Here is a 144,179-nt window from a genome sequence, read left to right as displayed (position 1 = left end):
AATATTCTGGCTATAATGGGGAAAAGTCCATTATTTGGTTACTTAACATTAGAAAAGGGAACTGTGGCCAAATATGAGAAAAAATTGAAATAAGAAGTGTAAAAGAAGCTTTTAAAATCTTAAGCAACTGGGAGCTGTTTAAAAACACCTTATTGGAAATCCAAGAGAAATAAATGGCTGGCATATATTAAGTAGCCTGAGCTGTTAATAAAATCCCTGTATGGCTAGGTTATAAAGTAAAATATGATCTCTCTTTAGGGAGAAAACGTGTATGATAGACCAGCTAATTGAGGACAGAGGAAACTGTAAAATGTGGCAGAGCGTATAAATTAGAAACCAGATCAATCTATATTTCAAGTGCTTATTTTTGAGGAGGATGTAAAGCATGTGGAAGGTATGTCTTCTGAGCTAAGGGATCTCATTATCTACTTGGGGAAATAAGACGTACAATGGAAACGCTGAAGAATAGCATGAAGCAATAGGGGTTTAAGCACATAAGAGCATCATTTAAACTACAGCTGCTAAAGGAAAGATCACCCACCCAGGGCATCAGTGAGACTTCCTGGAAGATACAGGATTTAAGGGTAGATTTTTATGACTTGTAGCATTTGATTTGATCCAAAAAAAGAGAAAAATCATTTGCATGTCAGGGTCAGAAAATAAGTCAAAAGGAAATAAAGAATGACCAACAAAATAATGAAAGATGGAAACATGCCAAAAGCAGATCATTACATAGAAAAGCAGAGGACTGACATTCACAACTTGAGCATGTATTGGATGTCATATGTGCCCAGCTCATTGGTAGGTAGCTATAGTGGCAAAATATGGGAACAATTTCTGCATTCAAGAGGCTGTGTCGTGTTGGTTGTGTACGAGATGAGAATATTGAAATATATTTGTATCACCTTGCAATAGAATATAAACGTCGGCTGTATGCAAATTTGTGTGGCACAACCCTACGTTTCGTAGAGTTTTGGAAAAAGAGAGAAAGGACCAGAGTGAGAGTCAATGGTTTCAGGAAGGAAATGCATTGATCTGAGCTTGGAAAGATGACTAGAGTTCAATACATCACAGAGCAAGGAGGACATTTCCTGAAAGTAGGCGAATACATTATTTTGCAGCTATTCTTTTTGGGAGATTGCTTACATAGGGGGTCTGAAATTACTTGGGTTTGAATAGATGACTTTTTCTGATAAATTTATGCCAGGTTCATATTTCCCATGTTAATTTTGTTTCTCTTTCATTTTTCCCTTTGATCATAGTAGATGATGCTAACTGCCTACCTGACACTTATAACAAAGGAATTTCTAAAATCTAAGGCTTCCTTTCATTCTTCAGCTCAGCCAGATAGAAATTATACTCTACAATAAGTACTGGGTTTCTTTTCTAAAAATTCTTTAGGTATTAAAAAAATTTAAAGCTAAAGTATTTTTTGCTGTTATTGTTTTTTTATTATTACCTTAAAAATGTGTTTTCAGTAAAATTTACATGATTTAAGCAATGGGAACAGAATCTGATGAGTATTTTTGACAGAATCTGAAATATGAACACACATTTATTCCATTTCAAAAGCATGAAGTACCTACTGTGTTCATACCCCACCCACCTCCTGCCCCAGGAGATGTCCTGTGGGAGAAGGTTAGATTGGCATCACCAAAACCAGAGATGACAGAGGCGTAAGTTCATGTCAACAAATAGTCTGCTGCTAAGAAAGTCCCAGATCCTGGTGAGTGCTTGGTCTTCAAGCACAAGACAGTGAACAAAGAAAAGAAAAGAAGAGAAAAGCAACGCATTACATATCCGGAGGCACCTCTGATTTTATTCTAGCCTAAAGTGACATATTTCCTGATGAGGGTTAAAATTATTTGTGCTAAGCAAAAAATTATGGAAAGAAATTGTAACAGTGCCCTTCCACATCCAGATAGAGCTGCGTTTCCTTCCCTTCCCTGGACAATGACTGGACTCCCTTCTGATTCAGGACTTGGAAGGTGTTATTATTCTTTGTTCTCCCAACTGCTGACAAACAGCTAAATATCATGGTGCATTAATAAAATGTTTTATAAATAACCAGAACATCACTTTTGATAAGGTCATTTTTGAAGTATCAAGACAGACTTCATATTCTACTTACAGATATAGTTCAGACCCAGACAGGCTTAGGGACTGGAAAGACCAGGAACGAAATTCCCGGTTCACTACTTTTGCTCTTGGTAAGTGGCTGACCTCTGTTAGCCCGAAACTCTAGCTTATTCATTGACATTAGTAAGCCTGAACTCACAGACTTTTTTTTAGAGAATTACATGAGGTAACTGACACCACAGTCCATCTACCTTCGTGAATGCTCAGTAATTATGAGTTCCCTTCCGCTGCTCAAACAAAGTATAGGCCATCAAGAATTGGGATTGTCAGCAAAAACTGGAGGTTACTGCCGACGAATTCTAGCCTAAGAATCTGAGATAATAAGAATGACATATGAAAGAGGCTATACTTACCTATTTTTGCCACTCATTTTTATAAATCACACACTTCCACCAAAACCTTTTGATACTTAAAAAAAAAAAAAGGTGAAAAGTTGTAATTAAGTGGGAGGAGCTGTTCTTTTAGAACTAAGCATGGGTGAACTTGTGAGGGCCCACAGAGGGGTGAGTGTTAAGAACCCTATTAAATGGTTCACTACAGATGGTTTGGGGGAAAAGCTCTCAAAATTTTAAACAATTTGTGATTTCCCCTTCAAAGCTGGATTTTCAAGGGGACCTGAATATAACCTCTGTCTAATTCCACTCAGTATTTCATTTCTATTTTGTTTGCAAGGTATTAATTATTAAGTGTGGTTCATATTGATAATTATCCTGCATCTTATTTATTAATGACTCACTATTAAGCTTAAACCTAATATCTCCCGAGGTTCTCAGATCTCTGTTTTTGCAGGCTGTTGCTCTTTTAGTCTTTGCAGGACTGAGTGCTGAGAAGGTTTCGAGGCGTTGGGGTTTCGGTAGGTGGGTCTTGACGGTGTGATTACCCACGATATATAGTTCATTACCACTGATAGAGTCACCCAGGCAACCGAAGAGAGAAATGTGGGACTGGGAAGTAGTGAAATAATAGGCAATAAATTATTACGCCGGGAAGGCAATCCTGCAGAAAGGTAGTAAGTCACCAGAACCCAATAGGATATACATAGTTTTTATCTTACCTGGTGTGTGCAGCTCCTTTTGGTTCTTTTTCAAAAGGACAGATCTCATATTCAAACCAAAATTTATTTATTTTTTCATTTCTTCTTTGTGCGATATCAGCGTAGATATGTCAAGAGATACAACATAATCCAGGCAAACATTGAATTTATTCCTCTTCATGCTGTTTCCTATAGTCCACATTTCCCTATTTGGGTTTCTCTCAAATTAAGAATTAGACCTGTTTTTTTTCCATTCAATATCTCAGTGACACAGATCGCAAATTTACATGTAATAAAAGCTCCCTGGCAATCCCACCTGGGAACAAATATATCCTAACTTGCAGACCTTTTTGATATGGATTTTTGGGTGAGAGATTGGATTAACAATAATAAAACCCTGTAAAGCTGGGGTCTGCAAGGCCCATAGGCCCCCCGTGGGACTACAGTGCCTTTGGGGCTTGGTCTCCCGCAGTCAGGAACCAGCACTCAGAGTCACGTGCCACTGACCAGACAAGCTTTCTGCCCCAGGACTCCCAGAGGCCCCCGCAGAAATTGTTTTCCTGTGGTTTACTGCTCCCAGGGCTCCCCCTTCTTGATTTTCACCTCAAGTGACAAAAATTCACATGGAGCCTTTCCTCGTGCATAAGAAAGCAAGCTTCCCCGCGGCTCCAGGGCTCAGCTGAAAGGTTGAAGCTCCTATCCATCCTTGAAATTAGAAAAACCAATATCTCTCATCCAGGTAATTATACTTTGCAGCCTCTCTTTTTTTGCAGAGCCAATGGAATCAACCCCCCTCCTCCAAGGAAAACCCCGGCCCATAGTGGTTCCACTTTGAAAATCTTGGGGTTGTGTTTTACATCATTTTGGTTGCTGGGGCTGGTATGTGGGCTTGGTCAGGAATGGGGGTATATGTTTTTGCACTTTGGTCTAAGAGGCCAAACATACTTTAAAACTTTTTATTCTTGAGTGGTTTTAGGTTTACATAAGGGCTGCAAAGTTCGTGCAGAGGTAGTACAGAGACTTCCTGCCTATTCCTTTTCCATTTTCACCTATGGTTAACGTTTTACCTCACTGTGGTGCATTCGTCACTGCTGGACGGCCAACATTAGTACATTATCTTTGTTTATTTTTCCCCCATTGGGGTTTTTAAATGATCATATGCAAGTGTACAACAGGATAATCTGACATCTGTGTACATTGCGAAGTATCACCTCCCCAAATCTAGTTACTATCCATCGCCAGACAAGTGGCCCTCTTCCCCCTTAGTGTATGAGTGTTAACCAAACTCCACACTTCATTTGAACTTCACTGATTTTTCTGTGATGTTCTTATTTTTCCTTGATATTCTGCATTAGAACGCGCATCACACGAGTCAACATGCTCCTTTACTTCTCTGTATGGCAGCTTCTCTGACCTCCCATATTTCTGAGGACCTGGCTGGGTTTGAGGAGGACTTGTCAGCTATTTCGCACATTGTTTCTGTGCTTGCATTTGTCTGAGGGTTTTGTCATGATTAAACAAGGGTTATGTTTTTGGAGGAAGACCACAGAGATGAAGTGCCATTCCCATCACATCCTGTCAAGTACACCTGCCATCAACACCCCTTGTCACCGGTGATGTTAACCTTGATCACCTGGCTGAGAAGTACAGTAGTCCCTCTCTATATCATGGTTCACTTATTGCAACCTCACTGTATTGTGGGATTTAAAAAAATAATATATTTAATTATTTATCACAGATTTTTCGCTATATTGTGGGATTTTGTGGTACTGTGTACATATGTTGTTAAAGTTACGTAGGTTTAAGAGTGTAGAATAGGTTCAAGAACATAAGTAGTGTTTATAAAAGTATGGAAAAGGTTAATAAGAGACTGGGAACAGTTTATAAGTGTGTGGGAAGGGGTTAAGGTAAAGCCTTAAAATACATATAAATACTAAAATAAATGTAAGGTTCCTACTTCGCGGATTTTCACCTATCGTGGGGGGTCTAGAACTTAATACCCACTATAAGTCAGGGAATACTGAATTGCCAGGTTTCTTTACTGTGAAGTTACGCTTTCTCCCCTCTCACTTTTCCACACTCTACTCTTCGGAGGAAAGTCCATAAGTATAGCCCACACTCAAGAACAGGGACTTCAGCTCCCCCTCCTTGAGAAGGAAATATCTGCTCAAATTATTCTGAATTCTTCTCTATGAGAGATTTGTCATTTCTCCAGGTCAACTTTTAACATGAGAAACAATAATATGAATACTATTATGCTCCTAAGAAATATATTCCCCAATGTCTATGAAAATTATGAAAATAGACTGTGATATTCATGACCCATTTAGTTTCATATTTGGACTTAAGTCAATGTTTGAAAATGTCATGATTTTTAAAAAATCTTTAAAATTTGTTCTCAAAGCATTCACATACAAAAAATATAGAGACCCATGTTTTCCTTGGAGCAGGCTGTCAGATTTCCACAGAGAGGAAGTATTATTCTGTACCTTGTGGCATCTACAGGGAGACATGTTTAGATGGGTTATGCCTGCTGGGACCACTGTGGTCTTCCCTGCAGATGTAAGACACCCAAAGGGGTGTCTTCTCTGTGGATCATAATCACTGTATTTGGATTGGAACAGTGTAACCTGTGTCAGAGTGTGTGTGTATGTGTGTGTGTGTGCGTGCACGTGTGCACAATTTAATTTTAATTTAGGTCAGCAGTTTTTATCTGGTTGAGCATAAGAAGACTTCATGTGTCTTTGGGAATAGTGATAAGTACATATTTTTAAATAACGTCGGTTCATGAGGCTAGATCACAATTAGGTCAACTTGTTTTTTAATTGAAAACATTACTTTTAAAGATATTTCTGTCTTATCAATAGAGTTTTGTGTGTGTTATAGATCATTTCTAAAACCAGAAACATAAAAAGTTAATAAATTTTGGAAAAGAGAAACGGCTGTCCTAAAGCAAGCATTTTTCCATAAAAAGGGCATTTAAAATTCTTTTCTAAAATGAAAGCATTCTATAACATGTTTTTGCATGTGCTGTTCAGGTAAATTGGCTCTCTGGGGCAACCAAAGGCCCTGACTTGCATCAGCGTTTGCTGATTTCTGTGTTGTAGATACTTTCATTATGACCAATTTTATGCTACCAAAAAGTTAACAGTTGCCTCATAAAATTCCTGAAAATTTAGCAATTAGCTTTAGGGAGTCCCTAAGAGTAGGTTCTAGCATGCTTACAAAATACTTATTTTCTTTCTCTGGAAAAAATGTGAATATGGGCCCTACCTTGGTTAAAGTAAGAACTTTTTGGATTTTCTTCTTTTAATTTACTTTTATTACTTTTCTGGTCTTGGCCAACTTTTGTTAATCTAGCAAGGGCAGGGCAGTACCCTTCTGACTGTGTGGGAACCAAATGAGGTAACGGGACAGTTGTGACCATTGGATTGCCCAATACCTTGTTAAATTAATTGCATCTGGTCTAAGTGTTCAGACTATATCATCCTGATTTTCCCTCAAGTTCTTCTCTTGACTTCCAAGAGATTTCCTCTGTCTCCAGAACTAGGCTCCCAGTGTCAGTGTGACAAAGTCTCAAGTACATGGAAAAACCAAGCATTAACTAAAGTTGGGTCCTGAATGCAGTATTTTCTCAATGCTAACATGCCATCAGTTGCAAAGTATACCGTGGATTTATTAACAGTTCTCATGGAAAAGAAAATAAACTACATTAAATATACTCATCAATCCTAAAAGGCATTCTCTTTTAGCAAGGTGTGTGTGTGAATGAAAACTAAGACTATACATCTTGGAATTAGGGAAATAAGGCAGGTAATATTTGGATAATTTTGAAAGCTTTGGTGTAGTGTGAGTAGACCTATCCCAGGATTGTGCTTTTTTTCAATTAGGGGAAGCAGACTTTTCTTCTTTCGTTAGTTTTAAATAATTGAAACTCTATGTCATATCATTTATGGGTACTGTATGGACTCCAAACGTTTTCACTATCTCCTATCAGAGAGTGGCCTTTGCCAACAATTTTCCCATTCTTAGTTTTCTTTAAAAATGTCGTGTACCATCTCAGTTTAAATTGCTAAACAAAGATGATGCCCCAACTTAGGCTCTCATGTCCAGATGCTGAACGAAAGCACTGAAGCCCTTCATTACGTCAGCATGTGTACCAGAACCACATACTTACATGCCCCCAACTGGCATTACTACCTTTCAGGTAAAACAAACAAACAAACAAACAAATAACTAAAGAATTTATTCTATGTATTGCTGTTACTTTTATCATCTTGTCCATTAATGACATAATAAAAGGTTACTTAATACTCTTTTTTTGCTGTTATTTCTCTTAGTTGAGAGCCTTGTTTTAGCCATTCCCTAAGTTTTCTGCTTATTGAGTGGGATGAAGAGTGTTTGAATTATATATAATACTGACTTTGTGAGGATTAATTTAAAGGAAACAAGGTGAAAATAGATTAAACTATTTTTATTTATAAATGTTGAATTTATGAAAGCAAAGAACAGATATAACATGGTGAACACATTATTAATTAAATCAGTATGCATGCCCACCTTGGGGTTAACAAGACCAGTAAGGGTAGGTTCTTAATGTGTTGTGGGAAATGTAAAAAACTATATAGATTTCAGAGTTCTACTCAGACTAAGAACACCAGAATATCCAGAGTTTGACCCTGAGCATATATATTTGCAGTAAACCTACGAATCCGTTTTTTGTGATTTTATTATACAGCCATGTTCAGAAATCTCTGAACATATATAATCCATAGAGTAAGTCAAATTAGCATTCGGATACCTAGTTTCTCTATTTAAAAGGCAAATATATTTCCTCCTTTAATATATATATTTTCTCCCAGCTTGAGGCTTGTCTACAGAAGAAACGCTTTCCATTTCCAACTCCGTTCACAGCTACTCTGCACATCTACTCTGACACACTTCTCAGGCTTCCTGAATCCTTGCCATAGGGAAACTCTTTCCAGTTGGGAAAACTCAACTAGACAAAAGCAATTTATTTAGCCCTCAGCCAATTCTACACTGCTTTTTACGTTGAAACAAAGATTATTTTCATGGAGTCTTCCTGCTGCTCCTGAAATCCTTAATTTAATGAGCCCCTTGCTCTATGGCACACTAAGTTTGCTACGGGAGGAATATAATGATAAATACCACATGCGCTTGTGTTCCACTGGGGGAGGTCACTGTGATTTAAATAAGTATACCATGAGGCAAAAATCAGATTCATTATAATAAGTGGAAAGTTTTCACGTCCCCAGGACTTCCTGGATGCTTTCTTTTTTATTTCCACCTAAAACAACCCAAGACCCCATCCTACACACTATGAGTTCAGGTAATTTCTAGAGTTTCCACGAATTCCTGCTTGCTGGCCCATAGAATTTCCTAGGAGATGGCTGCCTGCATCTTCAGCTACAACCGTATTCTGATACAGTAATCACTTCTCATCAACTTGTGCCTGTTCCTTCCTTGGTCTCAGGGCTTTACTGTAAGTGTTGACATTTAACTTTCATTTGCCCAAAGAATCACTAAGGTCAGGCGATTGTGTTGAGTAACTGAAAATCTAGAAACAGTGGAAGTTCACCAGAGTACAGATCAAGAGACCAACTCACCTTCAGTATCACATGTTCTTCTGATAACATGTCAGACATTTCTGGGGTATGGAAATCACTCATTACCTATTTCTTTTGGGTCCCAGACTTTCCGTGTATTGCTAGATTCTCCCTCAGACTAACCAAAATCCACCTTTCATCTCTAACTCACAAATGTTGGATAAATTTTCCAGTGGCCTGGTGAAATCATAAGTTGATGACAGTAATGCAGAACAAATTTGCTCCTGTTAATTCTAACCTCTGTCCTCCAAGCCATCTTGAGAACCAGTCTGGGTACAATCAATAAGTCCAGACAAATGTATTACAAACCAGGCTGCCCTCCTTCAATATCAATTGTAACAGCAGCAACTTCTCTTCCTCTGTCCATTCCGTCGTAGAGATAAAAACCAAATGCCGTAGGGATGTGTAGCTTTTAGAATGAGACGTAAAACATGAGAGGGGAGGGTGGGTCGCAAGTTAGCTCTTTGAGGGTAGGGACCCTCTTCCTTCACTATGTTTCTAAATGCTAAGGTATTTCCTGGCACGAAATTGTTATCCGTTATATGCTTGTATATTGAATAGATAATTGAACACCTAAAAAATGTTTCTGGCTATACTGGCCATTAAATATGAACGCCAAGTGATTTTCAAAGTCTAGGAGACATGGGTCACCTGTGTGGGCTGAAAAAGGCTACGTGGTGGGGTGGGGCCTTGTACTGAAGCAGGCAATTAATTTTTCAAGATAATTAGTTATTTAATTGACCATTCGTGTAATGTTAATGCATTTGAATTTCCAATTAATCTCCATTTTATTTAAAGCATTTTATACTTATAACTCCAATTTCTAATTTACCAGTAAGTGGTCTTGACTTTTGAAGTGCATGTACTGCTAAGTGCACACACATGTATTTATTTACACAATGGACTAAGGAAATTAGAGAAGTCAAGTCAGCCACAGGGGCTTTTTAAAAGACATTGAAAAAAATTAGATAGATCTCATTTCACAGGATTTTTATTAAAAAACAAGGATTTCCAAACTTGTTTTTCTGGACGAAGTGTGACCAAACATTTTCTCTGAAGGGCCCAATAGTCCATTTTCTAAACTCTGTAGGCCATACGGTTTCTGTCTGAACTGCTTGACACATAAATTAATGGGCATTGCCATGTTCCATTAAAGTTGTAGGGTGCACTTGCCATGGATCTTGTTTGCCAGCCCCAGCTCTAGACCCCCACACGTGACTTAGATTCGTCTGTCACCAAATCACAAGGACTCTCACTGTGAACTTTGTTCCCCTCCGTGCACAATTCTTGTCTCTTCTGTTTTCACATATATATGGTCTTTCAATCTTGAAAAAAGTTTCCCTGGTTAAGAAAATGCTGTTCTAACTAAGATATCTGCTTGCCTATTTCCTTCATATCTGCAGCCTTCCTCCTGTTCCACCATCTGTTATTCCCTGTTTCATGTACTAATTAACTAGAACCCTATGGGAGCCTGCAACCCTGGTTTTATATTCCTCTCATATCTAGCACAATAAAAATTCTCATCGCTCTTTTTTTTCCTAGTAGATTTTTAAATAAACAATTTAAATTGAAATATACTTTAACACAGAAATCTGCACAAATGATGAATATACAATTTGAAGAATTTTCACACAATGTTTTTTGTTTTTAAATTTCTATTACCTCTTTCTTCAGGAATGGCCATAGTGTTTAAGAGCATGGACTTGGGAGTCAGATTACTGGATTCAAAACACAAATCTACCACCCACTAAATCAGTGACCTTGGGCAAATTATTTAATCTCTCTCACTTGTAATATGCAAATGGAAATACTACCTACATCATAGGGTTCTTTATCCCAGCCCTATTGAGACAGAATTGACATATAAATTGTGTAAGCTTAAAGTGTACAATGTGTTGATCTGATACACTTATATACTGCCAAATGGTCACCAGTGTAGTGTTAGTTAACACATCTATCATCTCATATAATTATCATTTTTGTGTGTGTAGTAAAAATATTTAAGATCTACTCTCTTAAAAACTTCCAAATATATAATACAGTATTGCTAATTATAATTGCTGTGCTGGACATTAGATCCCCAGAACTTATTTATCTTATAGCTGGAAGTTTGTAAACTTTGATCAATATCTTCCCGTTTCCCCCACCCATCAGCCCCTGGCAGCCACCATTCTGTGTTTCTGTGAATACAACTTTGTTAGATTCCACATGTAGGTGAGATCATACAGTTTTCGTCTTTTTCTGCCTGGCTTATTTCACTTAGCATAATGCCCTCCAGGCTGAATTTCTTTCTTTCATATGGCTGAAAAATATTCTGTGTGTATGTAAACAGTATCTCCTTTATCCATTAATTCATAGGTGGATACTTAGATTGTTTCCATATCTTGGTTATTGTGGATGATGTTGCAATAAACATAGAAGTTCAGATATCTCTTCAATATCCTAATTTCTTTTTCTTTGGGATTGCTGGAATACATAGTAGTTCTGTTTTTAGTAGTATGTTGAGGAACCACCATACTAATTTCCACAGGGGCTGCACCAAATATATATTCCCACCAACATTACACAAGGGTTTCCTTTTCTTCATTTGCTCACCAACAGTTATCTCTCATCTATTTGATGATAACCATCTTAACAGATGTGGTTTTGATTTTCATTTCCATGATGCTTAGTAAAGTTAGGTGACTTTTCATGTACCTGTCAGCCATTTGTAGGTCTTCTTTAGAAGAATGTTTTATCATCTTCTCTGCCCATATTTCAATCAGATTGTTTTCTTTTTGCTATTGAGTTATGTGAATTCTGTATATATTTTGGCATACAAAACTGCTTCTCTCATGTGCTTTTAGAAACTAAATTTGTTTTGTTGATTTTCTTTTGGAAAGTGTGGCATGAAATTGTTGAGAAGTTAATTTCCAAATTCAATTATTTTCCTTAACTCCAACTCATTTAATATTGTTTGCAAACCTGGGTGATTTTATATTCCCTTGTCATGTATATTAGTTTTGTATGACTGATGTAACAAATTACCTTACTTGGTAGCTTGAAACAATATAAGTTTATCATCTTATAGTCCAATTGTTGGACGTCTGGAGGTTAGAAGTCCAAAGTGAATCTTATTGAGCTAAAATCTAGCTGAGACCTGGGCTGCATTTCTTTCTGGAGGTTCTAGGAGATAATGATTTTTCTTGTCTCTTCCAGCTTCTAAATGTTGCCCACATTACTTGGCTCTGGCCCCCTTCTATCTTCAAAGCCAGCAATGGCCATTCAAGTCATTCTCACATTAGCTAATTCTGGCACAAACTCTAAAGTTAAGAACCTTGTGATGAATTGGGCCCATCTGGATAACCCAGGGTAATCTCCCTATTTTAAAGCCAGCTGATTAACAACTTTAATTTTATCTGCATACTTAATTCTCCTTTACCATGTAATCTAACATGTTCACAGGTCCTGGGGATTAGAATGTAGGCATCTGTGGCAGGTATTTTGCCTACCACATCATTTTGTTGCCTAAGGGACTGTAGATTAGAGTGGATTAGGAAGAATCAGGGAAATAATCATTTTTTAAAGATCACATATTCTAAATCAGTGGTTTGTACATTATCTTTAAGGAAAATTTTTTTCCCTGATTGTGGAATAAAAACAATTGAAACACAAGAGCGGATTATTTCCAAAGTTATTAAACATAGAGTGAGATATAGGATTTTAAAAATTTGCTTGGAAATCTTGATATCTAAAATTTTTGTAGTCCCAAACTCTGTGATTATTCATTTCCATAATTATTCCTGAATTATTGCTTCCTTTTCAATAATTTATATTATAAAAATATATCTCTTTTTGCTATTTATACTATAAAAGTGGATATGTTTGTCCTTTAGATAAAAAGGTCATTCAAAATTAATAATTATTTTCTCTGAAGTACCTTTTCTTGGCAAAGAATTTTATAGATCTACATCTCTGAGTCCTGAGTCTTAAGGACCCCCAATTTTTCTCTTGCAAGAAATAATTAGAGGGAAAATTTCATTCCATTCATTTAATTTATCAATGGAAAGGCTGTGCTTGGACGCTATTTACATGCTTCGGAGGTCTTAGGAGTTTTGTTTACACTAAAGTTGGGGGTAAAAGGAAGAACAAAAGGAAATGCGTGTTGCCCTGTAGTCACTGGGCATGTTACAGCTTTCCTTAAGTCACCTACTGTATCTTTGTTTCCTGTTCCGAAGTTGCAAAGTGGAGAGATGGATGACTTGTACTTCAAGTTCTCTTTCAGTTCCAAAACTGTATGATTTAAAAATCTCTTTTCCTAAAGGCTAAATTCTACTTAGTCTCAAAAAATTGCCAGTTGTGGTTCTAGGTGCCTATATAATTCTTCTCGCTATTGACTGTATCGTACACGCTAATTGTGGGAATGACTCTTATCTCAAAAACCAGTCATCCTGGAGCTGTTCTTGGCTGGGTAAGGAAATCCTGAAGCACACAGGATATCCCTTAACACCTGTTTTGAGTGACGTTCTTGAAGTTTCATGGAAAGAAATACAGGTTTTTTTCTTTGCCTTGGTGCTTTCCAGATGTGGGGTTGTTAGGGGAACGCCTGCCTCTTCAACTTCCTTGGAGGATGGGGAAAAGTGGGCCTCTCTGACCACGGAGCCCTGTCTCTGCTTCTCATGGTCATGTTGACTTTCCCCCAAGACTTGAAATTCCTATCCTGTTTGGGTTCTAGAAATTCATTTTGCTTTTCTTTCCCATGTAAAACAGCCATACCACTCGCTGGTACCTGGAAGACCCTTTTTTTACAAACCTGGCTAATAAGTGCAAACATCCCTCATAGCGATCACACATTTATTCACTTGTTTATTCATTTTCCTTTTCAGTTTATGACTTAGTTCCTTGCCCTCTTTGAGCCATTTGCTCTCTCGCTACACTCCAGCTAGATGGATTTCCATTCAGCACCACAAACATGCTGGGCAGCTTCCACCCTGAAGCTGTGACACGTGCTGTTGCCCCGGCCTGGGTGCCCTTCCTTTGAGCTCTTTGCAAGACTGACTGCTCTTCCTAAGTGTCGCCTTCTCAGAAAGGGAATCTCTGACAGCCCCATGCAGGCCAGTCTGTCTCTAGCCTTACAAGTTAGGCATTCTCTCTTATTTTCCGCTTTTGGGTAGAATCCTATCAGTTTATGAGAAGGTCTACCAAGATGGCATCTGATACCCGATGAGCAACCACTCAAGGAAGCATGGTCGGCCCGTCTGCTTTACTAAATCTCAGACCGACCTTGGAAGTCATCCCCGAACCATTCCAGAGAGTACTCATCTTTTCCACTTAAAACCTGCCTGTAAATAATTTCTTGTCTTTTCCATCTTTCTGTCTTTATAGACTTTGACTCCCCTCTCTGCTTTTCCTCAAATTAGCTTCATTAACTTCAGGAGAATAGGAGACTCAAATCTCACCAATCTGTTATAACTATGGCTCCAAGAGTTCTTCGTCTGGGACAGGTTCAAAATTCCCTGCACTGTTGTGCCTTCCTGGTTTCCTCAGCAGGCTGCATAGCACACTCTTCTGTCTATGCTGTTAGATGAGCCTGTCTCTGATGGCAAGCCCAAACACGTTAGGGAGGGACGTCATGTTATAGGACTTGGGCCATTCTTACATAGTTTTTTCCTTCTTGCTTTATGAAGGAATTCAGTCTTTTGGGAAAAAATTGAGTAGCTATGATGGCATTTAGGTATCACTTTCTAGACATCCCTCTTTCACAGAAGGTCCCTGGAGACTGCAGAGGAGCAGGCATCTTCAGCTCTATCAGGGCTCTATTCATGTTCTTTCCACTTGAACCTCTAGCCGAGCACTTGATGTCTGCACAGGGGCTTTAAAGAGGAGGCTGGAGCATCCTTGTTTCCATCCCCATCTCAGCTCTCTGGTATTTCTCAAGCCTGCACTGATCTCTCGGAATCCCCATCAGCACTCCTCTTGCTTGTCCTCAGAGAATGTCATAGCCTTTAGTTCAAAAACTCATTGCATCTATTTCTAGGAGTGGTAGTTATTAGTCTGTGTGCAGATAGATATGCTCCCCATGAGAATTCATGACAATCCAGGGTTGTATTTGGACATTTTATCAAGCTCTGGACATTTAATTGTCTTATTGAACGGACCTGAAATTGGTGGGGCACAGAAATATGAACCTGTTTTATTTTTTTCTCATTGTCACCCTTGAAAGAGGCTTGTGATAGATTAGAATTCTCCTGTCCCCTTTCATGGAAAAAAGTCCAATCTGGTCTAGAATAGCTTAGAATTTCAGTCTCTGTTTCTGATCTAAAACTCTCTCTTCTCCTCCCCTCACCCATCAGCCTTAAATTGTCTTTGTGGGTAGGGCTGAGGAAAAACTCCAGTCCTGAGACAGTATCTCCTTCCTCTTGGATTAGGTTGTCAGATTTAAAAAATAAAATGCAAGATACCTGCTGAAATTTGACTTTCAGATAAACAGATTATTTTTAATATAAGTATATTTCAAATAATGCATGGTGCATACTTACACTAGTTTTGTTGCTGTTACTACTGCTGCTGATCAGAAACTCAGATTTAACTGGGCTTCCTGTATTTTACCTGCTAACTCTACTCTTACAGCCTTTGGATTCTTTAAGGTGTTGGAACTTGGAAAAGGTAAAGGAAGACAAAAAATGTCTTTTGTGTAACTGAGGACATGACAATAAGCAGTTCCCTCTGGATTGATTCTCAGGATCCTGCTTTGCTGCTGAGTGGCAGGAGCTCAAATGGGGCCCCCTCATGGGGGTGCATGTGTACTCAGGAGGCTCTGCAGGTGACCCTCCTGGTGCTCAGTCCTCTGACCCAGCGAACGTGTTTCTGGGTGACCTTTCCTGAGCCCCCATGTCTCTTCATGCTTTTTGCTATTTAAAAAATCAGATTGTCTTTGCTTTTTGTTGGTGCATTGTAGTAGTGCTCCATATATTCTAGATACTAATCACTTAACAGGTATTTGATTTATAAATACTTCCTTGCAGTCTGTGGGTTGTCTTTTTAGAGACAGAAAGTAGAAGGGTGATGGGCAGGGACCTGGGTGAGGGGAAGGGAAGTTACTGTATAACAGGTGTCGAGTTTCAGTTCTGCATGACCTGAAGTGCTCTGGAGATGGGTGGTGGTGATGGCTGTATGACACTGTGAGTGTACTTAGTACCACTGACGTGTACCTTTAAAGTGGTTAAGATGGTTGATGTTGTACATTTTACCACAAAAAAAGAAAAATGAAAACAAATGTAAAACCTCACCTGGGAAAGCTTATGGGCGAGAAAGTGAAAATCAAACATGTTATAAAGTGATCAAAGTAAAGCAATACATTTCATTTATCAATTTAAAAGAACTATTTTAAAAGGTGTGAGCAGGATGGAGGAGAATTTAATGGCTTTGAACTCTTCCAGCCACTGTTCCGAAGACTGCAATGCTAGGGGGACAGAGGTGACTGCCCTGGAGACAGGGCTGTGTGGTGAAGGTCACATACAGGACCTGTGTCCTTCACGTGATAGGTATGGCCAGGCCATACCTTGGTGACGCCAAGGCTCTCCCTGTCTCCCATCTCCTGCCCATTCTCCATCACAGGAGAGGCAGGAGAACCCAGCGAGGTAGCCCAGGAACACCAGCCCCTCAAGCCCAGAAGGTGCAGAAGGGTTGGCAGGCGGACCTGCCGGGGAAAGAGGACCGACATTCTGTGCTTAAGACTACCTGCTCTTGATTCTTGTGCCTTCTCTGTGAATGTTTTAGTCTGCTTTTACAGGAGCCTGGAAGGCTCGGGGGAGGGTGTGCGATGCCAGGGCAGCATAAGGCACCCTCCGTGGGTCAGCTGCAGGTGGGTCTGCTGGCACCAGCAGTCCTCAACCGGAGCCGTTAGCAGTAGTCTCCAATGCCTGGGAGAGTGCGCTGCAGCATCCCGACCCGGGTTTAGAGGAGGGAAGACCATTCTTGATATACCACTGCAGTGAAGACACAGGTGTTGTAGGGCTAAACTTATGCACGTTCGTAGAAACTCTAAGAAAAGGATACAAAAGTATAAATACAAATTTAGATATGAAAGAGACTCTTCATTTAGAATTAGGAAACTGTAGCATATTTTTAAAAGTTGACTAATGCTGAGGATATCATAACACCCCCACATCACTGTGATACTTCTTCCCTTTACTTTTGTGCTGAATGTTCTTTGAGCACCTTTTTATACAAGAAAGATTTTCCATATTTTCTACAATGTATAGAAAGATAATTCAGTCCTTCTTTTGGGATGGTTGATCAAAATCTGCTTTTTCCAGCACTTGGCTATTGTAAATAGTGCTGCTATGAACATAGGGGTGCATAGGTTCTTTTGAATTGGTGTTTCAGGATTCTTTGGGTATATTCCTAGCAATGGAATTGGAAGGTGTTATGCTTAGTGAAATAAACCAGGCAGCAAAAGACAAATACCATACGATCTCACCTAATACAGGAAACTAATGAACAAAACAAACAAACGAGCGAAATAGAACCAGAGGCAGGTAAGCAAGGAGCAGACTGACAGTGACAAGGGGGAGGGGGAGAGGGGAGAAGGATGGAAAGGAGGGGACAGATCTAGTCAAGGAACTAGTATGAATGACCCATGGACAGGGACAACGGGGTGAGGATTGACCATGGTGGGGGGCAGGGGGGAGCATTGGGGGGGATGGGCAACTGTAATAGAAAACAATGAAAAAATTTTGTTTTTATTTTTACCACTTACTCTTGATACCATTGTGCCAGTTTTAGGACTGTAAAATTTAAGAAAACTGCTGTAGTGCATTTATAATTGTGTACACCCCTTTATCAAGTGCATTCTTGACAGGAGTCAGTTCTTTTGACTAGATGCCAGCGTGCATCAAGTCCTCTGCCTACGATTATAGCTTATATAACACATGGAAAATTTCCCCACAGTTTAGTGTCTGACTCTGTCCTTTCATATCTCACTGCTTCTCCACCCACATGCTCTGGTTCCATGTACTATAGAATTTGCTCACACCGTGGTCTGACGTCTGGACCTGTCTGTCTGTGTCACGAAGCTGGGTGTGTCTACATAGTATAGCATGTTCCTGGGAGCCTCTCCCAGCTGGCAGTGACCTGACCATGCACACAGATGCCTGAGAACCACAGAAATATATCTGATTCAACTCAATGTAAAGGTATCCTTGATTCAATTTCTGCTCTTCTGGATCCCAAACATGCCTGCAACCACTCCAACTCCAGAGCAGAGACTGGGATGAAAAGAGTTGGTAGTCTTCAGAATATATTTTATGTTTGCTAAATTTCCAAATTTTCATAGCCATACAGACACTTTATTACACTCTCGTAGCACGTTGAGGGTCCTTGGAGCTGAAACTTCATGTGCATCATGGTAAAACCATCTCTGCTTCCCGACCCCTCCCCCCTTGGGCCCATCCCGCTGCCTGTGTGGTTGGATGAGGATGGGTCACCTCTGATGCTCAGGTCCCCTTATGGAATCCAGCGTCCTGTGCTGCCCCCTTCAGCCTTTATAAAATGTACTCTCTCGGGGTTTTAGCCTCTGTGAGAATCGGGACCTTTTGGTCTCCCTCTCCCAGTCCCAGAAGCTTTAGCAGATATTTAGAAAGACAAAGTTGTAAGTTTCATTTTTCTCTAGGAGGCCTCTTATCTCTTAGGTAAACAAACAGGTACAACTTGATACTTGGGGTGAGGTCACGTATGTACTGCAAATATTTGAGTCCCAGCCTTCTGTCGGCCAGAAAACCTCAGGGTGACTGGAATGGGATGCCTGGGACAGTCTCTTCCCTCACTTGACAATCTTCAGTCGTGCCCTTAGAATAATAGCAATCAATATTGTTTATATATTGATCACCTTTATATTCATTTCATTTTTAGTCATCCTGATAAAGAATTAAATTCTGAAATCACTTTTGGACCACTGACAACTTTATTGCCAAGGTACTTCAATGAGTTGATAATGTTTGTCATTTTAAATGCGGCCATATTTGAGAAACCTCGGATTAAAATTCTTGGATCTTCTGTCTGCTAAATTATGACTAAAATACCAAAGTCTAAAGGATATCTCTCCAAATCTGGAAATAAATGCTTCTCCTCACATTGAATTCTGCTGCTACTTATTTTGCACTTTTGAATTTATAATTTAAAAGCAAATACATATATACAGATGTGTATAGCGTATATGCATCCAGAGAGCATACTCCTATTTTCTTTAGGTATTTTAACAAAAATGATACCAGCAGGGAATGGTCTTCCCCTATAACTGGATGTATTAGTGTTCAAATATTTAAATAGGGGTCAAGGTTAGGTTGCTTATGATTTAACTATGATTTAAGACATAGATGCATATAACATGACGTCTTTATGACTTCACTACCAGGTTAAGCTCAGATCCTTTTCTTTTGTTGTCATGGAAAAGAACAAAAGACAATGCTGGTTGAAAGCAAGGGGAGAGATTGGTGTATAGGGGATGCTTAAGGTGCATCATAATAACTAATTTACCCATGATGTGGGGTTGTTGTGATAACCAATAACTTGGTGTACATTAAAACGTTTTGGAGGAGACTTCCAGTCAAGATGGCTGTGTAGGCAGACATGGCTCACCTCTTCGCACAACCACATCAAAATTACAACTAAAATAAAGAACAACCATCATTCAGAACCCTCAGAAATTGAGGTGAATGGAAGTCTGACAACTATGGAATTAAAGAAACCACGTCCATCCAGACCGGTAGGAGGGGTGCAGACGTGGAACGAGCAGGTCCCTCACCCACATGTGGTGGGTAAAAATTCAGGAGGGATATCTCAAGAGCAAGGAGTCCCAGTCCCACACCATGCCCCCAGCCCAGGGTTCCAGAACCAGGAAGATTAGTCCCCACAAATTCTGTCTGCAAAAACCAATGGGGATTGAGTCTTTGGAAAAAACTGCTGGAGCCTCAGGCAGTTCCTCTTAAAGAACCCACACACAGACTCAGACTCACTCCCTCTGAGCTCCAGCACCGGGGTAGTAGCTTGAAATATACCTGTGACATAAAGGGAGGAAATGAAGTGCCTGGTGTCAGTGTGAACAGAGTCCATTGTCTCTTTCCTAAACTCTCCCCCGACAGAGCCACCAAGCTGGTGCCATATCTGAGACTCCATCAACCTGGCTAACACTGTTTGACCCACCTTGGAGATCCCTAGAGACTCTGCCCCACCCAACTCATGGGCCCACCCAAGCTGCTTTTCCATATGAGTGGCTGGTCTTGGCTCATGCTTCACAACTTCCTAAATCCTCCCAAACAAGCAACACCTGGCCTCAGCGAGCCCCAGGCCCAGCACTAGCAGCAGCCAGCCTAGATTCACAGCTTGGCTTTGCCTGGGAATCTCCAAGCCCAGCACAAATAGCAACCATCTCAGGCATGGCATGCACCACCCAGGAAATCCCAGGGCCAGCACACCCTGTGGACAGCTACAGACCACATCAGAGCACCACTACCCTGCCCCTGTGCAGCTGATCCTCCTCAGGGGGCAGAGGTTGGTGGTCAGTGGTCACAGCCAGTCCTTGCAGCTGACTGGCCTGGGTAAATCCCTCCCATTGACCTGCCAACAGCAAACAAGGTTGAACTACAAGAGGAGGGTGTACTCAGCCCACACAAAGGGCACACCTTGAGTATATTGCTTGGGTGATAAGGGAGGCTGTGCTGCTGGGCCCTACAGGACACCTACTACATTAGGCCATGCTACCAAGACAGGGAATCGTAGCAGCTCTACTTAATACACAGAAACCAACACAGGGAGGCTGCTAAAATGAGGAGATAAACATGGTCCAAATGAAAGAACAGATCAAAACTCCAGCAAAAGAACTAAATAAAATGGAGATAAGCAATCTATCAGATGCAGAGTTCAAAACACTGTTTATGAGGGTGCTCAAGGAACTTCGTGAGGACCTCAACAGCACAAAAAAGATCCAGTCAGAAATGAAGGATACATTAATTGAAATAAAGACCAATTTACAGGGAAACAACAGTAGAGTGGATGAAGCCAAGAATCAAATCAATGATTTGGGACATAGGAAGCAAAAAACAAATAAAACAAAAGAAAACAACAACAAAAAAAGCAGAACAAGAAGAAGAAAAAAGAATTAAAAAAATGAGGATAGCAGCCTCTGGGACAACTTCAAGGGGCCCAACATTTGCATCATAGGGGTGCCAGAAGGAGAAGAGGAAGAGCAATAAATTGGAAATCTATTTGAAAAAATAATGAAAGAAAACTTCTCTAATGTGGTGAAGGAAATAGAAATGCAAGCCCAGGAAGCACAGAGAGTCCCAAGCAAGATGGATGCAAAGAGGCCTGCTCCAAGACAAATCATAATTAAAATGTTAAAGGTTCAAGATAAAGAGGTAATCTTAAAAGCAGCATGAGGAAAGAAGTTAGTTACCTACAGGGGAGTTCCCATAAGGCCATCAGCTGATTTCTCAAAAGAAACTTTGCAGCAGAAAGAAAGAAGGAGCTCCTGCCATTTGTGACAACATGGGTGGAACTAGAGAGAATTATGCTTAGCGAAATAAGCCAGGCAACAAAAGAAAAATACCTTATGCTATCACCTAATACAGGAGACCAAGGAACAACACAAACAAATGAACTAAATAGAACAAGGAATAGAAACTTTTCAGGTTATAAGGGACTGGCAAAAAATATTCAAAGTCATGAAAAACAGAGACCTACAGCCAAGATTGCTTCCCAGACAAGAAAAAGCTAAACGAGTTCATCATCACCAAACCATTATTATATGAAATGTTGAAGGGACTTATTTAAGAAAAAGGAGATCAAAACTATGAACAATAAAATGGCAAAAATACATATCTATCAACAATTGAATATAAAAGACAAACTACACAAGAAAGAAGAACAGAAACAGAATCATGGATACAGAGAGTTTTTTGGTGGTTCCCAAATGGGAGGGGGTGTGGCGGATGGGCGGAGAGGTGAGGGGATTAAGAAGTACAAATAGGTAGTTACAGAATAGCCAATGGGATGTAAAGTACAGTATAGGAGATGGAGTAGCCAAAGAATTTATAGGCATGATCCACAGACATGAACAATGGTAGTGGTGGTGGTGGGGTGCCTGAGGGAGTGGGGGGTGCTGGGTGGAGGAGGGGAACAGTGGGAAAAATCAGGACAACTGTAATAGCATAATCAATAAAATATAATTTAAAAACATTTTGGACAATGTACAATGCTATAGCCTATTATAATTATGTTTGTATTTTGTAATTATATTTCTCTGTATTTAAACATAGATATTGACCCAAAATCGTTGCATAGCAGCAGCTCTTATTTAAAAAATTCACAAAGATTTAAATGGATTTTCTAAAATTTTCTTGGAAGCCTCATGGTTCTAATTATTCCCATTAAATTAAATGTAGTTTTTTTAAAAAAAATTTTCTCTGGAGCAATGCAGAATTTAGCAAACAGTATGTCTGAAGACAGTTATCACTGGGAAAATAATGAAGAAGGCCAATAAATACATATTTATGAATAGCCTTGTATAAATTCAGTAGAAAGAAATGCAAAGTAAAGTTCCGCTCAATCAGTGCTAACTTCTGTTTTAACTTTCTTCTCCCCGTTCTTACTCGCCTGTTATATTAACAATGACATTTTCCCATAAATTTGTATTAAAGTTTTTTCCTGTACAATGGAAGTAATGATCACAGAAGTTGGAAGCTTCTGGTTCCCTTTTCTCTTCAAAAATTCGTTTTGTTATCCTAAATGAATCCCACAGAATTAGTATCAGAAAAAATAGAGAAAATAACCTTCCCCGTTTCTGATTAGGATGCACGCCTGTTTGTGGTTTGCAAACCTACATGTTGGCAAACTTTGTTTAGTTTACAGGCTTTGAATAAAAAATTTAAGTTACAATGTATTAATTTTCAGTTGTGTGACTTATAATTAACATACCTTCAAATGTGGGTGGATATATAAGTAAATTACACACACACATACACACGCACACACATTAAAAAAAAAATTGTACCATAAAAGACTAGACTTCTATTTTGCTGTTTTATCATGTGATATCCCAGGGGTAACGATAAGATGTAGCCAATAAAGCCAAATATTTTATTTATTAGATTATTAGAAGAAATAATCCCTTTGCTTAAAGAATTGGGTCTTACACCTATAAATACCTTTTAAGCCATAAAAAAACGTAACACTCAAAGTTGCTGAAGATCAAGGGCACATAACACAGTAAAAAACAGGACATCTGAGTTTTCATTCTCACAAGGCACAGAGCATATTTCACTTTATGTCTTTTCTAATTGATTCGGCAGGCCTGACACTGAGCAGCGCATAACACCGTCAGTTTGATGAGGTGCGGCCTTTGCCAAGGTCACGCACCGGGTAACTACAAAAACATGCACATATGTTCCTAAGTCTAGAGTTCAAAGTTGGACAGTGTTACTCTCAAATATATTCAAAAGTAAAGTTTCCAAGTGCTATCCATTTTTAAGGTCTACTTTGCTGAAAAGAATGTTCTTTGGAATAAATAGGAATATTAGAGATAGAATAAAAAATATTCATAGTAGGATATATTGAATTACTACAGTGTAGCCATGAATTTTGCATTGCATTCATAAAACAAACAAACAAATATTCTTGACCTTAACACGGGGAGAGAGGCAAGTTAAGTCATTGTGTCATTTTCTTTGTAGGTCTGAGAGTCTGTATGGGAACAGGAGATATCAGTACCCAAGATGAAAAGCGAAGGAGCCACACGAAGGGTCCCTCCTGCCTGATATGCCGTGAGTTGAATCCCTGGTCTGGCTTTCCCTTTCAAATCATGTTTTCCTTCCAAACAGTAAGCATCCTATACAGGAATCCTCTAACTTATATCAAGCAGAAGCTGGGCAATGAGAAAAAAAGCAGGACAAACCCAGAAAGGTGGCCAGTGTGTGTCCAGTTATACCATCCTCGTTCGTTTTACTTTGAAAATGAAGCTATTTGCGTGTCAACAGCAAATTCCTTTGCAAAACCATCTCTGAATTCGTTTTAAAGTAGTTAGAAGGGAAGAGCAACAAATGATTTGATTTCCACCCTCCCTGATATTTTTCCTTTCACTGCAAAACAATCTATCTGGAGAAAAAACAGTCTTTGAAAGCTCTGGTTTCTGCAGCCACAGCGGAGGCGATAGAAACCACGTCTGCAGCCTAGATCGGCTGGCAGGCATCAGAACCCAGGAGCATCTGGTTGAATAAATCTCTGCTATTATCCACAATGAGTTATTAGTAATAAGTCATTATTGCCCCCTGGCATCCTGGTCTTCAGTGTTGAATGTCTCTCCTGTTCGAGCATGTTTTCTAAATCCATTGATAAGCAGAGTTGATGTGAGCAGAGATCATTACAAAGAAACATTCCCTTCATAAAGACTGGGCCAAATTCCATGCTCGGAAAGCGAGTGTGATTTATTGTGATATATTTGTTATTTGTGTTTGCTTTCTGATATGTCTCCTGGTTCACATGGTATTTCTAAATGGAGAGTAGAAACTAGAGGCACAGAAGAAAAGGGGAGAGAGTGAATCTGGCAGGGAATTTTGTCTCCTAATGATGGAACAAAACGCTCCCACCTCTCTGAAATATATTTAATTTTTGTAATTAATTAAAAAAAGTTAATTTTTGAAAAGTACCCACTTGAAAAGTTATGTGCAAGATTTATTTTTATATTATCTTTTTTCCCTAAAGATTTTTCATATAAAGATTATTTTTTCTATAAAGATCAAGGAAAAATTTGTTTTAGAAACATCCTAAGTAGGATAAGTTGCAAAACTGCTTTGAGTAGCATAAGGTATAATTTAATTTCATCAGGAGTGTAGCTCTGTACCATTAATTTTCAATGTTGAAATATGAACTCCATAGATATTGAATATACAATATAGTGAATAAATTAAACTATTCTTATAAATAATATTTTACCAATCTTCTGAAAGTCCTATGGACCATATTGGGATTTTTGACCGAATTTAGAAACAAGTTAGGATTGCATCAACCCACCCACTTTGTAGATAAGAAAGTAGAGATGGAGACCATTTGCCTAATGTCTCATCAGTACTTGGTGTAGAGTAGGAATGAGGGCTATTCTTAATCTGTCACACACACTCTGTGTAGTAGAAATCTTTCTAGGATGTATGACTCTCATAGTATCATGCATCAAATAGAAATCTAGTATAAGGGTATTTTTACATAACTTCATACTGAAAATGTGTGTAATATTTCACAGTCACTCTGATGTAACATAAGTAAAATATCTTATGATACTCATAAGGATTTGATTCATGGCACAATGCTTTCTAAATACCATGGTGATTTATTATTTGAACACTGTGTACTCCCTGTGCTATTGGACACTCTCTTTAGTTATTAGACACACAGCACACAACTTAGTAATGACTAGAAGGTATGCTTTTGCTTTTGAACTTCAGACCTGTTAAATGGAGAGAAAAGAAGCAGTTTGAATCTTGGGAGTGCAATTCACAGTTGTGCAATATTTATAATATTTAGGAATTTGAATATTGCAATGAAGTTTTAAAATTAATTTTGTCATTCTTTGGAGTATGTTGGCCAATGATGCAGCTTCTTGATGCAGGCATCCTCAGAAGCTGACAATTTATAATAAGCTGGGGCTTTGCAGTGAACAACTGAGACTTCAGGTAAAGTTGCTGCTTCCTAAGAATCCAATAGAAAGAGTAAGAGATGTGTTTCCAAGCCTGCTTCTCAATACAGAGAAAAAAAAAGTGAAGAATATTAAGAGGTCAAGGATTATACAGGGAGTTTAGAGACTGAGAAGAGATGGTGTGAACCATTGAAAGCTTCAGAAAACAGGCAGACCTTGAGAGAAAAAATTAGACATAAGATGCAAAATGCTTTCCTGGAAGTTCCAAAAGTAAGAAAGAGTCTGGGCAGTGGCCCAAAGGTCACTGTGAAGCAAGGAAACACACTGCCAGTGAGGTTTAGTGCGAAATGAGATCAAGACAATGGAATTGCGTGGGAAGAGAATTGAACGTTGAAGAGATGCATGTCGTCTCTTATGCATATGATTTATGATTTCATACCGTTCATACTACACACAAAGTTGTGGACAAGAGCATGGGTTTGGGAAGGGCTACAGTTTAAAGGTTCTCTCTAACTATAAAGTGTGAATAATAATTCTATTTACCCAATGGTTAGCTCTTTTCAACTTCTTACTATGAGCCAGGAATTACACATTTTGCATATGTCAATTCATCAGACCTCAGGATAACCCCTTGAGGTAAGTTCTGATGCTCTTGTTTTGAAGATTAAATGGACAAATAAATGTCAAGCACTTAAGTGAATGTAGCAAACTCTTCAAAAAGTTAGCAATTAGGGTCATCTTAGTGAGATGGCCTTCAAGTTAAAATGAACAGTAGTTCAATCATGATCTAAGTTAAGTCATTGTTGGAAGTGATATCACCAATGTCAAGAGTAAATGATCAGTTACAGATGGAGTTATTGTGAATTCCAGCCTCATTGTAGTAGCTGAAGATCAGAGCAAATGGTGTAATATTGTGTAGCTTCGCATTTATAGGTCAACTATTGTTTTTATTTGTGTAGTGTCTTTTGGGAGTTGTGTATTTTTAGTGCACACAGCTATGCCTTGAGAATGGGCTTTTAATGAACATATTTTTGTTTGTGGTCACCTGGTTTTGTTCAAAATAAATGTAATGTAATAAAATCCACTGAGTGTAATGAAATATCAGATACTGGTGAATTTAGTTCATGCTTTAAGAATTTCCACCCTTCTTCCACAGAAGTTTTGATTGGTGTACTGATTCTGCTATCTCCTAGACAGTGCCCCTATCAATTGCAGATGAAGAAAAGGCTTGTAAAAGGCCAACACCTTCTGAATATTCACCCTAGATAGTGAGAAAATAGGACCATCTTTCATATTAGATTTTGTAGTTTTTGACTAAAGTATAAATGTTACCTTAAAACCTTTGTTTTTTCTACTTTTCAAATGTTGTTAATCAACAAATGCAATATGAAGAACGTGATAAAGTGATTTGCCAATTAGGCACATGTTTATTGTCCTCAAGAAACCTGTATTTGGGCAAACCTTAGAGATATATACGTATATATTTGAATGACATGACTCCTCAGCTACTAAGTATTCTTGGAGCTTGTTGGAAGTTATTTATACCATACATTCAACTCAGCCTGATGGTATTTTTCTGTTACGATTAGGTTGCAACTTTTTAGATATTGTTGTTAAGGAGAATATGCTAAACTGAAGAGCTTATTGTAAAAGTGGAGAAGTTGAGCTCTGATACTTTTCAGGAAGGGAAGAGGTGGAAATAGATTTTGAAAAATATTTGGGAGGCTAAAATAACGATCTCTATAAATATGCAAGAGTAATATATAGGCTGTGTGCGTATAAACTGTTAACCTCCCTGGCTCCGCTCCAAGTAATCATCTTTCAGATTAAGCATTTTTTCTTTAGGAAGAGGCAATATGCACATTGATTTTTCAGGAAAATAAGCCCCTCAAGAGTCCACCAATTCAGCTCTAAGTCTGAGAGCATCATTATATGTGATATGATATTACTCATCCAGAAGACCTTTCTCTTCTCCCCAACACATAGGATGTTTTCTTCACTTTTATTTTAATTTCTTTATTAGAACAGAGAATCTGTGTTGACTCAAGTGGTTTTTTTTTTTTTTCTTTTTTCACTTCTTCTGTTTTCAGTTTTGTCTGGATTCTTTTGAAAGTGGCTCCCTGCCAGTTGTTGACTCTATAACTCAGTCAGTTTTTAAAATCAGTTTCTACTTGGACTCAAGAAAAAAAGGTGGTTTTAAACTTCAAGACTTGTTGCAAATGGTCAGGTCTTCACAGTTGAAGAGGCAACGCAGCAGAGTTCAGAGAATGTAGACCTGGGAGAGAGGCATCTCTAAGTTCAAATCACTCCTCATGGGACTTACTGGCCATTTGTCAGGTTCCCGACACTCTCTGAGACTGTTCCCCTTTCTGTAAGATAGGGGTTGTAGCATATACCCCACAGAGTTCTTGTGAGCATTAAGTGGGACAATGTACGATTAGCAGAGTAAAACATCCGGAGCAGGAATGAATATTACAAGGGAGAGAACATGTTTATCAAATCATAATAAGAAGCTTGGAGCTTTTTCAGTGATAAAAGATATTCCAGTCATATTTGGTCTTGCTCTGTGAGAGTAACATATATAATGTACGTATGTGTGAAATTTTTGGGGAGGGAGACCCCATACACTACCTGTTTCTGACCTGGAGTATAGTAGAGGAGCATGGTGTTTAAGCGATGGTAGGAGCAGTTGGCAGCGCATGCCTGGGCCCTGGACTGGCTCTCCCTCAGTAAGAAGAAAGTGAAAGCATCAATTTCAAGAAGGGCACCTGAGTGTCATGGACTCCTGCAGCTTTGTTCTAAGCCAAGGGGCTGGAAGAAAGAACACAAGAGACCAAATTTTCTGATTTCTTCAAGTTTATATATGGGTAGAGAAGACACAATAGATGAGATAAATAGAAAGTAGGTGCTTTGGAGAAAAATCAAGCCGACACTGATTGGGAATGCTGTTTGGGCAGAGATCTTATTTTTCCCAGCACGGTCAGTGAAGGCCTCCTTGCTCAAGATTTGAAAGAGGGAAGGAACTAGCAGATTCCTGGGGCTAAAATGTGCCTGACAGAGAAAAGGGCATGATAGGTGCCGAGGCAGGAAGGACCTGGCATTCCCGGAGAAGAGCAGAAAGGCAATGTGGGAGAGGGCTGAGGTGAGGCGAGAACGCTGTCAGAGACGTCGTAAGGACTTCTGTTTTCGCTTAGCAAGACACGAGACCTGATGGGACTTCACGTTTCAGAGCAGCCGTCACTCTGGCTTCTGGGTCGCGAGTTTCAGTGATCTGTGAAGGTCATAGGGAAGATGATTCATTTAATATCCTAAAATACGAAAATGAAGAATGAATGATAAGAGTAGCATCATCTGTTTACTGCAAGCTTTATCCTATGGCTCAACCCTGAAGAGATATAACATCACGTAATCTCATTTTCTCCTCATGACTGTAACAACCTAGGCAGGAATATGTGTACATATATTACCTCCAGTGTAAGACAGAGAACACTGAGTTGACAGAGCTTAAATGACTAAGATCACAGGGCCGGTGAGTCACTTTGAGAACATCTATTTCTTGACTCTAGAGTCCAGACTCTAAGAGATCTTTCTTCCCAGATGAGACATTAGATGAGATTTTAAATGTTTATGTGCTGTTTGCATGTGTGTGTGTGTTTTAAACTTGTTCTTTAAAATCTATCTTTCTCCTACAAGAAAGCCTAATTATTAGCTTTTAATAAACAGTGTCTTTCATATTAATGACCATTAATGAATGACAATATTTTCCTATTTCCACTTCCCGAAGGTCAGCAGTTTTCTGTGAATCCTGTCCGTACTTAAGTTAACATGACGATTCAGCCACGGGCAGCTAGTTTGATTCACGCATGTGCGCACATTATGTCTTGACAGTCATAAGGCAGTGCGGTTTGTTGTTGTTCGATGTCCTCAGAGCAGATTTTGGAATGGATGGAGATGAGTAGGTATTTGCCTTAAATCAAAGCCCTCTTCTCATCTTTGAAGCTTTTTCTGCTCAGGTTCCAGTGACCTAGTTTATGTCCAAAGCGCATTGGCTGTTTCCAAATTTCCAAACACTTTTCGAGAGCCCCGAGAAACGAGTGGAGTGTAAGTCCCAGTGGAAATACAATCATCATGACCAATCACAGAGTTAAGCAAGGAGAAAGCACTTACTTTGCATTTTATACAGAAAGGCCGACTGTGAGTGACACCCCTCCCAAAGATGTCCATATTCTAATCTCTGAAACTTGCGAATGTGTTACCTTATATTGCGAAAAGAACTTGAAACTTGTGGTTAAAGGTTTTAAGATGGGAAGATTGTCCTTGACTATCTAGATTACAGTATTCCCTCCCTTATCACGGGTATTACGTTCTAGACCCCCTCCCCTCCGCGAAGTAGGAACCTTACAATTATTCTACACTCTTAAAACTATGTAACTTTAACAACATACGTATACAGTACCGCAAAATCCCGTGATACAATGAAAAATCCGCGATCAATAATTAATAATATTTTAAAAAATCCTGTGATACAGTGAGGCCGCGATAAGTGAACCACGATATAGAGAGGGACTGCTGTATCTACATGGCCGAATGTAACCACATGGGACCTCATAAGAGGGAGAAGGGATCAGGGAGGAGTGAGAGACAGGCGTGCAAAGGAAGAGGTTGGAGAGATAAGAAGAGAAGCCATGAGCCAAAGGAGGCGGGCAGCCTCCAGAAGCCAAGGCAAGGATGCAGTGTCCGCTAGAGCTTCCAGAAGGAACCAGCCCGGCTGACACCCTGACTTCAGCCAGATGAGGCTGATCTTGAACTTCTGACCTCCAGAAGTGTAGGATAATAAATTGGTGTTGCTTTAAGCCACCAGGTCTGGGATTATTTGCTGCGGCAGCAATTACACAGAAGGCCGCCCACTCCCTTACTCCCCTCCAATGTCGTCCTACCGCCAAGGCTTCCCCGAAACCTCCCTGGAGAGCGGCAGTGCTCTGCTACCCACCTGCCCCCCGGTTGCCCCTTGCTTTTTAGTTTACAGTCTGCTCTGGAGTCTTTCCTTAGTGCAGGGCTCATCTTGGAAGGCAGCTTCAGGTGACTATCACCCCAGCATAGTCACACGTCACCACGGTCCCTTGGCATGCAGCCCCGACTTGGAGCCTGCAAAGCCCACATGCAGTTGTGACGGTTGCTTATAGCTGGCCCTCCTGAGCTTTTCACCACGTGCCTCTGGGCAAGACGGGGCTCCTCCAGCTCTTAGCAGTCGCCTTTGCCTTTCCTCCACTTGCTCCTTAACCGTTGCTCATGCTCCGTGGATTTGAAAATTGTTCTAATTTCAGCAAGATTTTACATTTTTTACTGTATAATTTATTTACCGTTCTTTGTGATACCTGCTACAGTGAGTCAGCCACTTAATAGGAATTGTTTTGGTGAATTCTGGCCCTTAATCTTACCCTGAGTTTTTCACCTGATTTGTGGCTGAATTAACTAGTTTTGAATTCACAGTTTATTTTTTCTTAAATAGATAAAATGCATGAATTTGCTTATGTTAGAGACAAAGATGCCACCTGCCCCTACTTCCAGTAGTGCTTTTGTTATATTTACAACTACCCTTTGACAAGTTCCTTTAATAAGCACTTTCCCAGTACAAAGTGTGAAGTAAAGTGCCTCTAACAGCTTAGTCTGGTGAATGCTGACATAAATCATATTGTAGATACACTGTCAGTAGTGATGAAGGGTGTCCTTTTCAGAGATTATAAGATTTCCTGCTTCCTAAAAGCATGAGGAGTGGAGATCCAAGTTGAGACCTGCCTGTAGTTTTATTGTAATGACTCAATACATGATTGAAATCAAGGTGCATGATTCTTTTACAGCTTGAATTTTTGAAATGGTAATACCACAAGAATTATGGTACTTCAGTTGTACATAGGAGCCATATTTATAGTTATAATTTTCCTTCATTGCTTCTCAATATTTATTCTGAGGTTTACACCTTTTCAAAAAAATTGCAGTATAAAATATTAATGATTTTAATTACTGTACTCTAGGTGTTTTGAAATTGCTCATTTGTGAATGATTTTAGTTTGTTTAGGTTTAATATAACCTCAACCATCTGTTACACAAGAGTACTTTCAGGCATTCTCTGATGATGAATGAAAATTTATATTGCAGAAGGTTAAGTACTCTCCACATCTCTTTCATGTCACAATTTAGGCTTAGCTGAGTGAAATAATTACAGACAAGACTGGACACATTTTAGATTACAAGGATTCCACTGATGTCCTTACTGGTGCATGTGATGAATCCTTGCTGGAAGTGGAGGCGCTCACTGGGACTTTGGGTAGAGTTTGAAATGTCAGATGATTTTGTCCTGCAATTCAATTAAATTTTATTGATAAGATTATTCAGACCTACGGAAAATAAAATAAAATAATATAACAAGCACAGGGCACACCATTTAAACTGAGCAGATGCTATTTTGCCATGTTTTCTTGATCTCACACATGATTTTTCCTTGAGAGAAATAAAACATGAAAGTACCCAGCAAAGGCTCATCACCATAACTCCTTCTGCCCCTGCTTCTTCAAAGGTAACTACTCTTCTGGAGTCGGTTATATCATCTTGTGTTATTTTCATTCTTTTGCTACATAGGGAAAGGGATTCATAAACAATATACAAAATTGCCTTGTATACTTTTAAACTTTACATAAATGGTGTCCTACTGTTTGCATCCTACTGCAACTTGCTCTTTTCCATTTAAGCTTATGTATTTTATGATGCTAATGTATGTGAATTAAGTTCAAACATTTTACCAGCTGTATTGCAATTTATCGGAATTAAACTAAAGTTTATTTATTTCCCTATGATGAGTAGTCAGGACACACATTTTGGCTGTTATGAACATTAGTGCAGTGAAAGATCCTTGTAAGTACTTGTCTCCTTTGAGCCCTCGTATGGGAATTTCTTTAAGGTAGATTTGTGGAGGTGGAATGTATACCTGATAGGGCAAGTTCAACTTTACCTTTTCTAGTTATTTCTAAATTCTCTCTAAAGTTGTTGTATAAATTACACTCTGAGGGCTATAGTTAGGTCTCTTTTTTCCCATATCTTTACCAACCTGTGCATGTTATTCATCTTAAATATTTGTCAACTTGCGAGGGGTGAAAACTGAACTTTTCTTTTATTACCCTGTGGAAGAGAGCTGGGTACGTTTTGTTCCTATGAGACCAGAAGATACTGTTCTTTTTATTTTCTTTACGATTTCAGGCATAAGGAATTACATTTATTGTATTGCTAGGTTCATGATACAAAATCATTTATTGGTCCACGAGTGGCCATTTTTAAAATTACCCATCTGTTTATAAATAATGTCCTGGATGCCACAAATCCTCAAACCCTCTCCCTTTATTCCTATAACCCTGACTTTTAGAGTGTTTATCATTTCCTTGCCTTTTAGAAATTTAGTGTGTGTGTGTGTGTTATTGTCTTTGTTTTTGAGCTTCATGAAGACACTATCATAGTGAAAGGCTTTTGAAACTATTTTCCTTAACATATCATGTAAGATTCCTTCTATTGTAGGGTTGGATGCAGCTCTTGTTTCTTCATTTTCACACTCAGTTGTGAGAATAAAACACAATTTATTTAACATTCTCCGGTAGAAGGGAATGCTTTTTGTTGTTGTTTTTTTCTGTTTGTTTGTTTTTTGTAATTCTTGCTTTCTGGTTGTTCTTGTGGACATCCACAGTGCGCATGTGCAAGCCCTTCTCTCAGTAAATTGCTAGGCCTTGAGTCAGTGGGTGGTAGGGGATGCAAATTTCCAACTGTACTAATCTTTGAAGGTGTTTGTAAGATTCACCTGTATAAACATCTGGACCTGTGTCTTAAAATTTTATAACCGTTCAATTTCTCTCATAGTTCTAGTGCCATCCAGGTGTTCTATGTCTTCACAGGTTACTTTAATTAGGTTAACTTTCTATAAGACTTTGTCCATTTCACTTAGGTTTTCCATTAAATTTGAATAAAGTTGACAGTATTCACTTATTATCTCTTTAATTTCAGTTGCATCATTAATATTATGTCTCCTCTTTACATATAATATTATCTGTACATTTTCTGTCTCTTGTTATCCAACAGTATGACCAGACATTTGCTTTTATTTTGTCACCCTTCAAAGAAAGATCTGACTTGGAGTTTACTGAACATCTTTATTTCATCTTTGTCTTCTACGTAATTCTTTTAATTATCTCTTTTTCTTTACTTTCTTTGGGTGTATTGTCTGTTTCTAATTTCTTCCATTGGACATTTACTCTTTTTTATTTTAGTTTTCAAGTACAGTTTACATGCAGCATTCTTTTGTATTAGTCTCAGGTGGAGAGCACAGTGGTTAGACAGTCGTGTACATTACAGAGAGTTCCCGTTTGTACTTCCAGTGCCCACCTGGCACCACACACAGCTATCACGGTATTACTGACTCCATTCCTGGGGCTGTACTTTACATCCCCATGGTTGCTTTATAATGACTCCTCTGTACTTCTCTGTGTCTTCACCTTTTTTTACCCAGTCCCCCAGTCCCTCTCCCCTCTGGCAACCATCATTTGCTCTCTGTGTCTATGAGTCTGCTTCTGTTTTGTTTGTTCATTGATATTGTTCTTTAGATTCCACATGTAAGGGAAACCGTATGGTATTTGTCCTTCTCTCACTGACTTATTTCACTTAGCTCAATACCTTCTAGGCCTATCCATGTTGTTGCAAATGTTAATATTTTATTCTTTTTTATGGCCAAATAATATTCCATTGCATATATGTACTAGAGCTTTTTTTTTTTTTTTTTTTTTTAATCTACTTTGGACATTTATTCTTTAATTTTTATTCTTTCATCTTTTCTAATGTGACCATTTAAGGCTGGACATTCATTCCCCTCTCAGGAAGGCCTTAACTGCTCTCCATAAATTTAGATACAGTATTTTCATTTTTATTTATCTATAAGAATTTTTTAAATTTCTTTTTCTTATTTTTATTGACCAATGAGTTTTTAATGGGGATTCCAGTTTTTCTGTTTCCAAATTTTAAGTTAATTGTGCTGTGGTAAGGGAACATGATTTGTATCTCGTTTCTCTGAAAAGCTGGAGATTAGTTTTAGGGTCTAATGTGTGACCAGCTGTGGTAATGGTTTCATATGTATGTAAGAAGAGTATGTTTTTTTTTCTTCTGATTCTCTTTTGGATGAGACTATGTTAGCCTGGGGTCACTGAATGAGAAGGTTTGTTCCTGTCTAGGTGTAATGCAGGGTAACTTTTAATCAGACTGTAGACTGTATACTTCTGAGGCTGGTAGAGAAACTTGGCCCAGATGAGGTGATCTTGGCACTTACCCAGAGTAGCTGACATGCAAAATTGCTCCAGAATTATTTATGTCAGGCTAGATCTAGAGAGCATATGTCATGCTAACAGAAAGCTAGGGGGATCTTAATTATCTCATTCATGTGTCATGGTCTGCAACTGGTGAACTTGAACCTCCATCTGTGCTGAAGAATGTAACTGAGGCCTCTGAGGTATATTTTGAAGGCACTTGCTTCCTTCTCTGTACTTTAAGTAGGTAACCTCATTTGATTTTCCCAAGTGGTGCTGGTCTTCCAGTCAAATTTATTATTGCCATTTCTCAAGAAAGTTTTGATATACTGGATGAGGTATACATTTTCATGTTTTCTGCCAATGAAGTTTTCTTTTTCCGTGAATGGCCTGGTTAAATTCCTTCTGTCTTAAACTACTTTTCTTTTCTTATAGATCTGCACATATATCTTTATATATTCAGGACTTTAAATATTTCTGTTAGGATAAATATAAATATCTTGCAGATATAGCCTAGTTCTATAGCTGTGGTGATTTTTAATGAACAGGAAAATTTTCGTTCTGGTAAATTTGTAAATAGTTCTCTTAGTTGGTTTTTTTTTTATTATTCTGCAAATATTACTGAGAAAATACTATATGCTAGGTCCTGAGTCTTGGGGATAGAAGAGTGAACACAATAGACCAAGTCCCTACTCCATCTCAGCAGTGGTAATAATTGCTGTGATGAAAAATAAGAGAGAGTAATAGTGTAGAGAATGTCAAGCATTTACTATGGCGGTTAGTATTTTATATCTGGTAGTCGAAGAAGGCCATTATTATTAGGTGACATTACAGCAGAGAACTTACTAGCTGAGGAAGCAAGCCATGTAGATATCTGTTTTGTTTAAGAGATCTTGCATTATCTGAGGATATAAAGTTTACTTTTATACATTCTTGAATGTTTTTAAAAATTTTCTCTTTATTATTTAGGCCAACAATACATGTATTCATTCTACTATTTATGGACATTTGCATTATTTTCATATTGACGATTATAAATAATGCCCAATATTAATATTCTCATGCATGTCTTTTGGTACATGGATGTCCTGCATTTTTACTGAGCATATTCCTAGGCATGGGATTTATTCGTCAAAAGGTAGGTGTATGTTTAACTTAGTAGATACTACTAAATAACTTGGCATAAAGATGCAACTACTAACACTCCCAACGGCAGAGTCTGAGTTCCAGTTGCTCTACATTTTTATCACCCCCGGTCCTGTCAGTCTTTCTCAGGTGAGCCACTATGTTGGTGGGAATTAATGGCCTTTGGTGGTTTTAGTTTTAATTGCCCTTGTGACTAATCCTGTTGAGCAGTTTTTCACAAACGTTCTGGCCATTTTAGCAACATGCATGTTAACATGTATTGCCTGTTTTTCATTCTGCTGTCTTTTTTTTCCTCTTGATTTGTAGGAATTTATTTATTCTGGATGTGAGATCTTTGCCGGCTGCACATACCTTCTCCCATCTCATGGTTCACTTTCACAATCTCTTAATCATGTCTCTTGATGAGTGGAAAATCTTAATTTTAATATATTCTAATGTATCCTTGTTTATGGTTAGTGATTTGTATGTCCCTTTTAAGAAATCCCTGCTTTCACTGAGTTGAGGAATATATCCTGTTTTCTTCTAAATCAGCACTGTCCATAGAAACATAAAGTGAGCTATGAATTTGAACCTGATATATAATTTAATATTTAAATAGCCACATTAAAAAACAGAATGAAATGGGTTGAATTAATGCAAATAATAAAAATATTAGAGAAATAACTTCTTTGTTCTTTAAAAGTAAGATTTCAAATTCCAGTGGACATTGGCCACTTACGGTACACCCAAAGTTGAACAAGCTATGTTTCAGGCGCTGGTACCCACACGTGTCTGTGGTTGCCATGTGTACTATCGACCCAGTTCAGGAGCTTTAAATGACATTCCGCTTACAGTTGAACTCTACCATCCATGCATGGTTGTTTTGTGTGGGCATGAAGTAGCAGACCTAGCAAGGAAACGAGGTAGCTTATAGAAATAAAGCAAGATCCTCAGGATCCCTTAGGGACTAAAACAGGGCTCGATGGGGTTGGCACATTCTAAGTCTCTCATCTCTACGTGTTCTCAATTTATTTCATGAGCATTTTTCAACATGACAGGGGACAAGACCCCCAGTTGTTCTGGAGTCGCTCTCTACGACTTCCAACAGATGAGAAAAGATAAATCTAATTCTGCTTAGAAATATCGCAGCTCAGGTCACATTCCTATGCCTTGCAGCCAGGAAGACGATTATTTTTGGTCAGGTTATTATAGGCCCATATTTATAATCATGGGACAGAAATAATTTACCACAGAGGGAAGCTACCATAGTATATCACATCTGTTTCTTCTATGAGATGCATTTAAGGAGCTGGGATTAGTCCTTGTGCACAGTAAGCACTGAATAAATATTTGTAAATAGCAATAGAATAGTCTCCTAATTTGACAGGAGTGTTTAAAATAAGGCTTAACGCAGGAGGAGGAATAGAAATGCTTTTGCTTGGAACTTATTTTTATAATACACACATATTTGAACCATCCAAATTCTTAGTTTATATGTTTAGAACTATTGATTGTAAAGGTCTGTTAAGATTAAAAATAATTCAACATTTTCTTTGTAACCTGCATTTTCTGCCAATTCTTCAGTGATTAGAAGAGGAGTGCTAGTGTCTCCAGAAACTACATGCAGCTTTGCAGAATTTTTGAGTGTGACTCTGACTTATTCTATGGTGCAATCCTTTTGGCCATTAGGCTAACTAGAGTGACTTTTCTTCATTAATTAAAAAAAAAAATAGTGTAAAGGAGGAAAATGTTATTTGATATTGAAAGAACATTCTTTCCCTTTTTCAGAATTGATCTAATTTGTGTCTGAGTGAGGTCTTGGTCTTAATTTATAAGTTCAGTCATTTAGGACAAAATGTAAAATTGCAGTGTGGCTCTGTGCTAGCGAGAGACGGAATGCTGTTCCCTGGGATGCTGAATGTTCTACTTTCAACTCATATTCCTTCCACGCTAATATTTTCACCCTTTGGGGAAACAAAGGCCTCTCCTCTCTTCGTTATGTTCACTCATCAGGAGAATTTTGTGAGTGGAAGGACTCAGAGCAGGAGTACGAAAAATAGAAGAAGAATCTTTCTTTAGTATTCATTTTTTTTAGAAACTTCCAACAAGATCAAATGAGCAAAACAACCCATTTTTGTTTTTTAAAAGACATACAGCTGGGGAAAAGTATTATTTTTTTTTTTTGGCTGGAGAAGAACCCTGACTTGGCTCCCCAAAGCAAATTATGTAGGTTATGGAGACAATGTAAAAAGGAAATAATGTAGCCTCAGTGATTTGGATGGCAGAGTATCGCTGGGGGGATACTTCTGTCAGGTGCCAATAACACAAAATCGTTCTGACCTTCTCCAGGCTGCTTTCCTAGTGGCCGTTTCTTTCCTGTGGCATCCTGAACCCCTCCTCACCCCCACTTCTCACACATGTTTTTTTTGTTTGTTGTTTTTGTACAGATATTCAGAAGCCTATTTAATAGTGTGTGTAAAGGTACCTTCAGGGAGATGATAACATCCAGTTCTCACTGAATCCAAAACCTCTAAACCACAGCCAAATGTAAATCTAGGATTTCTTTTCTTTTTCTTTTTGGTATTTGTTTTATGGACACTTGATTAAGAAAGTTAGTAGGGTTTAAAAATGCTTTGCCTTTCTCACTGTTTCATAGTAAAGAGTTTAGTCTTCGCTTCTGTTTCTAATTCATTTTAAATTCCTAGTCATGATATAACAATAATTCATACACTTTAGAAAAAAAATGCACATCATTACCTTCCAAATTATTATTCTGTGTATTTCTTTTCAAGCTTTTGCTATATGCGTGTTTTTATGTCATTGCAATTATTGTTTAATTTTTAAATTAGTTTTTAAGTAATTCCATGGGCCAACATGCAAATGAAGAATATGTATCTTTTACTAAGTTCAAGAGATCACCGAGTGCTAATGAGAACCAGGCAGTGAGTATTTTCTAGAATCATTGTGATTTTAAAACTTTTCACACTCAGATGGTGATTTTTAAATTCTGGTTTATTGTTGGCAATAATAAACCATTTTTATCTTTTAATGTTGAGTAGGGCTTACAGTTGTTCTGGGCACGACAACAGCCACACAGAATCATTCTAGCTTTGTAAATATTAGATTGGGCTGTGTTGCTAGGAAACCCCAAAACATAAAAAAAAAAAAAAAAAAAGCAGGAAACAAATGATTAAATCTAAATTTTGTGGTTATAAACAGCGCAGTTCTGGTTTATATTCTATTATCAAAACAGTTGCGTGTAAAAGCAAAAAGGAACTTGACAGTGCTGGGATCATTTCCTGTTTCATTTTTCATTCCCTTTCTTGGGTCAAGAGCTTTTGTCCCTCGCTAGAGTCGCTTTAAATCTCTGGGAAGGTCTGTTCTGAATTTACTACTTCTGGATTGGTTCAGATCCCCTTTTAAGTGCATGCTTTGTTCTCTGAGGAGCTTAGGTCAGTTGAGCAACACGCTGCTACTGTTAAAAAAAAAAAAAAAGAAAAGAAAAGAAAAAAAGGAAGAGCTGAGTCATGCTGGAGCCCTCTCCTGTGGCTGATGCAAACCTGGAGAATTTGCATCATCACTTAGCCGAAGTAAGTTGGTGTGACAGGCAGGAGCTTAAATACCAGCCCACGAGGAAGCTGATCCGGTTTGTAATGATAGGGCGGCCGCTGCGGCCACGGCTGGGAGGTGCTCGGGGCAGCGGGAGCCCCAGGAGCTCACAGGTGTTTCTGAGGAGGAATCAGATAGTGGGGAAGGAGAAAATACACCTCTGGGGGTTCCCCTGTGAACTCCATAGCCCTGAGAGACAACCAGAGAGCAAAGAGGGAGAGCTTGGCCAGTCACACCCAGAGTCACCAAAGTTGAAAGTTTTAGGTTTTTCTTTCTTTTTCCCCCCCTTTCATTTTCCCCACCGTGTGTCACGACAATGGTCAGAAAGCCTGCGCTATCCACCATCTCCAGTGGGGGTTACCTGCAGGGGAGTGGTAACGGGGGGCTGCCGTCCCTGGGGGGCCAGGAGCCCCCTGGGCAGGAGACCGTGGTGCTGAAGAAGAAGATCACCTTGCTGAGGGGCATCTCCATCATCATTGGCACCATCATTGGATCGGGCATCTTCATCTCACCGAAGGGCGTGCTCCAGAACACGGGCAGCGTGGGCATGTCTCTCGTTGTCTGGACGGTGTGTGGGGTCCTGTCACTGTTCGGTGAGTGCAGCTTCTTCTCGGGGATGGGGGGTGTGTCTGTGGGGCTGGGCAGTTGGCTCTCTGGGAGAGCCAAGGGTCCTTTTTAAGGAGCGAATGAAATGGCAGAGGCGCCCCCAACTTCTCTGATGGTCGTCTGGGTCTGCGCACTACCCCAGCTCAGGACCCTGAGTCCCTCCCAGTTGCTGCCTGCAGGCTGTGCTCGCTTTCTCTGACTAAGACAGACTCTTTTCTGACTTTCCCCTGCGGTGATGAGAGGCAAGGCTAACTTTGATGACCTGGTGAAAGGCTCCCGAGCTTTCTGGACCCGGAGGCTGTGCTTCGCTATGTGTGTTGGGGCCGTCCTGCCAGGTGGCCCGCTGCATGAAACACCTGTGAAGTGAAACCCGGCGTGGCCTATTTAGGGGCGGAACTGAGTGTTCAGCAGAAATTTTGCTGGCTTTTTTTTCATTGGCAAAACAAATGGGTGGCAGCCTTGCCCTCTGTAATTTTTTCACTCTCTGTGTTTGTCAGTTCCTAGTGTGCTTGTTTCAAAAGTCCTGGACGTGGCCAGGCGTGTGAGAGCACCAAGCTTGGTTGCTATCCTGAGTGGGTATAGTGGAAAGGTCTGAGCATACTTCAGGTTTTTTTTTTTTAACCTTGCATCGCTCCCCCATGCCTATAAACTGCAATCTGAATTGTAAAACCGGAATTGGGCGTTAGTTTTGCTGGGTTTGCCCAGGTCTGCTTCCTTCACTTACAGTCTGCTTGGTCTCTAGAGACAGAGCTCATTTGTCCACCTGTTCACTGAGCGGACCTGCCAGAGGAAGTATGATTATGAATTTTCCTTCAAGGTCCAGATGTCTTTTATTGGTCTGATCATTAATAGTAAAGGGGTAATAAATGTCCCCTCATGAAGTGAACAAATTACTAGAAAGCTACATGAGCTAGCTGCAAAGGTGACAAGAACTGGTAATTGGTTCAAAAAAAAAAATAAATTTCATGTCTGCTGTAGGGGTAGATGTTGGAGATGTATTTTCCTTTCTCTGGCAAATCGTGTGTTCGATTGCAAAAGATATTACTCATTAAAGGTACTAACTCTTTGTTATAACTCTAGGACCAAGTACTAACTCTTGGTTCTAAACCTATCAGTTCTATACCTATTCACTCTGAAGGCCTTGTGAAATTTTAATGCATGGATTTCAGCATTCATTTACAGAACTCAAATTTCTATTATTAGTAACAAGGCATTTAATGAATTAATTTAATTTTTTTAAGGAAGAAGATATTTTAAATAAAACTTGTTAAACCAAAGCTTTAGTATAAAAAGACCCCCCAGAGGAATAATTTTTGGATTTTTAAAGAGTTTGCGATATTCATAATGGTCCGGCATATACTTTTATAGACAAATAAACGTAGTTGTTGATCGACTTAAATGACTTTGTGCATCTTCGGCCTGTGATCTTCTGCAACACTGGGTATGTTCCGAATAAATCAGTGTCTAATAGGAAAAACCATAACCGCTTTCCTGTACTTCCCATCCTATGTGCCTGCTGCTCCTACTAGGGGATTCCATTTTTGTACACAATTAACAGGTTATTCAGATACAATGAAACAGAGTACTGTGAGCATTGAACCAGTTAAAGGGGTGTTGACTTGGGTTATGAAAATGTGCTTCTGCAAATGTATGTCATCTCAAGCTCAGTGGGGAAAAATGCTAAAGGGACTAAGTAAAGTTACCCCTGACTTGGTATTCTTCAATTATTAATTGCAGGGAGCGTATCCCTGCATGGATCTGTGTATCAGTATTTGCATTGCATTTGTCTCTTAGGTAACTGGAAGCTTTTTTGACAGGCAGGCCTTCTAAACAGGAAGCAAAGCAAAATGTAAGGGAATGATTCTTTCTTTTAAAACTCTAAAACTCTGAAACTAAAAGTATAGAGTCTATATATTTAGTTTATAATCTTTTTTTTTTTTTTTTTTTTTTTTTGTAAAGCCAGGATCAATACACATGGATTTCTATATCCTGTTTTGAACTTTTTTCATCTGGGTAAAATGGTTATGGACCTTGAGAATTTTAAATGAAAATCTCAATCCTCCAGAACTCAATTTAAATCCAGGACAACCATCCTGGAGTTTCTGCAAAGCATGCACAGGTCTAAGTATTGATTCTCTGGCAATAAATTCTGTACTACTTAAGACTCTTTCCAATAACATTTTATAGTGGATGCTTTTCTGTACAGCCTACCAACGTGGCAACTGGTTTCCAACAGTGAACTGCAAATAGTTATAATTATTTATAAATAGGCCAACTCTATCAGTGATCCCCAAATATCAATCTGCAGGCTAGTTACTTTAGAATTATCTGTGCAAATTTTAACATAATAGCTTATCTTGGATCCTCTTTTGGGGCATCTAGACTCTCTTGGTTAGAGAGTGGGTCTGGGATCTGTTTGTTTTTAAATAAAAAATTCTTCCCTGGTGACTCTGATAAAATGCTAGGTTCAGGAAGAGGGTAAGTAATGCTAAGATTTCACTGAACATCCAAATTCTATTCACATAGGACGGTTCTACCTGAAGAATTACTGACTAGCGATAATTTCCCACACTTGTAATCTCTGAAGGAGCTCACACGAAAATTGTGTGTTACATTTGAGTACTTAGCAGTATGGTAGAACTTTTCACATAATATCAAGGTATCTTTTTCCTTGTCTTGATAAGTAATTGTTCCAATTAATAGGTGTAGCAGAATTTCATGAGGTGCTCATTCCATGTGTCATGGCCCAGTGTGTCCGTGGCACCTCTTATCATGCTGATAACACTGAGGCTGAAACTGAAGTTTGGGGAGGTTACATAACTTAGTCAAGTCCATGCAAATGCATTGCTAAATGTTAAAATGTGGTTTCTAATTAATTCTACCTAATGTAATAAATACAACTGACTGCATCTCTTGTTTCAAAGTATGTTATTTCAGTGACCCAGAAGTTTGTACTTTAAAAGCATCCAAAAAATATTGTCTAGCAATAAAATATCTGACTTAAAATTTATTTGGTTGACAAACAAAAAATGTTCTACAAAATAAGTGAGGCCTTTCAAGGCCTAGAGTTTATACTTTTCTGAAAAACAGATAAATCTTCTTTATTTTGATGCACTACAGAAATATTTATGAAAAGGATTCTCATTATAATGGGGTCATTTTGGATTTCCTACCTTGGTGTGAAGTTAAGTTCTAAGTGGTGATGGAAGGAGACTTGACCTGAGGTGGTGAACACACAATACAAAATACAGATGATGTAGTGTAGAATTGTACACCTGAAACCAATATAATTTTATTAACCAATATCACCCCAATTAGTTCAATAAAAAAGAAAAGAAGAATAATAGGTTAGTATTATTGGCACCTATCTCCTCTTTTTCTCTTGTTCCTAGGTTAGACATTCAAAATTCTTTTTTTTTTTTAAACTAAGTAAACTTACTTAGTTTAAATAGGATGGACTAGATCTCAAATTTAAGGAAATTACAAAAAGAATTTGGTGGCTCTTTAGCAATTAGGTGATCGTTATTTGTCTAGAAATAAGGATGTCATTTAGACCAAAGGCTGTAGTAATATCCTGTGCAATAGAAACATTGTTTTATCAATCTACTGCTGGATGACTTGGTGGTATTTATCTTCATACCTTTTTATTATAAATATTTCACAGGAGCCATGTCCTATGCTGAATTGGGAACAAGTATAAAGAAATCTGGTGGTCATTACACATATATTCTGGAAGTCTTCGGCCCGTTACCAGCTTTTGTAAGAGTCTGGGTGGAACTGCTCGTAATCCGGTAAGTGTGTACATGGGAAAAAAATTAAGAAAAATAAACCTATTCCTTACAACCTTATTTGAATTACCATGATTATTTTAAACTAATTAAAATATGCATGTCATGTGACTGTGCTATAAATATGTCCACTTCAGGACACAAAGTCTGTGATGAAATATCTTTCTCAATTAATGTTTTCAATGCAGTTTTGCCACAGGCAGTAGTTTGCCAACCATGCCCAATGTTTTAGTAGCTGCTTTTAAAAAATCTTCCATTATTCCTGATGACATTTCTAGGAAAGATGCTAACCTGAAAGGACATGAAGCATCAACGTTCACCTTGATAAATCATATCCCTTGGCTGGCCAGACAAAGTGAAGTGCTATGCTACGAACTGGATTTTTTTCAAGTCTATTTTATTGATTATGCTGTTATAGTTGTCCCGATTTTTCCCCTTCTCTCCCTTCTGCCTGATCCCCCCTTCCCTCCAGCAATCCTCCCCGCTTAGTTCATGTAAGTTCTTTGGCTTGTCCATTCCCTGTACTATGCTTAAACCCCCCTGTCTATTTAGTACCTACCAATTATGCTTCTTGATCTCTGCACCATTTCTCCCTTTCTCCTCTTCGCCCTCTAGATTGATAACCCTCCAAGTGATTGCCATGCCTATGATTCTATTTCTGTCCTAGTTGTTTGCTTAGTGGTTTTAGTTTTGTAGATCACATCACTAAGACACTTAACTTTACTCAGTTTTTGTGACTGGGAGCCCTCTGTATTTCACAACTTAGTGTGTTGACGAGTTTAGTACTTTCCAAAAAAATAAGACTTTACTTGACATAAATGACTCACTTCCTCACATTAAGCAAATCAGTGCACTCCAGTTGCGAAAACCTCTTTTGATTTTATTGTTGCAGCAATGTATTCCTCTTCCTGATACTCTCGGTTTAGAATCAAACCCCGTTGTGCTAAGTCACTGTGAATAGTAAGTTCCCTTCAGCTTCGTGGGAAACTTATGATGTCGTATATGAGACATTTAGAGTATTTCAGTTCCTTAGGTTTAATTGCTTTGGAAAACATGATTTGCCCCATGTGATCACAGAGTTTAACAGAAGTAACTAGGAAAACTTGTTCTTCATGTAAATGTACCAGAAACACACAACTGAGCGCTCATGTGAGCTTTTATCCTCTCGTTTGTGGCTAAGTGGCAAAGACAGAGCTAAAAGTGTCAAATTAATGCTAATCTTGATTTTTATAGTCCTGGGAGTGTATTTTGTAATGAAGATCTGCAGAGTAGTGTTTACTTCTTTGCTAAGTCTGTTCTCATTTTAAACAATACTACATTATTTAAAATTTGTTATAATGAAATAACGATAAGGAAGTATTTTCTTCCTTTTCTAAAATCTGAGATTTTCCAGGACGTGCCTTCTGCTCTTTTCTCATGATCTGAACCTTGCTCTTCAAAGGTCAACTGAAATTCTCTCTTTTCCACAGTTAATTTCCTTCCCACCCTAGTTTAAGATATTTCTTTCCTCGCTATTTCTTCCGAAACATGCTGTCTCTGCTTTTCATTTGACATTGAACAGGCTATCTTTTATTCTTACCTAATATTTTAGGTGTCTGTGTTCTGGTTCCCTGTTAAAACTGCAGTCATTTGAGGCACCTAAGACCAGGTCTCAGACTTTTTGTAACCCTTGTATTACTTGCTTCAGTGCCCTGAGTACCATAGATATTATTTCAAATGTGACTGAAAGTTCAATGTTATACTATTTGGACTCAACATCCTCAGCATTCAAATAAGCACATGACCTCGAGTGCAGGGCTGGTGGGATGGCGGGCTTTGGAACCTGAGAGAGCAGGACTTGCATCCCAGTAGTGGTTGGATGGCTTTTGCTAATGGTTTGGCATTATGATGAGCATGGCCTTCCATTCTCAGTAGCACAGATAAGCGCTCATTCCGCAAACTGCTTCTGGGTTGTGAAAGGCAAGTTAAAGAGATCTGAAGTGGAATGAGTCATAATCAAATGTTACTTTAATTATAGGAGAGCTAATTCATGACGTGCCTTGTGTGCATGTGTGTGCACATGCACACGTGTGTGTCTTGGCAGAAACTGACTAGATATATTCTAGAAGCTTTTTAAATCGGTTTATGTATTTCCTTAAAATAATGGACTCACATTGTTCAGTTGGTCTTTTACACGGACAGAGTAATGAATGACGTGGGCAGTGACAAAATAGCTCTGTACTTCATTAGATATTTCTCTTCTGTTGACAATACACATGGTACCTAAATATTTAATAGTAACATAGTGCTTCAGATAAAGTCAGTCTTCCCAGAAGTCACCTGTAAAGCATAGATTTCAAGGAAAGAAATATCACACATCAGTACAAAGTAGGGGCCGTTAGATTGAATTCACACATTCACCATATAGTCAATATTTATTGGGTGTCTACTATATGATAGACATGATACTGAACACTGGAGATAAATAGTGATTAAGATGGACACAGTCTTGTGCTCGCGGAGCTCAGGGCCAAGTGCGAGAGATGGTTATCAATGAAGAAATCGCACCCCGCGTATAAAGGCACTACTATGATAAGCACTGTGGGAAGGAAGCCACGGGTTCGCTGCGCAAAAGCGTATTCAGATCTTTTGAGGGAGAAGAAGCAAAATGAAAAGGAAGGGAAAGTTTAGATCAGATGGAACCTGGAACTGAAGGGTTTTTGCAAATCATGAGCTTGTTTTGAAAGCATGAAAATGACACGACCAGATTTTAATTTACACATCAGAAGATTTGTAAATGATGGAGAGCAAGAAAAATAGTCCTGTTTTGGTAGAGGAGGGGTTCTCCAGGAAAAGAAGAAAGTCTGGAAGTGCATAGTGCTGTCTGATACCAGCAGGCCGAGGCTGGAGCCCAGAAAGGCGGTTGGTTTTCTGACAGCCTAGGGATTGGCATGGGTGTCGGGCAAGTGTGAGAAGAACGAGAAGGTGCGGAGAAAGATTGTCCAAGAAATTAGATAATCCCAGGGGTTTGTCTGTAGGCCTGAAGAATATGCAGTCATATATATGTATGTTTAAACTGAAAAGACGTGTGTCATCTTCTCAGAACTATTTGAAGAATTAAAGTGGAATGGTTTGTTGCCTGTGTTGCTAGATACCTGAACTTATTTCATTTTCTGACTTCACACGTATTTTCTCACCTGTATTAAATGAGCAGAGTACTTCTATTTTTCAGTTTATACTTTGCATCTAAATATTTCTGTGGAATTAAGAGTAATCCCTTGGCTCTTCAAGTGTTCATCTGCACTGGAAAAATAATAAGAACACAGTGTCAAGGATGTAAGCATATATTTGTAAGAAACACTGATATTTTTTTTTTTTGGCTGAGTTTTGCGCTCGTTTTCCTGACAGTACCCCAGCCCATTCCATCCGCACTGTTAACACATGCTTCTTGGGGCAGAGGTTTAATTGTTGACTTAGAACGAAGACTGCTTCTCCTGAAGCTCATCTCTGTCAGGTTCTCAAGTAATAAACTAGACTGTTCAGGGGAGAAAAGGCAAATATGGGAGGGCAGAGGGAAAGTTAGTGGTACCCAACCTCGCTCTCAGGAAAATGGGAGATTTAAAAACTGTCCACCAATGTTCCAGGTGATATTTCCTTTGAAATTTTGGTGACAACCTAACCACATATGAAGTTCTGAAAATTATAGACTCATATTTAACATGTTCCATATACTGGATAAAAATCCCTCCCAGTAGAAGGAGTTTTGTGATGATATTATTATTATTATTTTTGTAACCTAAATGTGGATGTTTTCCAGGCCTGCAGCCACTGCTGTGATATCGCTGGCCTTCGGACGCTACATTCTGGAACCATTTTTTATTCAGTGTGAAATTCCTGAACTTGCAATCAAGCTCATTACAGCTGTGGGCATAAGTGAGTATGATAGCTAGAAATATTTTTTAAAAACCCACAAAAGCGATTGGAGACAAAGTTTCTTTAGACTTAGTCCATGGAGGGACCTGCTTCCCACATTGTGTTCTTTTTGCTTATAGTTTCTTGCCTAATTTGTGTTGGAAAATAATGAAAAGAGTGAGTATTTGGAGTGACCCCTGATATTACACATTACATGCCTGATTCCATTGGGTCCATAGCCATGATGGCTAATCTTGTAAAATAGGCAAACAAAAACCAACCTGTCAGTAAAATAGAAATTGGATTGTATACAAAAGAGACAATTACAGATGAAAACCCAATTATTTTATGCATTTTTAATAGTAGAAGTTCTTATTTCTCAGCAATTACATACTGAATTATAACTCATTTACCTGCATGGAGTGAAGTTTACATGTTGGGTGTATACGTTGTGTTCATACATTTTACAATGGTAGCAGCTGTCACTCTTTGTTATGGGTTTAGCTGCCCATTGATGGTCATGATGAGTCTCTTGTCTATATTTGATTATTAGTAGCATTTCTCAACTAGAAGTTCTCTTTATGGTCTCCAAATTAGTAAGTTGCTCATTTTTATCAATGGGCACAGATAGTAGAAAAAAAAAATTTTTTTAACACACTGACTACCACACTAGAAAAATATAGTTTTCCCTGGAGCCATGATATTTTATTATGGAAATAGAATAAAAACATTGAAAACAGAATATTTCTTTGTGATTTGATGAAAAAGTAATGGAAAAACTTGGGCACAGTTCATAAATAAAGTGTTTCTGTTTACATGTCAGATTTATTGAAATTTAAAGGTTAAAATAAATAGAAAATAAATTAATTAACTTCTGTTTATTTGATCCATAGTTTTAAATGGCCAGTATTCATCTAACAATAGCACCATCAATAAGTAAGATTTTCACGCATCATCTGCAGGGTGTTATTGATGAGGCCACTCCTCATGGAATAGGTATGTTGTAGCATGGTAGAGTAGTGTGAGTTGCCTGGGCACCACGAGGTACCCAAGGTCAAGTGACATATGAGTTGTGTACGTTTCACAAGTCTCCAGGCTTAAAACTAGGGTGAGTTAACTATAACTCACATGGCAGTTAATGTGTTAAAGTATATTTTTATTGATTATGTTGTTACAGGTTGTTCCAATTTCTTTTCTCTTTCCTCCCAGTAGAAAAAAATTTTAAAAGAAATTAGCTCTGGCTGGTATGGCTCAGTGGATTGAGTGCCGGCCTACAAACCAAGGGGTCACTGGTTAGATTCCCAGTCAGGGCACATGCCTGCGTTGCGGGCCAGGTCCCCAGTTGGGGGAGTGCAAGAGGCAGCCACACATTGATGTTTCTCTCCCCCTTTCTCCCTCTCTTCCCCTCTCTCTAAAAATAAATAAGCAAAATCTTAAAAAAAGAAAAGATAAGTCTTGCTCCTTAATGACAGACATGTTTTTAAAAAATTAAAAAAGAGGATTATACACAGCAATAGGTGATAATAAAGCCAAATATGGCTAAGTTCTTAGAAGAGTGCAGCTTTCAAACCCTATTACTAGAAGTGATAGCATAATTCTAGATGATAATTGAATCATTGTTTTAAGAATCAACATTTGATTAAGTTCAAATTACTTAGAAAGCTACCCAGAAATAACTGAATTACATACTCATAAAGTTTTTAGTTATGCACAGGTAAAGTATTTATTTAAACAGTGAGGAGAGTGATGCACACCTGCCAGCAGAGAGGTGTGTGGTTAGTGGGAATTACACATAAAAATATGGTAGTGGTTCCAGCTCAGGCCCTGGAGTTGAGCAACCTGGAGTTGAAATTTAGTGTCACAGTTTCTTAGATATGTGATTTGGGCATAAATATTAAACCACTTTAAGTGTCAGTTTTATTTATTGGTAAAATACCTGTGCAAAGATAATCTATCTTGAGTGGCTATAGAAAGATGGAATTATGTCATATTTTTTAAGAGCTTTAGCAGAATTGCCCATAGAAGATTCTTGATAAATTTGGTCTTCCACTAAGGGATGGACTAATAGCAAATGTTGTGACCATTATATTCTTGTCCCTAGATTGACTGAGGCAGAAGCATATCACAAGTATAATATTTGAATAGAGGAAAGTAGGGATGGTGTTGAGAGCTCTGTAAATTGCTAGTAAAAGTTACTAATGAAAAGCCATAACTAGCAAACTTTAAGTAGATTCTCTGTGAACATGTACACACCCACAAATATTTCCCACTTCGGCCTTGATATGAGTTGTGTAGATAACACATTACTATTTTAGTAAGTCTGGATGATCATTTTCTTCAATATCTAAATTTTATTAAACTTTTTTCAGGGAAAATTTGAAGTTTAGGGGAGTGAGTGGTAACCATTCAAACCAAAAATTTAAAGCAATGATATGTAAGGATAACTAAGTACATTGTGATAGAACAGTCATTTAACAAAAAGGCTGAGTAAACCTTGGCTGAAGCTAGGCATTTCTTCCTATTTCTGCCATTATTATAATATTTGTTTATAAATTCTCATGTTCCTTTTGCAAGCTTGAAATTCTGAGGAAATGTGTTCCTGTAATCAGAAGCACTAAAAGAGAAAGCCGGATATTCTTATAACTCAGTGGGAGGTGCTGTAAATCAATGGTCTAATTGGGAAGGTGAAATTATCTTAGCTCTAATAAGCAACAGGAAGTGGAGATGGGACAGAGAAGGAGACAGTTTCCTGGGGCCAGATCTCTCACCATCTGCATTATTCAAAGCAAGGACAGGTGATTTTCTGCCTCTTAGGGGTGGAAGGTCAGCAAAATGCAGAAAACAGAGTTTAATTGTAGGAACTACTTCCTTGTGTTTCCCAGAGAAGGAAATAGTTTGTGGTAGTTTGAAATTTCTAGTTCAAGTATAGAAGAGCTGTCTTATAATTAAATCATAGAACAAAGGAATGTGAAGTGTTTTGAAATGTTAGCCAACCATTCGAGAATGGAGAGTTCGGTTGGGGTGGGGAGTTCCTAAATGCTAACCTGCTCCTCACCCCCAGCCCTTTAAAAAGTACAGAGGTACCGACTTACAGTGGTTTGACTTTTCATTTTTGGCCTTTATGATGATGTGATAGCAATATGCATTCAGTAGAAGCCATACTTCGCATTTGGATTTTACTGTTTCTCGGCCCAGTGATAATTGGTAGGATTCTCTCATGATGCCGGACAGGGGTGGCGAGTGCAGCAGCGAGACACCCAGTCACCAGGGGCAACACGCCACACTCTTCTGTGGACTGAGTTGCCAGGGATTTTTGTTTATTTGCTTTTTTATTGTAATCTGAGCACATTTAAGGTAGACTTGGCTAAGCAATGGTGTGCGGTAGGTCAGATGTATTAAATGCATTTTTGACTTAGAATATTTTCATCTTAAAAACAGGTTTACCCAAATGTAACCCCATCATAAGTACAGGAGCATCTGGACTCTTATTTCATTTCTGTCGAATTAATAAAGGTGGGAAGCTGTGCTTGTCCAAGCATCTCTCCATAGACATGTCAAGCACATGGACATGTAATTGGAAATCTTACCTTCACACGTGGCACTCTGCTCTAGCCCAACACTGACTTTACTCCTTTACCTTCTACAGAACCCCATTAATTTTCACTATTTTTATAGTTTCAAGAGGCATTGAGGTACATATGCTGAGTGTTTAAAATGACATTTTGTCTGTTGTTCTGGTTTTCTGAAACTAAACCCTAATGAAAATATTTTCTCAGAATGGGAGATCTAGTCCCAGACCCATCCCTAACAGCCTTTCTGAGTCTGGAAGAGTTTAGTTTATGTGGGTGAGTAAACAGCCCTGCCCAGCTTCTCATACCTATGGGAATAATTAGGGGAAGCAAAAAAAAAAAAAAAAAAAAAAAAAGATTTCATGGTGAGAAAAAAAATTAGCCAGTTCTACAAATGTGTTAGTGTATTTTCTTTTCTGAAACTGTATCCCCTGGCACCAGCGACTTACATGAACGAAAATCTAGGCCCATTCTGTGCTAGCATTTCAAATATAGCACGTGGAGTAGCTTTGTTTCATCTTCGGAAGTCTAGCTATACTTATTCCTTCTCTACCGTCACCAAAGTACCAAGAGATCCGGGTCTTGGGTAGGTATGCATAGAACTGAAATACGCAAGTACTGCAGACAACAGTCATTTTCTTCAGGAGGGCAACAAGTCAAACATGGCATCAAAGTGTCCTGAAGGCCCAGCCAAGGCAAACATGAACCTTAGCAGAGAGGAGGAGGCACCAGGAGTCTGGAGGAACTAGCTGTACGAGTGAGATCATATATGTCTTTTGAGCTACTTCCTCCTTGTTACCTGGAACAAGTGGCAGAAGTATGGACTTCAGACTCCAGTCCTATCTTCACACTTACCTATGTGAACGTAAGCACGTTATGTAATGTCCTGAGTCTCATCTGAAAAATAAGGCCCGTGATGGTAACCACGGCATAGAGATACGACAATTAAATAACATTATCTGTGGAAAATCATTGCACAATGTCTGCCACATAATAGTAGTTGACATTTCTTACCAGACTGATGGGGTCCTTCATGTATCAAAGCCCAATAAGACACAAATAGGAGTTTGCCGCAGAGAAAGTAAGGTTTATTTTTTAGGAAGTGGCTCATGCTCAGAGACAAGACCTGGCTCCCCAATGGCTTCCAGGGGGTGGGTTTTACAGGGGAAAGATCATTACCACAGTGACTAAGGGAGTTAGGGTTGTGGTCAGTGTCGTGGTTTGTACTGATGGGTCAGTGCTAGGGCAGGGGTAGTCGGTCAGCGCATCTGGCCCTGACGTCAGCCATGGCACGGCTTTGTCTGGTTTTGCTGCTTTTCTGGGCCTGGAGCTGAAACACAGCTGGGGCCTGGATGGTATCTCTAGTTTGACCAGATCTCTGTCTCTGGGGTCGACAGACCTGAAGCTTTGTTCCTGAGGTTATTTGATGCAGATCGGAACCTCATTGTCCTGAGGACTTAGTGCTTAAGGGACTGAATGTGTAAGGGAGGGGGAGGCAGGGGAGTCAGGGTGCTGGATGAGGCCGGTTTGAATCAAAAAGGAAAAAGAGAATAAAAGGTCATATTAAAGACATGAAGTTTCTGTGCAATTACACATTTATGTAATGCTTTTAATTTTTATTTCCAATGGTGAGATCCTAAATACAGACTCTCTTTTTATTGTTATACATCTTCTCTGAGATAGTGCATTGAGAAAATAAATACTAAGGAAGAGATCAAGGCAGTCCAGGCAACTGTTACCAAAAACAATGAGACAACGCAAGTTAGCTTGACCGTGTAGCATCAATACAGCATTCAGCGTAGCGTGGGACAGTCAGACGTCAGAAGCCAGGGAGAGCCGGAACCTGGGAGAAAGGCCAGTATATCCAGGCTCAGTGATCTCACTCTGCAAAAGCAAAAACAGACCTGAGTTGCAGAATTGCAGCAAGATATACTTGCCAGTCCTTAAATGACAGAGTCAGTCCTTAACACACCCCTTAAACATCCTCTTCAGATATGTATTTCTTACCTCCAGGACTCATACAGATGGCTTTCCTGGATGCGTTTCAGTTCTTAGGGAACTTCATAAATAAGTGACAAAAACTCTTATGTTCCTGCATTTTCATTGTGGTAACACTTAAGATAAACAAAATAAAAATTGTCATCATCATCATCATCATCATCATCATCATCCCCAATTTATAGAAAGAGTTCTTAATGTGTGAAATTAGCAATTATTATTTGAAGAAAGTAATGCTAGGACTAGAGAGCTTGCACAGATTTCTTTGATGATTACATTATGGGTCAATAGTGTATAAAAAACAAAGTAGGTATTATTTGTTTCAGAGACTCAGGACACTCTTGCGTTTAGTGACTCTCAAATCCCCTTTCAATATTGTTGGATAAGCAACGTGTTTTTTCTCTATAAGGACGTGGGACACAACAGCAGTTTCAGCCACGGGAGGATCTTCGCGGTGCCTCTGCGCGGTGCCCTGTGGCTTATCCGGCTGTGTCCTTCAGGTCTCAGAGGTGCCTTGCAGCTGGAGTTCCGTGCAGCCTCTGCATGCTTGGATAGAGCAGAGGCTTGAGCCGCCTTTAGTGTTCTATCATCTATAGGTACCTTCTGTGAATGTTTTGGTAAATAATTTTTAGAGTTTTAAAATGTTCTTCCCATCTTTGTGTGCGTCTATCGGTTTATCCATCCATCTCTGTCGCTTGCTGTACTGGCCAGTGTTATTTCATGAACGCCCTTCCATGTAGTAAATATTTATCGTATCATGATTGTGAATGTCTGCATAGTAAACAATTAAAAAGTTCTACCTCAGTCAGCCTTCCTTTAGAGGTCTAGGTTATTAAGTCGATAACATTTGTACTGGACCTGAAATTCTGAAATGAGTTCAGGATTATGTCAAACAATGGAAAGTATGAGGGCAGCATATTGCCGTGCCTAAGAAAAACTTCCTTCTGCAACTTTAACAATGCTGTGTTTCGTTTTTATCCCCGGGGAAGTACCTTCATGCATTCTTGTTATTTGTTTAGGGGGACTATACCTTTGACAAATAAAGCTTATAGATGATAACTGCAAATATCAGGTATGGGGTAGCTTTGTGGGGGGGTGGCGGAGGGGCGTGGATACCACTAAGTGAAAGGTTTTGTCAAGAGCGTAAGGCTGACATCCGCTGTCTAGAATAGCCTCAGCTATTCCAGGGAGCAGAGGAGGCAGCATTGTCAAGTATCACCGTTCATTTCATGTCTCTTTGGCCGAAGGCAGTGTTTGTGTTTTTAAAACCGAGCATCCAGCTCATTCATTCATTCATTCAGCAAAACTGCACTGGTTGTCTGCCTGGGCCAGATGTGAAGCTGGATATGAGCAACACGGAGCCGAAGACCGCTTGTTCTGTCCTTGAGTTTGTCATGGTCCCCAGCGCGGCTCCAGAGAGAGGACAGGAGAGTGCCGCTCAGGAACCAGCAGACAGCGTGCTTAAGAAAGGGTAGTCCCGCTGGCTTCAGACCCAGCGTGCGTCCCAGCCTGCACACAGTTCTGGACACATCACTTAACGTTTTTTCCCCAAGTCCCAGACCCTGCCTTGGAAGCCTCTTCATTTCGGGTAGGCCGCAAGTCACTCTTTGACGTGCTAATTGGAAAGTGGAGAGGAAAACCAAAGGCGCTGGCTGAGGCTGGTCCCGTGAGGAAAGAATGAGGTCCCAGCCAAGTTCCTGACGTCTTACTGCTTGCTGAGTGTGACTGGCCCTGGGAGGTGACGAAGAGTCCGGTCTCTGAGGGAGGAAACAGTGGCTGCCGTATCAGGCTGAAGTCACCTCCCGCGTTCTGCCTGCATGTGGTGGTGACTCAGGATTTGCTTAGAAGATATTTTTATACAATCACTAAGGCACGACAATATATGTTCACTCATATGTCATAAAAGAATGAGAGATGACTTCTTTTTGTCCGGAGGTTTTAATCTAAAAGCTTCTCGAACTTTAATGTGCATAAAAGTCACCTAGAGATCTGGTTGCCATGCAGAGTTGTGTTCCTTGGGTCTGGGGCAGTGCCTGAGTTCCTGCATTTCCAAAATGCTTCCCGGTCACACCAGCACCTCTGGTTCGTGGGCGGCCCTCAGAGTAGTCAGGGCCCACGATGTCTTCACGCCAACGAGGAGTCTCCTTTTGTAACTTCTTTTTCCATCTTTTCTTTTCTTTTTTGCAGCTGTAGTGATGGTCCTCAATAGCATGAGTGTCAGCTGGAGCGCCCGGATTCAGATTTTCCTAACCTTCTGCAAGCTCATAGCAATTCTGATAATTATAGTCCCTGGAGTTATGCAGCTAATTAAAGGTACAGACCGAAAAATAAATGCCTTTTCAAGTACGCGCCCGCTTTTGGTCTCTTCTACCATTAACTTCCGCTTGCACTGGCGGCATCCCTTAATTAGTCTCTGCTGGTAGAACCTAGACTCTGTACTGTTGTCTAATTGATATGAAAGGCTGCTTCACTGAGGATGGGTTGGTATTTAGAGCTAAATGGCAACAAGAGCATTGAGACGAGGCCAAGCAAAAAAAAAAAAAAAAAAAAATAAGGCATCTGTGAATCTGCTCTCGGTATAAACTGTTTGAAGTGAAAACTCAAAGTGGAAAAAAAAGTCTGCTATTAAGCTGTGGATACATATGTCCTCTTATTTGTACTTTAAAGTAGTTCAAGGATAGTAGTGAAGATTAAAGGTGTCTGGAAAGTGATGAAAGATGATCAATACTTCTTTTCCTTTATGTTTACTCTTCCTGTTACCTTGAGAATGGAATCTGGACTGAAGGGGAGTCAGATACGGGAGTAGCACCCCTAAAACCCAAGTGTTATCTGACAAAACTCATTGTGAAAACTTAATTTGTATTGTTACATTATTTTTAATGTGAACTCTGCTTTTCTATGGAAACGTAACACTGTTTTCTGGAGTACTTGCAGGATAGAGTTGATTGTTCCCCAAGAAAAATGAGTTGGGTGAAGGGGCGGTGTTGTCTATAGAGTTTCAGAGATTTTCGGGAGGGAGGTACATGCGGTAGCTTGGATTCGGTGGAGACTGTTGGAAAGCAGGTCCAGGTAAGTTCTTTATTTAGCAAAGGGCATGCTTTCAGGAAATAAATAGGAACGTGAGATGCAATTGTAAGGGAGTGATGTATGACTTGGGCATGTTAAGTATTTAATGTTTACACGGACGCTGTCAGTTCCAAGAAAAGGAATTTATTGAGAAGTTTAATAAGGGCGCAGCAGAATTACACGTGGCAAAAGGAAATGCCCAGATTCAGCAAAATGGCAGAGGCATTAAACAATAACCAACGGGGAAAGATCGTGCCCCGGTAGCCGGGAAAGGAGTTGCTGTTGTCCATTACAGAAGCCCAACGGGAGCTCCTAGAGCTCTCCCAGGGTGATGTTTTCCTCGGATCCAGCAACCTCAGCCAACTCAGAGGGGGCACAGTAGAGAGAAGGCAAGCGCTGGCTCTCATTCCCGTGGTCTCCTCGGAGCCGGCCTCTTCATCTTTTATCTGATCCAGGAGAAATGGAGGGAGAAGAATCTGTTTTGGGAGTGCTTTCTTCTCCTGGGCTGACTCTTGTCACGAGTCTTCTCTAGAAAGTTTCTTCTGTTTTTGGAAAGTGCAGAAACTCTGGGTCACGGACCCTCCTTTAGTTCTCGTTTAGGTTCCAAACAATAACCTACCACCCTCGAAAACGAAGAGACTCTTCTTTCTGTATCTGTTTGGTGTAATGTAAGATTGTGGCCAGTTTTTACCACTTACTTATGGATGTGTGTGAGACGAGAGGAAGTTGCCCCAATGTTACTGCCCTGCAAATTCCTGGAGAGCAGAAGTCATGAGGTATCTTTTGGATCTTTTTCAGCACTTTACACCAGAATGATCCTTTAGTTAAATCTTATGATATCAATGCTTGGTGTGGCCAGGCTTCCTCATCTATCTAATCTGAGAAATGCCTTGAGAGTATCACCACATTTAAAGTTAGTTTTAACATTTTGGAGAGCATTCTTAGCAGGTATATTTACTCTGTTGCTATAAAATGGTGATTTTCTTGATCTCTAGCTTAATCACATATGTCTCACATTAATTTGAAACTCAAGGAAGAAAAACATTTTTACTGATACAGATTGTGCGTTTACTTCTACTCATCAGATCTCAGATCCTAAATATAGTCTGTGGTCTGTGTTTACTTAGGAGGATGTGTTAAACTTTCCTTTGAGTACCATGACCTTCATCTTCCCGAAACCTCTGTTATGCAGCCAAGATACTCCTGAACTTCAGCAATGCTTCTCTTCTGTAATACTCTCAAAGTGGCATTTCTCCGGATATTTGCTTGGGACCTGATCTTTATAAAGCTTGGTTTCTCTTATTGATTATTCAGTGCTACACTATTATGAATATTGTCTCTTTAGGTCAAGTAGACCACAGATCATGATAAAAATAAATGCACCAGGTGTTTTTACCTGAGTGCCAGCATTTATAGTTCCCTTTTATGAGGACGCAGAGATGTTCTAGTGATGCAGCCATTTCCAAATTTCACTGTATCATTTAAAAAATTGAGCTACATTTGGGAATTGGATGCATCGAGGGAGAAATCATTTAGTGTGTAACTCAACATTCTCTGCTACTTTTGGTCTCAAAACTCACACATATTATATTGATATATATGTTGTTGCCGGGCAACCCAAGCAGCAACTGAGGTTTGAGTGAACAGAGGTCTCGTATCTCAGCCACCTCCTTTAATTGACTTATGTGGAGACCAATTTTGAAATAATGTCACAGTTTCTGTTCAGGTAATCTCCCTTGCTATTTTCTTTGGGAAGGACTCTCTTATGCTTAACTTAGAATATTGGCTAACTAAATGTGAATTTTTGTCTTTTGGTAATTATCCAAAAGATGCACAAGAAAGGGGCCCATTATGATTCACAAAGTAGAGAAAAATGTGGTCAATGAAAGTGTTCGATCCACATGTTGGTGAAAAATGTGTTACCACGTATCTAGTTTAGCGTTCAGTATAATTTGTTCTCAGTGTTTCTAGAAGGAATCGAGCCATTTTCTAGAACAGATTCTGCAGACTTTCTCTGCACAGGGCTTGATAGTAAATCTTTTTTAACTTCGCATGCCCTATAGCCTCTGTCCCAATTCCTCTACTCTGGTGTTTTAGGGTGACAGCAGCCATAGACTGATAGTGTCAATCATAATACTTAAACTAGTGGGCCTGGCCGCGCTCCCGAGAGGCTGAGGGAGGGCCGTGGAGCAGGTTTAGCTGCACAGTTTTCTACGCCCTTCCTGTTGGTGTCTGATGAGCTCCAGGGGAAAAGCAACAAGTTAAATGATGGGACAAAGTGATTCTGGGCTTTCCTGCCACCTCCTCCTTGAGAAGAGACCCATGGATATTTCATCCTTAGCGTTCAACTGCATTGTCATCACTTTAAAGAGTTCTATCATACGCCTTTGAACGATGGGTTACCAAAGATCCTTCGTTCATGGCCAGAGTCTGTCAAGAGTAGAGGCACACACCGACAAGGGATTTTTAAAATCCCGTTTTCCTCTTTTCTGTAATTTTATTAAAAGAGAAGTGAAGTAGTGTTAGTGATTATCAATATGCTTTAGGGATTCCGTCTCTAGAATATGTAAAGTATTAAAAGATAATGTTGGCGATGAGCGGAGGGTAAGAAATCTAGGACAGAAACAGTTTATATCTCACCCCCTCTTGCCCCTTCCTCGTGTTTATAGTTAAATAGTGAACAATAACCGGTTCTGGGAAAACTCTTCAAATCTTTCTCTTCTCATTGCAGGACAGACCCAGCACTTCAAAGATGCCTTTTCAGGAAGAGATGCGAGTATTATGGGCCTGCCACTGGCTTTTTATTATGGAATGTATGCATATGCTGGCTGGTAAGTTCATCTCTCTAGATGGTGGTTCGTCTAGTTCATTAATCGAATATTTTCATTTATTGCCAGGCGAAGTGCTAGGCAAATATGAATAGTCATATCCACTGTGATTTCCTTTACTTGAAGGGAAAAAGATGGTGTGGCTCCCTCCACCAGGCCAGTCCCTGTGCGTGTAACTTAACGGAAATGTGATAGGTTTCCAGTCAAAGTGACCACTTGACTTAGCCTAATGTTATAAAAAACAAAGGCCAGGTCTTAAGAACCAGTACAAATCATTTGTAAGTGTGGATCAGTAAGGACATAATAGTGCCACAAGATAGTAAGGATTGCTGCTTGTCAGAAAGCCTGACAGCTGCACCTTCAAGGGTATTTATGAATAGGGATTGATTTTTCCCCACCTTTCCATGAGAAAGACATAATTCAGATATAGAAATAAATAAGCTGTTCCCGGGAGGTAAAATGGTACTCTAAAAGCAGGGAAGGAGAAGCCAAGATAATGCAATAATCTGTTCCATTTTAAAGAACCTTACAAATTCCTTAAAATGTACTCAAATTGGAAAACAAAATATATAGCAAAGTTCATTAAAATCACGACACCGTGGGGGTACTTTTCCTTTGAGGGCATGTCCAACTATAATACCATTCTGGTTGAAGCATTAGAGCTTCGTATTTATGCCTTGCTTTGTTCGGAAATTTGACTAACAATAATGTGGGTAAGAGTGGCATTATTCCTAATTAAATTTTATTCATCTAGTACAGTGATTTTCAATCTCATGGCTCACATAAACTAAGTACTAAAATTCTGTGGCACACCAAAATATTTATTTTTTACCAACCTGACAAAAAAACAGATATAATTTTGATTTACTCATACTGGATGATTATTGTTTTGGCTGTTGTCATATTTTTATTTGACAATGGAAGGGAAATAGAGGTCAGTGCCCATGACTGAATAGGCAGGTATTGTGTGTTTTAAAAATTCTTGTGGTGCATTGGTTGAAAATCACGGATCTAGTAAAGATTTAGTTGAAGTGACTTCAGCTAGAAAGTCCGCTCAGTATAAAAGTATTATTTAAACATCAAAATTGTTGAAGGTTGTTAGAAAATTGTAGCTCTAAGGAGTCTGTCATAAAATATTTGTATATTTCCAGATTATTTTTATCGCCACTGTGTGTAAGCAGTAGTCTTGAATCCCTTGGTATTTTGAAGTCTTTTTAAATTTTTGCCCAAAGCACAATGTGGTGCTGGTCAGAGAAAAGAGCCGAGCTGTGATCAGAGTTAGCAGCAGAATCCACTATTCTGTGACTCTTCAGCCTGGATCAGAACTCTGCAGCCCCGGGCGTCAGCCAAGCTGCCGGGACGGTCACCCCGAGACTCTAGCGCCAAGTTGGGGAGGTGGCAGGAGCTTTCAGCTGGAGCCAAGTGTTGGGAGCCTGGCAGTATTCAATCAGGAATGTGGAATGTGGAGATTGTCACCAGGGAGACTTGATTAATTCTATTGAATGAAGTTTCTTTTGCTTCTGAGGACCATGCCTCTGTTCCCACGGGATATTAAAATATTCTTCTGCCTCACTCACTCCCCCACTGCCCGCTACTGAATATTCAGACCTCCTGAATCATGTGGAGCAAATCTCCACTTCTGTGGGCTTTTGAGGGCTGATAGATTTCTTTATGAATAAAGACTCTTTTCATTTTGAATTATCTTATTACCTTGTTTTTTAGTGTTATTGATATTGAACCCAAAATGTTACTCTTTTAAAAGCGATTTAAAAAGATAATGTAGACAGTACAAACAACCTCAATTTAACCCTTCATGAAGTGGGCAGTCTCTGCTCTCAAGAGCCCACAGAACTGCACAATGGAGTACAGACAGGAAGCTTTTATCGAATAAAGAATAAGGAACAAGGAAGAGAGAAAAATAGAACATGAATAAGGAAGAAGGAAATAATATAGAGCCCAGAGTTTTCTTGGTTTTGAGGGGGATTGAGTAGTTAGCTCCACACTGGGCCTAAAAATTTATCTCAACGCTGTTTATAGGGTAAATGGGTTCACATGAACCTTTACTTATGCATTTACCCATATAATTCTCATGTCTAACTCCATTTAAAAGAACAGGAAACTGTTAATTTTCTTATATACCTGAAGATTCAGTCATAATACTGGAAATTAAGGCCAGGACTTTGAATGAAATGTTACCTGATGCAAGTGACTTATGCAGGAGACAGATGAGTAACTATATTATGATAACAGGTCGTTATGCTACCTGAATGAGGCTTTGTGTATAGGTACAAAATAGCCTGGCTGTTCATCCATGGCCATCGGTCTTAGAAAAATGAAGCTGAGTTTGGGAGACATAGTCTGTTGTTGGCTTGGAGTTCCAGGGGAGAAGTTAATATCTGGATATAAACGGAGCAAGAAGGAGACTAAAAGACTTCCCAGGGAGAGGGAGGTTTAGTCACTTTCTAAATGTGATCCTGCCTCTCTGACCTCTCTCTGACTTTCATGATCAATTCGTGAGACTGGGGCTGTGGAATTAGAAATGGGGCACCATGCGTGAGCCTGCACTCCCTCTGCGGCCGCTGTGACCGCATCTGACGAAGGAAGCAGCGATTGTCATGGGAACTTAACCACCTCGGGTGGAAGCCAAAGCAGCCAGACCCTGGCTGTCCTGTAGGCCTTGCTCTGCTGCCATTTCACCTCCCACATATTGAATAGGAGCAAAGCACTGCCAAACCTTGGATGTGAATATGGGAAGATTTTGGCTGCGAGGAGTGCAGAACCTTTTTAGAATGATAAAAACCCCTTCACAGAAACACAATTAAGGGGAAAGAAATCATTAACCCAGCCAGGTCACAGAGTTAGGTCAGAACAACTTTTATATTCTTGCCAATGTCTATATTCAGAGAAATATGTCTGCTCATTTCCCTTGCGGCCCAAGGAACACTCCACCAATTTCAGCCCCGTACTTGACCCAAAGCTAAATATTGGTGGGGGTAGGCTTTTTGTTTTTTTAACTGTGCGATAGAAAATAGGCTTTCAGTGTCTTTTTTTCTTCATTTTAAATCCTATCCTCAGTTGGATTTGGTCTTTCTAAAGCACCTGCTGGGATTATTTTGTACCATTGTTTCAAATCTAATCTAAAGAATAAGCTTCTTTTAAAAATAATTCACATTGTTGGGTCCTGGAATGCATTGTCAGTGCCTTTTATACACAATCCTGGCAAAGATGGAACAACAGGCCTTGTGAACATTCCCGGGAGACCTGGACGAGATGTGAAGCAACCAGGATGCTCTGGATTCATTTGCTAGAGGCGAGGAGACATAAAGGTGTATTTCCCGCGGGAGGCGAATGTTTGGACCAAAATAAGAAGCTTTCTCCTTCCCGCCACCCTGCCCCAAGCCCTTTCCTTTTCTCTGTTCTCTGAAGCTATGTCAAATATTTGCAATTATGTTCCTTTTTTCATAAGTAGGTCCTTTCTTGCTTAATATTGTTGAAAAATATGTTCCTGAATCAAGTGTTAAGAAGGAACTGGTTATTTTTGACACGAGAAGCCTGGAAATATTTTTTAGTTTGGGTGCATTTTTTTTTTTCTTTTTGCATTTTCTTCAGTACTTCCCATTGCCTCAGGCTTACAACAAACACATCAAGTCCTTCAGAGTGTATATCCCAGATATAAGTATTGCTTGCTGCTTGCCTTCCTGGTATAACTACAACCTCTATTTTTAGAAACGTACACTCTAGTCATTAGAAAATATCTTTGAAACCCACCCCCCAACCCCCAAAAAGAAAATATCTTAAGCTGCTAATATTTTAAATCAATTTTTATTGCTACTATTTTCTCAGGTATTCATGTTTCTACTTAAAACGCATCTTTAAAATATTTGACACCTTAACCTTGTTAAAAGGTAAATTGATAAAATTAACAATTTTAAGAGTTTATTTGAGCAAAACATCAATTCTGATTGGGCAGCATCCCATCTAGTAGAGAGCAGGGCACTCTGAGGAGAGGTATAAAATAAAAGACTTTCATAGGCTGAAGGGAGTGGGAACCAGGCAGTTATTCTACTAGACGTGAAAGCCAGTTGGTAGTTGCAAGGCTACTTTCCTGGCCATCAGGCAGGTGATCTAACTGCTTCTGGTCATCTGGTTCCCGATTGCATGGGTTCAGATTCCATTTCTGGGAGAGCTGAAACTATGATTAAGTCTTGGTTTGGGGACATCGGGCTTAGCATAAGGGACTCCATTTTGGGTCTGTTGCCTTGTTTTGAACAACCGTGAAGAGCCACTGCCTACTTGTTAATTTAGGTAAGTTTTGAATAGAGATGAATTGTGACAGATATTCTCATCTTTGTTTTAAGTCACAAGAAATTTAATTATATCAAAGGCTGATGGGCTAATATTCCAGCCATTTGGTTTTAGATTATGGAGAATTTATACTTATAGAACCGTGCTTCTGTGTACCTATATAATTGGGATTTTACCTTCTGCGGAATACTAAGAGAACCAAAGCATATATTGAAAATATCACTTTTATTTTGTGGAAATGTCCTAAGCCTATGAAATGAAGGAGTAGAAAGGTCTTGGTTCAGCTTTCCTCATTATGAGTCCTTAGTTTTCCCATCTTCACAATCCAGCGCTCTAAGTGTGTGTAGTTGAGTCCGGCATCTGCGTCAGTCCTATTTCTTGGAACCCTGGGAGAGAACTACAGGTCTTTCAAGAGGCTCCAAGCAGTCCCTTTAGGTTGGGCAAAGAAGCCAAGCATACAAGGCGGTAGATGTTCCTGAACAGGAAAGTGGGGTCACAGAGTGAAGAAAAGGAATCTGAATTTCTTTAGGGCTCTTACTTTAGGGTACTATTTTCAGTCCTTACAACTTGAGAGTGTAAAATCATGCGCCAAGAATGCTTCTTGTCATGTAATAGACCCAGAAAAAGTGTTTAGAACTTGGGAAATAGTCAAAAAGTTCTCTTCAGTTATCACGTTATAGTGTAATGACTAACAGTGTGCCTAATATACAAAAAAGAGAAACAGCAGCCTCAGAGCCTTGTGACTTGAGGTTATGTGATAGGATGCACATTGGGAGAATTGAAAGGGAGAAGTACAAATTGAGAATTTATGTTTCATCCCATTTTCAGTTCCTACTTGCCCTCTCTGTTTATATCTAGAAAGCTGGTTCCCTAAAACTGAGTGAGGCTATTGTCATACTTCTGTTGCACTACAAGTTCTGATGGACTTGTTACCATGATTGAAATCTGGATTCTCAGAAGGGAAAGGCCATGTGTACGTGAATTCTGTTCTCACTGTCTGCGCCGCAGTGCAGAGCACTCAGCTGTTACTCATTGCCCTGTGCCCAGCGCCTCCCCACACCCCGTGCTCATGTGCTCTGCTCAGTCTGGGCTGCCCTCGCCCCACTTACCCAGGGTAAATGTGAAGCAGCTTCGAAGGCTCGGCTGGGCCAATGCCTCACTGCAGCACTGTCTCCTACGTGTATCACACTATCTTATGGTCCATTCTATAAACCATGAACTCCTTGAGGACAGAGATTATGTGTTTCCCACTCGTATTTCCTACGTGACTGACACATGATAATCTCATCTTTTGCTGGGGGTGGGGTGGGGGGGTGCAAATCATGCTAGAAAAGAGTTGGCAGTTGACATATATCTATTCTATGACCCAGCAATCATGTTCTGAACATATAACCAAGAGAAATGAATGCGTGGTCCCTGAAAGGACATGTAGAAGCATATTTATAGTACCTACATCCATAATAGCTATGAATTAAAAGTAATCCAAAGGTACCTCCCAGCTGATTGTATAGTAATGGAAAAGAATGAATCACATGTAGAAACTCACAAACACAAAGGCCAGCAGAAAAGCCAGACACAAAAGAAAAAATATTGTATTATAGTTATACAAACAAATATCAGTCCATTGTGATGAAACAAGTGAAACATTTCATCTACGGTGATAAAACTCAGGATGGTGGTTGCCTTTGCAGGAGAGTGGAGGAGATACAGGAAAGGCCTATGGGGGAGCCATCTAGAGCAGTGGTTCTCAACCTTCCTAATGCCGTGACCCTTTAATACAGTTCCTCATGTTGTGGTGACCCCCAACCATGAAATTATTTTTGCTGCTACTTCATAACTGTAACTTTGCTACTGTTATGAATCATAATGTAAATATCTGATATGGAGGATGTATTTTCATTGTTACAATTTGAACATAATTAAAGCATAGTGATTAATCACAAAAATAATATGTAATTATATATGTGTTTTCCTATGGTCTTAGGCGACCCCTGTGAAAGGGTTGTTTGACCCCCAAAGAGGTCATGACCCACAGGTTGAGAACCACTGGTTTAGAGTGTCTGGAATGTTTTATCTCTTGATCTTGTTGTTGGTTCCATGGGTGTGTAAATGAGTAAAAATTCATCGTCATACATTCAGATGTGAATACTTTACTGTTAGTTATGTTATAGTTCTATAGAAATGTTGAATAAAAAGTAACTCCATCAATATGTTTTAATGATTTGTGGGAGCTTTTGGTTGTGGAACATTTTTATATTACTATAAATGTTTGTTTATAAAGTTTTCATAATTCTCAGGTTGATTTTAAATATTTGAAATTTGAAACTTTGAAATATCATATAATATATTAATTGCTTGTAATTTATTTATATCTTTTTAGGTTTTACCTCAACTTTGTTACTGAAGAGGTAGAAAATCCTGAAAAGTAAGTACCCATATTTACCCTGAAATATTTATGAGGAATAAATCTAAGGTTTTATAGTTGAAAAAATAGACTTAAAGAAGTGATCTAGTGTGGACTAACCAACTTTATATTTATCATCATTGCCATTCTCATAGGTGGATGAAATTGATTCAATTTTATCATGAATTAGATATCAGTGACTATTGTATATTCTACACTCAATACTAACTTATATAACCTGGAGGCATAAAAGAATAAAGGTGTATTTTAGGTAATCTGTTTTATAAAATTATGTATGCAACTTAACAGGGCCTTACTTCTACACATTGAGAGTATCAATGTTTCAATATATACAAATAATAAAGAACAACGAATGATGTATTAATTCAGGTTTTTTATTGTAAATAATTTTCTCTCATCTCAAAAAAGTGAGAATAATAACAGCACCTACCTCACTGAGTTGTGGAAATGAGTTAATATGTATAAAGTACTTAGATTAGTGACTGTCAGTTTTTATTCTCTGCCTATTGTTACTATTATTATATCCTTACTTTAGGAAGAAGGTAAATGTTACTCATATATAAGTGTTTTCTATATTTTAATGTCCTAAGCTATTCTCTTTCTTCAGTCTTCTTGAAAGAAATATGGAAAATTATTTCATTCCACATTGAAGCCTCTAAACTTTCAGTACTAAAATTGAATATGCATTTTATGATCTCTCCTATTTTTGTGTACAGATTTCATTGAATCTTTATATGTCAAGAAAATAAGCTTGTATTTAAAAGGAGAAACATAAAATGTAGGAGTTTTATAATAATTTAAAAGTAACTATAAAAACTGATGTAGACTAAGATTAGTACCACTGGGTATATTGAGTGAAATATTTTCATTTTCTTGAAGTCATGATTCTGCAAACTTCATTAAATATTTCTGGAATACTTTAAATTTGATATTATATTTTAAGGTCTTAAACAAAGGCACATCTCAGGAGAGATTAAGTAACCCTGGATTTTAGGCCAAGATAATGAGTAACTGCTAAAACTTAAGTTGAAGAAAGACATGTCTGATATCTTTCTTTTCTCATACTAGATATTTAGATACTTAGTTATTGCATGGAAGATTTTGTGTAAAACTTACCCCACACATATAGTTTCTCAAAAGAAGAATACGAGAAATCCACAAAATCCCTTTAATGGAAACTAATGATTAAATTTGTACTATGTATTTATCTACTGAAGAAGTTCAGGGATTTGAGCAATTTATTCAATACATTAATTAAACCAATAACATACCTCTGCAATGTTGACAATCAGTCCAGGTCTTTTAAAAATAAATCTTATTTTTTAAAATGCATATAATGTTTTAGGGAATATTTATGGTGACTATAGAGAACAGATGGTAAAATTATGTGGACCTAGTCCAGATGTGTAATTTGTATTATTCTGTAGGTAGACGCAGCTCCAAATACCTTTCGTTACAAGGGAGAATAATTATAATTGCATCTCTTTTGTCACGTGCCAAGATAATAAATGTGTTTCCCAATCGGCCGTGGGTGCGTGTGTCCAGGTGTGCGGCAACATGCAACTTTCTGGCAGCTGGTGAAATGAATCATCCCCTGCCGGTACAGCCCCTTTTAGTATCCTCCCCCACCTAAGCAATACCTTTTTCCTAAAATTGTGATTGAAGAGGAGATGTGGTCATTAATTTTGATCAGTGAAAATGTGGTTTAAAATATATAGAATGTAGAGTAAGATTTCATGATTACAATTGGCAACTCTTTATATATACTTTAATTTGAGTGGAAATCTTTCAAATTACTCAACATTACTCTACAAAATCATTTCTGAACTTCTGTTACAGGCAAGACTTATGTACCAGTTTTGTAAATGTTATAGCAAGTGAGAGATAAGCTGGGAGATTAATGGAATCAAAATTTACTAGTTTGTGACTCCTCTCTTCTATTAAGTCTCACCTGCTCTGAAAAGCTTGTAAAGCACTAATCCTAATATTTGAGGCAAAATTTCTGCTATGTGATTACATTTATAATGTTAAAGAAATGTTCCCATGGTCTTTCTTATAATGTTTTCTTCTCTAAGAGCAGCTTTGGATCCATGGAAGTAGCAATACATTGAGAGGCATTAAACTTTTTTTATGTGAAAATACAGTCATTATCATTGAAACGTTGTGATAATATAAAACATTGCATTTATTAATTGTAGCATGACGACCGGCTCCACAAATGCATATATTAAGTAAGAACAGTATTTTGTGGAGCATAAAAGTCCAAAGCTTGGAGCATGTGGTGATAGAATCCCAAGGAATATCTGAATTTTAAAATGCCATTCCCCCTTCCCCCAATGAAATGTGTAGTAGTAATGATTGCTAATGAGTGTATTTGTTTTTAAAAATCAAGATGTTTTTATTTGCAAATCTAATAGGTTTTGCCTATGACATTACTTTTATGGTGACTGCAATCTATCATTGTTCAGAAAGTTACACAGTGCAAAGAACATATCATTGAGATGTATAATATTTGTAAGCCTGCCCTCAGATTGATAAATCATGTCTTGTGTTGATGAAAGCCAAGAAGTGAATTGCTTTACTTTGACCTTGGGAGTCTGCGATTAGTCTGTTTGCCTATCAAATTTGTTTGAGTGTTCTTCTCACTTCATTTGTTCCTTCTGTTCTGAAGAGTTGGAAATAGTAGGCTTGGAGGAAGTCAGTAAAGCTTGATATCATCAGTCATTTTTGAAGAGCAGGCTATCAGCATGCTCTGAATAATCAACTTTAATAAAAGGTTTAAATAATCAGAGTGTCATGTTTAATTAATACGGTGCTTGCTGCCAATTTATATTAATTGATGCCTGAAAGTCATCACACCTTGTACCAATGATAATTTAAAAGTAGAGAGACTGGGACTGGGGAAAGTGCCCTGAGACCTTGCAGGCAGTGTGCTGGATTAGACCAGTTTGTAAATGGTCTGCAATCACATTATTTTCATTCAGTTCAGATGTTGTATAAGTTCTTATTATATGTCTTTTTATCCTTATTGACTTATATTAAGCTGGAGTAAAGGTATTTATTAATAATATTATATTTTCATAAATCCTATTGCTTATAGGACATATACAACTGTAAACCTGATTAAAAATGCAGCAAACAAAACAATTTAAAAATCCTGCCCAGTGTGCTGTGGTGAAGGTTCATGACAGAACATTAAAGGTTGTGCTGAAGTCTTTGATCTTGCGTTTTGGCATTTTAAGGAGCAGCTGTCTTTATGAGAGACAAGTCTTTCTCTTTATGTTTTATAGCTTCCTAACAGTTGCTAGAGAATAACATATAATTTCTCCACTATATCTGCAGATTATACCAACATGATATTTTGTGATTTTTTTAATCACAAGGTAATATTATCTACATTTTAAGAAAACTTCCCAAGTTTCTTTTACAAATAAATAATATATGTTCTTAAGGCGTGCAAGCTAATTGTCACAGAAAGCTGCCTCACTGTACATAAATGTATATAGAAAACTCTAGATTGTTAAGTAAGGTGAATGTGTAAATGAATTACTGAATCAATCTCTTAAATATGATGTCTCCTAAGGAAGTTGATTTTTAAAATTGCATTTATACCCAAGTTTACAAAGATATCTTTGGCAAAATGGGGCATCTCTTTATCAATGACAATAAAATATTGTTAGAATTATCTTAATATGTGGCAGTACTTCTCTTCAATTGTTGAAATGATTAATACCTAAATGTGGTGCATTTTTTGTGGAAACATATAAAAAGTTTTACAAAATGATTTTTAAATAAGCTTCACAATAGGACTATAATTATACTGGTTGAGCCACTGAGTCAGGCAAAAGGCCAGCCTTTGGTCACATGTCCCAGAGAACAGATGCCTCCCCGTTCAGAAACCAAGGTCATCACGCGGCTCACCCTTGCCTTTGCTCAGTCTAAAAATTTCTCGCTAATGGGAACATGTGGTTGGTGTACCCTGGGATCAAAATTCTTGCATTTTTCAACTTCACATATGCATAAAAAATACATTTGGCTCGAACAGTTTGTTCATGTAAGGCTAATGTGTCAAATGAGTGGTGCAGAAATTATAGGGTTATATTATAATATTTTATCAGGCTGTAATAAAAGAAGACACATATTAATCCTTCAAGTGCTTTGTGAAAGCCATTTAGATTTTTTTTTTTTTTTAATTTTAAGGATTCGAATCTCATTTTGAGACAAAAATTTGAAGGTCAGTGCTTCTAACTGTTCTACGTTCTTTCATATTAGTTGTTTCTAAATTTTAATTTTAATATTATTGACATTTATATTCTGAGTGTAGACTCATGAACTCATGGTTTAGGAGAAATGATAGTGCCTGATTTAATGTTAACCTATGTTTCTGTTCCCTTTAATTACCTATAAAATATTTTTAAAAATTCAGGATTAGAGAGGACCTTTGATACTATCTAAGGTAGCTTTTTACCACATGCATGGATCTACTCGATAATATCTCTGACCAGATAGAATTCATACAAAATAAAATGAGAAGCTGATTGTAACTTCCTGGAACTAGGTTACCAATACTTTCACTTGCATGTGTTGCTTAGCAGCCTGCTCATTTCTATGACCATTTCAAGCTTTGAGAAATCGTGAGTTGGGTGGCATAAGAAGGGTGGGCCAACTGTCAGGACTGTAATAGGCACAACACAAATGATAAATCAAGCGATACACATTAGTGATAACAGAGTTAGCATCCTCTTATTTGCAAGGAAAGGCCTTCTACAATCAGAAGTACTGTCAGCCATTAGTAGGTCTCCTGCTTTTGACTTTTTACTTTAGTAACTCATATTCTCATACATGCAAATCAGCTATCCTTCCCTATGCCTGGATTTGAAAGTTAATGACTGTACCCGATAGATGACTTATAAATAAATTTTATACATGATGAAAAACTTCCTAGACCACTCATCTCTGGTCTATGGCCTGCTGTGTGGCAATCAGTAAATCCAGCGTTGTTTTAAGAGTCTCACAAAAATAGAATAATATCCCACGTTGTTTGCTATAGGCAGAGACCAGATGCATCCAGCCCATTATATTTTCACTTGCCTTGCACTGAAATAATGTTAATAGTTTTGGTCTAGTCATATTCAAACATTGACTAGGCTTATTGATCTACTCAGGAAAATGAGCAGCTTTTGAAGGTGTATAGATGCATGCTAAAACTATATTACCAGTGTATGAACTGAGTGAAGTTGAGACTGTCCAGTAAAAAAGGATTTCCTTCGCTTTTATTAACTGTAAAAATATTTACTTTCTGAGTCTTTGGAAATAGCACTGGTTTAGGAAATCAAAATTTGGATCCTGCCTCCTTTTAACGAGCTGTTTGACCTTGGCTAGACCTCTAAATTGCTTCTGAATCTTTGTTTACTACTTTTAAATAGAGGGTAATAATCCCTATATGATAGTTCTCATGAGATTTTGGGGATAAAATATGTGAAATTCAAGATGTTAATGACTCAACATGAAATATGCAAACACTATCTGCAACCAAAACCTCTATTCTCAGAGATTAGAATATTTCATAATCTTTGAAAAAAATTAGAGGATTTGCATAATTGTTTTATGAACGTGAGTGCCTTTTCTACACATATGAACTATTAATCAGCTTGAAAAGTTGTTCTGCGTCATCAGCAAATTTCTGATTATTGGTAGTTAAATGTTCAGAAGGTGATGAAAACTGCTTTTTATTTATCTCTAACCTCCCTCAGGTGGCAATACGCTCATGCATCATAATCAGAATGAATTTCTTGGCAGATTTTTTTCCTTCTGAACCAAATATTTATGTGCCCATAACCCAAACTGTCATCATCACACCGTTGGCTGATGGCGCAGATATAACAGACGAACTATTTGTACTCTTGCTGCAGTTATCCATTTCTAGGTTCACTATCTTACCAAGAAACTTCTTTATGAAATCTGACAATCAAGGTCTTGATCTGAGTGACTGGTATCATGTATTTAGATCGTTATTTTTATTTCTAAAAAAGAACCTATTGAGTTGGAACAAAACAGAACACAAGTTATTAATTTACCCCCAAGTGTTTTTTATGAACTTTTACTTAATTTAAAAATGCATAGCCTTTATTAAAACTATAAACACTATTTTTCAATCTGAGTACTAGATGGATTACAGGGTAGCATGCCAGATATTTTTTAACAAAGTGATATATTATTTCTATTCTTTGGTTGAGAAAGTTGAAGTTCCTAGAAGTGGATAATTAGTCCACGAAAACACTAGGATTCAAGTCTATATAATGCATGAACTATTTGTCTGGCTCCAAAGGTCATACTCTTTCCAACATGCCTGTTGGTCTCTTTGGAAGACAAAGCAGAAGTGACCCATGGTGTGCAAGGTGCCCTAACAGCTGATTAAGTCACAGCTTCGCTGTGGAAGAGGAAGTTGGAAGAAGAATAGAAATTGGAAAGGTAGAATAGAGAAGTAAAGGCGTCTCAGACAGGAGAAGGGTGTACATCAAGCTGTGGACCTGTTTCATGGATCCGGGGAATGATGTGTAGACTTCTTTAGCTAAAGCAAAGGATTGTGAAGAGTAGAAGACAGAAAGTTGTGGATGTTGGAATGCAGTGAACCTTCATCTCCATTATGAATTTTGGACCTACTCTGTTGGCCAGTGGGACAGGGTATCGAGGGGGGGGGGTGCATTGTACATTTTTAGTGTCTATGAAGCAGTGATTGAGGAAGGGGAGCCTGATGTCAGGGTCAGTGGATTTGTTGTTGTTGTTGTTACATATATATAGTTTAAAGAGAGTTGTAGTCAAAAAAAAAAAAAAAAAAAAACACCTCACATTTCACTCTTCTTTTATATGCTTATTTTTAATAAAAGCAAATGTCATTGAAAAGTTAATTGCCTCCTAGAGTTGCACCATTGCTAGAATCAAACAAGGTGACCAATCATGTGGCAGAGGGTTCTGGCAAGTGGCACCACACTGTCCCAGCCTATGGATGTGGATGACAATGCTTAGACAGAAGAAATGAGTCACTGTGGTGTTCATACACTCTCTTAAAAAATATTGAGTTGTCTTGTTTTTAATGAAAAGGATGCTATCATTATTCGCCATGCCAATGGAAGAGCAACCGTTATTAAATTAAATGAGAAGAGACTTCATTTTAGGAGTAAGTTTTGAAAAAAAAGGGGGGGGGATTTGGTTAGGCACTGGAATTCGCAAAATATAAATAAAAGGGATTATGATTTAGCCACAGTTCTTTAGATATGCTGGTTCAAAAAATATAACAGTCTGATGACTGAGTTTGCCTTCAGTTCTGTAATATTATAGCTCTATTTTTAGGCTTGTGAATGCACGGGAGCCAATGTGGGGAAGCATGTCCTACACCATGGGTCTATATTGTTGGGGAGGGAAGGCACGTCCCAGTAAGATAAAGGAAATGCCCAATTATGTCAGAGTTTGGAAATATATCCAATAAGATGTGTTAAGGAGCTGGCTTGTAAAGATTTTGTATTTTAGGGGAAGGAGAAACTGAAGAGAGGGAAATAGCAATACCAGTACAGGACAAGAGCCAGCCTGGGAGGCAACTGGCCCTACCAGGCACAGGGAGATTCTCAATGGCGTGGAAAGAACTCTGAACTTGGAGTCAAGTGACTAAGTTCTAATTCTGGTTCTGGAAATATTGAATTTTGTGACCTTCGCTACATCCTTTATCCTCTCACTGCCTCTGATTTCTCAGCTGCAGAAAAGACATGGTGGAGTACCAAATTCTGAGTTTCCTTTCAGCTCTAGTGTGAGCTGTAATTCTTATAGATGCCACACAAGTACCTGGTCTGACAAGCAGAGGATGTTCTTTTGGGAGCGTGGCCAAGGGATAGAAACTTAGGCAGCAGATCTGTCTCAGGAAGCAAACATGTCACAAACACAGACACACAAGGGATTCTGTGGCCAATTTATAGATCTCAGGATGACTGGGAGATTAGATAGGACTAAAGTTATTTTGAGTTGTTTCAGAAATGGTAAGAAGTTTGAATGGACAGTTGGGAGAAATGAAGCCAGACTGGCACTCCAGTGCACGGGAACTTAATTACTAGATCTAAAGATCTGGGGTCAGGTCCAAGCTATATGTTCTAATTTAATGCAGTTGCCTTAAATACAGGGTCTTTGATAGGTGGAGTACTTGATGACGAATGTAGATGTTAGAACACCTCTTAGGTTTAGTCAGTAATGCGTGTGATGATAAATCCTGGATTCTACTCACTATTTTTTTTTATCCTATATACCTACAGAAGGTATAAAACAATGCACAAACCTCTGTGGTACAAGATGTCCATACTAGCCTTTACTACATGTTTATTTTTCTCAAGAGTCTAGACATCTATATTGAGGGAATTGCCTATGCAAAGAAGTATTTTCTCTGATAGATCTTCTTTAAGCATTATACATTTCCAATAATCCAGTTAGGACTGCTTTATGTATTTATGTATTTATTTATTAATGCTGCCTACCTTGGGTGGGGGGTGGGGAGGGAGGGAAGAGAGAGAGAGAGAGTTTTGTAGTAACTTGCAAAAATGTGTGTTTATTCCTTTACCCAACTGTTAAGTGAGTATTCTAATACTTACCTTGCAGAGTTTTTGTGAGAATTAGAAATAATATATAGATTGATGTGTCTGACAATACCTTGCTTATAGTAGACACTTATTTAATGGTATACCACTTAGTTTTCATTACTGTTATCAAATACCATGTGATTTGTAATCTAATAGGGATTATGAAACCAGGATGCATGAATGTGGGCAAGCTATTTCTTTCCTTCTGCACTGCCTGTATGTTGAGTTCAAAATCCTTTGCGACAAGGTAAAACACCCTTCTTTGAAACACCTTGTGTGGGAAGCAGAAATTATCTCAGTCTTAGATTTAGGCATTTCTAATCTCTGACACCAGAAGTTGTTTTTCAAAAACATATAGAATTTCACTGGTTTTCTAAGGAGACAAGTTTGTAGCTTTTAACAATCAGATGGTTTCCCCAGCTTACTATTTACTACTGTGCCATATTGTTTTTCCCTTTTCTCATATCCTCTCCTAAAATTTAGGTGTGGAACAGATAGAGACATGTATCTGTGACAAAAACTTAACAATATTCAATACTATGAATTTCTGTTGAGCATTCAGTGGTCAAATACCAAGGCCACTGTTTTATAGTAGGATGTACAATATTATATGGAAAAATACTTTATGAAATGCAGTCTATGGCATGGCACTAATATTCTATAAGTGAAAAACTAAAGCTTATAATATATAACACAAAATGAGAAAGGGACTAGAAATTATGTGTGATTTTATCAGCAGTCATTTCTTGATCCTGGTAGACTGCCCACCATACAATGCTTTCTCACTTTTTCCAAAATGTCTGTCCTCTTGGTCTTTTATGACCCTGTTTGTCCTTCCTCCATGACAGTAATGTCATGGTCATTCTCTCAGGAACAGACAACAAAGGATATGATAACATCTCTAAATTTTGAATTGTTATAGTTTTATGTGACCTGTGTATAAATAGTTTTCCACACATTTCCCTTCATTCATTCACACATTGGCATGGTTGGCCTAGTTTATTAGTCTAATTCACTGTCATGATTAAAAACACAATGAACTTGACCTTGAGAGAATGAATCACATGTTAGAATTGGATGTAGCCCTCAAATTATCCAACCCTTTCATTGTAAAGATAAAGAAATTGAAGACATAGGGGTGGGTTGGTATGTCTATATTTACAAGTTAAAATCCCAATGGCTTTTAGTTTAGTTGTCTTTCCAGTTAGTGTTGTTGAATTCAAATCTAAAAGAGAGGGATATGGCAAGATTGTAACCTTGAAATTAGCTGAAGGAAGAATGTAATCATTAGGAGTGACCTGTATGTCATTTGAGAATAGAACAAAACTGCTTTTAAAAAATGTGTAAAAGCATTAACATTTGCCTGCATTCAACTTTCTAAAGCTGTTATTCAAACACATAATGGAAGAGGTCCTAGGCTAGCAGAATTAAGTAATTTATTCCAGGCCGTTTATTGAAGGTCATTGGTTTCAAGATTAAAACAGAAACTGTATGGTTAGGAAATGCTGAAATGACAGAATCTTATCAGGAAATAGGTGCTTTTCGTTTTCTCTAACATCTTTATAGATAAACTCGTACTTAAAATAGTTCTGATTCTTCTTTGGGGGGCAATATTTATTCTTTCTGTATTGGTCTTGTCAGACAAACAAAATCTCACTTCCTGTATTGTGGCCGGAGGTAGACAAAAGAGAAATTGATAGAGAAGACACCATTAACTTTGTTTTGAGCCAGAAAATGACAAAAGAAATGAGTGAGAAAGCTAATAAGAAGGGGTCATGGTTTTAAAACACTATTTTGTAGCTGCCCTGAGTCCGGTGGACCAAAGGTTAAATGTGTTGAAAATGTATGTAGTGTTTGGCTCTTGGATCCTCCTAATGCCTTAAAACCTGCCAAGGAGAGGTGATTGAGTCCCAGATGCCGGGAGAGAGTAACTGCAAACTGAACTCAGTGCTGTCCTTCTCTGGGCCTTGAAGCTCGCTGTCTGTCTTTGTGCCAAAGCCACAACTTGAACTCTGAACTGCAGTGGGGAGGAAGCTTCCATTTGGGTATGCAGGTGCTTTTCAAGCATGTGACTAGGCAGAGCAGGAGCTTCCTGTTCCCCCAAAGACAGTGTACATGCTGTTCCTGTTGCTGACATTTCTATAGCAACTCCTGAGCCAAATTCCCTCACCTCTGAACCCAGCCTCCCCTACTCTGCAGCTCTGATAGAGGGGCGCCAAGAGGCACAAGTGATCCTGGTCTTGGTTCTCATAGTCTTCCTAACAGATACAGCTCGTTTATTCCGCTCTTAAGTGGCTAGAAGACAAATATCCACCTAATAGTTTTGGTTCAGATGATCCACTCAGTCAAGTGACAGAAAGGAAAAAAAATTTTTCTAAGGTCTTCTGTGCCCTAATAGAAAAAGTCAAAGGAGAATTTTGAGCTTAAGTATAGTAATTTGATAAGCTAAATATTTAAATTTAGCTACATTTAAATAAGATCATGTGTTTTAAAATCCTGTATATTGCTTTTATATTATAAATCTTTCTGCATCCCTAGATCATTTAACTCCTAGTCAGATTTTCTGTTTTATTTATTTTTTTCTGATTTCTTTTTATGTCCAACTTTTTAACTTCTATGGAATGGATTTCTTCTAGTGTGATTCAACATAGGCTCTTGATTTCCCCCCAAATTTCCCAATATCCCAGCATTTATTGAAAACTCACATAACCCTTAGTTTTTGATATTTTTTACTTATTTAGTTTATAGTACATTATAAATTATGACACGTCATATTTTATATTAACTTTTATTTTTTGTTTTTAACTAGTATTTCAAGGCAATCTATTCTGCTTCATTTATCTTTTCTATTGCTAGATTGGCCAATTATTATACATTTTTATTATTAGAAGTTTTAATACTGTTTTCTTACTTTGGGAGAAAGATGACATTAATTATCACTCTTTTTCTCCAAATAAATCCACATCGAATATAACTTATACTTGTGTGAAGGCAGTTTCTACTTTTAGCTTTTCATGAATGGGAAGAGAATCTGTATAGTGCTTTGAAATATAAAGCTCAGAGTTTTTAAGTTATTTTGGTTGTAGTATCTCATAATATTATCTGTGTTATATAAATACATATTTTACATGTATGTCTAAATCCTTTGTGGCCCAGAAGTTTCTTATGGTTAGTTATTAATTTGGTTTCCTTTTTTTTCTTCTTTCAGATTTTTAAAATAGTGGCTAATTAAAGTAACCTACAAGGTAGCTGCCAATAATATTAAGCTTACTCTTTTCCTCTTTTGTCTTTTTAAAAAAAATCTCTGAACTCTACTAATAGAGCACATTCTATAATGATTTTCTATTTTCCAGAATATTCTTTAACAAAATGCTAAAATGTTAATGGGAATATCAATGGAAACAAACAAAAATTATTTATGATCCTTATTAGTCTTGAAACTGCCCTATAAGAGGTTAAACATGAATTAATTTACTTATTATGTATGTATCCAACTAGTCAGTAATTTATATTCCTAAGAAATAATCCTTTACCACATAGCTTATAAACAGAGTAATACAACAATATATTAGAAAGAATAAGAACTTTTTTTTCTTGCCATTCTTCTTATCTTTGAACTAAATATTTGTCAGAAACTATTTTAATTACATCTTTATGCATCTCTTAGATGTTTCCTACCCTTCTTACAACATGACAGAGGCAGTGTTAGATGATCTCATTACTAGCCTTTGTTTTCTCACGGTGGTTCCAATCCACTTGGTGTATTCTAAGTTTACGTATAAAAATCAACACAAAACACAATTGTGTCGTTCTCTCAAATCCAGCAGTCATCCGGGAAGCCCGATATTTTGGCCGAGAGTGGGAGCCGGCTGCTGTAGTGTATTTAGAAGTGAGTCTTTCTTGAACCTCTCCGCGTCCTTGGTGCCCCCATTTCAGCCTGGGGCGCATTTCCGCGGGCTGTTTCCTCCAGACTGTGAGGCCGGATCCCTCCCGGGTTCTGGCGCCCCGTGTGCGTGTGTGCTGCCGACTCCCCGCGGACGGCTGCCCACCGATCGCGCTGCGCTGTGTTCCTGTTTCATGGCGAAGTGTTCATGTGTGGCTGCTGGGTTTGAAATTAAATCTGAGATGAACTTCAGGAGGTTTCCTGCTTTTTATTAAAAATGATTTTGGCTAGGGGCTGTGTTATCCTCTTCATAAATCAGGCGTTCTTAGGGATTTAATAATTTACAATTCACATGAGCATTGGGTGGAATAAACATTTCTTTTCTCTGCTAAAGCTGCCTCTTAACTTTGCTTTTTTATTTATTTTTTATTTTTCCCCTTCATTGCTTCCATTTATTTCTTTTAAGTCTTCTTAGGGGAGGTCTGTACAGATTTATTTCACGGCTGTGAAAATAATGTAAGAGGAAGAGTCAAAATGATAGCTTAGTTGGTTGAAATCACTTAAATCTGGCTAAGTTTTGCAAGTCTTCCTATCACTCTTGGAAGCAAGCTTTTATTTTAATTTTTTTAAGTCCCAAGTTCTAGCTTCTAAAGTAGTTTTATCTCTCTGTTTTACTGAACCGTTCTTTTAAGACCTGTCCTGGGAATAAGAGGTTGGTAAAACAAACAAAAATAGAGGAGGTCAAGGGGGCCAGGAACCCTTTCCATACACATGGTTGCAAGCTGCATAAGGAGCAATGTTATCCTAGAGGGTGACCAACGGTCCGGGTGACCCCTTTCACAGATGCTTACACTAGAGATCTAGAGCAAATACTTCATAGCGCTCAGTGAATGGCCTTACTTTCTTTGTGGACTTGGGTGAGTACAAATACGTAAATGAAGATATTTGAAAAGACAGGATTTAGAAGACGTTTTAGTCCTCATTAAAAATTAGAGGATGGGGAATACTGGGCTGGGCAGTGTGCTTAGAAAAAGGAGGGAGGATTTCTCTGAGGGGGAGACTGATCTGAGACTAAATGGCAAGATTGAGGCTACCGTGTAAGGACCTGGAGTGGGAAGAGACCTGTGCCCCAGGTCTTATCATGTTTGAATTTTAGATTGCATGAGAGAATACAATTCTTTCGTGGTGGCCGATATCTTTATCCCTTTGCTGACAACAATGCCTAGCATAAAGAAGATATTTGATAAACACTGGTTAACTGGGTGAACGCTACATAAACGACTTTGATGGAATGCATATGACAGTATCCTTAATAATAGCACCACAAATGCCCTCCTGAAATTCGGGTGAATTTAAAAAATTTGTTTGCAGTTAGATTCTGATAAACCCAAGGGTATAAAATACAGCAACTTGCAAAGACAGTCCATGAGTGTCTATGATAAAATACTCTATATATGTGGCCTTTGGGAAGTCTGACCTGATCTACAGACCCCATTTTAGAATCTGAAAGAGTGGACAGGCCACTTATCCTTTAAACGATCTTCTGTAATGACCCATTTTTTTTCCGCCAGGCTGGCACTTGGATGTTGTAGTGATGGAAGGTGATTTAATGTGCTGGTTTCCTGGTTGAGGATAGAATCATAATCTTCAGAACACAGGAGGAGATTGTAAAGTCGCCATCCTATTTTCTCCTCTGATTGACAGAACAAGGCAATGGCAGACATTTCTTTAGGACGCTCTGATATATGAGCAAGTGTTCCACTGACCTTTCAAAGAATTCTGTTCAACAATCTTTATGGATTCGCTTTATTTGCTGAAGGGATTGAATAATGAACCTTTAAGTGAAATGGACTTTAGATTTCATTAATTCAGTGCTCTCTTCCACCGAGGAGGAAGGATAAGCCCAGACAGATGCAGGGATTCCTGTGTCCTTGCTAGGGACTGGGACATGACTTGACCCAGCCTTCAGATTGCAGGCCAGAGAGTTTTTCATAAGTCTTTGAAGTCAAGTTAAAGCAAATATCAAAGGCAAAACTCCAGAGGAAAGAGGCTGCAAAAAGACAAGTTACACTTGGGGTAGCATATATAATTTGTTTCTTGGTTACAAGGCTGTAATTGGGTAATGGGGCTGAGGGGGGACCTGGAACAGAAGGGAAATTAAGCAGTGGGTGAGTGTAAGGACTGCCTCTGCTTTTCCAGGACAGATGGTCCCTCGGCCATTGCACACTGTGTGTGGACTTGAGGAAATTATCCCCGGAGAGAGATTTGCCTATGAATCTTTGTAGACTAAGAAAAGGCATAGTAAATATAAAGTGAAGGCATAAAAGCTATTTTTTTTTTTCCAAAAGATTGAATGTTTGAGCTGAAAGATAAAGGATCATACCATTTCCATTTCTGCTGGGAATATGCATCTTTGTAAGTGGACAGCCCGAGGAGGGGAGAGGGAGGACCTGCCTTTGTGACCTTTTCCGGGAGCTGTCAACGGTTTCAATCACAAGTCTTCATCATCGCGTGCTTGACAATGACACATAGTCTCTCTAAACCTGCAGGGTGCTTAGCCCATCACCTCTATTTCTTCTCATCTTCGCTTTTCTCTACTGCTCCGTGAAGCCACCGTGTCATGTTCTCCGTGGCCCCGCTCCATGCATTCATCTCTTTGATTTAAGCCAGGCCATTGCTCTTGGCTCCCCTATTCCTTCATAGCTTTCCTACTAAGACTTTTCCCCTCAATTACCCTAAGAGTGTAAGAGGAACTTGTGGCACTGAAAAATTATTTTCAACTTCATGGAGTCAAATATATACATATATACTTAATCATTCATAGGTAGACACCTGTGAAACCAATTTACATACTTTTAGTACTTTAGGAAGCCATCATTGGGTCCAAAAAAATTATCTAAAAACATAATTTGACTTGTAGAATCTAGAACAGTCCTTTTAAGACTATTGGAAAGCACTGGAATGCTTCAGTTGTTTGGCAGAATGTTTTTGCATAAAACAAATAAAGGGGACTGATCTGGTTGAAGTGAGTGAAAACAGAGTAACCTGTAATTCTATCATTTGTCCATTTTTGATTTCGATTTACAGAGCACCCAATTGGAATGCCAATTATCTACTTGACCACCAGCTATCAAAGTGAAATGACCACTAATAATTAGACTAATCATTTTTGGTCAGAAGTATTGAATCAATTCCTGGTGGTAGAAGCAGTAGTTCATTTGTCATGGTTGAATGTCCCCAGATTTACCTGTTTCGTTTCCTATAATGTGACTGGACCTGATTTAAGTTTGTTTAGACATGTGGTCGGTTCCTCCTAAGATGTTTTTATAGCCTGAGGGAATCTTGCCTCAAATTTTCATTTACTGTGTCAAAGTGAGTGTATTTATTTCATGTTGTCTTGTTTTTAGTATATTAATTTACCATTCCACTGTCTTATTATGTGTCCTTGGGCGAAACAAGGGCCAATGTGCTCTGACCGTTGTTGGGTTGATGTCAGTTGTCAGACACGCAGGGGATTTTTTAATTTCAAAATAATGTGTAGTGGGCTCTATCTTTGCTTGGTTTCTGGGAAGTTTGAATAAAAAGTTTTTCACCGTCCTACCTTTTTCAGATGTAAATGCTTTTATTTGGTTCTGTCATTTGGGACATTAGTTTAAGAATTTTGTATTACATACTGGTTTCCTATAACACTAATAGTAGAGAACCCATTTTAACGTAAACCAGTTAACTGAGATTTACAAGTTTTAATAAAACGGAACCCTTCACTCTTTTATTAGTTTGGGTAATGGCAGCTGCTCTAACAAACACACTACAAATTTTCAGTGGCTTCCAGCAATTGAAAATTCAACACTTAAATTCACTAACAGTCATTTACCATTGTCATCCCTGGCTGGCTGAGGGGCTTTCTTCCACAGGTTGATTCTGTGACCCAGATTTCTCCCAGGATGTGGCTTTGCTACTCTGTAACTCTCAATTAGCAAAATGGGGTGGCAAGACAACCCACTTCTAAGACACCTTGGCCTTCAATTGCCACAATAATTGACACACTAGAATGAGGCATTTTGCTTCCTAGAAACAAGAGAGTCTGGGAGATGTGATCTCTCTCTGCTGCTTCTCAGGAATACCTTCTTCTTTGGAGAGAGGAACACACATTTGTGGTAGGTGATTAATGGTCTCAGCCATACCTCTGGATCTCAGGAATTGCATTATAAAATGTGGTTCACTGAGATGCTGCCTTACCTTAGTGTACTGTAGACCAAGTCCAGAGGAAAATTGTGAAAATTTAAAAGGCATATTTTTAAAACAATATAACAAAAATAAGCATTGTCCATTAGTGTTATTAAAATATTTTACCTGTTATTTAATTGCAAACATTTTATTGGAAACCAATGTTGTTTTTCTACACTCAGACTTGCCTGCTAATATCTTTATGTTTACCCATGATAAAAACAGATAACTCTAATACACCTGGAAGACACACTAAATCTTTAGAATATGAGAAAATATGAGGTGCAGACAATGCAAATTTTTTTTACTTGTATGGAATGCAAGCAAATGAAAATTTACTCTCAAGCTACATTTTGCTGAATAATTTTATTTGGCTGTGAATTTATTCTAATCGTAGGAGAAAAAAAAAATAAAGCATTTAAGGAATGAAAATGCTCATACGCTTCTGCCTGCCTTTTGCCCTGTTTCTGAATTGGAGGTTTTAGTTCATTTTCCCCTGCGGCTTTGCTGCACTGGCCTCCCTCTGTGCGTCTGTGTTCATTTTTGCAGGAGCCTCCTTCAGCCCTGCAGTCTTTTAATCTCTGTCTGTTCATTTCTTACGTCTCCCTACAGGTCTCTCTGTCTTCTCTCTCTGTTTCTGGAGTTCTTCATCTGTGGACCAAGGAGAATGGTGAGATTTAGATTAGACGCCAGTGGTACTGAAATGGAAAATGTCTCAGGGAAAACACCCGCGCTTGGCCATGACGCTGTAGGAAGCAGAGGGCGGGGGTTTAATGCCGGGAGTCAGTGGGCTCCCAGGGTCCCTTTCTACGACAACTGGCTGGCCACCTCACTGTGTTCAGCCTTGGCCCAGATATTGTCATTCAGTCAGAACAAGAACCTGTAAGGATGTTCATAAATAGGTTTATTAAATGAATTCCTTCTCTGTCACTACATTTTTTTCTTTCAGTACAAGCCATGCCATCCCCCCAACTATTTGCTGTGTCTCCCCAAGTGCGTTCGTTTTAAAATGTCTTTCACAGCCCAGTTCCCACTCAGGGTAGGTGACTACAGATGTGGCAATAGCACTAAATGACAATGAGGTGAAATCGCTGAAAATACACAGGGGATTCGTATACCTCCTGTCACCTGCAATCTAGTAGATTCCAGTCTGGGAAGCTATCAAGAACACTTATTTGTAATTCAATCCCTGCTGGAAATATCAAAAATCACATAGCTGAGTAGGACAGCTCCATGTCTAGGGGTCTCCGGAGGGCATGGAATGAGCAAGAGTCAGGGGAGGTGTGTAAAAATGTATCTTTTTGTTGGTAGCACATGACTAAAGTTTGAGGAGGTAAAATTAACAGCAGTGGTAATTAACAGTAATTTTGCAAAAAAAAAATATAAATCAAAAAGAGAGATGCTTGAGTAATTTCTGAGCTAGAGCTGAAGAAAAGCTTTCAAGGTCTCTTGTGGGTCATTATAAAGGAAATGTGAAATAAGTATGATTCTAAAGTGAATACTTGGAATCAAAAGATACTTCATGTAATTTTAAATACTTTTTGTTGAGGTGAATCCCAGTTACATTTCAGTCGTAAACAAAAATTCCCTAGTTTACTAACAGAATTAAAGATGCTTTCAAAAATCCTGTTTTTCTTTTTCTTTTGTATCTCACATAGAAAGAAGTTTGCAATATTCTCGCCCTTCTGAATTCCTCCTTTTATTCCTCCCTCCCTCTATCTGAATGCCAAATTCATGTATTAAAACATTAATGATTTTAAATAGAAAATGCGAAGCATCAACCACTTGTCTTAAAAGATTCCAGAATATCCAAATACCCAAGAGTGGGTTTTGCCAGAACTCATGATGCCCTGACCCGTGGCTCACAGACGATTTCAGATACCCCAGGATCAATGAGTTCTGTGGTCCCCGTGGTGTGAAGCCAACACAGGGGACTATATGGAACTTAATTTGGTTCATACAAATCTCAGAAGATTTTGTTCCAAGTTTTTAAACAATTTTAGTAATATCCTGAATTCAAGTGATTACAGAATTACTGCTATGGTCTGCATATCAGAAATGCCTGTAACCTCCAGGTGTGCTCAGCTCTCTGGAGAATCAAGCCAGGTTTACTCATTCTGTTTTCATAGCAAGAGTCTTTTTAGCCTGTACAGAGCATGGGAAACAATGGTTATTTCTGATGCTCTATTATAGTTGCAAAGCCTATTAGAAAATGCAGCTGATGCTGCATGTGTATTTCTGAGGACTGTTAGCTATGAAGAAAAATATACTTGGCTTGAAATGTGTCACATTGTGGCCATCTGATATTTGTGTCACATATAAAATATAATACATGTTTATCAGCATGTAAGAGTGTTAGGGACCTTGTAGATAAGAGTTATGATATGAGAGGCTATATCACAGGTGTGGAACTTCGAGCTGGAAGAGCTAGGTTCAAGCTCTAGCCCTTCCATTGACAGCTTTTGGGATTTTGGCTATGTCATTTAACCCCTCTGAGCCTCAGGTCCCTTGTTTGAAAATAGGGGTGTTGCCTTCTATTTCAATGGGTTGTTGTGAACTTTGTTTTTTAATTGTTCATACTCTAGCTCATTCCACACAGGATTTGAAATGGCATGTGTATATCTGAAGATAAAATATATTTGCTAGTGCTTTGGAGACTATACAAAAGTAAACTATGAGCCATTACTGGTGGGACATTTTGGATTCTGGGGGAGGTCTGTCCCTTAGAATGAAAGTGCTTCTAAGTGGATGTTCCAGACTTCCATGTGACAATGTCAAATGAAACAACTATTGATCCACAGATATCTATTGACATAGACTGGTTATGGGGGCTGATTTAAAGTAAACCTGTAAGAAGACTCCCCCAAGGCCTTGTGATTGAAAACCATTTGCAACTAATGAAAATATCAGATTCTCACATATGTAGTGCCTGTTCTTTGAAAGGACAAATAATGACCAATAGCTCGTAGGGATTACATGACTCTTTATCAATACATTTGTATTTTGTGAGTCATAACAAACACATACAAATACTAGAGCAAGAGAAGACCTCACAGGTATAGGTGTGAGTCCTTTTTATCCAGTTTAAAGACACTGGTTTTGTCACACTTAGAATTAGCGGCCGTGTCACAGTTACACAGAGGCCAGAGGCCACACACATCAGTGGCCTAGCAAGTCCTTTAATTCCTTGTGTTATTGGGTGCCGCTTGCTTTAATCTTGGGTTGCTAACCATGCTTATCTGCCCTCTGCATCTAAAGCCTTCCCAAAGATTGCTGTGGCATGGCCTCATAGCTTTTATCGGCTCACCCCGCTGCTCTTACGCTGTGACGCCTGGAGCTAACCGCTGGTACCACGCTCTCCTGCACAAGGCAACCCCTGTCCTTGGCAGCTGATTGTGGCTCCTCACACGGCCTCCGGGATCCCTCTCCTCCTCCCCACGTCCACGTGAAACAGAACCTCGGGGGAGAAGAGAGCAGCTATGTTGCCACGGCCCCCCCAATTCCCGAGCCTTCATTTGACCTAGGGAGAAATTACTGGGCGTGGTAGGAATCACAGCAAAGTCAGACCGGCTCTCTCGTCCTCAGTTTTAAGCTCCTTTGATTTTTCCCTCTAATATCTGTATTGTATGTTTTCTGATAGTACAATTGTTAATCTAGTGCAGTTCAGTGTATCTGACGCGCATACTTACTTTTCCTTCTTTTCTACTAAAGGTGTCCAGGGACATTAATTAAGTTAGGCTCTGTTGTCTTCTAAGTTGAAAAAATAAAATAAAAAGAAAATCTACCTCCTGAACAGTGAAACTATCCATTACAGTTCATGTTACACAGAAGAACTACACAAATCATGGAATAAGGATTTTCCCCCCTCCTTTACAGCAGAGGAAGCTGCATTTTCAAGGACTGCATGAGAAACACGGGCTTGCTCAGAGCTCCCCGATAAACACCATATTCAGCAATTACGATTTCTCTGAAAATGAGCAGTTAGCGTCTGAGGACCCACATGTCAGGGGGAGAGCGTACGCATTGGCCGTTAAAATGCTTTGACTTCAAGGTAGGCTAGACGGGCAGCCGACTTCTGCATCTCCACGTCCCAGCTGTGTGTCCTTGAACAGTGATTGAAATTCTCCAAGACGTCATTTCCTCATATAGAAAATGGTGATGTTTCCAACCTACAGGATTTTCCAAGGATAAAGGGAGACACACACGTGAGGTGCCTAATAAAGTGTTGGGTCCCTAGCGGACACCACATTGATGGCAGCAGCTGCTGATGTTGCTTGTAGTTATTGACCAGCTGAGAGAGAAAAATAAAAACGGAAAGCTCTGGAAAGTTAGATTTTGGGGGGGGGGGGCCGGGAATCCCTTTGGCTAAGGTCAATTTAGAAAATGTGCCTCAGAAGGACCATAATCTCCAGGCAGGAAACGGGTGTGCAGGGCGGGTTTGGAAGAGGCAGGTGGGTGGTATTCTAGGTGCCAAGCAGCGAGCCCAAGCCCAGATTTGAGACGGACTTCTCTGTACTGTTTTACATCTTCATCTGAGGAGACAGGACTGCCTGTCCGGGTTGGGTTTGGGTTACTTCACTGCACTTCACCATCAGTCACCTCCCTTTTTATTATCAGAACCTCTTCATGTCTTAATTTCATTCCTTAATACTATGCTTGCAAGGAATAGAGAGGCTGGGTTTCTCTCCTCCATGGAAAGAACTTAATATCCCATCTGGGGAAATCATAAAGCTGAAAGGGTCCACGTTTAAAATAATACAGCGAGTGATTGAAAAGCTGCCTGTAGACATTCACGTTCATCTTCACCCCCCTACGCCGTTCCATTAAATCTCTCGGTAAAGGAAACAGAATTTATCTCTCGTTTGCCGCGTGCCTTTCGCTCTTGTATCTAATTGGCCCAGTGATTTCCTTGGCTTAAATTTGCATGTATCAGTCACAACTAGCAATGCATGTTAGGGCTCAGGCCCCTCTTTGCACTGCGGAAGGGGGACAACTGCCCCTTTCAGATCAGGATGCCAGGATTTAGAGGTCGGTGCTTCCCCATCAATGCTTAAGGCTTCAGGGACCAGGGGAGTGCTGGGCTCCGAGCGGCAATGATGAATGGCAGCCACTGACTGGCTAGGTTCGCCCGTTCGGCATAACGAGCAGGGACTTGGGGTCCTCAATCACGCCCAGCTTGGAGAGTGGTGCAGGCAGGGCCCCTTCTTCCTGGTTCTGAACTGTATTTTCCTCTTGGAAAAAAATTAGATTGAGGTCTTCATTAGTGACCCCCAGCAGGGTTAAGGCTCCATGGGGGCTGATAAGCTCTGTTGGCTAAAAAAAACCCATTAGCCTTTATGCAGGGAGCTGAAAGAAGGTTTGAGTTGCTTGGACTGGAAAGAAGAGGTGATTATGTTAAGAAAGGAATGTGTATCGGTAACATGGAGCCAGAGTATGAGGGTTAGTAACTTCTTGGCTTTCCTAGTGCGTTAAATGAAGACGTAACAGCGCCTTTGCGCTGGGTACTTCTTGATGCCACATGTCACACTCTCCAGTCGTGTGGACTTCACAGCACGTCACCTCTAATTTCATGGGATTATCTGTGATGTTGCTTTAATAGACATTCATGATCTTAAGCGTCCTTTGAACTTGCAGCAGGGCAGTGCAATGTCATTATTGTGAGCATTTCTGTGCTTTGTTGTGTTACATACAAAATTATTATTCCCATCATTGAGAAAGGTATTGATAGCTATATCCTGCTCTCACGCTTCTGAAGGGACTTTGGAAGCATTATTTGCTGGTAAGGGAAGCTACTGAAGGGGAAAATCTCCTGAGTGGGAAAGACCTTTTGGGGAGCCTGTATCAGGAAGGTGTCAAAGCAGCGAGTTAGTATTAGAGCGTCACAGAGGACAATGGTCCCATCAGCATCACCCAGGAACTAGTTAGAAATGCAAAGCCTACTGAATCAGAATCTCCGAGATGGGCTCAGCGATCTGCCTTTTCAACAAGCCTCCTGGGGGATGCATGCCCATTTATGGAGGACAAGGATGGGATAGCCCACCCCCCCTGTTCTGGGGGTAGAGCAGGAGATGCCACGGCGGAAGGATCTGCCCCCGTGGACCTTATTCCATTACCGAGGAATGTGTGGTACTTCACCCTGGTGCAATGTTTATGCATACCCAACAGAGCATGTAATTATCACATGTTCCATTTAATTTTTAATTTTTGTTTGTTTGTTTGAATTAGCCTGTTATCTTCTTTGGTTTCGGAAAATGACTCAGGGAAGACGGCTAATGAGCGACTCCTTTGTGTGTTTCAGAACCATTCCCCTTGCCATCTGCATCTCCATGGCCATTGTCACCGTCGGCTATGTGCTGACGAATGTGGCCTACTTCACGACCATCAGCGCTGAGGAGCTCTTGCTGTCCAACGCGGTGGCCGTGGTAAGTCCAAGCGCGGGGAGGGCCAGCCTGAATTTAGGCTCATGAGCCGAGGTGACTTTAGAGCAGTTCCTTCCAGCGGAAAAGCGTTTTGAGATTCAGTCATCTTTTCCTGACCTGAATGATAATGAGTTTTTAAAATTTCAGAACACACCTTAGCACATCCTGTTTAACTGATACAGCTGAAGTCCCATATGGTTTCTCTGTAGTGCTAATTTCATGTAAAATATTTCCACATGTACGTGCTTGACAACACATTTCCACAGATATACATTGAATAGAGGCGTTATTCTTCCAAGATGTCTTTAAGGGCAGGTGGGAAGTTCCTGAATTAAAAAAAAAAAAAAAGGATTATTTTTGGTATGCAAATTACAATTTATTCTGTACATTTTCTTGTTTGTAAACTTTCAAATGCTATCTTTTCAAAGATTGTTCCCAAAGTACCCCTTAAGAATCTCCTAGTTGAACATATGTTTGTTTCTTCTAGTATATATCCTTTTGAATACTAGTCATGGCATATTATTAATTTGGGGGAATTCTGAGTTATTCAGAGTTAAACAAATATCATTGCTGTAGTACTTCTCAGAATACTAGAGATGCTAATGTGCATTTTAACTCCCAAGGATGGATCCTCATACTTTTACATTTTTCACAGTTTATTAAAGTTCTGACCATCTATATTCCCAAAAGTCGTGTTATGGGACTGTTATTCTGTGACCCAAACTTTTATTTTGTATAAAAGTTTAGGTAGTAAGAGAGCCTTTGTTCATGATCTCATAATAATAAAGGGGGAACAATAACTTCCCATGATTAGATGTCAATTCCCCTAAAAATAGTCACGATCACCTCATGTCAGCAACATCCACAGGGAACAAGTGATGTCATTTCATGTGAACCTATGTATGAGTGATGGTATTAACAGAGTCTCAGCTGCTGCTGTAAGTTCTAGCAGACGCCCAGACGTGCAGAGCTTGCTGACGTGGGTCGGTCACCTCGCGGCACCAGACAGAGGGCAGCACTCCCACTGTGAGCCTGATGTGGTCCGTTAGCTACACAGCCCCCACTGCATCAAGGACAAGTCAAGAATCCCACCTTATTTTTTAATTTTTATTTTTATTTGGAAAACACATCCATTAGGCCATGGCCCCAAAGGGAATTTCAGACGTTCTGTTTGTGGTATCTTCTGTGGCTTGATTTCCTTGGGCTTGGACTTGTATTCGAACCTTTTTATGGGAAACCACAGAAGAAATGCCCAGATAATGGAGATGGAGGGGCTGATTTGATACACCTCAGGGATTCAGCTGATGTGCTTCCTCTGGGCAAAAGGTTTTCAGAGCATTGCATAGATAGGATGTAAATGATTAAGTCATCGTTTTTTTTTTTTTTCCTACCACATTTTTATGTCAAAATGGTGGGATTGGTATAGGAACTACGTCTTTCATGCTTCTCAGTGTACATTTGTGCGTTACTCTCAAAATGTGGCTTTCTTGGCTAAAGGGAAGGTACGGTGCAAAAGGATTTCTGTCTCCAAGAGCAGAACTTCTGAAGGAGCTTTTTCCCTTGACCAGAATGATAAAAGATTTCGGCCGGTGCTGGTAAAAATTCGGTAAATGGATCATTGCTTTTTGAAAGCAGAGAACAGGTGCTTGTTGAGGCCTTTGCCCACGTTTTTGCAACAAACAATGCCGTGGTACCTCATTTTGATTATTGTTTACAGAGTTAGTCTGACCCTAACCAAAGAGAAGGATTAGAAAACATAGACGTGTCACCAGGCTAATAGAAAGTCAGGGAGCGAGTCTGGCATAAATGGTTTAATTTGATTCCACTTCCTGGCAAAGCAGTCATTGGCGCCTTTCTGTCTCTCACCAGACCTTTTCTGAGCGGCTACTGGGAAATTTCTCATTAGCGGTTCCCATCTTTGTGGCCCTCACCTGCTTTGGCTCCATGAACGGTGGTGTATTTGCTGTTTCCAGGTGAGTTCAAGCATTTCCAGAAATGCATTTCTGTTTTTGAGATTGGATGTGATGAGGATAACTTTGCAGAGAAACAGTGCCTCCAAGTCTGTGGTTTTTAAAGGGACAGGCAGGATGGAAGTCTCCGTCCAAGTACCAACTGCATTTCTCAGTCCGCCCATTGGAGGGCAGTGCACCTCTACGCACAGCACATCTGAGGCTGGGCATGCGGCATTTTTTTCTTAATAGAATGTCTACAGTGGAGCAACAGCTCCTTTATTTCTGGTGATAAAATCTGTTGTTTCTCTGAAAGTGACAAGAAAAAAAGTAAAGTAAGAGACACCAGAAATTACCACCCCACCCCATCTGTATCCCTATTGCTTTCTTTGATGCAAAAGTCCCTTTTGTTTTAATAACATAAGATTAAAACCCAGTCAGATAAATATGAATGTTAGATGTGTTGTCATCCTTAAAAATAAAGAGGCCAGTTGTTTACCAGGAAAATGAGCTTATTTGGAAGTAGCAAAGGAGCTGCAATTGAGGCAAAACTGTAGGAGAGTCCAGAAAATACAGGATGGGGGCTTGCTTTTAGAGAGGATAGGAGGTTGCTGGGAGGGGCCGTTTTGATGGAAAGGCCATTGGAAGAGAGGGAGACTTCAGGGTTGTGGCTTCTCACCAGCTGGGTTATTGCTGGGCAAGGAGAACAGTGTCTTTCCTCCTGCCGAGGTCGAGAAGGAAGGATCTTCCTGTTGAGCTCCCCTTTCAGGACTTCCCAACTCCATTTTAAATGAGGCTTCCTTTATTCATGTTCACAGTGTGTGTGTACATGTGCCTCTGTGTGTGTGTGCATGTGCCTCTGTGTGTGTGTACGTGTGCCTCTGTGTGTGTGTATGTGTGCCTCTGTGTGTGTACATGTGCCTCTGTGTGTGTGTGCATTCCTGTGTGTGTATGTACATGTGCCTCTGTGTGTGCCTGTACCTCTGTGTGTGTGCACGTGTGCCTCTGTGTGTGTGTGCCTGTGTGTGTGTGTGTGTTGGGTTGAATTGGGTAGACAGTACACATACAATACTGGGAACCTAGAACTAAATTCATCATCAGCTATTTATATGTAGGGAGAGCTGTGCTGAGTCAGATGCTGCTTTGTTTCTCCTCAAAGAAGAATAAATAATACGTTGGCAGATTTTATTAAATTCTAAGTCAGATTTCTCATGATGTTCTCTACCTTATCTAAAAAGTGAAAGTTAAGTAATCACCTAAGAAATGTTTGAACCATTTGGTATGAAAAAGATGCAAGCCTTCTAGCTTTCTGGGGTTTTTCCCTCTGCAACGATCAATTATACAGTCAACTCCACCCCCATTTCTCTCTCATCAGGTTATTCTATGTTGCGTCCCGAGAGGGTCACCTTCCAGAAATCCTCTCCATGATTCATGTCCGCAAGCACACTCCTCTGCCAGCTGTTATTGTTTTGGTAATGCATATTAACAAGTTCCTCTCAATATAACCTCGAATAACAGGTTAGCAAGGAGGGTGTCACACCAGCCTGTAGAGAGTGCTTTTCTTTCTCGTCCATTGCAACATTGGCTCTAGGTATATCCTGAAGGAGTCTGGGAGGCAGGTTGTTTCCCCTGCTTCCCTTGACTCAATATTTCTGAGGCAGATTTGATGCGATCGGACAATAACCGCATCACCTTTTTTTTTTTTTTCACATTTTGTAGACATTTCTGAGATGTAGGGGAAATGATTTAGCTTGGCTTCTGTCATGGACGTAGGACCTGGCAGGAAAGCGTGGACAGTGATAAGTCCCAATTCTAAGTACTAGGGTGGAGCTAAAAACTACAGTCCCAAATGAGGCAGATGTCTCATCGTGGGCTCCTTATTATGAAATGCACACAAAATCAGAGGAAAAAAAATAAAAAGCCATGAAATCCTAGACAGCGCAGTGATTCTGTGATTAAAAGTGAGACATCAGAGAGCAGCCCCACATGGGAAGAAATGAAAGCACCAACCCTTAAATCTGAGTTGCAGAATCGTTTATGCCGAGAAGGGTATTTGTGAATCGGGGGACACAGAAGACTGTGTAAGGTTAACGGTCCTCACATACCCACAGGCAATGTTGTAGTTATAGTTTCTTTTACCTACGATTTTGTAACATTTTTCTGAAATGGAATCTGCTATCAGGAGCACCATAGAATTCATTGAGCATTTTTTTTTAATGCTTTTAATTTGTTTCAAAATATTTCCCTGAAATTTCTTTGCAAAGTATGCAGCCCTCTCCATGAGGAATCTGGAAGGTAATGGTCACTTGTGGGGACAGAATGTACTATTCCGTGAAGAGGGCTTTTGTTTTGAGCCACAGCTATCAGTCACGCCGTCCTTGGCATGGGCAGCTGCAGAGACCCGCTGTGCTGATCTCTGGCTGCGTTCTTCCCTGCGGTCCTGAGGGTCACCCGGGTCAGGCACACGGGGAGAGGGAGCGGTGGGGAAGGAAAGGTCAATGTTTTGCGTTCAGGGCCTGACAGTGGCGCCTAGAAGGGCTGTGTTTCTTCTGTGCATAGCCAAGAGCTCCACAGACCTCACGGGTGGGGCTTTCTGCAGACTTTCCAATAGGTTGCCCTTTGGTTATTGTTTTCAGTTATTGATCAATCATCATCACCTTCTCTGAGTCTTTACATTTTGAGTCACTGAGAATGACTTGCAAAAACACAGCCTCTTCCATCAAATGTAAGAGCAACTAAAACCCAAACATCTGTATAAAATTCCTTCTGAGTAATTGGTGGTAACAATGGCCCTCTCATTCTGTCACGGGTGCGTAAAGAGATTTTAAGAGCAGAACAAAGGCAGGAGGTTAGGTTTTAATCGTAATGGTAGTTTGTCCGTATAAATAATCATTTGAAAAGGATAATAGTGATGTCTGTTACTGTCGGCTCTCACCTGTGTTCTCTTGAACTCACCCAGCATGATTTTTGTCCCCCTCCCCCCAGTATCCTCTGACGGTGGTGATGCTCTTCTCGGGGGACCTCTACAGTCTTCTGAATTTCCTCAGTTTTGCCAGGTGGCTTTTTATTGGGCTGGCGGTTGCTGGTCTGATTTATCTTCGCTACAAACGCCCAGATATGCATCGCCCTTTCAAGGTAACCTTGACCATCTTGATGGGCTTCCGTTCATCTTTCTCCCGATACCTAGCCCTCCCTTCAGCGTACCTCGATGATGGGGAGCCTGGGTGGGGAGCACCGTCCTCTTCCCTAAGGGGCTTAACTCTTGCAGGTAGTGCCTTCATAGTGGATTGATTTCAGCTTGGAAAGAGAGTTCATCACTTTTTTTTTTTTTTAAATGTGATGTGCTGAACTTCGTATGCCATACTTTTGAAAAGAGGTGGCATTAATAGAGGATGTTTGTTATGCTGATTAGTCATGATGTGTCCAATGATCTGATCAATTCAAAGTAGGGGACACTTTGATCTATCTTTATGTTGAATATCTGTAGACAGCCAGACTGAGAGTGAGTCAGATGCATATGGAATTGTGTCACTTATTAAAACTCTAAAAAGGATGCTTCCTGACAAAAAACAGGCACTGTATATTTTTTAAAGGTTATGACTTATTACATAGCTCTTTTTCTTCATTATAAACTCTAGAAGGAATAAAATGTAAAATATAAAGGGAAAGTGAAAACGTATGAACCTACCACTTAATAGAAAGCACATTAACCGTAACTAAGCATCCTCTAGAGAGGGCTGAAGGACCTGCTCCTCATCTCCCGCAGCCTTGAACATTCATAGATTGATTTGTCCTCACTGTTTATAACAGATAAGGTTGTCAGTTATATTGTTAGAATTTGTTGCTAATTATATTCACTGTCTAATCCCGGCAACATCTTCATTAGCGGTTGAATAGGAGTTGGGCTGTTTTGGTCCTGTCGTTTCTTATTGTGATTCCCCAACAGAAAATCAATATCACCTGAAAGGATTTAACATGTAACTAGCAGCCCATGGTCTTGGCTCTACATTAAAGTGGATTCCAATCATAATTACCAAAAGAGCCCATCTTCTAATACCAAAAGCGGAGATTGAAGTGGTACTTAACTAGTAAACTAATTCAAAGAGAACTCTTGCAATGAAACACATTTGTTTATCCTTGGTTTTATTCTATCTAAAGATATACAGTATTCCCTCACTTATCACGGGTATTAGGTTCTAGACACCCCCACCCCAGCCCCCACGATAGGTGAAAATCCGCAAAGTAGGAACCTTACATTTATTTTAGTATTTATATATATTTTAAGGCTTTATAAACCCTTCCCACACACTTATAAACTGTTCCCAGTCCCTTATTAACCTTTCCCACTCTCTTATTAACCTTTTCCACACTTTTATAAACACTACTTATGTTCTTAAACATATTCTACACTCGTAAACCTATGTAACTTTAACAATATACGTATACAGTACTGCAGAATCCCGCGATACAGCGAAAAATTCATGATAAATAATTAAATATAATATTTTAAAAAATCCCGCGATACAGTGAGGCCGCGATAAGTGAACCGTGATATAGAGAGGGACTACTGTATTTTTTTAATTAAGGGAATATGATGAATACATTCTCTGTGCCCCTTTAAAGAGATTTTGCTACTAAGGTAAGGTAGGATGGTGCCTGTCACCTGGTCATGTGACCAAAGTATGACCCCCGTTACATGAGGACTTCTCATCACGAAGCACCGTCTCCTGCATGGGCGGGAAGTGATTCATTTCTGTGCTCTGTTCCAGGTGCCGCTGTTCATCCCAGCGCTGTTTTCCTTCACGTGTTTCTTCATGGTTGCCCTTTCCCTTTATTCGGATCCATTTAGTACGGGGATTGGCTTCGTCATCACACTGACTGGGGTCCCTGCATATTACCTTTTCATTATATGGGACAAGAAACCCACGTGGTTTAGAAGAATGTCAGGTGAGTCTTTGAAGCAGTTTCAGAGACTGTGTTATAGAAAACTCATCTATGTGTCTCTGCATAACGCACATCTTCATGTTTAAAATTGTAGGTGGGACAACTGCTAGTTTGAATATATTATTGCATTTTAACTATAACCGAAGAAGGAAAGGTGGGAAGCATGTTTAGGGAGCAGTCACTGAATTCTTTCAGGGCAGTATGTAGTTGGGTGGCTTTGTCCCTTCTTAGGAGAATAGCTTTCTTAGATAGAAGTTTACCAGCAGTTCTGAAAATGGCCGCATTGCTCTCCTAAATCCTTTACTAGCCTAATTATTTTATTCTAGGTTGAATGCAGTTTAGTGATTTCATATCACAACAGACTCCTTGACAGTGATATCAGATTTGGTGGGGAGTTAGGCAGAGACTTACAAAGGTCTTAAATACCATGATTCTAGCAGCACCCTATTTACTAGGCACGGTAAGCCACGCAAGGGTCAAAAGACCAGCAAGAACAAGGAAGAGAAGAATCATAGCTCTCATTTATTGTGGGATTCCATGGATTAGCACAGACATGACCTTAATTATTCTTTAAAAACCTTCGAAGGTGGGACAGTTATTATTCCTATTTTATGAACTTCGAGTTACAACATGGGAGAATTCACGTAACTTGTCATAAGTCATATAGATATTAGGTAGAAGAGCTGGAATTCATACTCAGGCAGTTTTGTATTGTAGAATAATCATCCGGGAGACAGTGAGACTGGTGAGACCCAGGGAGGGTCTGAACGCAGGCCGTAATGGCAGGGTCCAAAAGAAAGTGAAAATATATTAAAAAGGAAACACCCTCGGAGCTTGGTGACCCGGTAAGTCAGAGGAGGAGAACACAGTAGGTCAGTAGTAGGAAAGGCGCTTAGGAACAGCCGCTGTTGAAAGCCCAGCCCTCTGTCCTAGACTTTGCCAGGGGACCCCTGTCCCTTGTGTTATCATCGCTTTCCATCCTCCCCAAGATTCATGGGTGACAGGGTGTTATTCCTACCCCCAGGTGGGGAACCCGGGCCTCAGGGAGGGCAGATTTTATTGTTGAGTGTCCAGAGCTTAACCCATTGAGGCAGGATTTGAATCCACATCTGCTGGACTGCAAACTCTGTGATTTTTCTCGATCAGGTGCCTGGGGGAAGGGAGAGAGAGGTCAAAAATAGAGCCAGAGAAACAGATACGTTTTTGTGGGTGGGTTTGGTGAGTTTAGAAAAGAACTTTTGTTCTCAGTTGTTTTAATTTACTTACTTTACCATAATTAATTTTTAAAAGTTCAACAAAAAATTCAGAGAGATGTCAGATAAAATTGTTAATATCAGGGCTACTAAAAATAAAGTTAAATAAATAACTTGGTGTATGTAGTACAACTCTAGTGCACTGCGTGAACTCATTTAGAAGCCAGTCGTTGAAAAGAGAGTTTTGCTATCATTCCTCTTTATTAGCTTTTCATTAGTATTTGGTATCTTTAGACCTCATTTATACTATTTGTACTGAAGCTTGTTTCCTAGCTGGCGACATGATTCCCCAAAGTGGCATTACTCTCAAAGTTAGGTTCCTTAAGGCTAACATGGTCACTCTGATTGCCCAGCCGAATATTTCATCTCTATTTCTTGTTAGATCACATTAGTTTTCTGTAGAATATTTTTAGTTATGTTTTCTCAGTTGTAGGCAATACGATTCTGAAAAAACAAAAACATCTTGGTAAATAGTGTTTACCATTAGAATTGCTTTCCTCATTATCAATGCCCAGGACAGATTAATGGTCATTGCTGTGAGGCCTGGGTCGGTCTCAGGTCCTGGCCAGAGATAGGTAAGACCCTGGAGCACCATGAGCATGTAGGACAGAAGAGCTGGCAGCCCTAGAGTTGGAGACAGTTCCTTGTTCGCTCCTACTTAGTAGGCATTTTGTTCCTCCTGCTTGTAGTCAGCCAACTGTAAAACTTCTTTCTTTTCGTTAACATGTATGTATCTGGTACCATTATCTTGGTCAGTGCATGCCTACTACTATGTTCCACGCTTGATCTCTCTTTGATGTGTTTCCCTGCTATTGTAATTTTAAGGTTTTGACTTATTTTTCTGTCTCTAATGATGTTTTGAACATCTCCAAGGACCCCAGATTTAGTGTTAGCCATTCGTGAAAGGAGCAGTAGCGTAGTAGTCCCATAACGGTTCTTTGGTTCTCAGAAATGCCAGTAAGTCTTACCAAGGAGCGTGGCAATTCTGCCTCAAAATTGCGCTCACTGTCACCCTTTATCTTTATAGCTGCCTTGAAAGTCCTTCCTTGATTTTGTTTGATTTTCCTCTTAGGCAGCATTCTTGTAATAATAATAAAAAAATTTATAGTATTTATTGCTGCAATAGCAAGTCCTTTCCTGGCGTTTGGCCCAAACAGAACACACACACACAGGCACACAGAGCGGCGGAGTCCCGCGCCAGGCTGCCGCCTCTTCCCTCACTGCCTCCACGTGAACTTGGGGACCAGAGGGCCTTTGCTCAGGGCACATCATTCAGTAATTTAACATCATTGTCTTGCTGGGTAACATTCTTTAGCCTGTGTATCATCCTTCATTTTTACCCTAATACGCACGAGCCTATCAGCCTGGTGAAATGACAGTCCCTCAGAACACATGTCACTGAGGGTGTGTCCATCCCAAATGCAAGACCACCGCTCAGCTGTCAGGAAGTGGTGAAAAGCCACTCAGCCCGGGCAGCCAGGGAACGCCCGAACCTGCGCGTGTGAGGTGTTCAGAGAGCCGATGAACGCATCCGGCCACAGGATGCCAGTATTGAACCGCGTTCGGTTTGACAGCATTCCTCGGGCGGAAAAAAAATGGGCTCTGGAGGGAAGACACACACAGAAAGCATTTTCCTGCCGTCTGTGACAGAGTGCGTCCTTCTTCTGGATGTTGATTTTTATTTATTTATAGAAACACGAGCTTCTCACCCAAGGAAAGCGGGGCAGATACCCCACAGACATGCTCAGATTCCTGGTGATACCTAGCCCCGGCTGGCCCCGGCCAGGCTCCAGGTAGCCGCTTCCCTTGACTGCCCGGATTGATGACCCAGACCCTGAGAGTGAGCAGGGCGACTGGACGTGGGGCCCTCTTGCTCAGGGCGAGATATGGAGGACGGCTGCATTTAAACAAAATCTTCGATGGTAAAGACTCGCACTGGGCAGTCCCAGAAGAATGGCTGTATGCATCTCCGTGGATGGTGACCAGGCAATTCCAGAGCCCTAAAGTCACGGGACGCGGACAGTGTGCTGCTATGGCTGCATTTATGAGACCTCAGTGAGGGCTCCTTAATGCATTTGACAGGCGCTTCATGCAGCCCGCAGTGCTGCGTGTACAATGCGTCAGGCGTGAATACATTTCCCAGGGGCCCAAACGAGACCATCCGCACGGAAAGGTTCTGAGGCCTTTTAGTAGGTACTATTATTCTTATCCCAGCCTCTGGGAAAGATTGTTCTTGTGGTAATATTTCATGACTTCTGGCTGTAGGTCCTGTGCTTGTGCCAGGTGTGGTTGGGAAATCAGATTCTGCAAAACCGGTTGTTGTTTCTGCTGATTTCAGGAACACCTGCTGAATGTGAAAGGTCAAGTTGAAACTTTGGCGGTTGCCATTTGGTCTTGCAGGTTGTAGTTCCTGAAAACGGCAAATGGAGACTCACTGGCTCAGCTTTATTTGAATAAAGAATACCACAAGGTTGATTATCTGCAAAGCCAAAGGGCACACATGAGCATGTATGTTACTGAATGCCACATCCCTGGGCTTTTCCAGGCAAGCAGGAAGCTTCCTCAGAGGCACACTTGGGTCTGTGAGCACCTGTCTGAGCCCATGGCTGTAGAAAACCTAGACGAAAATGCTGGTGTGGGAAGGACAGCCTCTCAGAGCCAAAATCAGTCCCTCTGCCCAAACCTCCGTAATGATGAAGATTACCCAATTCCTGAAGTTCTGAGAGAGCACAGGAAGGCCACGGAGACGCAGGACTGATGGAATGTGGAGGAAGAGAAATGGCTGGGCGGGCGGAACCAAAAAGGAGGTTCTTTTGGCTCCAGACGTGCAATGGAATAGAAGATCCAGACTGAACGAACATTCAGGAAAGAAACTGTCACACTTTTAGGAAAGCATTGGGGTCTCTCAGTTGCTCTCCCTTTGTCTGGACCTGATGCAGTGTTGTGACCTGGGTGAGCAAGATGTCTAAGAAAACAGACGGCCAGTGGTCCCAGAATACAGCAGCACACTTTGGAAGAGGATTCTGTTTTGAACATGGAGGAGCAGATGCTGAATACATAAGGCAGTTATTAAAAAAAAAAACAAAAAGGAAAATCTCAGTAGATAAGTACATGAATACACATACACACACACACACACACACGCAGCAGGTGTGGCGATAGTTCAGGTAGCTGCAGCAGAGGGCGGGAGGGCTGGTGAGGATGTCAGTTTAACACCGCTGCTGTGCAGTTGACCATGGAAGGCACCTCAAGGCCTCCTGTTTCGCCCTTTCACATGGCTCTAGCTCCTTCTCTGCCTACAAAGCCATGTTTTTCTACTATTAATGGACACTTTTCTACAGTTTGTTTTTCCACAATAACTTTACCAGTTTCCTTTCCTGTAAGCATGGACTTTTATTGCTCTTGCATGTTCCCATGTGCTTCATGTACATCTCAATGTAGAATGGGCTGTGACAAAGTATAATTTATTTAAGAAACATTTACAAAGAGTTTACCACTTGCCAGGGCAATGCTGGGCCCTGTATAATAGATGGATATTATAAAATGAATGTGCTGAGGAAAACAACTTTGGGGAAAACAACTGTTATAAAGCGAAGGATGAAAAAAAAAAAAAAACCAAAAAAAAAACAAACCTCTTTAGTGGGATTAAATGTTGCTTGGAAGGGACTTGTTACAGGTAATAAATCCTAAAAGAGGAGAAAGACTGTGTGTCTGGCTGAGATATGATCTGGTTCTGAAACCATCAGAAGGGAAGACGAGGGGCTCCAGGGCCAGAAGTAGTTTGAAGAGTTTCTGTAGGGACTCGTCGGCAGCCGTCCGTCTCGAGAGACGATGGTGTAGCTTCTTAAGAGTCTATCTGCACCGCCGAGAATGGCTGTGCAGTCCGACTCGGGAGTGACACGGTATCTGTCTCCTCCCGTGTTGAATCGACATCTTGCGATGACGCTGGAGTGTCCTCTCCAGTGAAGCTGAAGCTACAGAGCCTGGGCAGGGTGATATGGAGAGTCTGCTGTTGCCCATGCAGCAGAACCCCCCTCTCTTCGCAGCTGAAGGGTCCAAGGGAAAGACGGAGTCAATACAGCTTGGGTTCAGGTGCGCCGCAGGAGTTGCCGGTGTTGACTACAACGTCAAACCGACTGATTACAAAGATAAGGGGTTATCAAGAGCTAATGTCCCTGGGAACTAGAGCCACAGAGTTCTGGGACTGCTGAGATAAAATGATCTAGCCCAGTGGCTCCTACATTTTAGTCTCTACCAGAATCACAGATTTCTGGACCCTGACCTCCACTTTCTGATTCATTAAGTCTACAGTGGGACTTGGGATACCTTTCAAATGTCTCAGCTGGTCTGCTGAGTACAATTTAGGAACCACTGACCTCGTCCAAGTCCTTCATTCTTCTTTTTTAACTTAATTTATTTTTATTGAGATATAATTGCCATATAACATTGTGTAAGTTTAAAGGGCATGATATGTTGGTTTGATACAATACATTTATATATTGCAGTATGATTACTACAAGAACATTTGCTCTATCATGTCATGTATTTGTCACTTCTTTGTGTTGAGAACAGTTAAGATTTGGTCTCTGAGCAACTTTTATAATATAGTATGTTGACTATAATCACTATGTTGTGCATTAGATATCCTGAACTTATTTATTTATTAGTTGTAAGTTTGCTCCCTTAAACAACATCTCCCCAGTTCCCCCTCCTCGAGCCACTCATCATCACCATTCTACTCTGTTTTTAGAAGTTCAGCTTTCTTAGTTATTTCATACAGTATTTGTCTTTCTCTGCCTGGCTTATCTCACGTAGCACAATGTCTTCAAGGTCAACCCATGTTGTTGCAAATGGCAGGATTTCCTTCTCTCTCATAGTTAAATAATATTCCAGTGTGTGTGTGTGTGTGTGTGTGTGTGTCTATAACATCTTCTTTATCCATTCATTTGTTGATGGACTCTTGGGCTGTTTCCAAATCTTGGCTATTGTGAAGAATACCTCAAAGAACATGAGTGTGCACCTATCCCTTCGAGATACTGATTTTAATTTCTTTGGATGCCTACTCAGGAGTAAGATTGCTGGGTTATAAGGTAGTTCTATTTTTAATATTTTGAGAACTACCCCCCCCCCCCCCGTACTGTTTTCCATAATGGCTATTCTAATTTATATTTCCACCAACAATGTGTACTTGTAAGGGTTCCTCTTCCTTCACATCCTTACCAACATTTGCTATCTCTGGTCCTTTTTTTTTTTTTTTTTTAAGAATATGGATTTTTTATAATTGCCTCTCTTATGTAAGTGTCTGATGACTGTCCCAGACCGGCAGGCCTCTATGCTGCATGCAATCAACAGGGACTCTGGGACCTCCCACCTTGTCTCTGCCACTTAAAGTGTGGACTGCAGACAAGTCTAGTCCACGAACCGCTTGGTAACAGTGCCATGAGATGAGTCATAACATCCTGACACGTGCTAGGTGATGTCTCATTGTGGTTTAGTTTTGCACTTTTCTGAGGGTGAGTGATGGTGACCAACTGTTCATGTATAAGCTGGCCATGCGTATGTCTCCTCTGGGAAGTGTCTGTCCCGGTTCTTTGCCCATTTTTGAAATTGGGTTATTTTCTTTTTCTTCTCTTGAGTTATCTGAGTTCTTCATACATTTTGGATTTATGCCTTGTTAGTATTTTCTCCCACTCTGTGTGTTGTCTTTTCAACATATTGTTTTCTTTGCTGTGCCGAAGCTCTTCAGTTTAATGTAGTCACACTTGTTTTAATTTTTATTGCCTGTGCTTTCATGGCTAAACCAAGAAGTCATTGCCTAGACCAATGTCGAGGATATTTTTCTCTCTGTTTTCTTCTAGGAGTTTTGTGGTTTCAGGTCTGACATGTCAAGCTCCATTATAGTTTTTGTGCATGGTATAAGGTGGGGGTCCATTTTCTTTCTTTTGCATGTAGATAGCCAGTTTCTTGTCCTTTCCCTATGGTGGGTTCTTGGTGTCATTGTCAAAAATAAGTTAATTATCTATAGGAGTATATGTATCAGTTCTCTTTTGTTCTACTAATCTATGTGCCTATTTTTCTGCCATACTATTTTGATTACTGAGCTTTGTGGCATAGGTTGAAATCAGGTACTGTGATGTCTGCAGCTTTGTTCTTGCTCAGTATAACTTTGGTTATTTGGGGTCTTTTGTGATACCAGACAAACTTTATGACAGTTCTTTCTAGTTATGTTAGAAAGGCCATTGGGATTTTGACCAGGATTGCACTGAATCTATAGGTCAATTTGGGTCATGTGGACATTTTCATAGTATTAATTTTCTCAATCTCAGAACATGAGTTATCTTTCCATTTGTATTTTCATATAAGATGTCATCTGTGAACAGAGATCATTTTATTTCTTCCTTTCTGATATGGATGCCTTTTACTTCTTTTTTTTTTGCCTATTTGCTCTGGTTAGGACTTCCAGTGCTGTGATAAGCCATCCTTGCATTCCTGAGATGAATCTCACTTGATTATGGTGAATGATCCTTCAATGTGTTGTTGAATTTGGTTTGCTAATATTTTGCTGAGAAATTTTGTATCCATATTCATCAAGGATACTGGTCTGTGACTTTCCTTTCTTATAGTGTCTTTGTCTGACTTCGGTATCAAGGTAACGCTGCATTGTCAAACGAGTCTGGGAATGTCCCCGCCTCTTCCGCTTCTTTGAACGGTTTGAGAAGTATTGGTGTTTATCCTTTGTGTTTGGTACCATTCACCAGTGTCGCCGTCTGCTCCTGGGCTTCTCTGGGTTGTGGGTTGTGATGCGTCTGAGCCTTGAAGTGCCTGGGGCGTGGGGCTCAGGGCAGTGGCAGTGCCCCTGGCAATGATGGGTCAGAGCTGGGGCCTGGCACCGGGGGACAGGGCTTGGGGCAGCAGGAGCTATCTCAGCAATGACAGTTCAGAGTCTTAACCAGGGATGTGGGGAGAGGAGGGCTAGGCAGCAGCGGTGCAGCCCAGTAGTGGCAGCCAAAGTGTGACTAGGGACCCTGGGGGCGCAGCTCCGAGTGGAGGAGGCTGCTCCCATCATGGTGGGAAAACCCCACCTGGGGCTGAGCTGGGCAAAGAGCAGTGGCAGCTTGGGTTGCCTGTGTGCTGGGGTGCTGTGGCACCCAATGCCTGTGAGTAGGGCACAGCACCCACCTGGGAGCCCGAGGGCTACTCTCCCCTCAGCAACAACTCCGGCATCTGGGAATAGAGGCAGAAGTGAGGGTGCTCCAGCTGCTCCATTGGGGGATTGGCATGTTACAGACCACGAGAGACCTCTCCAGCAAAAGCTGTAACCATCCACAAGAGCAAGGCTTGCTGGGATTCTCCAGTTCTCCCTCCCTGGGAACCTCCTCAGGCCTCCGGCGGGGGGCTGGGGGGATGCAGGCAAAAGGCTTTCTTACCTGTGGGCCAGCCCCGAGGTTTGAGCTCTGCCAGGTTTTTGCTGCTGCTGCTTTGTTGTCTAGGGTTTTTCCTGAGCTATTTTATTCAGTTTGTCACTTTTTATTGTTTTTCTTTTTTTAAGGGGGTGATGAGCACTGGGACTTCCTAGCCTTTTCCCTTCCTGGGGTCCCTCCCAAATCCCTCATTCCTGCTGATGATGCAAATGAGGTCCTGGGAGACAAGCTGTTTTGCTGAGGAATTGATTTTAATCCCATAGGTGCAAAATCAACATAGCAACTTTAAATGGAATATGAAATGTGTTTTTGAACATTTATTTCTATATTGATTCTATTGTCTCAAAATATTTCAGCTTCCTGAAATAAAATATTAACATATTCTTGCTGAGAAGACATCATGGGAAGTCATAGAAGTGACACATTAATTGAGCATGATAAAACTTCAATGAAGTAAATAATTCTTGAAAGGACTCTATGAAATAGCAATTGTGTGTTTTTAGTATCCAACCCAAAACAGTTCATTTTTCTGTTTTCTATGCATTTCTGATTTCTGTGCATTTTTAATTTTTCTTTGTTATTTCTTTGTAGGAAGAATAACCAGAACATTACAAATAATATTGGAAGTTGTACCAGAAGAAGATTGTCATAAATTATGAATTAATGCATTTGAAATCTTGGCAATCTATCCTTGGTCTTGTTTCTGCCCAAAGGGCTGAAACAAACTATGGATGTTCACTTCATTTTATGAAAACCCAAAGGATTACAACTTTGGTGATGGACTAAAGCAATCAGTTATTTCTATTCATATCTTTCAGTGTGTTCAAACTGGTTTCTAAGAAATGTAGTTATAACTCCATGGAGTTACAGAAAGAGATATGCAACTATACCATGAGTTCACATGATTCTTGAATCCTGGTACCTACCTGTTGAGGTTAGGGGAAGAGACTATGGAATGGACAATTAATTCAGCGGTCTTTTTCTATAACATACCATGGTGAAGAACCTTCAAAACGAAGACTGAGATGTTTTCTGTATATATGGGTTTTGTAAAAACAATTTTTACATTGTAGAGATGACCATACTGTGAAAAGTGTTTTCTATTACTCTATACAGAGAAAAAAAGCAACCATTGTCATTATGGACAGAGGAAAGAAAGAAATTTGTTTACGTTGGCATTGCATTGCTTCCCCATAGATACCAATGTAGGTATCACACGTCTTTTAAGGGATGATGCTCAGAGCATTTTGAACAACGGACAGAAGGGATGTGCCTAATTTGTAATGAATACTTTAAAGAAGAGCTTCTAGGAACTGTTGTGTATGGGACAAATCCAGGACTTATGTGTAAGGACAAACCCTTGAGAATTTATTATGTTGGGATTTTTTTTTTTCACTCCTCATCAGAAGTTCTGTGGTTTGGTGAGATTTTGCTGTTTTCTCAGCAGCCCGTTGGGTCAGGAAAGGATGGAACCCCTTTCTTACAGCCAAGCAACAACCAGTTTGGTAAGCACAGTCACCTGTTTCATGAATATTTTACCCTTGATAAATTCCTCTAAACATGCCCATTTTCAAGTCTTCAGATTACAGTATGAACATAGAAAGGAAATGCCCACAATATGACGCCCCATCCTATAATCATGTCTGTGTGCAGTGATAGAGTCATTCCATACAACTTTTTTATTTCATAGTTATTTTTTCATGGTGATGGATTTTGACAGGTTGTACATTTCCTTTATATATTTTATATTCTGTTAAAATATCTCCTCGGATAAAACTGCCCAAATCCATTAAGGAAAAGGCATAATTTACATAAAAATTGAGGAAGAAATGTCATTGCTAAATAAGATTCATAACTGATGCTTCTAAAATATTTTCACCTCTATATCTAGGCTTTGTCATTAATTTCCCCACCTTAATTATCACTCAACTTGCAGAACAGACAACTGATAAAAAATTTACTAAAAGAAGAAGAAATTCTGTACACATGTTTATACCCAGGCAGGTGTTATGCTAGGCTTAGAAAATAGTGTGCAGTTTTCTACTGAGAGTTATATCATGATGAGATTTGTTAGTTATTATTTACACACATCTAAAGTTAAGTAGTTCATCATAGAGTATGTTTCATTCTTTGATTTTTTTGTCCACCTGAAAATAAGAATTTTTGAAAGCATTACACTGATTAAACTCATCAAGAAAAGATGTAGAGTTCACAGCCAATTGATCTCAGTAGTAATGATAATTCATAATTAGAGGCAATTCCAAATTCCAAATTTCAGTTTTTGCTCTTAATAACATTTAATGTAGATCTGAGAGTGACATTTTTCAGCCAAACTTAGTGTTTGGGTCTCTAAGTGAATTCATAAAAGTTTTTCCTTTTCTCTTACCATAGGGTTTCAAAATTTGATCTGTAGTTTCCATTTTCTATATCCATTTATCCATGTATCTTCCCACTGCATTGTTGCTGGAGGGAAAAATAAATTTCCTTCACGTTCCTATTTTTAAAATCTAAACCACAAAACTCTTCTTGAATTTTGTTTTGTGTAATGAGAAAAGAAAGTAAAGTCTCATGGAGAGGTCTGTGTGGTGCTGGCTGATTCCTGAGTTTAAGATGCTGATATCAACAGATGTCTCCGCATTTTATTGATTTGCTTATTTTGGGTTCTAGCTCCTATTTAAATATATCATGGTACAGGCTAAATGGAATACACATTCATTATTTTTTCCATCATTATCAAAATGATGTTTCATTATTGAAGTTCTAACACTACTGTAATCTCATTTTAACCAGACAGAAAATCAGTAATTTTTAAAGAAAGGAATGGAGATCAAGTTATATTTTAACTTAGTTTTAGGGCACATCATGACAAGACACAGGAATTCTGTAGTCAGGAAATCAGCATTCATACTTGTTGTTCGGAATGGTGTCATGCCGTAGAAAAGATCGCTGACTCCAGACCCAGCATCTACGTGAGGTGTGTGCTCTGCTTGTATGTATATTCCTGGCGCCGCTGGCCAGAATTCGGACACATTATCAGGCTATGTTAGAAATGTGTGGCAGTTTATCTAACACTAAATAACTACATTGAAACACATTTCCTGGTGTCCTATGTGTCTGGTAACATTGTTTCCCCATCTGCCATTCAAAACGTCAACAGAAGGTAAACATGAGTGTAGTTACATCACTCAACAGATCTTCATGAATGGTAATCAGTCTTCAGGAAACTGATTACTTTATCTTTATTTGAAGATAAATGTAATGATAACTAAGAAAGGGAGCATCTTTGATCTATAGCTGGTTTCTTATAGTTGAGGTATAGGTTATGGAAAGATAGACAACTAAAGATCACAGCAGCAGGAAATAAAAGTAGTGTGTAAAGTAGGAGGTAATAATATTTTGGTGTAATTTGTTATACAGTATAGTCAGTGAAATATTAAAAATTAATTGCCTGCTGTGCAGAGGTGGCTACCCTGAGAAGCTAATGAAATGGAAGCTTCAGTGCCATGCACTTTGACATGTCCCTTCCGTGGTCCTGGACCTGACTTTACATTAGGAGTTACATATAAATTTTCTTGAAGAAAATCAGCAAAATTGTGTGTACTTCTGTTCCTACATAATCAAATATCCCTTTGAGTATGGAAAGATATTTCCAGTACTTTTTCTATTAGAAATAAGCTTCGTGTATTTTATGATGTATATGAATCTTAAAATTTTTAAAAATATATTTTTTATCGGCTTGAGAGAAGGAGAAGGAGAAAGGGAGAGAGAGAGAAGGAGAGGGACAGACAGAGAGAGAGAGTGAGAGTGGTTTGTTGTTCCCCTTATTTATGCATTTCTTGGTGGCCGTTTGTCTGCCCTGACCAGGGATCTAATTGGCAACCTTGGCGTTATTGGTACGACTCTAACCAACTGCGTTACGCAGCCAGGGCCAGGATATATTTTTAAATAAAGTTGTGAGTTAGTCGAACTATCTATATATTACAGTGGCTTTTTCATAATATACATTATGGAATATGTAAGGAGAAAGTTTCACCTTTGACATGTTTTTTTTGTCAGTTCTGCATGATAGAAAAACAAATGGGATTCTAATTGTAGTTCTTTTTTTTTAGGCTGGAAAGAAATGTAGAGAGAGTTGGGATTTGAATGCAGATAAAATTTAATTTTACTTAAATATAATCTTGCTTCCTTTTACCCAATATGATATGTATGTTGGTGCCGATGGTGTTTACAGCTACATTTGACTTTCAGTTACATTTGACTTTTCTGACCAAAGTCAGGAAGGAAAGCATGTCACTGTGTACCTGGCTACAAGCTCATGGTGGATATAAATTAGAGTAGATGATGAGTCATTTTGACAGCATTTTGTTTACATTATTAATATGCAGGTAAAAGAATTATTACCCATAAATATTTTTAAGGATAATTCCCCTTAAATGACATTTTAAATCTTTTTCAGTATATGTAGTACCTTAAAGTGTCACCTCTAGGTAATATTCTAACTATACTTAAAAGATATTTTAACAACCCTTTCTAAGAAATAATCCTTTCTTCTTTTTGTTGTATTTTTCATATTAGTTGGTGTGAAGAAATAAATGTTCAATCTAGTTTTAATTTGATGCAAATAGACAAAAGCACAAATTGTGGTCTCACAGAAAGTTCACCTGTTTCCCATATGTCGTGAGATAACTGTTATTCTTTATATCCTCTAAAGATATTCTCTGATTGTTGGAATGAATCAATAAGTTCCTTTGTATTTTTTTTTGCATTATATCCTCAAGATAGGAGTGAGTCTTAATTTGAATTTATACAATTACCGATACTCTTAGAGCGTAACTACCACTTAGGCTTACCTCCTCGGTAGCGCCCCCTCTTCTCTGTTACCATTGGCTTAAAAATATCAGTGGTGGATGATAAACAGTTTCCAAATAGTTATCTGTTACATGAGTGTTTTTCAGCTGTGTAGATCCAGGGTACATTTAAAGTATCAATAACCACCATATCAGTTTTGTAGGTAACCAGCCTCTCAAGAAACTGGAGCATTGGGCAGGTGAGCACCATACCAAAATGGATGCACTGGTTTGAAAGTGAACATACTTTTTTTCCCTCAACATATACACTACTGATTTTTTTTTTTAAGTACGACTTCCAAGTGAATTAATTTATTGGTTACAAGACTTGCTTGCTGGATCCTTAGTACCTCTTGTTGAAGCCTCTCAAGGCCACTCTGAAAGCTGGAGGAAAAATAAAAACGAACGCACAGTTATCTCTTTTGCAGCAGTGACTGTATTTTGTGCGATAGGGTATTTGGTACAGCATCTCATGAGAAAACAGTAGGCCTTCGGATGTCGCAGCTGGAACGTTGGGTTGTGAAGTTATTCCTCCCAAGGCTGTGGCGTATGCTCAGAAGCATACTCATCTCTCCCTGGGAAGCAATGCAATGTGGGTCCCTGGTTCTAGGTTGGAACTGTCTGATTTCAAATAATTCCTTAGTTCCTTTCCCCTAGCATGTCTCCTTCATTCCAAATCTCCATTTACTGACTAATGTAATATAACAATATTATATTTAAGTAGAAAAATGGTTTGGAGAAATAAAAAATTTGTTTCAAATGAATGTATGCTTATAAAGAATAGAATTGACTTATATTAAACTACTGTGTATATTCATAATTCTAAACACTACCACATGGCACTTTTTAATTGCTCTGGAAGCAAAAAACAATACATGTAGTAATGGTTATCACACAAACCACAAGAATCCTCTCAAAATTTTAAGTAGTCTGATTATTTTGACCCTTTCCTTGGAGAAACGTTTTACCTAATAGTTTTCCCTTGTGAATGTTATCACTACTGCTATAAATCTGGAACTAAATGAGTAATACTTAACATGTGAAAACTGGGGGTCTTCTTTTTACATTGTCCATGTTTAGAGAATGGCACACCTCTTAATTCTTCTAGGCTATTTGGGGTCAATGCCTGTGTTCAAAAGAGCTGGTTATGTTGAAGACAGGCATCGAGCCCACTTTTCTCTCTCTTCCTAAACTGGTTGCAGCTCAATAGTGGTGAGTCTGCAGTGGTACCTCCCAGCTCCTTTGAGAGCCTGCAAACATAATCATCAGATGAGCGACGAGTGCATTGCTGAGTACCATGGAATAGAGGGTCTCTATGCCAGACTGGTGAACAAACATATGGTTGTGTTTTAACTGATGTTCAGTGCCGGCTCCCTGTGGCTTTATAATAAGCACAAGTCAGAGAAAGGCAAGCTCCATGGCCACGTGGACTGAAGGCCTGCAGACCTTAATTTGTCCTCGTTTTCTGATAAAGATTTGACTCGAGATTTCACAGAGCTTGGTCTTTGCTTATCATAGAATGGATTAGATGGTAGTGATGCACTGGTAGAGAGGGTTTTTAGTTTGCTGGCTCAGAATTCATCTCATGATGAACCTTTCATACCTTTTTATAGTAAGTCTATCTGTATTTACTTTATAAAGATGTGTTTAGTGAGCTTTGTGTTAAAATTTGACGTAGTAACAGTAACTTCTTTTTCAATGATCAAGGGGTCAAAAATTTGTGTATGTGTTGGTATGTTCATATTAACATCGCATTAGGTACTATATATGAATATACTTAAATGCCTTTTATATTCTGTGTCAAACATCAATAATTTGCACCGGTGGGATCCATTTAGCCCAGTGGGAAAGTGGTGGCTGGTCATTGGTGGGGTGTGCTTCTGTCCATCTCTTTGATCTGTGCTTAAATTGTAGTTTATGAACCAGGTGTACCCCTTAACTTGGATCTGGAATGCATTTGTTATGACTGTACCATTCCCCTACTTGGGGGGGGGGCGTGCAGGGGAACGCTGGATTTGGCATGGTGATTGATCTAAGATACAGGAACGGAGAAATCCAGCTGAGGAAGGGCGAGCATCTGTTTCCTGAATGGTCCTCCTCTGTGGTGGGTTTCTTTACCTTGGCATGATGATAGACTTGGTGAAGGGGATCATGGGTATTTTATACAAATTTTACACAACATCTTGTGTTGATAACTTCTTAAAGAGCAAAAGTCCTTTTCTGCACCTACATTCCAATGCAGTTCAGAGTACTAAGGTCTTTAACTGTGAAAATATAAATGGTGCAGAGGGACTTTCATGTGTGGATCGTGGTGTGTTTCTTAGGGTTCTCTGGCACCGATGCCTATAGCAGCATGTGATGTGTGAAATAAAATGGATTTTTCTACAGCTTAATGATTTCCTTCTGGGGAGAGTTCTGGTGCAGAAAGCACGCTGCCAGATGGTGTTTATGGGCTATTTGTGTAAGTGGTAAGACACTATGAAATAAGTGTGATTTCATCTTGTGGAAACTCTTGACACATATGTTTTTTGTATGGAATAAATTTTGGTGCAATATGATGTCACTCAATTTTGCATTGAATTTAATTTCAATTGTGTGTATGTATATGTATACTTGTCATGCTTCTAGCTGCTTCAGTGTATGTATATATATTTTTGTACATATTTTTACTTGAAAATATTTGAAATGGAAATTAAATAAACATCTGATAGTTTACATACTAAAAGTCGTGTTCTTTTTTTGTTTTTAAAGTGCAGTACATTTCATTAAGTTGAAGGTGTGGGTTTTAAGGCTTAGATGTATCTATCACCAGTTCTGTGAATTTATTGGTGTCTCCCACTTACCATCAATTTCCTGTGTTAAAAACGTAAAGGGGTGGCAGGTTCAGTAAACACTGTAGAAATTCTTCTTCTTCCTCCTGGCCTGTATCCATCCGTCTTCTTGCCCAAAAAACCTAGCAACTTCTTTCTTCTGTTTTCACTTGTCCTAGTTCAGTCTTCTGATTTCGTGCATCTTAATGAAAGTCTCATCTCTTGTCTCTCTCTCATTGTCTTCACATGTTTCTCCAGAATGTTCTTTCTGAAGTGAAAATACTATAGTAATCATTAATGGTTTCACATTTTTTTCCTGGATAGATAAAAATTCAAATTCCTCTCTATCACATACAAGGCTTCCCATAATCCACTACCTTTCTTTCTTCAGCTACAAATGACCACTTATATATTTTCTGTGGCCATATTAAATATCATTTTTTGGTAGTTAAACAAAGAAAAGATGCCATTATTTCATTTGATCCACTGAAGATTCTTACAAGAATTATATTTTCCTCCCCCATTCCAATCTCCTGCTCCCTACATAGGAAATTTACAGCTAACGTTTTAGACAGAATTAAAAAGAGTTTCTTCCAGAAACTTTCCCCAAACTGGTTCAGAACCTGACCCTTAAACACCTTCATTATCTGGAGCACGCCATTTTATATATCTGTTGTCCATTAATAACTTTTGAAATGTGTCTATTCAGGTCCTCTGCCCATTGTTAAAATAAATTTTAATGGATTTTTTATTCTATCGAGTTATATGATTTCTTTATATGTTTTAGATATTAACCCCTTATCAGATATATAGTTTGTACATATTTTCTCCTGTTCCACAGGTTGCCTTTTCATTTTGTTGATTGTTTCTTTTACTGTGCAGAAGCTTTTCAGTTTAATGTTGTTCACTTGTTCATTTTTTTGTTGTTGCTTTTGCTTTTAGTGTCATCTATAGAAAAATCATTGCCAAGATCAAAGTCAAGGAGAGTTTTCTCCATTTTCTTCTAAGAATGTTATTTTTCTGGGTTTTACACTTAAGTCTTTAATGTATATTAAATTATTTTTGGTAAGTGGTGTAAGATAGGGGTTCAATTTCATCCTTTGCATATGGATATTCTTTTTCTCCAATGAGTATGCTATATTCCCTTGTCAAATAGTAGGTGACCGTACATGTATGTATTTATTTCTGGACACTTGATTCTGTTTTATTGGTTTGTGTGTCTGTCTTATGCCAGTACCATACTGCTTGATTACTATAGCTTTGTAATATAGTGTAAGATCAGGAACTGTGATCCTACAGCTCTGTTTTTCTTTCTCAAAGTTGCTTTGGCTATTTGGGATCTTTTATGGTTCCATAAATTTTAGGATTTTTTTATCTATTTCTGTGAAGATTATCATTGACATTTTCATATGTATTGCATTGAAGCTATAGATCACTTGAGCTTGTATGGACATTTTAACAATTTTAATTTTTCTGATTTATTAACATGAAATATATTTTCATTTATTTGTGTCTTCTTCAGTTTATCATTGTTTTATAGTCTGAAGTGGACAGATCTTTCACTTCCTTGTTTAAATTTATTCTTAAGTACTTAATTCCTTTTAATGCTATTGTGAATAGGGTTTTTTAAAATTTCTTTTTCAGATAGTTTGTTGTTATTGTACAGAAACACAATAGATTTTTGTATGTTGGTTGTGTATTCTGCAACTTTAATGAATTCATTTATTAAATGTAGTAGTTTTTTTTTTTGTAGAGTATTTAAAATTTACTAAATATATTATCATGTCACCTGGAAACAAAGACAATTTTACTTCTTTCCTGATTTGGATTCCTTTTAATTCAATTTCTTGCCTAATTGCTCTGGCTAGGATTTCTAGCCCTATATTTAATAGGAGTGATGACAGTGGGCATTCTTGATTATTCCTGATTTTAGAGGAAAAGCTTTCAAACACCTATATTATGTTGAGGGATGTCACTTTTATACCCAATTTTGAGTGTTTATTATATATTATAAAAGGATGTTCTATTTTGTCAGATGCTTTTTGTGCTTCTATTGATAAGATCACATGATTTTTATGATTCATTCTATTAATGTGCTCTACCATATTCATTGATTTGTGTATATTGTTCCATACTCGCATGCCAGAAATAAATCCCACTGAGTTGTTGTATATGACCCTTTTAATGTGCTGTTGAATTTATTTTGCTAGTGTTTTGTTGAGAATTTATGAATCTCTATCCACTGGGATGAGCTCCTCAGCCAGATGGTGTCACTGGCTGGACTCTGTTCAGTCTGGGCCGCAGGCTGAGCTCCATGATTAGACAGGCAGCTGGCTGGGCTCCACTCCTGGGTGAGGTCTCTGGCTGGAATCCCTGGTGAGGCAGGGCTGCCAGCTGCACTCTGCATTTGGGTGTGGCTGGAAGCTGGGCTGCACGGTCAGGCTGGGTTGCTGTCCAGGCTCCCTGGATGGGGGGTGGAGCACAGGCTGTGCACCATGATGGGGCAGGGTGGTTAGCTGCTTGCTCGGCCTGGAAGAGGCTGTTTGTCAGGCTCAACAATTGTGTAGTACCTACTGTAGGCTCAGACTCCAAGGCTACCCGAGGTCAATGTCTGGGCTACCTTGCAGATGGAGGTGGAGGTTATGCTCTGCAGTTGGGCAGGGCCACTGGCTTGGCTCTTTGCCTGAGCAGGGCTGTAGGACAGGCTCCACAGATGCCCAGGTTCTCTGTCCAGGCCTCCTGGTCAGGCAGGGCTGGAAGCCATGTCCAGCAGTTGAGTGGAACTGCTGACTGACTTCATTATCAATTTGGGTGGGGTTGTAGAATGGGCTCTGCCACTGGGACCCACTGGCTGTGCACCCAAAATGGGCAAAACTGCTGACCAAGCACCCTGGCCAGATAGGGCCACTGGCCTGGGCCGCAGAAGGGCAGGGCTATTGTCTGGGTCTAAGGTCAGGCAATGCTCCCAGCAGGAATGCTGTCTTCTGGGATCTACACACCTGTTACTGTGAGCCCCTTCCTCTCCTCCATCTCTAACTGACCCCCCAGGGATCCCATGAGGCAATACCTAAGTGTGTTTGCTGGGAGCTTCCTGGAATGTGAGGAAGCTGGGTATCTACCTCTGACTCTCCTCTACCCACTGAAGAGATTGTAGCCAGGCGCCCCCCACTAGGGGTGGCATTGCTGTGGCCTGAAGGAGGGGAGATACTGTCAAAGTGAAACCATTTCTTTTACCATACTAATGCAGTTTTTCTTGTTTTTTGAGTACCAAGGTGGGTGCTTTGGCCTCACCCCCACATTCTGGGATCTTCACAAAAATGTCTTGTCTATGAGTAGTTGCTAGTTGCTCTTTCTCTGAGGGAAACTAAAGTCAGGGACTATCTATTTTGCCATCTTGCTCTGATACAGTTTTTTATACCGAGGTTTGCATTACCAGGTGTTTCTTTATGCACTTATAGTGACATATTGATTTTCTTAAAAGAATAATTTGATATCATCCAGGTGTGCCTAATGATAAGAAAAGGTTAATGTAGAAAGTCTATGATTATTAGTTAAACACTTTCTCAAATTAAAGCTCTCAGATTTCAGTGAGAGAATATTGAATCAAAGGACTGAAAGGGCAGAAGAAATTGAACAATGGTTCAATTTTGTAATAGATGTTATTTATCATTTTTATTAAACTTTGTATTAGCCATGCGCTCTGCATTGACTCAGATACTCCTTACCACTCGCTGTGAATAAGACAGATGACAAGTCTTGCTTCCATTTTTGGATTAAGGGAATGAGTCCAAAATAGTGAAAATGGCTTGCTTACGCAACAGAAAAAGTCAAAGAAGTCAGGTTAGAAGTTCTGATTATCAAATCACTCTTACATTTCAAACTATTTAATTGAGCAACTCCTTAGGTGAAGACAATTACTTTTTTACTTATAGGTCAATCAGTCATTAAATATTTACTTTGTATCTTCTATACAATCTACACTGAATGTTATGGTATAGAGTGTACCCTGATTCCTCAGCTCTACGAACTCCCAGTAATTCAGCCCAGATAAAGAAGAAGAAGAAGCCATAGGACCCACCAATTAATCCAGTGTGTGATCAGCCGTGAAAGTGTGTGTTACAGTTGTAAATGCATGAGAAGATAAAACCGTCGAGCTTTGCGTTAGCCCTTAAACATTTGGACAAGATGATCAGAAGGGTAGAAATTGATTCTGGATGTGTGCGTGGCTTCCAATTTGAGATAAGGCATGTAGAGTCAAGGATAATAAATAGAGAAATGTTGACTGTATCATGTCCACTTATGGCAGGGTCTTTAAATCTGGAGAATGAATTTGATATGAAGATGCTTATAAAGGGAACACTATGGTCAAAGTGACAACTGAGGGAGGTTATGTCGTCAGCTCTGCTAAGGAGGGAAAAATAATGAGGGGAAGTCTAGGATCAGCCAAGTCTAACTGATGAGCTTTTGCAACAAGTAGACGTGAAATCTAGATTTGGATTGGAGCTAAAAGAGCAAATGAATGAGAAATTCTGGAGAAAAACCCAACTACTACTACTACTACTACTACTACTACTACTACTACTACTTCTACTACTACTGCTAGGGAGTGAAAGGTGAATGAGCTAATGAATAAAGTATCATGTGATTGAAACAGGCACATTTGGTGGTAAACATATGATTCCCTTTCAGGAGGAGATTGAAACACATTTTCATGTATGAAGTGTTGAGTTTGAGGGTGTGAAAATTCCATCTGGATACATCCCTGGAGCATCAGATTACAGGCAAGAGCTCAGATGAGGTCAGAGGATTCAAGACACATATTGTTAATATTCTTGGGAAGGCTTGTAAACATCACTTCTCTTCCCCACTTGAATTATAAATACATTAAGGCATAAGTCAAAATTGTAAGGTAGGTAGGGGAACAAAATATCACCTTCATTGCTGACAACAGCTCATATAGAATAATGTGATTTGTGGCTGTGGACAACTAGGCTTTCTTACATTGAACTCTACAGTTAGAAAGATTTGCTCATATCATTGCAGGAAGCCTTATGCTGTTATAGGCCTCTTGCCATGGATTTCTGACCCTGTAAAACTTCAGGCCTGGAGCAGCATGATAGGATTAATGCCCTCTGAGGTCAGGATGGCTCCCAAAAGAGGAAAGACACATGATCATTTTTTTTTCCAACTCCCTGATGTGAAAAAGAAACTTAATCTTCCAGAATGAGGCTGAGTGTTGCCCTAATGTGGCTCCTCCCACACGGAAGTAAATATTAGAGTTGGAAAAGAACCATCTCCTCCACTCCTTCACCCCCCCCCTCCACATTTAGGAGCACTGTGTGTAGAAATGCACCTTAGGTTCTGAAAACGTATCTTTTGCCTTTTTTATGCCCACACTGACTCAAGCACGGTGCTTGGAAGATGTCAGCTACTCAGCACATACTTTCTGATTAAATGAGTAAAGAAAACTTGCAGTTGAAGACGATGAGACGCGATGGCTTGCCATTGAGAGGATGTGGAAAGGGAAGCGTGTGACCATGGAGTAAGCTGGCACGAACGGGGCAGGGAGAGGAAAGGGGAATGAGCAGCGGGCACCTACCAAGACTCTTTGGATCTAAGCTGGATGTCTGTTTTGAATGAGGACACAATGACATTGCAGCTTCAGAACATTTCCATTGATGTCATTCTCTATTTCTCTTATTTTGTTCAAGTTGGCAGCCATCCTGGGCTTTGTGATTTCAGGTACGTGGTAAGCGAAAGGATGTCAATGATTGCTGTATTGTCTTCTGATCCCGGAAGCAAAGACACAGTTTTCAGCTTTAGCAGGCAGCTTTCAGCCTTAACAAGCTTGTGATGGTGTATAATGTTGTTTAGGGTTCTTTTGGATGCAACTAACAACAACCAGTTCAAGTAATTGAAGCAAAAAAAAAAAAAAAGAAAGAAAGAAATGAGTATGATAAGGATAAACCATATCTTGAAGAACCATTTGTCAGGAACACCGTCTGGTCTCAGAAAAGACCTCCAATTTAGAACAGAAATGCTACAGGAACCCAGGCATCATGATCTCTTTCTTCCCTACCTCTGGGTCTCTGTGTGAGTCCATTTTACGTCTATCTTCCATGTACCAACCTTCTCTGTAAATACAATGCCTGAGTTTATGCATCTCCTCTGATGCATAACTCAAAGAAAAACTCAGATGAAGACTCTAATATTTTAGTCACAATTATAGGGAATACATTGGCCCCCAAGCAGAACATAATTCTGGCCCTCAGGTCCCTGCACAAGTGAATAGTTGGCTGCTTTTGAGGAGCTGGAATTCCCAGAGACTACACTAACTATAAAATGTTTCTTCTCTCTTGTCCTGGCGGGTGTGGCTCAGTTGGTTGGAACATCATCCCGTACACCAAAAAGGTTACAGGTTTGATCCCCAGTCAGGGCACATACCTAGGTTGTGGGTTTGATCCCTGGACAGGGCCCTTATGGGAGGCAACTGATTGATGTTTCTCTCTCATGTTGCTATTTCTCTCTCTATCTCTCCCTCCTCCTTCTCTCCCTTCCTGCCTCTCCCCACAGACACACATGCACATAAAGCATGAATAAATCAAATTAAAAAGATTAGAAAGAATGAAATACAGCCAGTGATAACATAACTAATATTTATCAAATACATATTTTGTGCCTTTAGTGCTGTTCTCAACACTAACTATATGCTCATTTAATCCTCATGACTTTATAAAGTTCACATTATTACAGATCTGAGACAAGTTGAAGTTAATTCAGTACTATGTCCAAAGTCACAGAGTAAGTGTCTGGCACATTTTAGATGTTTTTAAATCAATGCACCTTAAAAGTATTCCTACCCTGACCACCAAATGTTTTATTTCCAGTTTGTTCATAGTATTGAACTTTATTTGCTGACTGGGCAAAAGCAGAAGAAACTGATCAATAGAGGACTGACAATACATATTACTGGTTGTTTAGGAAATCTATAGGTCACAGGGCATACTGGAGTTTATCTGGACGATTCCTTGCTGAGCTGTGGGGAAATGTTAAGAGTGGAAGTATAATCTGGGCATTTCTCTCTCCACTGGAAAGTCCTGCAAATGGTAAAACAACTAAGTCAAATTCCAGGTTTCATTTCTACAGTCCTGCCGTGAGGCCAGAGCTAGTATGTACAATTTTACTTCTAATTAATAATTCCACCTTCCCCTTAGTTTATTGTTGCTAGAACTTTTTGTTTTGGTAAGGGTTGACAGAATAACAGGGAGATTCGAATGAATGACCAGTTTTATTGGAGATTTTAACACTTCCTCAGAAATTGTTTAGATTGAACTGAAGAGACATAAAGTTAAAGAATGTGTGAAAATCGCAATTAATCACATATAAGCATATGTATATTTTTACATTAAATTATACTCGATATTTTATATAATTATATATAAATATAGCAAAAGCAAAATTATACACATATTTAATACCTGATAAGCAAATATTATTTTTGAGCACCCATGGACCATTCACAAAAATTTGAGTTTCTATTGGGTTCAATGAAAACCAGCTAAATCTCAAGGAAGCAATACCTTGCAAATACCTCGGAGACTATGATGCTACGATAGCAAAATTAAAAATCAGTAATCAAATGATAGCTTTAAAAAGTCTGTATATCTTTAATCTTCAAATAGACTGCTAAGAGATCCTTGGGTAATCAAGATGAGGATCATGAACTGGAGAACTACCTAATAGTATTTTTAAAAGACAATAGTTCTCAGTGAGTTAAATAATGCAATGATAATGTGTCCCATACAGACCAGTTTTTAGAAAGGATGAGCAGTTATGAAATTAACATGACGCTGAGGAGCAATGACAGAAATGCACATACCTAGGAAGTCATTGTCAATGCAGGTTGTGAACTCCCACACCTTTTTCAGTTGTTTATACATCTGGGGATCCATAAAAGAGAAAGAAGGAAGAAAGAAAAAGATCAAGGATGGTTAGTTGGTCACCTGTGGATTACAGCAATCACCTGCCTCCCAATCAAAGAAGGAACTCACTCGTCTTTTCTAGATTTCTAGATGAGGGAAGCAAGCATCGGACAAACTTCCTCACTTCTCAGCTTGCCTGGCAGAATTTCTGAGCTAATAATCTGAAGTTCCCAGATAATATAATTTTCAAACACTAGTATCCATGAATCGTAAGGTATTCTCCACAATTTACCTTTAATGCTATAGTAAATGAAGCAACAAGAAGAAGCCTTGAGATGGGTTTATTACCTTTCATCTCTATAACAGGATAAATGGGGCAATGAAAGATCATTCCAGAGATTTTCCTTTGAGTTCCAATATGAATATGGATTTTAAATTACTGCTTCTCCCTATAAAACCTTTTCCCTTCATTTACCAAACACGAGTCTTTTCTGCATCATACAAATGTAAAGGTAATTTATACTTTCAAACGGGAAATTTACCAGTGCAACCCCGATTTCCTTTGTACATCTCATGTCTTAGACGGATTTTCCAGGTTATAAATAACTGAATGAGTGGTAATGTTTTATAACATGCTTTAAAAAAATTTTCATTGGTGACATATGTTCCTACCACTGTTCCTCAATATCATTCTAATTGCTGTTAAATAAGTCTCTTCCCTTTGCTAGAAATGGATCTTTTATTCATGTACAATTTTATATTGTTTAATTCAATAGTTGCATTCAGCAAATAATAAACAAGAACTACATGCCGAGTCGAGTGTTGTGCCCTCACCCACAAAGCACACTTGTTCTCAAGTGATTAACATTCTGATGGAAAGGAGACCCTAAACCCATATAAGACAGTACTTTGAGGGACTGAGAGAGGCACATATGGGGGCATATGGGAGCATTTAATGGTAACATCTAATCCCACTTATGGAGAAAAGAGATGAAATCCTGGAGAGTATGATTCATACTCTGGGATTAAAGGCCAACCAGGCCAAGTTCCTACTGCCGTGTAGGGTAATGTGGTAACAGGTTCACAGGCTTGAGGGATTAGGCCTTAAGAATCTTTGATGGCTATTATTCCACCATGGGACAAAGTGAAAACACATTTGGGACGGCCTGGCAATTTAGGAAGCCGGTGTGGGATGAGTGAGGGAGAAAGTTAAAAAACAAACTCATTAGTATTTAACTCACCGACATTAAGAAAAGGGATACGAACTGAGATGAAGTACAGGCCTACCTGGCTTTCTTGAGCTTCACAGGTGGCGTGTTTTTCACAAACTCAACACAAGACCCTCCGCCCATGAAGATTATGACTGGTTTTATCACGATACTTGCTTTATTCCAGGCACAGAAGCACGAGATCTCGCAGGTCTGCTGTATTTTAGAGGAAGCGTCGTTCAGGTGCGAGCCGTGCAGGTGCCTGGGACCTGGAAGCCGGCAGGCGGTGATGTCTTGCAGGTATGTTGTCCTCTAAACCCGAAGCTGGAGGATAATTATGTTGGAGGCTTAAACTGGGGTGCGCTCAGGCTTCGGCAGCAGCGTTGAAGCTGTGGTGGGTGAAGACAGAGGGAGAGATTGAGCGTGAGAACCTAAGAGGAGGCCGGCAGCACTCGGAGGCTCGGAACACGAGCAGCCCTCATCGCGGGCGGAGGAGGACTGGTCAGCAGTGGGAAATCAGGAGCGAGTTATCTCCAGGGGGCCCAGGGAACAGGGCGATGGGGTTTACACCTTCCTCCCCAGAGTCCCACTCAAGGTTACTGCCGTGTCCCCAGAGTGGAGAGGGGTGCCTAGATGGGAGTCCAGGCCTCTTACCAAAATCAGAGTACCTGTGTTTTGAGTTACCAATTTATTGGGTTGGCCAAAAAGTCTGTTACATTTTTTCCGTAAAATAAAAGACACTTGTTCATTTGCACCAATAACTTTATTGATTTGGATGTTTGGAGTATGTTGACTATCTCCCACTATTAGTTTCTAGTGGGCAGAGGCCAGGGGTGTTGCTAAACACCTTCCAGTGCATAAGACAGCCCCACAGAAAAAATTATTTGGCCAAAATGTCAATAGTACCAAGAAACTTTGCAAACCACTTTTGACACATTGCATCAGTCACAGCACCTTCTCCATACACTGCACAAATCTTTTCTTCTATTCAGTTGGCATTTTTACCTTTCTTGAAATAATAAAGCATAATACACCAAAAATTGTTGCATATTTTCTTTCATCTTCAATATTAAAATGGCTGCACAAAAATTAATCAATTTTGGTAATTTTTTAAAATGCATGCTGATATGACATCTGTCACAATACAATCTAATAAAATTGTTTTAAAAGAAATTAAAGACAACTGAGCACTACCAGAACCATTGTACAGAAAAGAACTAAACAAACTTTTTGGCCAACCCAATATATTGTTTCATTGGGTTTTTACTTGAATAACAGGCTTTGTGACAAAATTGTATTTAAAATTAGAAACCTCTGCCATAGAGAATTTGAGGTGGAGTGAATAATGAATATCACATGGTCGCTTGGCTGGAGCATGGTGTGAACGTAGCCAAGACGAGGCAGCTACTTGCTGATTACTTCTGTCCACCTGTGTAATTCACGGTGAGCGTTGCTGGGTCGCTGTGCTCCTGCAGCGTCAGGGACACAGCTGCATTGTGGCACCTCTCCTGGTCTCTTTTCATTTTTGTTTTCACTTCTCTGTGTCCCCCTCTGGATTGTGCACACACCCAAAAGTCCTGTGGTGGCTTTCATCTTGGCATAGCAATTGTAAAAAAATGAAGAAAAACCAATTCACTGGACTTTCTCTTACTTTGGAAAAACACTGTCCATCTTCAGATAGAGAAAGACAGACCTCGAAAGCCTGATCAAACAAAATGTGATGCTGACTAACTAAACTGCGGTGCAGGAGAAAGAGAGAGAAATTGTTTTGTTCCTGAGGGGAAAGATGAGGAAAAGGAAGAATGAACAAAAAATAAAGGGAAAAAGAAAGATAGCGAAGCGAAGGCAGCAGATGTTAAGATGCAGCTCGAGCCCATAAATTGTCAATAATGTTTTCACACTTATAAATCTTTTACTTTGAATTAATAACTGAAAAAGGTTATACATTTTTGGCTGAACTAATATAGAGCAAAACAGACAGTGTGTATAGAGGAAGGATTTGATGAAAGTGCTGTGAAAATGTAATATCTGGGAATTTGAAGAGATCGTGAAGAGGCTTTGAATTTTAATAGGCTAAGGGTATTGGAAATAGGATATTTTAGATCAGTGCTGCCCAGCAGAAATATAATGAGTCACAAAAGGCAAACCATATATGTAATTTTAAATGTTCATGTGGGCACAGTAAAAAGCCAAAAATAAATAAGTAGAATTAATTTAAATATTTTATTAAGCAAAATATATGCAAAACATTTTATTTAAACATGTAATCAACATAAAAAGTATTAATGAAATATTTTGCATTCCTTTTTTGTACTGACTCTTTAAAATCTGTTGTGCTTTTTATCCCCACAGTAGATTTCAGTTTGAACTGGCCAGATGTCAAGTGCTCCATAGTTACACGTGGCTGGAAAGGCTTCTATGTTGAACATTTAAAAAAAAAAAAAAATCTCAGGGAAGGGGGACAGAGAGGGAGATGGTATAGGAATTAAGAAACATTGTAGGAGGGAATGGAATAGACAGAGAGGTTGAGAAGAACTATATGTACAACCAATGGACATGTACTAAAAGGGGGGGACAAGGGGAGGGAGGGGGGCCACCGGGTGGAGGGGAGCAGAGGGAAGGGAAATTGGAACAAATGTAACACTGTAATCAATAAAACACATTAAAAACAATCTAGATCTGCAGCCAATGTGAACATTCCATTTTCAGTGTTCCTCTGGGATTGTTGAACTTGGACCAAATACGGACCTGCATCTGGGATGATGCTTGCCCCATCATACATTCTCACCACAGCTGCCTGGTGGAGGCGCGTCAGGTAAGACTCAACAGCAACAATAAACACACCATTGCTTGGCTACAAAGGGAGTGATTAATCATCAGGTCTCCAGTCCATTCTGTCCCTTTACCTGAAAATGCCTCCAAGAAGGAATAAAGGTAACCCAATCAAGTCTTCCTGTGAACATTCTAATTACGGGACTCCGGGGAAACACGCAAAGGTATTTAGTGGTGGCAGAGTCTTTATCTAAGGAACGCTTTGAGCAGATGCCTCTGGTCTGTCCATGATTGCTCATGGCAGTCTGGACTTTGGGGGGATGGCATCTATGGATGCGTATGCATGGATTTTTAGGAAATGACATGAAAGCTATTTGGGGTATAAAGTGGAGGTCTTTCATGATTAAAATAGGGGTCTTCTGTGTAGGTAGTGTAGCTGCATGCATCATTAGTGATCTCATAACATTAATCAGGGCCAGAGGGTCTTCTGACAGGGCGGGAAAGCACCCAAAGGCTGCCCTGGGATTGTAGACTTCTTGCGTTGCTTGTGCCATGGTTTCTTTTTAAAGTCAAAATTATCTGTGGAGCCTGAAACTCTAGTTCATGTGAGTCTGGTTTGATAATTTAGTCTTTTGTGGTTTTTTTTCATTAAGAGATTAGAATATTTAATATGAAGCAAATGAGGTCTATGAAGATATGCTTAATAACTTAGTTGCTAATACAGCTCTGATTACTAAGTACTTGAATGCCTGGCAGGGGTCACTTGATCTAGAGTGCTGGTTGTCCTATCGGGTAGCCACAAGCCCCATGTGGCTATTTAAATTAATGAAAATTAAATACAATTAAAGTTTTAGTTCCTCATGTGCACTTCCCACATTTCAAATGCTCAATAGCCACATGTGCCTGGTAGTTATTCTATGGACACTTCTGTCGTGGCAGAAAGTCATACTGAACAATCCTGTTCCATAAATTAGAGATATTATTGGGTAATAAGGTGTCATAGACTAGAGAGAGGCTTTAGTTTGACTTAAGACACGCCAATAAAATGAGGTAGAGATGTCAGGCATGCAACTCGGGAAATGTTTTATTTTGACCTTGAAGGATGAAGAGAGTGGTGAGAAGGGGGAGAGGTACAATGGGGAGAGAGGCAGGGAACATGAGAAATGGGAGAAGGCTGTATATTCTGCCACAGAATTCTGTATGTGTGAGGACTACATTCCTTCTGAACTTGAGAATAAGCAGGACTGTGCATGTCTGCTATGAAAGGAACTAAGTTTCAGAGAGGGACTGGTGTGGAGGCAAATAGCACCAAGATCAGTCAGGGCTCTGGAATCACAGCAATTGTGGCAAAGGCTTTGGCTTTTCTACTATTTTAGAATTTATGATTCAAGCCGTATGGTGCAATCAGGAATGCTGCACTTCATATTTGGCTGTATTAGTACATGACATGATGTCTGATGTAAGTCTCAATAAGATGGTCCAGGGAATGGATTCATCCAGTACCAGGTGACTTCCCTGAAGCAACTTTTGTTCATAGACAACTAGTGTACAGCAGTGACTTTCAACCTTTTTCATCTCACGGCACAAAAAAAACTAATTACTAAAATTTTGTGGCATACCAAAAAAATATATTTTTGCCTAGATGAATAATTTTGTTTCATTCACATCAGATGACTATTGTGTTAGCTGCTGTCATTTTTTAAAAAAATTTGACAATCTAAGGGAAAATAGGTCAGTGCCCCTGACTAAATAGTCACGTATTGCATTTTTAAAGAATTCTTGCGGCACACTGGTTGAAAATCGCTGGTGTATGGAAGGTTAATGGAGCACAATTTTTGATTTTCTTTGATTTTGCAATGACACTGTAAATTTAGATCAATGGCAATTCAGATAGAGGTACTCTTAGAAACTAAAAGGCAGGCTAACTTCCCTTTAACCTTTGGAAGTCTATGGTGTTCCTTTATGTTAAGTTTATCAGTATATTCAAAACTCTGAAGTAACTAGGTTTCCCGAAATCTGAATCACATCGTCTTCAACTACAGAACAAACCTTGTAAGATGTAGAGGATTTTACGGACAACATTAAGTTGAAAAAAATACAAAAAGATGACATGAGTGTGTTGATCATTTTGACTCATTGTAATAAAGGCAATTCTAGAAGTGCTGCTCAGTTCTGACCCCACAAACTAGTCCTGAGGACTCACTTCAGTGCTGATATTGTCTTGTCTGGAAACTGGTTTGGATGCTGTGTAACTGAAGTATGTAAAAAAGACTTCATTAAGTTACCTTCCATTGCATGTATGCCTTTGCCACTTCCTTCAATGTTTAAGAGAAAATAACACATAAGAAATCATTGCTGAAAACCCTAAAATTTATCATCTGTGACAGTCCTCTCTCCACCTGCCATTACCCTCTGATGAGTCAAATGTCAGTTAAAGGGTATTTAAGACCCTGTCATTCACAGCAAACTGTCTGTTTTGATGATACTTAATGGCCAGTATTTACTCCAAATGAGTTAAAGCCAATTATTGTGTAAGCACTTATTCTTTACAACTTGACTGCCCTGTTAAAAATTTTCTTAGTCCTCCACTGCTTTTCCGTTCTCTTGTAAGTTTTAATCACAGGATGTAATTATCTAATAGGCAAGATTAGATACTGCACCAACCACGTTGATAAGTGTAGGGAATTGCCACCACACAGACAAAGGGATAAGTGGGTGTATGTACCTCAGACACCCTGGTCCCTCATTTTCCCATGTGTCTATAACCCCATGAGATGTTTTCCCTTCAACTCCACCCAACTTGGGTTTCCTCTTTTAGAGAATGGCATTACCATTTATATTTTTGCTTAGGTAAGAAAACTGGCTATTATTCTCAGCTATTACCCCCACTGTGTCTCATGCTTATTGCAACTGGTAAATTTAGAATCTAATTGTATAGGGTACAAGATAATGTGAGTGAAACTAATTTTTTCCCTTCACCTTCTTTTAGAATTATTTAGATTGCATCGATGTTTATCATTTATGGGTGATTACGTACATAGACTTTAGTTTTTCTTTTATTCACAGTAATTTTCTGTTTCACAATTGAATCATCCATGATCTTGACTTTCTAAAATCTTATTGTATTTAATAGCTTTCAATTATTGACTATGAAAGGAAATAGAGATCTGGATATATTAAAAATATTGGTTTTACTATTTTTCTTAAATTGTCTTCTAGAGACCTCAGAGGCGAGCCTGGACATCTATATCAAATGTAGAATGAAACTCAGTTTACAGGTTAGGACTGGCTTTCCTGTGAATACCTGCAAATGTCTGTACAGTCAGCTCACACATACAGTGGCTGTTATTAAGGAAATATTCCAGCGTCCTGTTAGTTACCTCTGCAAGAGTTAGAGAAAAGTATGTTCATAGCACAATTGGTTAGGTGGCTAGTTATAATTATTATCTGTATTAGTTCTGTGTAATTTACTGGAATAAGTATCAAGGGAGATTAAAAAGAAAAAAACATCTGCATGTAAAGAGCTATAATCTAATGCAAAAGACAATACAAAAAGAGATTTTAAATAAGTAAAATTCAGAGTCAACTAAGATGTGTAAAATTATATACTCAAGCTTTGAGTACCAAGATTAAGCTATTTTTATAGTCTCACTCACAATGGCAAATAATAGGACACAACCTAAATGTAATGGCACAATAAGTAAATCAAGAAGAACAGAACAACCATTAAAACTGTCACTTTCCAAAAAAAAATCTAAAACATGAAGAATTAGTAAAAGTCATGTATGAATCAAAGTCAAATGTATTGTGAGAAAATTGAGTCTATGCAGCTTCTAGAAACTTACCTTCACTCTTACACAAAACACAAAATCTCACCTGCTGCTCAGTTCTTCCAGCTGTGTTTGCTCTGCCCCTTCTGTTGCACCCCGTCCCCATCAGTGTGGGGAAGCTTGGCACCCAGCTTATAACCATCAGAAAGATTCTTCTTCACTGCAGTAACAGACAGAAATCATATTAACCTATAATGATAGATATTTTTCTCATGCTATTATCCTTCACTGGTGAACTCAGGCTCCAGTCCTTGTTGCCTTTCCTCTAGAACTAAGGGTGATGGAGTCCTCTCTCTCTCTCTGGCACTGTGTTACTACAGAGAGAAAAGAGACACGGCAAATCACACAGAGCGTCTTAGAGCCTCTGGATCTCATTAGCTCATACCGCCTCATGCACATTGAATTGGCCAAAGCAAGTTCAAGGTCAGCAGTATGGACACTAAGCAAAGGGAAGTACTGATATTTGATCTCACAGTAAACAATGACCCTCACCTCTTGGTTCCTCCACTCTCTCACATTAAATGGTTTTCGCCAGGTGCCAGTTTGATTATCCAGACTCATGTCACAGCTTGTACGAAGGTATTGACCTCTCAAAGGGGCTCAACTCCCGCGCAGCCTCTTAACTCCTGACTCAAGAAGAGAGAAATACTGCACTTAACATCCCCTACGACTCATGGCCAAAATGCATATTATAACCCACCTGAAAATGGATAGGGGCCTTCTCTGTGCTGAACTAGAGTGGCCTGCTACTGGGCAGCCTGAAGCATCCTCTTTCTAATAGATGGCTGGGCCATTTATATTTACCTTCTTACTCTCTTTTGGATCCTCTCCCACATAACCAGGTAGGAGGGGTGAGTGGAATGGAGATGGGACCCGTAAGCACTTAATAAAAATAGAGGTAATGATCCTCTGTCTCTTAAATATTCTTCGTTCTGCTTTTTTTCTGAAATGATGGCCTTTCCTTGCATTAAATATTCAAAAACATATTGACCATTATTTGGGCTTTGGTCTAAAAGTAGAAAGAAATTTCCTATTTAACACTTTAGCTCCAGAATTTTTAGACTTAAACATATCATAGTAGGTTTTCTCTAAAACATAATGATTGTCTCTGGCTTGTGGGATTAGATATGAGTTATGATTTATTTTGTTTTTTGTGGTTTTCTAAATTTTCTATATTTTTATTTTACAAAAAGCTTATTACTTTTACATTTAGAAAAAAATATATGATAAAATTATTTTCAAAAACAGCTTAAGAACAAATAAAGAGAATTACTAGGCAAGACTGGCATCAGGGAAATCAGAAATAATTTCAGGTCATTTGAGTATAATGCTCATTTTTCTAGATTCTCATAGTTCCCTGTATTGACGGATGCTCATGTGACCTTATGGTGGTATTAGTCCTCAGGACACACAAACATCCAGGTCCACATTAGACGAATCAGCCCTCATTTTGTGCTTCTAGGCGAAGATGTACAGAGAAGGTAAGACAAAGGAAGGACATTGCAGAATTTCCTAGGGCTTTAGACCCACCCTCAAGTTATAGAAGTTCTGTGACTTATCCTGAACCCCCAAATGGAGAGCATTTTAGATGGAATTTCTCCATCTAAACCATTTAGGTTCTAAGAGCCTAGAAGCAGACCACATGTCCTATCCTGTTATTTCCTTGCCGAAGCACAAATATGTTTAAAATTTTCTAATTCAGAGCACACCCACCAGCAAGCAGAAGAGAATGCAGGAACAAACACCAGGCTTTAGCTGCCTGTTGGAACATTTTCTTAGGCGTAGAAAAACTTTTTGTTTTTTGTATATATTTACCCAACAGAGGTAAGGTAGGTAAAATGGAATCAAAGTCAAAGATACAGGGAGTGGCACCTAGGGAGCAGGGGGAGGGGGTGCGGAGTGGGGAAGGAGAAGGAGGAAAAGGAGAAAGATAGGTTAATTTCCTTAAGGGGTCTAAGTCGTGGACTATTACCCTGTTTCCCCCAAAATAAGACATCCCCCCAAAATAATACCTAGTGCAATTTTTTTCGAGCTTAGAAATACAAGGTCTCACCTGAAAATAAGACCTAGCAGCAGTCATTGCTACAGCTCCCCCCAAATTCTTGATGGAATTCAGAGTTTGGCTGGTTATGCTGATGTTTGTGATGACTACTGTATATTAATAAATGTTGATTTTTTGTTCAACAATAAATGGGAATTCTTGTTCATGAAAAAATTAGACATCCCCTGAAAATAAGACCTAGCACATCTTTAGGAGCAAAAATTCATATAAGACACTGTCTTATTTTTGGGGAAACACAGTAGTCCATGAACATAGGAAGAAAAGATCTAGAAAAGGTACACCCATAAGCATTCACTAGCAAAGTGATCAATAAAGTAGCCTAGGATCTGAGCATTTTATAGCAACATTCATTCTCTGTTGAAGAAAAGCAAGACTTGTTTGGAATCTTTAGTAGCCAACACTTGAGACACCTGCCAAAGCTAGTCACTGTGTGTGGAAATGAAATGGATGTTAGGGTGGATGAATCTTCTAATATTTCAAGTGAGTTGGAGGTAGGTTAGGGTGTTTGTTTTTAGAGATACAATCTTTGGCCTTTATTCATCACTATATTAAGTCTTCATTGCAACCAAGAGGAAGATTTACCATCAAATTATGATGCATAAATGTTATGAATATTAATAAATCTGAACATGTAACAGCTCTAAGAAACATGTATCTGAATTATCAAATTAATAGTCACAAAATGGACACAGCTAACTCTCCAAACATACAATCCTCTGTGTTGTTGACAGCTTTACTCACTATTATTTGCATCATGTTACAAATAGCTTTTAGGGATGTTATGGTTTACTGAAGCAATGCCTTTCTATCTTCGTGGCTCCTCTCACTGTTAACAACATTTCCTCTTGAAAACACGTCAGAAGACATTTCTGACTTAAAAAGTAGAATTCAGGTCAAATTGTGAAAATTAAAACAATCCTTAAGTTAAATCGGACCATCTAAGAAGTGTGTGAAATTAAGCATAAGAAAAGTTGAAAAAAATCTCCAAGAGTTTAAAAGAAAAAAAAATAATAAAGCATTTTCATGTAAAAAGAGAATTCTTTACCACCCTAATCCATTATTAAAGGTGACCATTCATCCTTAGTAATCAGATCAATTTGTGCTGAAATTTAGTTCTATATGTGTGAATTGCAGGTGATCTTATTAGTGCTCTTCTACATCAGGTTTGATAAAATCCCCAATCCATTTCAGTTAAGTTTCTATTGATCCACTTAAGAGATCAATTTGGACTTGTTCGATTCTTTTGTCAAGGGATTTCATCTGGGTTGAGTTAACGTTATGAAATAAATGTGATTTAGAAATGTAAGAGGGAATAAGAAAAGAGTCCAGATGAGTGTTGACAATGATCTGAACTCGAGTTTTTGCACATGAGCGTTTGGTAGGGCCTTGCCTTTTAGAAATGGGCTGGAAAAGCAATAGGACAAAGCAGTCAGAGTGCCTTTCAGAGTGCTTAGCCATCATACCCTCCCTCACTTCCACTAGTGGTTGTGTTTCCTGTGTCATTTAACAATTTGTCAATTGAAATATAGTTTTAGTTTTATTCTTAAGTATGCTTTGCATCTACTTGTACTGACTTCATTAACTAAATATTCCCTTCATGCCTATTTTTTCAGTTTTCTATTATCTTCTGCACTTCCCCTTAATTTTTTCTTAGAAGAGAAAGAATGAATTTTAAAGTGTGGGAAAGTTTAGGGGACAATTATCAGAGCTCCCCCTGATAACCATTTTTCTCTCTCCTTGTTTCCTTCAGGAACAGTTTTAGAATAGAAGAGGTCCTATACAGGGAATGGCCCAGAAACACTCCCCTTTCTTACCTAATTCCATTCTCTTATTTGTAGAATAGACGAGGAACTCCTTTAGCAGGAAGTAGTCTTCAAGGACCTGCCTTCCACCTGGTAAAGAATAGATATGTAGGTGTGTAGGGATACAGGATTCTGTATATATCACATTGTCTGGGAAGTTCAAAGTAAACTGAGGACAATGAGGTTTGAAGGCGGAGAGTAAACACAATTCGGGGAAGTCAGAGAGTATCACTGGTGGGTGGTCCACATGTTATGTGATGTCCTTACACCCATCAGTTTTCAGGAGAACGGAGCTACTATGTAAGTTCCATGGGAATAAAAGCGTCATCAGTGTTTGTGGAAGAAATTAGACTGTCAGTGAATGTGGGGGCCTGCTGAGGAAGTGTTGTGTGGAAGGGGGGTATTGGAAGACTAGGGAAATAATTATGAAAAATCATGAAAGTATGGATGCAAGCAGACAAATTGGACCAGTAACCAAAGTGGGAACAACCACACTCCCCCAGTTTCTAATGGGATAGAAAAGAGAAGGAAAAGATGACGAAGGAAGATGAGGCCCTGGGCAAGGGGTGAAATAAGATGTCCATTTTCACCACCTTGTAATTTCAATTATTATTAATAATTAATAAAGGTAAATTTTAAAGATCTCTGTTATGCTAGTTCTCATGTTTGTTGGTTTACTAGATGAAGGGCAATAGGTTAGTTAAAAAATATTTTACCCTGACATACAAAGAAGATTGTTTGGATTCAACGTGCTTCATTCTGAGGGTGAGTGAAATGAGATTAATAAGTTTGAAAGACCCATTCAGTATAACACGATTACTCAAGATAGCATTCTGTTCACCAACTCTGACCTCAGTGCTTTTCCCACTAAACTGTATGTATTCCTCTTTGAAGAGACACTTTGACTCAAATTGCTGGCCAGGTCTCACCCTCTAAAACATTTTGATCCTATTGATGTTTACCTTAGCAAATCCACTTTTCAAGGCTCATTCCTGAGAGCAAGGATGGTCTCTCACTTTCCTGGGAGCCATACTGAAAGAAGGGGGTGACAAATATAATTAACTGTATCCTAACAACATAATAATATTCATGTTTAACCAATTTCACCCAGGAATTATGACAAAATTGGAGAAAAAAAACACATGATACTGTAATTCCATACATGGGAGATAATGGAAGAAGGAAACTTCTGGAAGGCCAATTTGGCAATTTGAAGAGGTGAAAAATGACCAGAGATGACCACTCTGATTCAGCATTACAATATTCCCTTGCTTATCGTGGATATTACGTTCTAGACCCCCCCGTGATAGGTGAAAATCCGCGAAGTAGGAACCTTACATTTATTTTAGTATTTATATATATTTTAAGGCTTTATAAACCCTTCCCACACACTTATAAACCATTCCCAGTCCCTTATTAACCTTTCCCACTCCCTTTTTAACCTTTTCCACACTTCTATAAACAGTATTTATGTTCTTAAACATATTCTACACTCTCAAACCTATGTAACTTTAACAACATACATATACAGTACCGCCAAATCTTGTGATATAGCAAAAAATCCGCGATAAATAATTAAATATAATAGTTAAAAAAATCCCACGATACAGTGACGCCACAATAAGTGAATCACAATATAGAAAGGGACTACTGTACTAAGCAATTCTACTGGTCCATTCTATTTTCTCATGTCCCATCCAACTGTTTCACATCAGCTATTTAAACTTGGAAATGCCTGCTAAAGAGGATAGATTCGGCTCAAATGTATTCCAGGAGAAAGAAAAAAAAATAAGGGTGTGAAAGGGATGGAAGGTTTTGGGTCCCCCCCTCCCCCAAAGATACATAAAGATAGGGTAAACCTTAAGGTAAATGAGGTGGGTTATGTTTTGGCACAGGACAACTTGAAGTCTTTGAAAACTGGGACACACCATGAGCCTAAGTCTATCCTAAAATGTTCACACCTTCAACTTAAGCTCTGCTGGTGCAGGAATAGGGAAAATGGGAGTGACTAGACTTCTGTACCATTGAATACCTGTTTTGTCTTCCATTTTTCAGGAGGTGTCTAGGATTATCTGTCCAAGCCAAATTTGGTTGTGCTTATTGATTTCTCACCATTGCTCTGCTTATGACATGGGGAGTAGTCAGCTCCTGGTACCATTGATTAGTAGTCAGAGCAACACTTGGGGGCTTAATCAATCTTCAAAGCAGTTTACTGTTTGTGCCGTTTATAGCCAATGATGCAAGGGAGATCTTTTTTTCCATACGTTTAAAAATCACAGAGACATTACCTTTCTTTCTCCTTCAGGGTGGTGACCTGTTCGCTCTCTGACTTCCTGGAAGTGATTGGTAGGAATAAATTATTGTCAGCTTGTTGGTAAAGTACTAAAGATGGACTCCACTTCTCAGGAGAATGGTGACTACTCTACCATCCTGGGTCTTATCCCAAGAGAGGGTGGAAAGCAGAAGTACATGTGGGCAAAGGAAAATATAATGAATGGCAGTGGCGCAGCACCAATTTATAGGGTACAGGTACTGGGAGGACCAGTGAGCGAGAGGAAGGGCTGTGAACGGATGCTGCCCATGCAGTGGCACTGCTGCTCTGGACTGCTGTGTGTTCTTCTGCTTCCTGCTGCTGAGTGCTCTCCACAGCACCTAGGTGCTCAATGACTTTTGTTAAAAGATAGTTATCTGAAAAGAGTTGTTACAGGAGTTTGATTTTGAAACAAAGACCTCAGCAGAAAATGTTCAATGTACATAGATCTTGGAGGTGCATTAGGAAAGGACACCTCACCTGGTCACATCCCTGTACTGGTCTTGAGTCTTTTCCCAGTTTCTTGCCTTTCCCCACCACGTTCTTAGCTCCTTCTCAGCAGTTCTAACTAGCTATGGAAACTTAATAATTAGCCATCCAAGTGAACTTAAGCCGAAGATGAAAAACCCCAAAGAATTGGGGTAAATGAGGACATCGAAGTGGTCCACAGCCGCTCACCCCTATGATTCATTGACTTTTCACTGGAATCTAGGGCACCATATGGATGTGCTGAATGAGCTGATTCCCTGCGTAAGAAAACTGAAGTGGCAATTTTTTGCACATCTATAGGAACAAAATAGTACCAAGAATATGTTTACTGTGGGAAATTGGTCTACAGGGCCAGGAAGGGATCCATTTGCTCAATAATCATTTATTTTCTGACCAGTCATAATTACTTCCTATAAGTAGAAATTGCTAATTGAAATATTCACAAATAGAAAGAGCTCAGAGGGAGACTTAGAAAATGCACAGGAGAGGAAATGCTCAGGGAGCGAGGAGTGGGAGCAGATGGAGGACAACAGACAAGTTCAGGGTGGGGGAAGTTGGAGAGAACCCTAGTAGCCTCTGTTGAGTGCACTCGGCTAATGTTATATAAATATCCCTCTTAATCCTTCTATACTTTATGGATTAAATGTTGCTATGAAAAATAATAAATAATATTTAGAAATAGTTCTCCAACCTTATCCTAGGTACATGTACTATGTTACCTTCAGCAAAAAGCAAACCAGGGACAAAATGTTGGGTACTTAAAGTTGTTTTTGTTCACATTTTTGTATCTCCTTTTCTATGATATCCTTTACTACTTTCCTCACTTTCTGCTTTCTTTCTTTTTCTTTTCTTTTCTTTTTTGTGGAGAAATTAGTAAAGGAACTTTATGTATAAAGGAGTTTAATTCTCAAGTCTAATTGAGAAAAAACTGTCATGTTCCTTTTAAAAACATTTTTTGGGGGGAAAAATGAAAGAAAGTGGGGCTTCAGTGAACACACGAAGAATGGAACAGTGTACTGCATTGGGGTGAGGGGTTCATCTGAGTCTGTAGATGACCCTCTGCTCTGGATAGGTAGGCTGGTCCTGGCCTTTACCAACAGTGGGTAGTAGGCAGAGTTTTGAAGTGTTTATGTTTATTGGCTGATTCATTGGTCTGAAACATTGGTATCTTAAAGAAGTTCTTAATCTGAGTCTTAGTGTATCCAGAGTACATGAAGGGATATGGACCCCATCATAGGTAAATAGGCTCCGTATGCTGTATGAGTGGAATAGTGACCCTGACTCTTTGCAGCAGTGTGGTTAGGCAGAATGGTGGAGATGACTTATGAGGTGAATTTATTACATCTATTTAGGTGACATACTCTTCCCTTCACAAACAGCTTCGACATTCTCTGCCCACCCAGCCAGTATCTTCTTTTGAGTCAGCAGTAAGAGAACATTTGCTCTCTTCCCCACATTTAAATAACTAGTACATAAAGAGCCTTGTAGAGGAATTCTGGTCAAGGTGGAGATGTTGATAGACATGCCCCACTTCCTAGCACAACCACAGAAAGAATTACAACCAGATCTGAAAAACAAATAACCACCAGAATCTTCAGGAAATCGAGCTATATGGGGATCTGACTTAAAGACCAAGGACTTAAAGAAGCTACATTCATCCAGAGGAGTAGGAGGGGTGGAGTCATGGTAGAGAGAGGTGTGGCTCAGACAAGTGACTGTGATGGCAGAACGGACAGTCCCACATTCACATGTGGTAGATAAAACTGGGAGGGATACCCTGGGAGCACGTGATCCCAGCTCCAGGCCAGACCACACAGCCCAGGGTTCCAGCCATTGGAGGATAAACTCCCATTGTTTCTGGCTGTAAAATCTAGTGGGGATTGGGGAGGTGAAAGAAACTATTCCATTTTCATCAGTTGAAGGGCCCACATGGTCTTAGAATGTACACAAACCCCGAGGCAGCAACCAAAAGGGTGCCAATCACATACAGGAAGTGGGTGTAGTGATTGGAAACAGGGCAAGTGCCAGGCAAATTGCCAGAAACCAGGCAGTGGCACTGTCCCCTCTCCAAGCCCCCCATCACAAACAGAACCGCAACGCAGTAAATCAGGTGGCCCTGGCCCACCCTGGCAATTACCTAAAGCTCTGCCTCCCACATTTTACAGGTACCTTTACTCTATAGGCCATGCTACTAAGACATGGAGTAAAAGCTCTACATAATACAGAAACAAACACAGGGAGGTTGCCAAATTGAGGAGGCAAAGAAATATGGGCCAAATGAAAGAACAGGAAAAAAAAAAACCCAGAAGAAGAACTAAATGAAATAGAGGTAGCCAACCTATCATATGAAGAGTGCAAAACACTGATAATCAGGATGCTCTGAGAACTCATAGAGTATGGCAAAAAATAAAGGAAGAAATGGAGGTTACACAAAGTGAAATAAAGAAAAATATACAGGGAACCAACAGTGAAGGGAAGGAAGCTACGATTCTAATAAACAATTTGGAACAAAAGGAAGAAATAAACATTCAACCAGTATGGAATAAAGGAACAAGAATGCAAAAAAAAAGAAAGAAAAAAAAAGAGAGAGAAGCTTAGGAACCTCTGGGACAACTTTAAATGTACCAACATCCAAATTATAAGGGTGCCAGAAGGAGAGGATGAAGAGCAAGAAATTGAAAACTTATTTAAAAAAATAATGAAAGAAAACTTCCCTAATTTGGCAAAGAAAATAGACATACAAGTCCAGGAAGCACAGAGAGTCCCAAATAAGCTGGACCGAAAGAGGATCTCACCAAGACACATCATAACTAAATTGCCAAAGATTAAAGATGAAGAGAGAATCTTAAAAGGAACAAGAGAAAAGCAGAGAGTTACTTACAAAGGAGTTCCCATAAGACTATCAGCTGACTTCTCAAAAGAAACTTTGCAGGCCAGAAGGGACTGGCAAGAAGTATTTAATGTAATGAAAAGCAAGGACCTACAACCAAGACAACCATATTCAGCAAAGCTATCATTTAGAATGGAAGGGCACATAAAGTGCTTCTCAGACAAGGTAAAGCTAAGGGAGTTCATCATCACCAAGTGATTATTACATGAAATGTTAAAGGGAGTTACTTAAGAAAAAGAAGAAGATTAAAACTATGAACATTACAATGACAACAAACGCACAATTATTCAAAAACAACTGAATTTAAAAAATAAAAGCAAAAAACAAAAACAAACAGAAAACAATGAGAATGGAACAGAATCATAGGTATAGGTATCATTTGGAGGGTTATCAGCTGGGAGGGGGAAGGGGGAGAAATGGGGAAATGGCGCAGGGATTAAGAAGCATAATTGGTAGGAACAAAATAGACAGGGTGATGTTAACAATTGTTACAAAAGGGTGAAGCCAAAGAACTTACATGCATGACCCATGGACATGAACTAAGTTGGGGGGAGGATAGCTAGAGGGAAGAGGGGCACTAGGAAGAGGGGGGCAAAGGGGGAAAAGTTGGGACAACCGTAATAGCATAATAAATAAAATATGCTTAACAACAACAAAAAAAGCCTCATAGAGAGCTTGTTTACAAACATTTAAAAAAGGATAGACTCCATGTAAAACTTCACTTATAAGATTGGCCCTTCTATGCTTGTTTTCAGACAAAATAATTTTTGGAACATTTTAATTGGAAATGAAAATACACAAAATTACTAAGAATATGAGGGTACTTAAATCAAGAAGTTGTGACAAAAATTTCATTACACTTGCGATGATTTTGCTGTTAATCAGATTCAAACTCTTGTTTTTATATTATGTATTTAAATGAAGGAACTGCATATTTTAAAATGGAGTCCTCCAGGAGGGTCTCTTGAATGCTGACTAACCAGTGATGTCTCATATTTATGGAGTATTTTCTTGATGCATGTCTGTAGCCTTGGAAAGCAAGGTCCTTAATGAACATGACCACTCTATTTCTTATAATTTTCCAGCTCTGTAAATATTACAAGGTATCTTGAAAGCCAAGATTCCATACCTTTATACTTTGATAGAATTATAAATGTAAGGTAGATGGGCAGATGAGTTTTGTTTACTTTACCTATTAGAGGAGAAAGTAAGAGAAGCAGTGACTAATGGCTTCCCTCAATGTTAGGAGCAAATTAGGGGCTCAAAAGATTTTTTTCTAAACCCCCCAGCTAGTGTTGAAATCATTATATCCATTTAAAATGGATATAAAACCTACAAAAAATGTACCTAAAAGTGGGAATTTTTAAAATGTGATAATAGTACACTCCAGAATATTGAAAATAAGACTGGATCACTTTAATTTTGTGTTAATGATTTATACCCTTCATTGTTAAAATAAAAAGTATTTAAAGGGCTTGTAAGAAAACAATCTTTAAATAAGGAAATCGGAAGATGAGAAAAATAAGTAGGAAAAAATAGGATAAATATAGTGATAATATTTAATCATAAAATGCATTTTATAATGTCCAGTGGACTTGACTGTAGTTTGGCTGAAAATTTGCCATCAGCCTCTCTAGCACCTAAGAGAGCACATCCGAGGAGGGTTTTATCCCTGACACTAGGGTTTTTCCTGAGCATCCTACCATTCGTTCACATGAAATATATATTTCAAGGATGTATTTCCAAAATAATAAACTAAATAAATGGATAAAATAGTGAGAAAGAATTATTAAATTAAGAAAGCAAACTCAGTTTTAATCAAAACATAACCTAACTTAGTCTTGGTATCAGATGTTTTGGTGGGATGAAATCATTTCCAGGCTATGCCAAAAACAAAAAACAAACAAACAGAAACGAAAAAACAAAAACCTGAAGAGAAGATTAAAGTGGACATTCCTATATTTTCATGGTACCATTTATAGTGAATAATTGTATTCTGACAAGGTAACAAATTGATTGACTAGGCCTGTGAGGAATTGTAAGTATATGTAATATAAGCTGAAGCTGTCTAGTTATCTCTGTAAAATACATTGGAGGAAAGCCAACGATGCTGGCCAACTGGGAGCCCATCCAGAGAGATGTCTGGACCTTAATACCCTTTTTCTTGTTTCATAGATTATGCGCACATTTGTTCCCCATCCTCATGTTAGTTAAACTAGTGTTAACAATATTTATTGAGTAACAATTATGCATCAGGGTTTTATAGTTGCTACAGTGGATGTGAAGAAAGAAGAAATGTACAACTTCCAGGGCATAAAACGTAGTGAAGGTGCGGGTCAAATGAATCAGAGACGGTACAGCACAACCTACCGAAGGAAGACCCTCAAGAAGTTCCCACTGCACCCGATGGAGCGCAGGGGAGAGAAGGGTGGCCCCTTGTGAAGGGGTGAAGAAAGGTTTCACAGAAAAGGGGATGTTTAAGATGGGGTTTGAGTAATGGCCATGTATTGAGCCAGTGAGGGAGGCTAGTCCATGCAGTAGGAAGGAATGCCGTGAGTACAGGCCCTGAGGGGGCCTTCAATTCCGTTCACATCCCTAACTCTGTCCCCAGCCACCCAGAGAAGCAGCCGCGACAGGAAGCCATTTCATCTCCCCTCTCGTCTACATGGCTCTGGAAGGCATCTCACGCCCTCCACTTTGGAAACGTCGCTCCTGTCCTCGCTCTGTCTTCCTGGTTTCATTACAGAGTCCTCATCTCTGCGGCCCTCACTTACAATGACTGTTTGCGCGGTCTGCATGACTTTTCTCGCCAGCAGCTCTGAGATGCTCTGACCCAGATCCCTCCCTTAGTCGCAGGCAGTTGTCTATGAATAAGATGACAAGAAACCCGTTCTCATTGCTAGGGCCCCCTCCCTTGCCCTTGAGACAGGCATCTAACACCTCATTCTCCAGACCGGTTGACTCCAGGGCCCTGATTCTCTGCTTATCCAGGAGGGAGGATCAGATAATGGGAAAACACCTAGTAGTCTTGTTTACCAGGAATAGGACCTATCCCTAGGAGATTGGGAGACAGAGGCTGGAAAGGTAACTTATGCTCATATTGTGGAAATCTCTGAATGACAGGCTTAGAAAATCGTATTTGACTTGAGCTAAATGGAGGATTCTGAGCACGGTTTACTATTCGCATTCATGTTTCTCTCTAGATACTCTGTGTGTGTGTGTGTGTGTGTGTGTGTGTGTGTGTGTGTGTGTGTGTTTGTGTGTCCAAGATGCATTCTTATAGGGGAAAGGGTGGGGTCTATTTGAGCATCTTCATAGTGCCACTCACAGCTGCATGCACTGAAAGAAAGGCTTTCTGGGATGAGGATGAGGATGAAAATTAGAACAATGTTAGAGGATGGTGCTTTTCACAATGTCACATTCATAAAAGGCCCAAGCATCCTGGAGAGGGAACTGGATTGCTTGTAAAAGAGAGAGCATTTTGGGTATTTTCCAAAGAAACCCAGAATATTAAATGAAAGACATATAAAGAGGTCTGTCTAGAAAAAGTCAAGCCATGTTAATATAATGAGGATGGTTTACAGACATGGACATAACCTGGCAGCCAAGGAGAGTAGACTGGAATGTGCAAGTGTGAACAATGACAACATCACCATGCTAGTCAGTATGAGTGGTAGACACCATTGAGTGAGCCTGTGTACTGTGTGGCTGTCACATTCAAAATGACTGAGTGTCTAGAGCAATGAATCTACATCAAATTTTGCATTAAGCTTGAACATTCCTCTGCAGAAATTATTTGGGGTGATTCAGAAGCTCAGAGCTGTGGGCAACTGGTGACTGGCAGCTTCACCATGACAACACACCTGCTTGGGCATCATGTTTGCTGCAGAGTTTTTTTCCAAAACATCAAATCTCCCAGGTGACTCAGACCCCCTACAGCCAAGATTTGGCACCCTGGCTTTTCCCAAAACTAAAATCACCTTTGAAAGGGAAGAGAGTTCAGACCATTAATGAGATTCAGGAAAATACGATGGGGCAGCTGATGGCCATCGGGAGAACTGTGTGAGGTCCCATGGTGCCTACTATGAAGGGGACTAAGGTTTCATTGTCCTATGTACAATGCTTCTTGTATCCTGTATCTTATTCAATAAATTTCTCTATTTTTCATATAATATGGCTGAATACTTTATGGACAGACCTCATATATCCATAAGCTTATTGCAGCATTATTTGCAATAGGTAAGATATGGAAGCAACCCAAGTGTCCATCAATATGTAAGTGGATAACTAATAAGTGGTACATATGTACAGTGGGATATGACTTGGCCATAAAAGAGTGAAATCTTGACCTCTATAACAATATGGATGGACCTAGAAGGTATTTTACTGAGTGAAATGTCAGACAGAGAAGGACAAATGCCAGATGATTTCAATTTCATGGGAATCTAAAAACCAAAATAAATGAACAGAAAACGCAGAAACAAACTCATAGGTACAGAGAACAATTTGATGGTTGCCAGGTGGGAGGGGGATTGGGGGATGGTGAAAAGGTGAGGATTGAGAAGTACAAATTGGCAGTTACAGAACAGTCACAGGGATGTAAAGTACAGCACAGGGAATATAGTCAATAATGCTGTGACCACTCTGTATGGTGTCGGATGGGTACTGGATTTATTGGGATAATCATTCCGTACATTATATACACGCCTAATTATGGGGCTATACATCAGAAACTATTACAACAGTGTACGTCAGTTTTTAAGAAGAGAAAGTAGGCAGCACCAGTAAAAATGGAAATATGCACTGGCCCTCTGGAAGGCTAGTTTTAACCGGCAGAGACTGGATGAAACGGAGACAAATCTCAAGAATTTCATGCTCTGCTGACAGCAGAGATGTGGTTCAGTTAGGTCCTAGCGATGTGTGTAAGGGATACGGAAACCTGTCCGGGGTACAGTGCATTTGGCAGCTCTCTGTTGGATAAGCTTTGTTCTGTGTCTTCTGTTTGGAAATGTATTGTATACCAGTTATTTTAAGTAGTAGCTTCTAATCTTCTGCTGTGCTAATTATAGGAATGACAGGCCAACAGAATTATAGACTGAGGGGAATGTTTTCTTCAGTGAACCGAAGAAATATCCACCAGGGCTGTATAGACATCGCAGTGGGCTGAAAATAATCAGATATGAACGGGTTTAGGTAGCAAATGGCACCGAGAGCTTCTGAAGCTGAACCCCGTTTTGTGTTGTTGTTTTTTCACTGTAGTTTATGAAAGAGTCACTAAAGAAATGCTTGACATGATTATATTTTCTTGTGGAATGTAACTAATTTCACAGTGGAATAGTTTTGACAGGAGTTCTTAGTTTCCTTCCATATGTTTATTTCGCTTTCTAGAAAAGGGGTCCTTGCCCTGGCACTTCTGAGTGCTATTAAGCATGGTGGGAAAACTTTATTTTTTGTGTGCACCCATCAGTGGCAAAAAGAAAGAAAGAAACAAACAAACGAACAAAAAGGGAAGGTGAGTCAGGGTGAATTGCTCTTCTGCAGGTGCATCTTAGCAGAGACTTTAAATCTGAACAACGCCAGGGGACATTCTGGGGCCTCCTCAAAGTCTGAACCAAGGAGAAAATTATGATCGAACATGTATGTGGAAATCCACACCTACTTTCTGCACCTTCTGACCACATATGTAAAACCTTTGTTTTAAAGGCAGCCTGAGGAGTTGCTGTGTTTTCATTCAACTACAGAAACACCTGAGAAACTATTATGTGAGAATAAGTGGCTGGCACTAGAAAATTAAAATTTTTACTTTTTTGTATGAAAAAGCTTGAAATTTTTATCTAGGATATGCAAGGAGGAAAATAAAGAGCGAACAGACACAGTACTGATTGATGTTGAATTCACTGAAGGGCAGGTGTCTTATTTTCTTGAATTTTCTATTGATTTACTTCAAGGCTATCATTTCTAAATAGATTTTTTTTTTGTGGAGGGCTAGGGATCTTGACACAAAATCTCCAGCAGGTTCAGGGAGGCTTTCGTCTGGCACTTAATTTATTTTACAGATTAAAAAAGAAACTTAGGCCCTTAAATGGCTATGAGAGCTTGCCTCCCCCACTTCCACCCCTTACACACTGCACACACATGCACACACAGTTTTTTGAATTGTACCCCAAATAAAAACCAATCAGTTGAATAATTCCTGGCTGTGATTGTTTGGTTAAGTGCCAGCTGAACAGGAAAAGGAGAGGTAGAGCCATAACAAAGCAGTGCTGTAAATGCTGTTGTATGAAGCTGGCACCGATTTGATTATTTTAATTTAGTATGAATTTAGGCTCAGAGGAAAAAAATAATACAAACCCCAAAGTTTCACACACAGAAAATTTATTGGTGACTTTCAGGTGTGTGGTATTTGCTAATGTAAAAAAGGCATGGGAAGTTAAAGAAGAAATGATATCTGCCCTTGAGATCCTCAAAGTTTAATATCAACAATATTTTCTTTGTAATAGTAAATAAAAGCACTTAAG

The 144,179-nt window shown here is 39.3% G+C and overlaps 1 protein-coding gene across 1 annotated transcript; it reads left to right on the top strand.

The window, feature by feature from the left end:
* The first annotated feature begins 39,290 nt into the window (after nt 1–39,290).
* On the top strand, nt 39,291–106,110 carry SLC7A11 (solute carrier family 7 member 11). Its single transcript, XM_090288730.1, has 12 exons — nt 39,291–40,121; nt 43,799–43,925; nt 47,719–47,834; nt 55,568–55,693; nt 59,178–59,277; nt 65,960–66,004; nt 89,031–89,154; nt 91,021–91,124; nt 92,476–92,572; nt 94,086–94,235; nt 95,870–96,047; nt 105,310–106,110. The coding sequence occupies exons 1-12, from the start codon at nt 39,845–39,847 to the stop codon at nt 105,375–105,377; spliced, it is 1,512 nt and encodes a 503-aa protein (XP_090144856.1). The 5' UTR covers nt 39,291–39,844; the 3' UTR covers nt 105,378–106,110.
* The last annotated feature ends 38,069 nt before the right edge of the window (nt 106,111–144,179 follow it).

This window comes from Furipterus horrens, unplaced genomic scaffold (assembly GCF_987537825.1).
Source record: "Furipterus horrens unplaced genomic scaffold, mFurHor1.1.pri manual_scaffold_10, whole genome shotgun sequence".
Lineage (NCBI taxonomy): Eukaryota > Metazoa > Chordata > Mammalia > Chiroptera > Furipteridae > Furipterus > Furipterus horrens.
Note: the sequence above shows the minus strand (reverse complement) of the source record. Positions and strands in the feature narration are given on the sequence as shown.

Excerpts from the sequence above, each read along its gene's own strand:
- SLC7A11 (XM_090288730.1), top strand. The coding sequence starts at position 39,845 with ATGGTCAGAAAGCCTGCGCTATCCACCATCTCCAGTGGGGGTTACCTG. Across the intron at positions 55,694-59,177 it reads AGTTATGCAGCTAATTAAAG|GACAGACCCAGCACTTCAAA; the intron begins GTACAGACCGAA and ends TTCTCATTGCAG. Across the intron at positions 59,278-65,959 it reads ATGTATGCATATGCTGGCTG|GTTTTACCTCAACTTTGTTA; the intron begins GTAAGTTCATCT and ends ATATCTTTTTAG.